The sequence below is a fragment of the Taudactylus pleione genome, unplaced genomic scaffold (assembly GCF_031769625.1).
Source record: "Taudactylus pleione unplaced genomic scaffold, aTauple2 ptg000366l, whole genome shotgun sequence".
NCBI lineage: Eukaryota > Metazoa > Chordata > Amphibia > Anura > Myobatrachidae > Taudactylus > Taudactylus pleione.
Genome location: NW_028284767.1, coordinates 4,202,067 through 4,346,245, shown reverse-complemented (window position 1 = coordinate 4,346,245; position 144,179 = coordinate 4,202,067). Strand labels below are relative to the sequence as shown.

Genomic DNA, 144,179 nt, shown 5'->3' with positions numbered 1-144,179 from the left:
CCAAATGTGAAAGGAACAAGTGATACGTCTCTGTCTCATCCAATTGCCATTAAGACTGCTCGCTCAGCTTGTGGTCTGGTATAGTCTACCACAATGACGATGGTCTCTTCGTACTTCCCTGGGCTCATCGATGGTGTAGCGATTTATCAATTGAGGCCACAAAAACAATCATCTTTTAATTGCAAAACTGCTTGTAAGGTGTTTAGCAAATAGACCTTTTTTAGTAGCTAAAAAACGAACGCAGGTGAACTACTCAGCTGCTAATTTCTGGGTCATACAATCAATTAGCTAACAAGTTTTTTTTTTGTGGCTTTTAAAATATTTGTAGGTTGTTTTTTTTTAGGGAAACAATATTGTACGCATTTTTTTTTCTTATTTTTTTGGTGGACAAGAAACCAATCGTCCTTTTGTTTTTGGCTAAGTGTTAATTAAAACTCATAAATTGTTTTTAACCCTTTTTTTTCAAAAAATTAAATGTTTCTATTTCCATTGTATTGTTTCTAAGTTTGTTTGAGGGATTATCTTTTATCCCGTTTTGGAAAAAATCAACAATAGAATTTTGCAGATTTTTATCATAATTTTATTAAAAGATTGTGTCCATTTTTTTTTTGTTTTATTTTATTTTTGCCATAAACATATTTTTAATAAGGTAAAAAAATTTAAAAATGATTTAGGCCACACACACACAAAATAAGTGGCATTTGAACTTTAAAAAAAATAAAAAAAACAATTCACAAGAAAGGAGAGGTAGGTTGTTGTCATGAAGGAATATGGGGCAAACACAGAGATGGATTGTGGGGTAATTAGCCAGTGCTGTCATCGCCTTTTAGGCTGTTTGGCCGGGGGTTGGAGGGAGCCGGAACGGGGCCGGGAGCTCCATCGGCTGGCCTGGCCAGAGGCAGATCTTGTGGCCTCTGGACTAGGCATAGGGCTAGGCACATTTGGAGGGATGGGTGTTGTTGTGCCAGAGGTGGAGGGTCCTGATGTTCCGGCAGGAAGGGAGGCCGGCTCCAACATGTGCTGGTGAACGAGCTGCTCCAGGGCATTTGCAATTCTCACGTTTGCCCCAGTATTTTCTGCCAGGGCATTTGCAATTCTCACGTAGGCCGCAGTATTTTCCTCCAGGTCGTCCGCCACCCATCGCAGATTGGCGTCCATACTCAGCAGAATTACGGTGTGCTGATTCGTTTTAACATTGAGATCAGTGAGGAGGGCCACTGCCTGTGAGGGGGAATGCCCTGGACTGTCTGCCACAGGGTCCCCAGCTGGATCTACTGCTTCCTCCCCTGCAGAGCCAGAAGAAATTCTGCGGCCAAAGCTCACCTCTGGAGCAGACTCATCCGCCTGTGTCTCTGTGAGAAAAAAGAGAAAAGATTAAAATTCAAATCGAGATATTTTACAAAACACATTCTGAGTTGTTAACATTACAACATTTACCTGGGGCAACATGAGGAGCCGCAAAGTCTGGCATGTCGGTATCCATGTTCGACATGCCAAACGCCTCCTCACCCTGCACACACCCCTGTGCCAGCTCCTCCAAATCCGTGAGCTCAAGTGACACAGGGGTAGGACCCCACCTGTTCCCCCTGCATGCCTAGCCCTATCAGCCAGTTTTTGTTTAAGCCGATATTTGAAGTCGCTCCATCTGTTGGTTAAAAAATTGGCATTATTACTGCAGTATTTGGACCTGTAACCATTTTTTAGTCAAATGTAGTTTTTATGTACTGGCGTTTGACCTCCCGGGTTGAACTTCAAACTCACCCACCCCATTGACAGCACTGGCTATGTCGTCCCACAGTTTCCATCTCTGGGTTGCACCCATATTCCTTGGTGCCTGTGCCAGGTTGTCATTGCACATTTGCACCAAAACCTCCATCTCCTTCCTTGTGAATTGTGGCTGCCTTTTTTTTGGCCCTAGTTTGCCTACTAGGCCCAGCAGCCTCTTCCATGGCATCCTCCACACCTTTTTTTTAAATGGTTGAAACATTTTTAAAGTTAAATGTTTCAAAATGTAATGTTAAACATAAGCATTTTCACATAATTTTAAAAATAATTACATGGCGCCTCTTGGCTAGTACTTTGCTGCTCTGTACTCATTGTCTTTTCTCAATGTAGCAGACCGATTTTGGCCTTCAGTGACGTTTTTATACATGCGTCAGCATTATTCGGCCGCATCATTCCTTGTGCGCTCCTATTGTCCATCCTTAATTTGAGGGGGAAAATAATGACTATTTATGGCTTGGTGTGACTCCATTCGACGTGGCATTTTTGGATTGTTGGAGGTTTCTCGGTGTAGTGGTTGGTTCTTTGTTTGTTGGTTCGTGAAGGAGTAGTTGGTTTTTTTTTGGACGGAGCGTTTTTTTATTACTTTCTTTGCTTACGTTAGCATTTTTGCATTTCATTTTTTTAATTTTTTTTTTTATTTTTGAGTAAGTATTTCAATAATTCCCATAAATATTTAATCAATAGTTTTTTTGTTTTTTTTAACAGTTATTTTGGCTGTGACCAAGTGACCTTTTCGAACTTTGGGATATTTGTCTGTTTTTGGTAAGTGTTTTTGTTTTTATTAATTAACAAATTAGATGTGTTGGTCTTAACATATGTTTCGCTAAGTAATGTGTGCTTGTTCTGTGTAAAATCATGTCTTAACTCTAAATGTAGCATACTATTTTGCAAACTAATGTGTGCTTGTTCTGTGTAAAATCATGTCTTAACTCTAAATGTAGCGTACTATTTTGCAAACTAATGTGTGCTCCCTTCTCTAAATTTTCGACAACTATATTTGGCTTAATTCCTAGTTTATTAAATTAATCATCTAAATATTTTCTAATTTTGAAATGTAGTTGGATTTGCACATGACACGACCCAGGCCTGTAAGAATCTTTGGTTTTCTTTGAAAAGATAAGTATATTTTTCTTCACATATTTGTCTAAAACAATAACTACCTGGCTTAACATTTCAGGTTGATGATGGTCGTATTATATTGGCCATGGTTCCAGAACCCGACCAACCTCAACTTCATTCCAGGCATAGGCCTCATAGGCATGCAAGGCCCCAGATATATAGAACACGTGTCACCCTTTTTGGAATGCCAGATGATGAGGTGTTAAGGCGCTACCGTCTTCCTCCACAAATCATCAGACACTCTCTCATTAATAGATAATTGACAGTCCTACAGCAATACCACCACTTAATGTCGGTGTTACATTTTTGTGCCTCAGGATCCTTTCAACCCACCATGGGAATAGTGGCAGGATTATCCCAATCCTCCTTTTCAAGGATCCTGAGGGCAGTGATGGATGCACTTTTTAAACACCTCCATAATTTTATTCAAATGCCATTGGATATGGGTTCCCTTAATGTGGTGAAGGCTAATTTTTACTAAATTGCTGGCTTCCCACACATCATAGGGGTTGTGGATGGCACTCACATACCACTTCAGCCTCCAGCAAGGCTGGAGGCTATATTTAGGAACTGAAAGCACTTTCACTCAATGAATGTAATGGTGGTATGTGATGCCTCCCTCCAGATCCTGTCCCTGAATGCCAAATTCCCAGGCAGTGCACATGATTCCTTCGTCATCCGGCAATCAGGGATTTGGCACAAATTAAACAACCTACAACCTGGTGATGCATGGCTTCTGGGTAAGTTGACACCTTCTGTTGAAACCAATGCAAAGCTTGGTACACAATGGTTGTTTTTTATATTTTCACAGGAGACAGTGGTTACCCTTGCACGCCCTGGCTGCTCACTCCGTGGCCCTGTGTGGGATATTTCACAACATCGCCATAAGGAGTGGTGTCCCAATGCAGCCAGAGGATGCCTTGCCTGAGGACGGCCCCCCCGAGGTTGGTCGGAGGTCAGTATGTGGGGGGGGCCATACGTGATGAAGTTGTTGCCAGATCTTTTAGGTAATTATTTTCACAAATTAATTTAATTGACACAATGTAGACATGTAATATTTTAATGTACACTTTAAAAAAAAAATTTGTTTTATTCCCTCAAATGACCATAAAAATCCATGCATACAACCTGATCAACACAAATGACTTTATGTGGACACATTGGATATAACTTCGGAAACAATGATTTCTTCTCCTCATTAGTGGATTCATGTTGGCATGCTACTTCTTCAAACAGTTCCTGAATTATTATTTTTTGGGTGGATTTTGGTGTTGTTTGGACCTGTGTGTGTTTTCAATGTGTGAATTTATTGTGTCAATTCACTTGGTGTTTATTATTTGTGTGCATTAAATTTATTTTTTACATTAACCAACCATTTACTTCGTAAATTACAACCAAGTGTAACCTGTTCCAAAAAATGAAAACTTGCTTAATGCCTAATACTGTAATTTCTAAATTTGGAACCTTTTGTACCCTGCTTTGTTGCTAAAACCAAACACCAAAGGTATTATGGTGAATCAGTATGTTTTCAATTCTAGGCCTAAGCAGGTAACTTTAATTTTTACATTACCCCCCAAAATAAAAAAATGAATTTTGAGGTTAATTCTACAAACCTATTGGTATTGTTATGTGTTTAATGTGCAAGCTTACATACTTACTTGAGCTTTCTCCAAACAAATTTACATTACTTAAAAACTCAGGGACAAATAGTAGACTTATGTAAGGTTCAACAATCAAAGATTTACAGACAAGGAATGAGACTTAAATAAATATAAATAAACTTTATTTTGGGGGTTTTTTGGGGGGGCAAGAAAAAAACTTAGTGGCGCAGGATCGCCAAAAGGTGGTCCACTGCCACCAGCATGACAATAACATGTCCCCTGAGATCCTGCAATACGCCAGCAATTGCCTCATTACGCCTCTGGTACTCTGTGGGTTAAAAAAATGTGCGGATTACTAAAATGACACCTTCATTGAGATTTTAAAAACCAACAAAAAATTCAGACTGTCCCAAAAAATAACATCAGTTACCAAAACATGTCCAAAACAAAAGGAATGCAAAATGAAAAGATTTAAAACAAATAAGGGCCCAAAACGAAGAAATACAAACGAAAAAAAAATAAAAAAACTAAGGAAAACTACGACATTTGTTGGTACCGTAAACAAGAAAGATACATGTGTGAGTGTTTGGACATGTGTCATATGTATAAGGGGAAAACATCCTTGACATTGTTTCCCAAAGATATATATAAAAAACATTTTAACTACTTTACTATTTGGAATTGCACAGGCAAAAGGACAACATCAAGCAAAATATAAAAATTTGTAAAAAAAAACATAGTTTAAAATGTAAACATACCGGGCACACTGCTGACTGGGCCTGGAGCCACGAATTTCTCCTCATCAGACCTGGGCCAGTGGCTCATGGAAGGAAGAGGGGTCATGTGGGATGAAGTGGAGAGTGAGGAAAAGAGAGGGGGAAGTTTGTGGGGAGGGGGAAGTTGGAGGGATGGTATTGTGACTAGAGGGAGGGGACTGACTGTCGGCAAGGTCTGGGGTGGAGGGGGAATTTGGGGAAGAGTGGGCAGAGGATGTTTGGGCGGGAGTGGGGGATAGGGGACGAGCCGCACGTCGGTGACGTCTGAGTCTCCGCTCTGCCCCTAAATGATGGTGAAAATCATTTTTAATTACAAATGTCCTTTTTTTTTTTTTTTTTTTTTCAAAAAATAAAAAAACAAACAACAGGGCTATACTGTAAACATGCACACGCAGGTATGAGCCAAAATAAACCAACAGGGCTATACTGTAAACATGCACATGCAGGTATGAGCCAAAATAAACCAACAGGGCTATACTGTAAACATGCACACGCAGGTATGAGCCAAAAAAAAACAAACATACACAGAAAGACTTACTTTGGGCAATCCGGAGATGCAAAAGGGCCAGCAGGCGTGGTGATCTGCGCCGCAGATCCGACTACCTGCGTTCCAATTGGCCTATATTTCGGCGATAGCCGAGGGAACGCAGGCGGCGGCGCACCTCCGCGTAGGCCCTCCGCTTCATGAGGTTGGTGATGGGGGGCGGATGGTCCGTTATTCTCTGGTCCATCACCTCAGTGAGGACCAGTAGCTCACGCCTACAAAAAGCGGTGGCTCTCATGATGGCAATGATTTTTTTTACACAAAACAGTTGTAATAAAGGTCCTAGAAAAAATTTGATTGGCTAATGTACTTTGTAAATTAACAGGAACAATTCTATTGGTTATTGTATGAGTCATGTGACCTACACCCTCACAAATAAAATGTGAGTTATCATAGGCTTGATGCAGTGACAGGCGTAAGCTAATTTAAATATAAAAAATAAAGTATTAAAATCTGCCTATAAAAAAAAACGCTAAACAATAGTAGCATTCAAACAAACTTTTAATTTAGAAAAACCATCCCCTTGGTCAAACCGTACGTATTCTGCAGAACAAATGACACACACTAACAAATATAAAGTTTATTGACATTGAAAAAAAAAACAGGATTGCAAACATGTGAATAACAATTAAGGTAATTAATATAGTGATTGCTAGTAATCGATTCAAGTATGTTTGCAGAATGGCAATCGAAAACTGACAGCGCCACTTCCGGAATTGACTTGTGCGAGCGCTCCCTGCAACCAAAGAGGAGACGGACGCTCGCTATTTTGAATGTTCGCTAGCTAGAGGAGGATTTGGGAGAATATGGGGCGGAAGGTTAGCTACGAGCGAACATGCGAGCGAGCGCTTGAATTTAAATTTTTCCGCTCGTATGGCGGACGAGCGAACGGCCACTTGGTTCCGGGTTTGAATCAGGCCCACAGTGTGCCCCCTTTTATTGGTTCTTCATATGTAGTATATGGGACTTAGTATTCGTTCCATTTCATGCTTGCATATTCTATGTATCACTAATGATACGTAGAATATGGGATAGATAGAAGTGCCCCACCTGACAGCCCCGTGCAGTGCCTTGCAGAGCCGTAACTAGTCTTTTTGGTGCCCTGTGCCAGATAGAGCATTAGCGCCCCCCTCATTTTTCAAAGGGACATAATGCACCCAAAAAAGGGCCATGGCTTCATGGGGAAGGGCCATGGAAGAGATAGGGGAGGCCAGGAGATGCTGGGGATGAAGTAAGAGGAAGCTACAAGCAAGAATGATAATAAACAGAAATCTGACAGGCCCAAACAGCGCCCCCTAACCTGTGGTGCCCTGTGCGATGGCACCAGCCGCACTACCCTAGCTACGGCCCTGGTGCCTTGTGTGCTCTAGGCAGCACGGGACGTCATGACGCAGATTACATCATCGCGTCGACACGCAGTGGGAGCACGCGGAGGACCTTACACTTGTGGCCAGCTAATGGAGGTTGCGCCTATCACTGTGGACATGCCGGTATATAGGTATGTATGTTGTATTTGCATTTGTGTTCTTGATAAATATCACACAGACTGAAACATCAAACAAGATAGACACAGTTGTCAGAGTGATTCTTGATCTACAAGACCCGTGAGTGCTGCCTTTTTTCCTTGTTTACACATATATATGCATATATATATATTTATGTAAAAACATTTACATTGTAATCATGTCCAATGATGTTTTTGCAAATACTTATTTTTGTTTTGTATAAATTATTTCTTAGAAAAACAGCGAACAATTGGACGAGGACGCCGGAGAGCGCAAGTCCCATTATCCCTCTCCCTCCCCTACCCAACCTCTTTTCCTAGCCACTGTCTCTCCACTGCCCAACCTCCTTCCCCTAGCCACTCCCTCTCACCTGCCCAACCTCCTTCCCCTAGCCACTCCCTCTCCCCTGCCCAACCTCCTACCCCTAGCCACTCCCTCTAACCTGCCCAACCTCCGTCCACTAGCCACTCCCTCTCCCCTGCCCAACCTCCTTCACCTAGCCACTCCCTCTCCCCTGCCCAACCTCCTACCCCTAGCCACTCCTTCTAACCTGCCCAACCTCCGTCCACTAGCCACTCCCTCTCACCTGCCCAACCTCCTACCCCTTAATTTGGCGGCTCTATGTTTGCCGCCTCCTCCACCCCAAGACAGAGCGGCATTTGGGAGGAAGACACAGAACAAGGTACATTAAAAAGCAGACACACTTTCAAACACATGCAAATATTTTGATTTCCAGCACTTACATTGTAACATATATTTTGGAAATAAAGGACCGGATTCAGAGATGGATAGATTTGTACAGCCGTACACAAGTCATCACACATTAATCTGAGGTTGCAGGCTGGAATCACCATTAGAACAATCACAATCATGTATTGCAATTGTTTATCTTTTGGCCATGCTGCGGCCATGCCTGGACACGAAAGAGGTCAAGAATCTGCCTCCATTGACGCAGATCTCTTCCCTCCAGGAAAATGGAGGCATCACACCTCCATTTTTAAGAATGGGGCCCAACCAAGCCCCTACACCATGGTTTGATAATCATGCTGCGGGTTAGGCTGTCTGCAACGGAGACTGCAGGACCCGCTCTGCACATGCACTTAACGTATGTTAATACATTTTGCATAATAAGGTATCCTTGAATGAACATACATTTCTGAATCTGGACCTTAGTCTATAGTCAAACCATAATTTTATTCTAAGGGGTATATTTACTAAAGTGAGAGGTTTTAGAATTGAAGATGTTGCCATAGCAACCAATCAGATTCTACTTAACATTTGACTAGCACCTTCTAGAAGATAATAGCTAGAATCTGATTGCTATGGGCAATATCTCCACTTCTAAAAACTCTCACTTTAGTAAATTTACCCCTAAGGGGCATATCCAATTAGCGGCTAATTGTCACGCTGGACGTGATTCAATTAGCGGGGATTCCACGCGCGGGTGTCCCTGAGACCCCGTGCGCGAGTCCCCGCTGTTTGACTTTACCTCGCACCTTCTGTAGGTGCGAGGTAAAATCAGCGTGAGGCCGCCCTATTCGGCCTCACGCGAGAGGGTATTACACACTGATTCCGCAGTTCTCGCGGAATCAGTGTGTTCTCGTGCGGGAATCCCGGTCTAATGACGCGGGGAAATAGCTATTTGATTGAGTAGCTAAACCCTGCGTCGCTGGACTTTTGCCTGTCAATTAGCCGCAGGTGAAATCCCGCAGCTAATTGTATATGCCCCTAAGGGCCGTATTCAATTTAAGGCGTTAAGTTCGGATCCGCGGTAATTTACCGCCGATGACGTCATTATCGACCTGTTTTGGTTTTACCCCGTATTCAATTTCAAAGACGTTCCGCCTATGCGGAAAGTCAATGCAATGTAATAGGCAGTAAGGTATTGCCTATGAATGGCAGGCGGTAAAAAGTGAAGAATTGGGGTTTTGGGGTGCAACGTGTCAGGAACCCCTGTGCAGCCTTCAGACAGTCCCCCTAAGGTAATCTGTGTCAAACAAAATTTAAAAAAAACTCAAGGACACCCCAAAAATTTGCTTTGAAAAAGGGGGCAAAAAAAAATGTGGGGTACAAACTTAAAAACTAGTGAACTTGACTCTGGTGGGGTCCCCAAGTATGCCCCAAGTGTTTTTTTGATTGCAGGTGTTTGCAGCAGGTGGATTTTTCATGATTTTTTTAAGTCACTTTAGCAAGTTTAAAATATGCTGAACCCCATTTTCAAGTACCCCAAATTTGATGGGCATGGTTGTTTTGCCCTAAAAAAACTTCTAAATGCTCTTCTGCATCACCTTATTCAAACCGCATTTATGCACCTGCTGTGGCTATTAGAAACCCCGACTTCCTTCAGGAGTTAAAAATGGGGGTACCCTTTGTCCTCCCCTATGTCTACACATCTTTAGGGGGTCCTTAGAATATTTCCAGAAAATTCTCGTTTTGTTTAACCTGTAAAAAAACGGGGTAAATATTTACCAAAAAAATGACATAAGGTCCCCCCCAAAAGCCAAACCAGCCCCAGGCTTGCCAGCCAGTGGTGGTTTCTTAAAATATGGGGAACAAAATGTGTAGGGTTCCACCGTATTTAGAAACCAACCCAAGGCTGCAGGGACTAGTGCTGGTTTTAAATATAGGTGGAAAAAAAAAACGTGGGGATCCCCCTATATTTAAGACCAACACCAGACACAACCGACTGGGGTCTAATGCCACAGCCCGGAGACCCAATCACTGGGGCTCAGGGTCCAAACCATTAGCACCCCAAATCGGTCAGCGCAAGCCAGTGATCTCGGGGGAGTCGGGAACCCCCCAAAGAAGGGTCTCCCCCCTCCCGAGCACCATAGGCTTACGCTGAAGCCCGGGGCTCTTCCCCATACCCCTGGTTTGGTGGGTATGGAAGTAATGGGGGGGCCAAATAATGTAAAACTTTTGTGTTTTACAGTGGAACTACAAGTGCCAGCATGCCTGCCATTTTGCACTTGTGGAACAAGTGCCAGCAGACATGCGGCACCTGTAACTTTACTGTAAAATAAATAGTTAAAAAAAGACAAAACACACACACCGTGACAGTATAACTTTATTACACACCTACCAATTCACACATACTTACCTATACCAGATGTGTCTGTCCACTTGTCCAGTAGAATATCCTTAATGAATGGCTCTGCAGACAAAAATTCATACTCACCTATATCCTGGCGCTGGTCTCCGCAGTAATCTAGGAACTTGGCAAAACAAAAAAACGAGTTTACACGATCCACGCAACAGCTATCAGTATATGTGTTGCCACACATACTGATAGCTCCCGAATGCCAGCTGAGGGGACTGAACGGGGCTTTGCAGTCCCATCAGCCAATCAGCGGCCGCAATTACTGTAGAACGCCCGCTGATAGGCTCCGGCTACTGACAGTTCCCACGTGATGTGACTCGCCCACGTGGGAACTGTCAGTAGCCGGAGCCAATCAGCGGCCGCTCTACAGTCAGCTGATTGGCTCACGGGACGTGTCAGCTCCGTGCATGTTTCCATCAGACCCCAGTCGGTTGGGTCTGGTGCTGGTCTTAAATATAGGGGGATCCCCACTTTTTTTTTTAACCCTATATTTAAAACCAGAACTGGTCCCTGCAGCCTTGGGTTGGTTTCTAAAATACGGTGAAACCCTACACATTTTGTTCCCCATATTTTAAGAAACCACCACTGGCTGGCAAACCTGGGCTGGTTTGGCTTTTGGGGGGGGCCCTATGTCATTTTTAAAAAAATGTTTTACTTCTTTTTTTTTTACAGGTACAACACAATGGGAATTTTCGGCAAATATTCCAGGGAACCCCCTAAACATGTGTAGACATGGGGGATCAGTATGGGTACCCCCATTTTTAACTCCTGAAGGAAGTTGGGGTTTCAAATAGCCTTGGCAGGTGCATTTTTGCAGAATTAAAAAAAAATGCGTTTTGGGACTTAAAAATATGCTAGTACCCATTTTCATGTACCCCAAATTTGATGGGACCATTTTTAAAAACAAAAAAATAAGCTAAGTGCTCTTCTACATCACTTCTTCAATGTCGGGGAAAAAAAACACCGTCCACAGCTATTTAAAAACCTGACTTTCTTTTGCAGCCAAAAAACGGGGGTACCCATAGTGATCCCCCATGTCTGGACATCTTTAGGGGGGTCCTAGGATTATTTCCGAAAAATTCCCGTTTTTTTTACACCGATCGAAGTATCGCCGGGTCCCGTTTTCACCTACTTTCAAATTGAATACGGGGATACGTGGGCATGCGCGCGATACTTTAACACCTACAAAACAGGCGAAGTCAGCGTTAAGTCCGGGCCGCGTTAAATTATCGCGGGTCGGCCCAAATTGAATACGGGCCTAAGTGTCTCATTTATCACAAAGGGCCTGATTCAGAGCCGCTCGCTGCTGGTGAGCACTCGTTTTGAATCAGGGCGTGTTTTTTTCTTTCTCCAGCCCACTCGCAAAGTTGTGGGTGACCACCCACAGCTTGTGCGAGTGGCCTGGAGTCCGTCACGATTATCGCGACCATCGGGCTTGCGACGAGACCCTGTGGTCCCGCAAGCCCGTGTGGAGATTTCCAAATGCTGGATTTCACCATAAACCAGGAATTATCAACTCCAGTCCTTAAGTATCACCAATCACCTGATACTTAAGGACTGGAGTTGATAATTCCTGGTTTATGGTGAAATTCAGCATTTGGAAATCTCCTCCCCTGTATTATATATCGGTGATTGCTGACCTACTCTATCTACATGTGAACCATTGGGGCCATTATGGGATGTTGAAGGAGTCACCAAGACACATAGCACTATATGCAGTGATTCAAGTGTCGTTCTGGTACGCATTTTATACATTAATTACGCTATTTATTTTCAAAGAAAATACTACACTATAATATATGTGTTTCTTCTGGCTCTGTTTGAGCCTATCCTATTTAAGGTTTCTGGACACCTTGAGTTCCAGGTGCATTTCACCACATGGAGTCCCAGTAAAAGAACCACAGATAAGCGAAAAAGTTTTATTTTCTGGTGCGCACATTTATATTTGAGCACGTGCTAATTTTTTATAAATTACTACACTATCAGGCGCATGTCCTTTCCAAACCTCACTTCCAGTTCCTAAGGGAATGCCTGCATTTGTGCAAGCCTACAAAACAGGACAAGCTGTCCCTCACCATCGACAGCTGCCCCGTCTTTTAGCGAGACTCGTAGCGACGGAGCTGCCGTCGCTGGACAGGTCTCACACATGCGCACGCCGGAGGTGGGGGACCATCGACCCTCTTGTGAGCGCTGTGCACTTGCGAGCGGATCTGAATCAGGCCCAAAGTTTCATACCTTAACAAGAATTTTTTACATTTGTGGTGTTTGAAAATAGTACTCCAGATAATCTACTAGCTGTCATCTGTTTACTTATGCTACATTTATTTAACTCACCAAGTTTCATGCATGCAGGTCATACAGTACTTGCCAACTCTCCTTCATTGTCAAGGAAACTCCCTGAAATAGCAGTAATCTCCCTGTTCTCCTGAAGAGTCTAGCAATATTCCTGAATGGAATTTACCCTCATTATGAAGCTGTATATATATATATATAAAAAAAAAAAAACAGAGCTATATATACATTCAAATTGGATAATCAGTGCCATTTCCCTGCATTGGTTATAATTATAAGGCACAATGATCCCTATGGCTACATGCATTTTCTGAGAAGTATCAGTGTGTTTTCATCCACAAATAGATCTTACTAACTGCTTTGGGGCTCATTTACATTTGGATTATAGTCAATTTTATGACACACCTCTCAGATGTAGCAGTACACGCCCATCTTACTGCCGCGCTGATCAGTGTTGCTTTCACAATCTCCCTGATAAGTTTTTTCAAAAGTAGGAAAGTATGATGCAGGTTCAAGGGGCAATGTCGCTGTCTTCACGTGGGAGCGCACATCATCCGCGACATACAGTAGCCATTACACACTGGTTGATGCCAACGAGTTTGTATTTTATGCTATTGTTTGCATTGGTACATAAAGTGTGGTAAATATATTGATTTATTTATTTTCTTATATCATTTCAGATGCAGAACGTCAGAAGTGTGAGAGGGATGAGACTATTCGGGCGGAAATTGTAAAATTACACGAATCACTGTTGAGGTCTATTTAAAAAAAAAAATTAAGTATAAAAAATAAAAATGTGGGTTTATTTGCATATACCATGTGTTGTGTAATTATTATAAGTTAGCTTAGTATAGTTTATATATATATATATATATATATATATATATATATATATATATATATATGTATATATATAGTTTATAAGTGAGTATCCATTGACTATGGGCCTGATTCAGCAAGGATGGCAATTGCAAAGCAGGCTGCTTTGCAATTTGCGATCCTTGCTGTTATGCAAATGCAGCAGGAGGTGTATGTTGGTGGTCGAAGGTCGCAATGTTGGATGATGCCGGGCCTCCGGGAAGCTGAGTAAGCCTCAACTTACTCAAGCTGGCCGGCTTGCAAGTCCAGAAAACTACGTTGATCAACGCAGATCCTGGGCTGTTCGCTCCCAGAAAACAAGGCGGACACGCCCCATTTCCAGGAACACCCACCGACCGATGCATTCAAGGGTCTACATGCGTCTAAGCAGGACCCACTTGCAGAATGGGTCCTGCGCACACGCAGATTCCCGATAATCGGGAATCTGCGAACAGCAGTGCTTTTGCGTGTACTGCTGAATCAGACCCTATACACATAGGGAAAATCGAGCAGAGGCATCTAAGGGAATGCTTGAGTTCTGCTCTGTCGCAGAATGGGTCCTGCACATGCGCAGTTTCAAGATTATTGTGAATCTGCATTCAGCATTGCACACAAGTGCAATGCTGAATCGACACAATATTCAGAGGGGGGGGATTGTAATTATTTAACATTAGAAAATGGAGTGTCAGTTGTAAAAAATTTTACTTTTTTCTGTCAGGGTTCAGGGGAGATAACCACTGCAGCTCGCCTCAAAAACCTTTGATGGAGTGGTTGCTGTTGTGTTGGAAAGGAAATAATCTAACCCTCCATCCCCCCGCGGCTAACGCTAATTGTGCCCCGGACTTACCTTGTTTGGGCTGGCGTCCTTCAGCGTTCCGACGTCGGGATTAAGATAGGCGTCGGTACTTTGACGCCTATCTTAAGTCCCTTGTTGGGAGTTGGATGTCGGTATTGAGACATAACTACATCCGATATATATATATATATATATATATATATATATATATACATATATATATATATATATACATATGTTGTGCACACACACATATATAATTATATATATAACACATATCTGTTGTTGAAAACACAACAGATTAATAGAGAAATAAAATAACCTTTGTGATCTTTCATGTAGGTCAGTAGCCTATAAACTAGCAAATTACCCAGATCAAAGGTACAATTAGTATTGTGTGTGCATAACAAACAATCATTACTAACATAACATCGAATGCTGTGAAAAGACTGGTTCAGATCTTTACCAATACAGGACCTGTGGTCGATTGCGTTCGTTCCTGGTTGCTATTGCGATCGCAACTGAATATGGCATTGCAAGCACTGCATATGGTGGGTGTGTTTAATTCTCCATCGCAATGATGCTAGCGATCGCAATTTGTGTGTACACAATCGCAATCCGTAATGAATCAAGCTCTATGTTCACTGTGCATAGAAAATATGCTGCACTCTACTGTTTTCTAGCATCTTAAATGATCCCCTCTCTCATAACTCTAGTAAATCAGCTAACTTCCATGGGCTCCAATCACATGAAATTGAACACACATACTTGGGCACATAGCAATTCATATGTGTTGGAGAGCATCAGCCATTTTCTTGTAGCACATATTCTACTTATTCTTCTCCCAAGGTTTTCTCATAGGTGGGTGGAGAGGGATGACATCATCACCGTGTTGCGTGCACCCAGTCCAGCTTCGGGGAGATTGCTAAACTCTGCAGGGAGTCAACCACTATTTCAGGAAGTCTCTCTGACATTCAGGGGGAGTTGGTATAGTAAGTATGATCTAGGTGCGTACAAACATTCTGTTTTTGGGAACTAAGAAAAATTGATATACCTTCCAGCCATAACTAGATCAGCAGCCCACCCATACTCAATTGAGGCCACTAAACTTCACAAAAACGTATAGAAAATAGAGAAAAAGGGGAGAATATGCTGTAGATTAAATGGTGCTGAAGAATGTTCAGCACAGTCTAGGAAGCTGTAATGAATGTCCAATCCTAAAGTCCAAAGATGCTTCTTTCTACTTTTTGCACAATATTCATACGATCATGTGAATAAAAATAAATAATCTTGCAGTACATAATGGTATGGGAATACGTCGAAATACTGATGCCAGGATCCCGACGCCCAGTATAATGCCGATGAGATATCCCGAAGAGGATAAGGATACAGACATCACAACCTCCACCAACCGGAATGTAAGAAGACTGTTACATATGATACTTAGCACAGGGATGGGGGGGCTAGGTTCAGGCACCCCTGGGGGGGAGATTAGAGTTAGGCACCCCCAGGGGGAGGTTAGGGTTAGGGACCCCCCACATGGAGGGTTAGGTTTAGGGTGCAGGAAGGGTGGATTAGGGTTAGGCACCAATGGGGGGAGCTTAGGGTTAGGCACTCCCTGGTGAGGTTAGGGTTGGGGACCACCAAGGGAGGGTTTTGCCTTTCAAAAGATCAAATGTGATTCTACTTTATTGCTGTAAACTGATTGCAGACTCAATTAGCCAATCAGAAGTGGCCACCAATTATCATCATCTTCAGTCTGCCTTGTGCACCAGAGGTTGAGCACCCACAATTGATCTGTCGCCTGACAGACGTATATGCGTTTCTCTTGTGGTCAGCATGGGATGCATTTTGAGTGAACACCTTTAATGTACTAAGCCCATGAGAAGCTCCATTGTTTGTAAGGATCATCATCATCAATGTATACTTAGACCAGGCTATACAGGCATATTTATGTTTCAGTCTAACTCGACGTAGCCCGCAGTTGCGTCAACATGCCCTCATTGAACTTTGCCTATGTGAGAAAGCCCAGCAGACCAGCAATGCCTCTTGAGTCCTCTTCAGTCATAAGTCTAAAGGCATTCAAAATAAATACAGCTCTGCACATACTTGCCTACTGTACACACGGTTCTGGTGCATGCGCAGTGCAAAATGTATAAGATCCGCTCATCTCACAGACAGATGTTCAACGCAGCATCAACCCCTAATTTATTTAAAGCTTTTTTGCATCTGGAAGGTACAAAAATCATCCCATTCAATGTACAATTCAATGTCTGGATACTACCTCAGCCAATAACACCCCACCAATGGCCATAACTGCTACGTTTTTATGGTATTTATTAATAAACTACTACTACTACTACTTTATATAGTAACATATTCATCAGAACATCAAATAAAAACATGTAATGAACATGGAATTATATAGCAAATACACCCACAATTAATCTAGCAGACTGCACAGGTGACTAGACTAGACAGGGCCTGTAAAAATGGCTTACTGTACTTACTGTGAACAAAATGGGCTCAGGGTGTGAACTGCAGTGCGAAATTCATTAAAACTGTTTTGGTATGGACGGTCAAGCACCTATCCTCCACAGGCATTACAGTAGGTGTCTCTATGCGTTTAGAAGTTTAATGAACATGTATTCATCAACTGCCAGAGCAAGAGCCGATGCCAACCTTTTTTTATATTAGTTTCAGCTCGCGTGGAAGAAAATATGACACAAGTACCCAGCTGTTCCAAAATATCAAATTTCCTGCAATTTCATGAAATGCTTTTGGTTGTCCTAAACATCTGCTTAATGGTAATAAAATTATATTGGACAAAACAACTATTATATTTAAATGCTTAAAAAGTGCAAATAACTTTTATAATGATTATTATAAATAATCCCAAAAATAAACAAGTGTTTTAATAGAAATACCACAGACATTGAGGTAAATTTACTAAAACTTGTGTTTGATGATAGTCTAAATTCACCGTACATCACCAGTGGTATACAGTAGTTGTACTAACCGCCAGTCACGCCTAAGGGTTAGTTTGGGTAGGAACAGGCGTGGGAGGCTGAAGGGAAGATCAGAGATGTGTGAAGGAACTTGAATGGCTTGAGCCAGGACTTCCTCATGTATTGCTGTGAGGAGGTAGAGATATGGCAGTGGATGATGTGCCCAAAGGCGAGGACAGAAATAAAATGTCTTTATTGAACAGCAGGTTCGAAAGAGAACTGGAGATGATAATACTGAATGAATGAGCAGAGTTCGATTGGAACTGTTGATGCTGGATTGAGAGCTCTATCGTATCGGTTTGAGACCGATGTTGATGATTTGAACAACTTGATGGATTTGAATCCGATGTTGAAGAATTGATTAACTGAATCGGTTTGAGACCGATGTTGAAGAATTGAAGAACTTAATTGATATGAGTCCGATATTAATGAACTGATTAACCACTTGCTTGGCACGGTCGTATCAGATACGACCGCACCAGGCTGGGCTTTCCCTGACATGGTCGTATCTGATACGACCAGACAGAAAATGGCCACTAGGCGGCTGTGGGAAGCTAATCTTCCAGCAGCCGCCTACATCAGAGGGACCTTCTGGTCCCTCTGCAAGAATGGCTGCCTCTCCAGCGTGTCCGATCACTGCTGGCCACAGTGATCGGGCACCGTAGGCAGCCCCCCTCCCATAGAAGCAGCAGTGCTGCCTTTTGTGACCCGATCACTATGGCCAGCAGTGATCGGGCAGCCATACACCCCCTTCAGCAACTGTATCCGGGCCGCCAGCGGGAGACGCTCCCGCTGCGGCTCCGGCACCACAGTGATCACTAGGTGATCACTGTGAAGGAGCAGCAGCAGCGGCTCTGGTAGCCGCCGCCGCTGCTCTGTATCCGGGCCGCCAGCGGGAGACGCTCCCACTGCGGCTCCGGCACCACAGTGATCACTAGGTCAATGTTGGCTAACCTTGACACTCCAGCTGTTGTGGAACTATATATCCCAGCATGCCCTGCCACAGTTTTAGCATGCCCTAATAGCAAAACTGTAGCAGTGCATGCTGGGTTATGTAGTTCCATAACAGCTGGAGTGTCAAGGTTAGCCAACACTGCACTAGGTGATCACTGTGTAGGAGCAGCAGCAGCGGCTCTGGTAGCCGCCGCCGCTGCTCTGTATCCGGGCCGCCAGCGGGAGACGCTCCCGATGCGGCTGCGGCACCACAATGATCACCTTGATCACTGTGGAGGAGCAGCAGCAGCGGCTCTGGTAGCCGCGGCTGCTGCAATGTTCGCCCGGGCTCAGCTCCGCCTCCCCGTCCCCATGTGCCCGATCACTGCTGGCCACAGTGATCGGTCAATAAATCATTTTGAACAAATATAAAAAATATATATACGTATATATATATATATATGTATATATATATATATATATGTAAATATATATATATATATATGTATATATATATATATGTAAATATATATATATGTATATATATATGTATATATATATATGTAAATATATATATATATATATGTATATATATATATGTAAATATATATATATATGTAAATATATATATGTAAATATATGTATATATATGTATATATATATATGTAAATATATGTATATATATGTATATATATATATATAGATGTATGTATATATATGTATGTATGTATATATATATATATATATATATATGTGTTTATATATATATAATAATTCCTGCTCCCTTTGAAGAAGTCTGAGAGAGACGAAACGCGTTGGGACCTCGTCCATCCACCAGCATATGGACTAAGAAACAGGCAGCTATTGAAGCGCCTGCACCAGCACTTTATTGGACTTTTTTATTCAGCTAAGTTTTATGATTTTTTACTTAGCTTTACCTAATATATACCTCGATTTATGTAATTGTGTTTTTATCTATTGTACCTTCCCCCTCCATTTTATAGACCCCATGTTGTTATTATCCTTTTTGTCCCCCATATTCTATTAAAAAATGTTTTATATATATAAATCAATTTTATTAAGAGCATTTTTTATTCACTCTTTAATACACTATTATTAATTTTTTCACATTTTTTACTATATATTTATATTGCACGGGTCACTTTTTTGGAATACTGGAATATACATAATTGGAATATATCTACTAACTCCTCCTAAAAAATCTGGTACGCACATAAAACATTTGTTGTATGTCCAACATCTTCCTACTAAATATACTACACTATCAGGCGCCTTTTCCTCTTTCCCATTTCTTTAGATTTCATTTAGCTGTTGGCCTAAATCAGCACCCTGAGGAAAAAGCTGCCATCTCTTATTATTTGGAGAAGTGTATTTTTATTCTTTAAATAAGGACAATTTTTTAATAAGGACACTTTTTTTCACTTGGACACTAATTGACTTTATATCATCAGAAAGCGCCAGTTCCTAGACTATTGTTTTTTAAATATATATATACGTATGTATGTATATATATATTTATATATATATATATGTATGGTATATATATATGTATATATATACGTATGTAAATATATATATATATATATATACACGTATGTATATATATATATATATATACATATGTGTGTGTATATATATATATATATATATATATATATACTGTGTGTGTGTATATATTTTATATATATATAATATATATATGTAATGTTCGATCGATATATATATATATATATATATATATCGATCGATGATTATCGCAGAGCCTCTGATTAGGGATGGCAACTGGCCATCGATGGTTTGCAAACCATCGATGGTCTGACTGAAGACAAGTGGTTTGCCATTGCTTGTGGCCATCAATGTTGCACCATCGATGGCAACCCTCAATCGATGTTTAGGAAACATCGGCAGTTGTGGTGTACACAGATCTCCTCGACCAATCGCAAAACAATTGATGGCTTCTAACGATGGTTGAACCATCGATGGTACAGCCGTCAATGGCCATCACTACAGTATAATATAAAAATTGCTATTTTTATGGTATACTGTGTTTTTAAAAAAATATTTTCTTCAAATAAAATAGTGATGGATAAGTTTAAAATTATGTTCGTGACCTAATTCAATCATAAAAGAAACCGACAATTTTGGAGCGGTTTTTGGAAAAAGAATTCGTCAGTTAAGTGGTTAAATTGATCAGCTGGGACCGATGTTGATTTATTAAAGAACTTAATTAATATGAATCCAATGTTGGAAGCATCAAATGAGACCGATGGTTGGAGGTATCAATTGGAACCCATGGTGGCTGTAAGAACAAGTCTCAGTAGTAAAACCCAGACTGGTGTGCAAGATGATATAGGAGACTTGTTTACCAGATATAGGAACTGGATGTAACGGACTGGGACCATTCAGATGCAGAGTACCTAGGAGCTCAGCACTGAGCTGTAACTTCAGCAAGAAGCGACATTGTACAGGCAACAGAAGTCAGTCTGGAAATGGAATTTATAGGGGAGGATCCACCAGGGATTGGATGCTGCAATTAGCTGGAATGGGAGCAGCACTCTGAGTGGAGGAAGAGCTTCAGGTGACAGAGTCCAACTTGGCTACATCCATACTGTGGTTTAGGAGGGAACCCTGGCATGCAGCCTGTGTGCCATCATGCTGGTAAAAAACGCTGTGAACAAGAGGCATCTCCATGCTTAGTAACAGGACACTGAGTTAACGGGGCAGGAGCAGCACAGACAGACCTCAGCACCAGCCGGGAGTGATGTGCAGCATGAGCAGTCCTCTGTGCTTTCCAGGACATGCATCAGAGAGGTAAGAAAGTGGTTTTAATAGTCTGGAGCAGGACACCGCCACATTTACAGTTCTATGTATTAAGCCTTGGAGAGAGATAAGGTGGATGGAGACGAAGTACCAACCAAACAGCTCCTAACTGTAACTTTACAGGCTGTGTTATCATTTCACAGGTGCCAAAACAGGGGGGGGAGCAACTTGCCCCCCTAGACATTTGAGAGGTGCCAATATATGTACTGGGTCGTAGGGAGCAGGGTTACCATAGGGCTGGGCACTAGGGTGGGTTGAAAAAAAAAAGTTTCCACATCGATTGCGAGGGTTGAAATAAAATTGTGGGACCACTTGAGAAGATGACTGCCGTTTAGTTTTTCAAGAATTGGATAATATCTTAGTCGGCCAAGCAGCGCCTAAAGATATCGTATTTACTACCTATGGGCATGCCCTCAGAACACCACAGCAAAGTGCTCTGGCAGTGCTGATAGAGGTATGCTGTGCTGTTATTGCCCAGCCTGTCTCCAGCAGCAGTCACTGAGTGACTCGGTGGGATCGAAGGCTTGCCATTTGCCTGCTGCTTCCATGCTCATCATGCTGTGGCTGTGCTAGTAGAAGCTGCTGCAGTGCAGGGGAGAGAGGCAGGCTGTGCTCTGATTGGTTATCACTGTATCAGTGAGCCAATCAGAGCTAGCAATGTGTCTGGTTGCTGAGCAGTAGCCTAGAGAGGGGAGGTATCACTGAGGCTGACTGATTCCCAGAGACAGCCTTCAACGAGTACAAGGTGCCCCTGATGCAAATGCACAGCCAGGAAGGAGCCAGGGCCAGTGCAGCTCTGAGGAATTAAAGAAAGAGTCAACCATCGAAACACCATCGAATAATTCCCATTATTAGGATGGATTCAGATAAGACTCCAGCTGATTCCTCTAGAAAGAAAACAACTCCCCCTCCTCCCCCACCTCCTAACTGTCCTATTTTCAGGACTCCTCAGGAGTTTGATGATACTGTTCTTCCTACTTACGAAAAAGTAGTTCTTCAATTCCGATGTCATTCGACATGACATTCTGTTATATACACGTCGTAACCTGTCAACTGCAGAGGTCGCTAGGGCTGTTGCTAACAGAATTATAGCTGTATGGACTACAGCATCATTACCTACTGTCACCCTGCAAACCATAGATGAGCGCGTTCAGACGTACTACAAGAAACATCAAGCGTTGCTCAACACTCCTAAAAATAAGAGAGAGACTACTTTCCATAGTGGTGAGTCCTGGGTTGTTGCATGTATTTGTTCGCAACAAGCTGAGAGCTGCAGACAGAGGGCAACAGATACCCTACTACTGCATTTTAGATGATACACTATGTTGAGCGCACTTACTATATGACACTATATGGTGAACAGGGCGTGTATTACGAGTCAAAACTATTGTATTCTGCTACTTAACAACAAACAGTATGAAAAAAAGCGCTGCCAGAGAGCTTTGCAGTGGTATTCTGTGGGAATACCTATAGGGTGTAAATACAAAATCTATTATGCAATTTTTAAAAACCAAACAACAATCATCTTCTCGAGTGGACCCACACATTTTTTTCGACCCTCGCAATCGATACAGAAAATTTTTCCTTTTTGACCTACTTTTCAACCCACCCTACTGGGCACGGAGATATTCCCATTTCCAGCTGCTCCAGCTCCTTCCTCCCCACAGCACTTCTCTGCCCACTTCATACCCCTCCACCTAGCTCCAACCCCTACAGTGACTAGTAACATGCCGGCTGGCCCCTCCTCCGGGACCAGCCTTGTGCCCTTCTCCCCTCCCATTTTATATACTCCTCCCCTCTTGCCCCTCAGCTTCCCCTTCATACTTTCTCTCTCCTCCTTGGGCCCAAATGCCCACGGAGCCAATAATAATAGTAATCCGTGTGGTTTTGGATCATGAATTGATCAATGCATTTAAGCTTGCAGCCCACATCAATAGACCCCACTTTACTGCAAGTCCCTACTCTATTGCTCAGAATTATAACATGGAACTAGCCATCACATTAGTGTTAAACTCGGGGTATGCTATCAAGATTTAAAGCTCACAGCAACTTTGCTTTTAAACGTGAGACAGTCACCTAGCACACCTGTTGCAAAGCACCTAGGAAAACAGCTGACACAAGCTAGATTAAACAGGTTAAAAGGGGTGCATGAGAAAATGTGATCACAAAATGATTAATTAAAAAATGAATCAAATAAACAAAAATCACTAATCCACAGCACTCACCATTCCTAGATTTGGGGTGCAACATGGTATGTGACCACATCGTTTAAATAGAAATCACAGGGGCTCTGCACTCACCATAATAACTAATAATAATAGTAAACAAACAGTGGGCATATGCAAACGCAGGGGGGGTTTTGGTTCATGAATTATCAATGCATTTAAGCTTGCAGCCCCTGTCAAGGGACTCCAAGTGGAACCAAAACCCCACTGTACTATTATTGTTAGTTATTATGGTGACTGCAGAGCCCCCGTGATTTCTATTTAAACAAATATTGCCCTTTTAAAATGTTAAAATAATATTGCTTGCTTAATATAATAGTACATTGATTTGCACTGCCCAATATGTTGATTAGATAATTTTGCCCCCCCCCCCAAAAAAAGATTAATTGTCTATGCTCCCTTGACCAAGGAATAATGAGTGCTCTCAACTATATAATATTTCTGACTGCGGAAGATGGGGCAATGCAAATTGCATTATCATGGCCACACCCCTTGCAGTGCAATACTGCAAATTGTGACATTGTGCAGAGGAGGTTGGAGAATAATGTCTTGATGCACTGAGATTTGCATCAGCATGCCCCCATCTCTGACAATACTGTCAGAAGGTGGGAGGGTGAATAGCACTAGAAAGTATGCAAGTATGCTCAATGATCACCATTGGTAACGTATTTGAATTAGGGTCTGTAATGCATAGATAACTGTAATTAAGAGGTAAGTTCAACCAGTTTGATAGAAAGAATTTCCATTCTGTGAGTGCCTAAAAGTCACATACTGTACACCGCTAACTATCTGCAAACGTTTCCACTCCAATAATTGTAAAACAGCCAAGTTTCAACCATCTCAGCACAGGTTGATTTGTTTTCAGAGCATCAGAGCAGGAAAAACAAATCTCCAAAAAGGAGAGGAGCACGAGACGTCAGAATAGGGGAAGGACCAGCCGGAGAAGGACACACAGCACTTCAAAGACGTCTTTCTTACTGAAAGCTGCTGGTGACACAGGTGTGAAAATTCCCTGCCACCCACACATCTAGGCTCCTATGTGTCGAGTCCGTTTGGAAGCAAAATGTATCTTGGAGGACAAATTTCACATTTTCCATAAGTTTCCAAACTACTAGAATAGAAAGAATTAATGGATATTTTCTTTTAATTAGCATCACAAATTCAATATTGCGGCGTGCAACATCTTGGAGTATAATAATCTGCAAATAGTATTATAAGTAATACGTGATAGAGGCAGCAGGGGAATCAATCTCTCAGGTTGCTGGATACTTAGATGTGAGGTCTTTTACTCTTAGGAAATATTTTCACATAAGAAATTTCAACACATTGACTATAACTTTTCCATGGGGGAAAAAAATGAACATTTATATAAAAAATTGTGTGCATATGATTTTCTGGGCATGATAAAATGACTTTTTCAGCAATGACTAACTCAAACATTTTGTGGTTTGTTTATGAGTATATGTACATCACACACAAACCATAAAACATCTAGAAAGTAATTGAATATTTCAAAATGCCAGAGGAAAAAAAAGTGTTACTTTATTATTACAAACTTCCTTGCTAAACACTGTAAAATTTGGTTGATGAGCTGTCTGAGCATTGACAGAACAACGTGCGTTACTGACAGTAAGTGTGTACGTGCAATTGTACCTTGCAGTCCAATCTTGTTACATCCAGTCAGTGCAGACAAGGAGGTTTTACAGCAGTGGGAGTTCCGTCTTGACCAGTACAGTCAGCATGAATGTCCATGCTGGTCTTACGTGACTAATATGCAAATATCACTAAATGAGTGACCCTCTATGGCTTGTCCAAAATTTCCACACTGTTTGCTTTGTAAACTATCAGTCGAGTCACTTTGATGATATAAGTATAATACATTCTAAAGCAATGAGATCTAGGCAGGTGTATTCCTTTATATCTCATTTCTACTATGTCTCCACGTTGCCCCATGGCACAATGTTTATCCAGCAATTACACCATTTGTTGGCTGTGACTAAATTGTGTGGAAAAGTCTATGGTTAAGTAAAACTGAAATCTCCTCTTAGCACATAAGGAAGTGACAATCACTCTATTGAAATAGGTCTGTGCCAAGTGAATAAACATCTAAGGCACATTGTACATTACTAATACCTGCATGTGCGCTATTTTCCTTACACGTTTCTAACCCACATCATCCATCTTTTGTTCTTGCCAGTTACACAGATTGTATTTTTTTATTACGTGATACAAATAAATCCTTGGTTCGCTCACTTTATCCATGCACAATGTAATTTGTTCCTAGTTGCCTTTTTTCTTGTTATACTCCCTCATTTTCTCACTGTGATATCATTCACCTCACACTTTTCCCTGCATTTTGTTTATCTGGTTCCTTCTATTTGTATTCTTGCGTTCCCTACCTTCTTCTGAGAGAGGAATTTCTGATCCTGTGTTTACTTTGGCATTTTGGTGTTACTATGGAAAGATACTTTATGACCCAGTGAAAGACACTAGCACCATTCACATAGAAGCCAGGCTTTTCTTTGCTGATTTTTATGGTAAGGTATAAGGTTCTGTTTAGAAAATGTTCTAGGAATGTTATCAGACTGGAATAGTATGTAATTCTTATAACTGCCATCAGGAGTCAGTATGAGTGTCACAGTTAAATTAGCTAACAGCAAACGGAATGATGCGACTTTCCTTTTTTATTGCAAATTAGAAATGTAAGGAAAGCAGAGAGGTTTAATACAGAGATATAAAACATTTGCAGAGCTAATAATATGGACTATATTTATTGCACAGATAATCTTTACATCTGTACAACATATAATATAAATATAGTGTGGTTGTTAAATAAATGATTTTGCAATGTTAAAGTGGCTCTATTATATATGTTATGTTAGCATTTTAAAGAGATTCAATCGCCAAGGACATTTTTTAAAAATGATCTACGCATTAGGTGGAACTTAATGCAAAGATTATAAAACAATACATATATATAAATGGTATGTCATACTGGCACTTCACTTCCACACCTGACCGGCGCTGGGACTGTCACTGTCCCAGCTCCGGTAAACAGGCTGTTTAAATTTGGCTCCGGCAACCAACTGGGGCAGCTGGCAGCATATTAAATTTAGCTCTAGACGCGAGCCAATCGCAGCTCGCGGACCGGCAGCCAATCAAGGGCGGCCACATGGCCTCTAATTGGCTCGCGGCCAGCATTGAATTCATAATGCCGCCGAGGAGTGAGGAGAAGACAGCCTGGGAGCGCTGCAGTCACCGGAGCAGAGCGCAAATGGTAATGTGCTGTGCAGTGAGGTATGATGTGCTATAGTATGCTGTGTGGGGTGGGGTGTGTTGTGCTTTGAGGTGTGATGTGTGCTCTGAGGTGTGTATACTGGTTGAGGAGGAAGTGGGGGTATGGAAATATTAGTGGGACTAAGGATTTGGACCTGCCTAAGTGAAACCCTGATATTTCCATACCCACACTTTAAAATTTCCACTTTAACCTCTATATATATATATATATATATATATATATAAAATAAATAATGTTAAAAGTGCGCCTACTAGTGTAAAAATCTATTTAAAAAGTGCCTAAATAAAGTACATAAAGGGACAAGAGGATCCAGAGACTTATCTTATAAGGGAATGATCTTCAGTCAACTGACCATCATTTGAATGTATATGAAAAAGCAGAGCATAAAACCTCACATAGTGTATACCGTATATAAAGAATGTCCAGTGGAGAAAATAATATACATATGCAAATAATTTAGGAACACTTAGGTTCTAGACATATAAAACCTCCACAATAATTTTAAAATTATATATTTAATAAACAAATTCGGACAACAGGCATACGGTAAGTAGCACACGTACAGGAATAATAATAAAAACAGGCTTATCTGACCATATAGGTAGACCCAACGCATTTCATCTCATAACAGAGACTTCATCAAGGGGATGCATGTATGGGGCAAACTATTCATATTTATAGCCAGTTACTAGATTGAAATGGAAGCCACATGGGTGTGATTGCATGACATCACTTCCTGTGGACTTCCACATGAATCATCATATAACTAGCCCTATGGAAGCATAAGAACTGGTAACATATATATAAAAATCATAGCACTAATAAGCATTTAAAAAGAGAGCATTACACTAGATATAAGACATTTAATTGTGGGGTTGGAACGCAAATGGAATGCATCGAGTCATATCCGCCGCCAGGTATGGTGGGTAAATCATCATCTGGAGGTTATTTCTCTCACAGAGGACTCTGGGTGCATCACGTGATCCGCATTGTCTGGCCGGATTGCTGGATAGCAGGTTAAGACAAAAGTCATTTGAAGAGTCCTCATCATGTATGTGCGTCGGCCATTTTCTTGTAGTCTTTTTCATATATCTTTAACACAGGCACAGTGACCATTTTATGAAAGTCCTTAGATCAAACCGAATCCATAGTTGTTTCCCTATTCCCTTTAATAGACGAATAGGAAATTAATATATAGTACATGCTGAGAATATGGTTCATTATGGAAAACACTCATCATAAACCAAAGTGCAACGTGCAGTGCATAGCAAGCAAGATTATAGTATACAGGTATCTTCATAATTAAAATATAAAAAATTAGAAGAAGAAACTAAAAGGCTATAAAAAGCTATAAAAAAGGAGCAATTTCAAAGCTTTCATTAAAACCCTGGGGTGACAAAGTCTGTAGCTCGAAAATCCAAAACATCTTCCTCTTTGACAGTCTATTCAAGATGCCCCCCCCCTTTCATCAGATTTCACTAATTCTATAGCTTTGAAGGTGATTTCATCTTGATTAGCCTCATGTATATCCAAAAAGTGTTTGGAAACTGCATGTGTCTTGATCTTATTTTTAATGTTACGAACATGTTCTTGTACTCGTAGTTTAAGGGTTATTTTGGTTTTCCCCACATATTTTAAACCGCAGGAGCATTCCAATAAATAAATCACCATTGAGGAATTGCAGTTGATTAAATCCTTTATTATATATTCCTTAGTATTATCATGATTCAGGGATTTTCTTCTATTGGGGTGAACAAATCTGCAGACATTGCAACTACCGCATTTATAACAACCTTTGTATTTAAGATAAGTTTTCGGGGATGGCATTGTGTTCTTCAAAAGGCTTGGTGCAATAATTTATTTTAGATTCCTAGTTCTTCTATATACAAACTAGGGTTGTGGAGGAAGAATTTCTTTCAATACTGGATCCATGGTGAGTATGTTCCAATGTTTCTTTAGAACTCTTTGAATTCGATCATTTTGTCAAGTAAACGTAGTAATGAAGGGAGCAGTGATTTGTGGGTTTACTTTTTGTTTCTGTACTAACATCTCAACTCTCATTGTTTCATTCGTTTTTGCTAATGCTTTATGTATGATTTCTCTAGGGTAGTTTCTCTTCTTAAATCTTTCTGCATAGGTCTTTAGTTGTTCTTCACAATCTTGATGTGAACTGCAATTGCGTTTTATACGATGAAACTGCGAGTATTGAATGTTAGTTTTCCATTTTTTATCATGACAACATCATGAGAACTAAGGGCCTGATTCAGAGCCGCTCGCTCTGACAGAGCGCTCGCTCTGAATCATTGCCGGGCTCTTTTTTTTTGGATCAGCCTCTTGGCCGCTCGCATAGCTGTGGGTGACCACCCACAGCTATTGCAAGCGGCCATGATGATGGTCGCGATGGTCAAGGGAGTTGTGGTAGGGTCTCATGGCCGCAAACCCCAGAGAGATTTCGGTTCTAACAGAGCCAGAATCTCTCCACTGACAACATTCGTGATGTCAGTGGGGCCACCCCCAAATGGCAGGTGTTCTCATGGGAATGCCTCCGTTTGGGCAGCCACCCTCCCCGGCCTGCCCACCAAAGGGGGCGAGCTGTCACTCAACATCGACAGCTCGCCCCCTTTGGTGCGAGACCCGGAGCAATGGATTGCCCATCACTAGCCGGGTCTTGCGCATGTGCACGATGGAGCCGGCTCCGTCGTGCACATGCGCTGTGGACCACCATCGACCCAGTTGCGAGCGCTCAATGCTTGCTATCGGGTCTGAATCAAGCCCTAAGTCCAGAAACTCATCTTTCTCTTTATTTAATTGATATGTAAATTTTAGATTAAAATCATTTGTAGAGATCCACTTAACGAAGTCTAAAAATTGAGCTTCACTCCCATCCCATACAATTAAAATGTCGTCTATATACCTTTTATAGACTTTGACGTTCATAGAAAATTAGTTCCCAGAATGGATATGTTCCTCCTCCCAACTCCCCATAAAAAGGTTCACAAATCTTGGTGCAAATATTGTGCCCATAGTGATACCACATATTTGTAAACAAAAACCATCCTGAAATTTAAAATAATTGTGACTTAAAATGAACCTAATAAAATCACATATTGCTTGCTTGTGAATCGCTGTCAGGTGTTGGTCTCTATTCATGAATTATTTACATGCTTCAATACCATTTTCATGCTGAATACAAGTGTATAAACTTTGTACATCTATTGTAATCCAAAGGTACGTCTCTTTCCATACAAAATCAGAAAGGGATAAAGTAAAAAAGGAAGGACAAGCGCCCATTAGTGTGGTTTCTCATGATACAATCGGATAAAATAGAGAACAATTGGCTATTGTCCGTACCCTATGTACGCTTGTTATATAAGCATGTAATGCAGAATCCCAATGTCCAAACACAGTTCAGAGTCATGAAGTGGCCTTGGGGAACCCTCAGACTGCAGAACACCACACGTGTACCCTTGGACAGCAACCTTATGAGTGAATAGTGTCCACAATGTGATGTAATTAGCATCCAGTTTTATTCATATAAATGTGAAACACAATTATTACATATGGTTTAAAATGAGTAAACCTATATTGGTGAAACGCGTAGGTTATTGATGCCCCTCTGCTACAACTACCACTACTTACCTGCTGTGTGCCTACGTGTCCCCCCTGCAAGACCAGCCATCACCCCTTTCAGATAAGCAACCGTTTTCTTTTTTCATTTTAACTCATATGCAATATTTGTGTTCCACATTTATATGAATAAAACTGGATGCTAATTACTGGATGCTATATCACATTGTGGACACCAATCACTCATAAGGTTGCTGTCCAAGGGTACACATGGGGCGTTCTGGAGTCTGAGGGTTCCCCGAGGCCGCTTCATCACTCTGAACTGTGTTTGGACATTGGGATTCTGCATGCTTATATAACAAGCGTACATAGGGTACGGGCAATAGTCAATTGTTCTATAGTTTATCCGATTGTATCACGAGATACCACACTATTGGGTGCTTGTCCTTTCTTTTTTACTTTAAAATCTACACACAAAAACACATATAAATAGTGCAAAAAACACTTTAATGGTTGCCAAGGGGAGATATATATGCCACGGGTTTTTAGCTTTTAGCAGCCTGGATTGACAGTGTTGAAGCTGGATAATTGGCTGAGACAGGATCAGTTTAAAATTAGATCTGCACAACGCCATTTTGCGAATGGCAATGAGATGCCATTTTGCGACTGGCCGCCCAGCACCATTTTAGTGAAACCCGCCACTATAAGTACATACGGCGATGCTAATATTTAGCGTTGTGCAATTCCCACGCAATAGAAAGAAGTTAAAAGTCCTCACCACATAAATACAGACAGTCGCTAAAACATATAAACTAATTATCCCTGCAAGACACGCACCATAGTGTACTCCACAAAATACATAGTTGCACAACGCTGACTAACGTCTTTTCCCAATTCCCCAATACTTACACACTGCACACTTACATGAAAGGTTCCCTAGTATTAGTGTAAGTGTAAGTGTAATATTCAAGGTTTATTCAATAATTATTAATGTTGTATAATAAAGGTTATTTGATATCTAAGGTTTAGTACATGGTAAGCAGACCATGTCTGGTGTTGTACTGATCCACTGTGTCTCCACAGATTTCCGGTATCATCGGTTAGAAGATCGGAACATGCGTCTGCAAACTATGGACTATAGAGAGTTAAAACATTAAAATGTACTCTGTAATGATTACAGCTTAGATTAGCATGCAGCGGGAAGAAGGACACAAAGGGCAGTTGGAGGCTGTTTGTGTCCATTTGAAATTGTCCAATAAACTATCATGTAACAGAAACACCTTTAAGAAGAACCAATGGAATCATGCCAAACTTGCCTATTGTATTGCCAATTCCTGAAAGAGTATATATGCGCGCTCTCTGACCCCAGTCTGGAGTCTTCTTTCAGTGCTGTTGATGGAGGTTTCTAATGCTGATGCCAGTATCTGGGCCCGGAGCGCGTGCGTATATAACAACTGTACCCTGGGTCTGTATGATTTATTTGCGCTAATTGTCTTTAGATCACAGCATGTAACTATCTGTTTTTTATACTGAATAATAACTTTTTATGCTTTGGAACCACATTCAAAGTCTGAAGGCATTTATTTACTGTGCGACTCAATACGCTAAATTGCGACAATTTTAGAAGGTATAGGCAGGATTTTAGAAGATATAGGTAGGATTGCATAGAGGTTTAAATCAGGTATCAATAACAGCCAACCCAAAAAGATGTTGTCTAGGGATGGGAGCGGTGTCACCATATGCAGAGTTTTCATAAAGCCCCAACTGAATAAAATTGAAGAAATACAAAAAACACCTATAAGAAGCAGGTTTGAACGTTCTTTAGAATCACAGAGTATTATAGATTTATACCCAATTTTGGCACCATTGCTGTCCCTTTGACTAACCTTACCAAGGGTAAATAGATCGATATGGTTAAGTGGAATCCTGAGGCAGAAAAGGTTTTTTCAGGTGTTGAAGGTAGCCTTGTGCACCCAACCAGTTTTGATGACACCTGACTTTAAAAATGACGTTATCATACAGACTGAAGCATGAGATGTAGGAATATGTGCTGTTTTGTCTTATTGTGAAGATGGTGAAGAGCATCCTCTTATTTATTTAGGTAGGAAATTGAATATACATAAGAGAAATTATGCCACTGTTGAAAAAGCATTGGCAATTAAGTGGGTGTTTGAAACTCTAAGGTACAGTACTACCTTTTGGGGCAAACATTTAGATTGATTATGGATCATGCTCCATTAATGATGAGGACTGAGAATAAAGAGATTGATGGGAGAATAACTAGATGGTTCTTGGCATTGCAAAATTGATAATTTTCAGTAGAGCATAGGCCGGGAAGCCAACTGACCAATGCAGATGTCCCGTATTTTTTGCTTAGGGGTTACAGGTGTTTGAGACAAAAACACTGGGCAAATATACTATATATGCCCCATGTTTTTAGCTTCTGTCTGGTAGATAGAACTTGATTAGCAGCATTGATTGGCAGATTACCCGTGAGAGCCTAATAAAGGGTGTGTCAGTCTCTGTAGTCAGTCTTTTGATTCCTGGGGAACAGGTCAGAGGCCTGTTGAGAGATACTGTAATTACTGAATGTAAGTGCTGTGCTAAAGACTTATGTTTTGTGAGAGGAATATTAGGTTCCTTAGCTGAGAGAGGGAATCCTTCTATTTAGCTAGAGCCCGACAGGCCAGGGTTTACTTTATGTTTTGCTTAATTTTATTCTGCAATTAAAATTAGCTGCGGTTACCTGTACTGGTGTGTACTTTTACTTGGCTTCTGCATGGCAAGTGCATCCTTTCACTCCAGGAGATGGCACCCTTACCACAATATATACATCAGTTATTTAAATTAATTTGTACACACTTATTTGCTTGCAGACCTCCTCAATGGCCGACCAAGCAAATGAGTTGACAAATTAAGCTAACATTTTAAAAAGTTATAAGGCCATTATTACTATAGGTGTTAGGAGAACAGTCTAATTGTTAGTTTTTATCTTGAAACCACAATCGATTAAAAAAAATACTTTATTAACACCAGTGTGCTTATATGTGATCCAGAAATCTGTCTGCCAGGGATTCTGGCCCTGATTCAGAGCCGGACCACCCACAGCTATAGCGAGCGGCCATGATGATGGTCGCGATGGTCGAGACCATCGCGACCATCAGGCTTGCGACGAGACCCTTGTGGTAGGGTCTCATTGCCGCAAGCCCAGGAGTGCTTTCGGCTCTATCAGAGCCGAAAGCACTCCCACTGACATCACTTGTGATGTCAGTGGGGCCGGGCCCCAGATGGTAGGCGTTCCAATGGGAACGGCTCCGTCTGGCCATCCACGCCCCCGGCACGCCCACCAAAGGGGGCGTGCTGTCACTCACCATTGACAGCACGCCCCCTTTGTAGCGAGACCCATAGCGACGGCTTGCCCGTCGCTATCCGGGTCTCGCGCATGCGCACGACGGAGCCGCCTCCATCGTGCGCATGCGCACTGGGCTAACATCAACCCGCTTCTGAATTAGGCCCTCTGTCTGTAGTTGTCTTCCCTGTTTCAATAACCCAGGTACTACAACTATGGATAAATCTCCCCATCTATGGCCACAACACCCCACAATCATGCAGTTTAACACAGTCGCAGAATGTTTGCATATGATTGCCAAGAGCAAATGTAGGATTTCTACATGGGAGGTGGGGCTGAATGCTTTATTTGGTAACAAATATCTAAAGTAGACACTTTTTTTGTACTTCAGTTGTTTCAAATACATATGGTTGTGTTCCAAAGTGTTACTTATTCACACACTTATCTATTAAGAATAATAGTATATTTAAAAGGGTAAAATATTTCTTTCACACTATAAAATAAAATTTTACCTCCAGTGTAAAAAACTGCATCTACCACAGAGTGTATATTTTTAGGTACATACAGGTACGTCCCGTAATACAGTAAGTATACAGTAAAGCTGCATACACATGGTACGATCTGCACAACCAACGATATCGCTGAACGATTTCCCTTGAACTTTTCTGTGGTGCAGGACAAACGATATTGGGTGTACACACTGAAAGATATCTATGATTAATATCGTTCAGTGAAGTCATCCTGCCACATCTCTGAATATGTAAATCGTGATGAAATCGTCCAAGTTGGCCTGCATGTACGGACGACCATAGATATCATTATCTTCCATGTGGGAACGCGCATCGTTGGTCATTCACTGGTCATTCACTGCATAAAAATGAGCGATTTATCGTTATCATTCATAGATATAGTACCATGTGTACACACCTTTAGATTTTTTTACAATAGAGATTAGTGTTCTTGCCACATCAACCACGTGTTCAATGCTGCTGATTATACTGCATCTAAAATGGTTTTATGTTTTCATGGTTACCTACAGTGTTTCAGCCCATAGAACAAATACTGCAAAGCCAATAATACACATACTGTACCCATTCTGCATCATAAAAGCAATCTAGCTTTGTGCAGGACTGAAGGACACACAAACAGTACTGAAACACATATAGAAAACAAAAATCAAATTCTGCCCTACACACAAATGAAAGTGCTGCTTAGTAAAAATGTGATCCCCACCACATATATAAAAACATACAAAACCAAAATATACCAAGCACAACTCTATTTAGGGTATTGATGATTCTACATACATCTATATGTCTGAAATAATTGTAGATAAACCTGTAAAGAAGTTCAAAAGAGTTCAGAAAGTTAAAAAAAAGTGCAGGGTAAGACACGTGACGCTGGAAGTAGACATAAGTCGAAACGTCACTTCCGGCACGCAACCACATGGATGCCGAGGATGGCTTACAATGTTATACGGGGGAAATGCGGATGAGTAGAACAGGGACCAGTCAGATACTTGGATTACATGTCTAGTCCGACCCCCTTTAGGGCGGGACCAAAAGGTTATTGTTTGTATATTAGATAATTGATGTTTTTATGTTTCTATGTGATTTTTATATACTGTATTTGCCTGCAATTTGAGCAGTCACCACATGGGCTGGTTTCCAAGATGTAATGGATGGTTTTTATGTTGTATATCCACCTAATTACCTAAGGGGGCAGGTTTAATATCATGGCTACTTAAACTCAGGATGATCACACACAGTTACACTTTGAGAAAGGATATCCGCCAAAACGCGTTAGGGTGACTGGGTATTCGGACAGAGACTGTGAGGTATCATTATATAAACTTTTCTTAATCCGGAATATAGGATCACTGATTATTGTGTTTCATCCTGCCTTGGTCTGAAGGCCCATTCTGGTACGTGGGCATTTGTTTGGGACGTTGTATGTGAAATAAATCCTTTTATAATTACACTATAGATTTTTTCTGTTTATAACCATTTTTTGAGGTACATATGATCAGGATTATACAACCAAGGATATACACCAAATTTGAGAGGAAATTGACGGGAGATGAAGTACCGGATCTTAGATGTAAGTAGGAATATTACAATTCCATTATACTTACCTACATCTATTGAGTGGTATATTTTTTTCTTTCTTTTTGAGGAATGAGTGGAAGAGGATCAACATAAAAAAGACTTTTTGAACCTTTTTTTACTTTCTGAACTCTTCTGAACTTCTTTACAGATTTATTTACAATTATTTCAGACATATAGATGTATGTAGAATCAGCAATACCATAAAGAGAGTTGCGCTTGGTATATTTTGGTTTTGTAAGTACTGAAACACAGATTCCCTGGCAGCACAGACAGAAACACAAGCAGGACTGAGGATCATTCACTTTGACTGCTAGAAGACAGGCATACAGGTCAGACAGACACACTGACCTGAACAGACAGACCCATAAGTATGACTGAGGGACAGTCACACTGACAGTGCAAGAAGTCAGGCTCATAAGTCAGAGACACACTGACAAGACAGACAGAAACACTGACAGAGCTAAGCCTCTTTTCCTGTGAATCAGACAGCTACATACTTCCCTGAGAGCAGTTCCCTCCTCACTGAGCTGGTTTCCACCTGATTCTCAGCCCATGATTGGTCTGTTCTGCTGCTTCCTGAACTAGTCTCACCTCTCCCATCTGCTGACAAATTCCTACAGTGTCCAAAGCTATTGAATGATACAATAATTTCCAGCACCCATGCATAAGGGAGGTCCTGGGCACCAGAAAGCCACCCCTAAGTGCACCCATAAACATGATACAACTAACAAAATGCATGACACCCATATTATGATATGAGGGGATGTAGTCGGCATCCTGGCGTGCAGGAGGCCAACGATATGAATACCGGTGCCAAAATCCTGACAGTTCGGGATCCCAGCACCAGTATCCTGACCACTGGCACCTGAAGGTAAGTATCGGGGTGTTAGGAGGAGGATAGGGTTAGGTAGCAGGGTTAGGGTTAGGAATTAGGGGGAGGGTTAGGTTTAGGCACTGGGTAGGGAGTGTTAGGATTAGGGTGCGGGGAGAGGGAGGTTAGGTTTATGCACTAGGGGGGGAGGTTAGGTTTAGACATTGTGGAAGGGGTGTTAGGTTTATGGTACGGGAAGGGGGAGCTTAGGTTTAGGCACTAGGGGAAAGATTAGGGTTAGGCACCGAGGAGGGTGGGTTAGGGTAGGGGTTAGAAAAGGGTGTCGAGAATCTGTCTGTTGGGATGCCGCTGTCGGTATTCTGACCAGCGGCATCCCGAAAGCTGGGATATCATACCCAACCCGATATGAGATGTAGTTGTGAAATCCCCATAGATGCCAAGCTTGAGGCAGCAAGAAAAACTATTTTAAACTATATCCAGTGAGTGCTTAGGAACAGCATGGTGTATTTCTGGTGACTATAGGCCAGGGTAAGCTATTCTTCCACTTCTTATACAGTACAAGTGAAACTGAAGATCCTTCCAATGTGAACATTCCCTTTAAAGACCATGATTTTATGTGAGAATGATAAGTCCTCCACTTTAGCAGAAGTCTTTTTGTTACAATTAAAAACTTAAATTAGTTTTACTACTATTATTTACAAATTATCTTCTTCAAGCATTATATCCATCTCCAGTGCTTATTGAATAGAGCTATAATTAGACCCTGGCAATGCATATGAGATCACCGTTATTATTTTTGCTATAAACAATGACGGCTATGTATTTAATCTGCACTTGGGAACCTTTGTCATCAATAGTGGTGTTTATTTCCCATAAAACTGTGTCACATATTTTTATCCCCGCTTTATCGCTGCTGCTTTGGTATGTGGGTTACGATGACATTAAAGCTGATCTGGGTCTAAGACTCTTATCCTTTGTATTTTGGATACAAGAAAAAGAGGTGAAAAATTCAAGATAGAAAAAAAACAAGCAATGAATAAAACAAAAACTGAAAGCAGCATACGGAGGTGACCCTGAGTTGCTCATTTCAGAGACAAAACAAAAATTGATAAATGGTACATGCGAAACACCCATACAGCCATTCCTCTCCAAGGCCATTAGGTTCACATTTCTTTTATATCTTTTAAATGGAACTGATTCAGAGTTGTAAGCTATTGCCAGTGCAGCTGCTGTGCGAAAATATGCAAGTGCCGCGACCACTGTGATGTGTATTCAGATGCCCACCAGCGTCTTTGCAAATCCAAGCATCTTCATACAAAGACGCAGCATCGGTCGCAGAACATTTAGCGGTCCTGAGTAAGACTATGGTAGTGCATAATGGCGACGGGAACTGAGACGCTGTTGTCATATTTCTTGCGTACGGGATCGCAGATGCAGGATGTGGCATCCCCCTCCCACAAAAACAGCATTTTTAGCTGACACTCCTCATTACCACCCTCAGATGCTCCCTCACTGTCAATCACACTGTGAAGAAATACTTACTGCAAGTGACTACGGTAATGCCCCGTGACACATGCACAATGCGACTGCGAATACATCGGCATAGCGTACATCTGTGACTCAGGCACCATTTCTTCAGATGTTTGCTGAACAGTCCTTAGACCATTAACATGTGCTGTGGTGCAGAATACAGTAATGACCCAATGGTGACTAGTACATAGTTAAAGCACATGCAATCACTTCTGGTAATTACATTTGTTATGGTATAATCCCAACCGCCACACACTTTTTATAATTGAATATTATCAAAAAGAATTCAGAATGGATCACTAATGTCAGTCATGTTCTTCTGAAAGACAATCTTAGGACACCAGGGTTGATCTCTAAGTGACCAGCCCGTCATCCCTGGAGTCAACTCAACTGATAGTTGCTTACTTCAGTCTGCAAGATTTTCATTTTGTCTAGATGTACACATACGGTGTATTATTACTATTATTATTATTGTACATACAGTGTACATCTATTAGAGCTATTGTGAGGTGGGCTAGAAGGAGCAATAGAGCCCGCCATTACAAATAATAGAGTAATAGCAACATACTAATAACAACTGTATAACAAACAGCATCATACCCCAAAATAAAAAGTAAAGGATCGAGAGACAGCTGGAAATTCTAGGTTAAAAACTATGCAGATTGTAAAATTGTTCCTTATTTGCCTCTGCCACCCATCTGCTCAGAACTGCTGGCTTTCTATCAATCCAGAGGGGTGAGTACAGGATGCCGGTGCTCAGCTTCCCGGCAGTCAAAATCCTGAACCCTCCCTCCCTAGTGCCTAACCCTAACCCTCCCCCCAATCCCACTACTTACCTTCGGGATGCCGGTGCCGGGATTCTGACAAGTGTCAGGATTCCGGTGCTTGTATTCTAAGCGCTGGCATCCCTTGTGCCAGGATACTGACCGTTTCCTAATCCAGCCTGCATACTGCTGTTGTAAGCATATCACCTCTCATCAGTGTACGATATGGGTTTATATTTTCCAAATGCTTAAAAATACCCAAACCTAGCACTGATTAGGGTTACAGTGAGGTTGGGAAAGACATAGAATACTATAAATAATGCTGTGAGAGCCCTTGTGAAACAGAAGTTATCTACATTATCCCACACTACTTATGAGCACATAAAAACAGGATTGTGGTACTCACCATTAAATCTGTTTCTCTGATTCCACAGGGACACTGGAGTCAAGACTGTGGAGTATAGACGGGTGCAGAGTGGAGCCGCCACTTTAAGAAATTTAGAAGTGTGACGGGCTCCTCCCCCTCTATGCCCCTCACCTCTTCAGTTATAGAAAAGAGCCGAGAAGAGATGGAGCGGAAAAACTGCTAGAGAAGGAGGAAAAATGTGAACAAGCAGAATAAAAAGTAATAACAGTAACAAACTGCAAGAACACAGCAGTCACATCACAACCAAAACAACATAAGAGCAGTGCAGGGAGGGCGTTCAGTGTCTCCTGTGGAATCAGAGAAGCAGATTTAATGGTGAGTATCAAAATCCTGTTTTCTCCTTCATCCACAGGAGACACGACTGTGAGGATGTCCCAAAGCCACCCAGATGGGAGGGAGATGGCTTTGACACCTGCAAAACTGAATGGCCAAACTGAGCATTAGAAGCCGCAAAAGTGTCAAACTGGTAGAACTGAACAAATGTATGAGTCCCCGACCAAGTGGCCGCTCGGCAGAGCTGAGAAACAGAAACAGCCGCCCAAGATGACCCAACAGAGCACGTAGAATGTGCTGAAATGGAAGCAGGAGGGGACTAAGATGCTGCTAAATAAGCCTGATGAATAGCCAGACATCCAACGTGCCAGAACCTGTTTAGAAGCAGGCCACCCTCGTTTAGCAGCTTCATACAGAACAAACAATGAATCAGACTTGCGCAATGAAGCAGTCTGGTCGACATAAATACGCAAGGCACGCACCACATCTAACAAACGAGAGGACGGAAGGTACTCCTGCAACACCAGGACAACAATAGGCTGGTTCCGATGAAAAGAAGAAACCACCTTAGGTAAGAAGGCAGGGCGAGTATGAAGGACTGCCCGATCCACATGCAAAATTAGATAAGGAGAGCCGCATGACAGCACTCCAAGCTCTGAGACTCTCCTGACTGAAGCCAAGGCCAGCAACAAAACCATCTTCCAAGAAAGATATTTTAAATCAACAGTCTCCAAAGGTTTGAATACGGAAGACTGAAGGAAAGAAAGAACTAAGTTAAGATCCCAAGGTTCCGTCGGAGGAACAAAGGGTGGTTGAATACAAAGGAGTTCCTGCAAAAAGGTCTGAAACTCTGGAAACAACACCAATTTGCATTGGAAGAAAACAGAGAGAGACGAAACTTGAACCTTCAATGATCCTAAGCCAAAGCCTGCATCCAGGCCTGACTGAAGGAAGCCCAAGAGACGACCCAAACTAAAAAGAGGTGTGAAACCCCCGATTTTCACACCAGGCCTTCCAAATTCGGTAATAGTGGGCCAAGGTCACAGGTTTTTGAGCCCGGATCATAGTAGAGATAACCGCTCATGGAATACCCATCTGTTTCAAGATCGCAGTTTCAGCAGCCACGCCATCAAACACAGTCTGTGTAAGGTGGGGGAAGGAAAAGGACCCTGTTGAAGGAGGTCTGAACAAGGAGTCAGCAGCCAAGGATCCGCCTCTAGAAGCATTTTTAGGTCTGAGAACCAGGCCCTGCGAGGCCAGTTCGGAGCCACCAGAATGACCCTGACCTTCTCCTGCTTGATGCGTTTGAGCACTCGAGGTAGAAGGGGAAAATGTGGAAACAGATAAACAAACTGGAACAGCCACAGAGCTGTCAATGCGTCCACTGTCAATTCTTCCAGATCCCGGGTGCGGAAGCAATAAGGAGGGAGTTGATGGTTTTGTTTGGATGCCATGAGATCGATCTGAGGTTTGCCCCAGCTCTGAAGTAGGTCCTGGAAAACCTGAGAATGAATATCCCACTTGCTTGGATGAAGATCCTGGCGCCTTAGATAGTCTGCTTCCCAGTTATCGACACCTGGAATGAAGACAGCTGACAGCGCCGCGGCATGATTTTCTGCCCAATGGAGGATTCAGGATACTTCCCTCATCGCTCCTGGGCTTCGAGTTCCTCCTTGTCGATTTATTTAAGCCACCGCAGTTGCATTGTCTGACTGGTTTCGAATGACCAGCCCCCGCAGGAGAGGAAAGGAGTCTCGAAGGGCATTGAAAACTGCCCTGAGTTCCAGAACATTTATTGGAAGAAGGGCCTCCTGACCCAACCACCGGCCCTGGTAATGATAATCCAGAACCACTGCTTCCCAGCCTCTGAGACTGGTATCCATCATCAAAATAACCCAGTCCCACAGACCAAAACGCTTCCCGGCCAGGATATGGTTGGACTGTAGCCACCAAAGAAGGGAAGTTGGCGTCTCTGGAGACAGCCACACCAAGCGGTGCATGTGGACATGAGAGCCTGACCATTGGGAAAAGAGATCCAGTTGGAAGGTCCGAGAGTGAAAATTACCAAACTCTAAGGCCTCGAAAGCCGCTACCATCTTTCCAAGAAGTCTGATACAAAGATGCACGGAGACTCTCTGAGGTTGAAGGGCAAGGCTGACTGATTCCTTGATTGCTGCAGCTTTGTCTTCTGGAAGAAGCACCTTCTGAAGAGTGGTGTCCAGAATCATCCCCAGGAATAAGACGGTGTGAAGGGACTAACTGCAACTAAATTTATAATCCAGCCATTCTGATCACAGGGCCTTGAGCAGAAGATCGTCCAGATATGGGATTATCGTGACCCCCTGAAGATGAAGAAGAGCCACCATGGTGGCCATGACCTTCGTGAATACCCTGGGGGCAGAGGATAATCTGAATGGAAGAGCCTGAAACTTATAGTGGGAATCTTGAATGGCAAATCTGAGAAACGCCTGATGTGGTTCCCAGATGGGAATGTGTAAGTAAGTGTCTTTGATATTAAAAGACACTAGTAATTTGCCTGGTTCCAGGTTCGCTATCACCGAGAGCAGAGATTCCATCTTGAATCTGAAGAACGTTAAGTGAGGATTCATTTACTTCAGATTCAGAATAGGTTGAATCGAGCCATCTAGCTTTGGGACCACAAAAAGATTTGAATAGAAGCCATGATTCCTTTGGTGTCATGGAACTGGAACCATTACCTCCGACTCTAGGAGCCTTGTGATAGCCTGCTGTAACACCCTTCTCTTTGTTTCTGAAGTTGGAAGTCCGGTCGTGAAGAAACAATGAGGAGGATGGATTGAGAAATCTATAAGGTACCCTTGTGAAACTAGATTTCGGACCCAGGCAACAGAATAAGTTTGAAGCCACATTTCTTTGAACATGGGAGCCCCCAGGTGGGCTGGTAACCCGTCATGCCACTGGCTTGTCGGCAGGTTTAATGTCCTGATGGTGAGGAGGGGCAGCTGCACCTCCTCTACCTCTTGTTCCTTGTGAGGCCGCAGAGGAGCCTCTTGCATGGCCTCAGAACTTAGTGGGAACCCAAAAGGAGCGAAAGGAAGTCCCAGAAGTCGACGAGGAAGAGAACGGCAGAAAAGTGGATTTGCTTCCTGTGGCCTGAGAGATCCACTTATCCAACTCGGGTTCGAAAAGAATATCCCTGGTGAAAGGTAAAGCCTCTACCGCCCTTTTAGATTCGTCATCAGCTTGCCAGGAGCGAAGCCAGAGAGCTCTGTGAGCCACTATTGCTGAAGCTGAAATCCAGGATCCAAGTACATCTCTGGAAGCCTCACCAAGATAGATGACTGATTTTCTAATATGCTCCGCTAAAGTAAGTTCTGATCTTGACGTTCCTGAATGCAAAACACTTGCTAACTCTTCAGCCCATTGTTCAATAGCCTTATTGACCCAGGATCCTACCAAGGCCGAAGCGAAGGAGAACCCCCGCTACGATATATATGGATTTTAAAGTTATTTCCAACTTGCGGTCAGCAGGTTCTTTCAATGAAACTGGGAGGGTAGTTTTCTTGGAGAGACGGGATACCGATGAGTCCACTGGAGGAGGAGATTGCCATCAAGTCCTATTGTCTGTAGGAAAAGATTAGGATGAGAGAAAACATTTAGAAATCTGGAACTTTTTTTTCCAGATGGTTCCACACCACTGCCATCTGATCATCAAGTTCCTGTGAAATAGGAAATGTGAAAGCTGATCTTTATTGTTTAGAAAAAAGGGATGACAGAGTTGGAGACTCCTCATCCAAAACCTTAACTACCTGGCGTACCGCTAAAATGAGAGCTTCTAGGACTCTCCAATTCCTGAGGGTCCTCTTCTGGAAGTATCTCTTCCTCTGAATCCCGAAAAAGATCCTCGTCTACCAGAGACACTCTGTCATTTTCCAAATCATCCGACTGCAGAATCGCTGGTACTGCTCTCTTTCTGGTCGGAGGATGTGGTTGCATCATCTGGAACTGTGAACCAGAACCCACCACCTGAACCAAACTTTCCATAGAGCAAGCTAAGTCCTGAGCCAAGGCTGGCTAAGATAATTCTCTAGAAGCTTCCCTTTCTTTGCGGGACTCTGAAAGTTTGGCAGAGAGATTCAAAATGATCCCAGCAAGTGCGGACCAAGGGGGAGAGGGGTCCTGGACTTAGTAAGGCCCCCCAGGAGCCAGGGCCGGTGCAAGGTTTCTTGGCACCCTAGGCATTTCTTCAACCTTGCACTCACGCCACCCTCGGATAGCTACACAAGCCCTTATGCAGTGCCCCCAGTAGTGCCCATTACACAGTGCCCCAGTAGTGCCCCTTATATAATGCCGCCAGTAGTGGTGCCCCTATACAGTGCCCCTTATATAGTGCCCCAGGTAGTGGTCCCCCTATGCAGTGCCCCCAGTACTAACCCCCTGGTGCAGTGCCCCCAGTGGTGGTCCCACCAGTGCAGTGCCCACTCCAACCCCTAATTATCACTTATTTTTAGTAATCAGATCGTATTTCCTATCATTGTAATGGGAAATGCGATCTGCCTGGTAGTTACTAAAAATTATTTGTGAAAAAAATACTGGGGGAAGCCCTGTGATAATAACGCCACCTGGAGGTGGCATTATCCAGGGTCTCCCCCGGTTATCGGACTCCTGCTCCGCTCTAACAGGCAGAGTAGAGCCTGGAGCCGGCCTCAGTGATCAGCTTTGTGGCCTGAACCCCGATGATCACTGCTAAAAAACAAAAATATATAGTGAATAAAAATCAGGGCTCCGGTGATGTCTTCCCTTCGGTCAGCTGGTCTCCCATCATGCACTGGGACCCAGTCATCAGGTGACTGGGTCCCAGTGCAGGATGGGATGTCAGCTGACCGGAGCCATGGAGGACATCACAGAGCCCCGATCACTGCACGTAAGTGCAATTAAGTGAGGGGGGGTCGCGGAGGGAGTCGTGGGGGGTCGCAATCATGGGGGGCTTAGCAATGGGGACAGGGCTTAACGGCAGCCGGTCAGCGCATGCGCGGGCACTTGTCACGGTATTTTTTGCAAAGATACCGTGATTAATGTGTGGATGGGATTCACAGGGACAGAGCTTTATCGCAATGCGAATTCAGTCGGTAATATCACACTACAATCTGCATTCAAAATGCGGATTGCAGTAAATAGAGGGCCTGATTCAGAGCCGCTCGTAAGCGGCCGCTCGTTCGCTCGGAGCGATGTTCGCACAACTGCGCATGCGAATGGGTCGTAATGCGCATGCGCCAACCAGTCATTGCGGTCGGAAATCGAGCGCTCGCAAAATAGCGAGTGCCTGCTAATTTGAGCGACAGGATGAGGCGTTTGTGGGTGGTAACAGGGGAAGGTGCTTGAAAACGGGAAACGGTGATCCGAACGCAGGCGTGCCAAACGGTCAAAACGGGCGTTTTAAGGGTGTGCATAATTAACAAAGCAGCGTCATCGACCACGTCACTTGGTTGTCCTTTAGCCTGAACTGCTCGCATGATTGCGGTAGGAAAATCCTACCACAAGCACTGCGAGCAGTTCAGATGCCTTTCGATGTACTCGATTAATCTAATAAATATAAATAAGATGACGTAGGATGCGAGCGGCCAGGGGGCGTTTTTACAAAATAGCGAGTGCATGTTTCGTCCGCAAAGAGCGTGCGCTCTATTTAAATAGCCGGCCCCTTTTTCTGAACGAACGAGCGCAAATAGTGTCCAGCTCTGAATCAGGTCCAGAGCCCATAGTGACCGAAAAAAACAGCATTATTCCACTCACACTCAAACACAGTGCAGGAGAGAGGGAAGTTATAAGGAGGCAAATCAATATAAAGTGAGGAGAGTCACACAATCCCCCAAGGCTCCCCAACAAAAAACAGTCCCCTTATATAATTCACTGTCCCCTGTGAGATCTTCTGTCTCCTGTAGGACAGGATAATAGCCTGTAACAGCGTTGGGGGGGCTGATTCTGTGGGAGCTGCTGTGCTGTCAGAAGGCTGAAGCGCTGTGTCTGATGGCCAGTGAAACTGTAGAAACTGCGCCCAGTAGTACAGAGTGCGGGAAGTCAGCGTGCTCTTCTCCGGCTGGGGAAGAAGCTCTGCTCCCGCCGCAAAGGCTGCCTCCTGTGAGCTGTCCGAGTACGGAGCCAGCTCCTATCACCCACGTCTTGTGGAAACCCAGTCCTTCCCCTGCTAGCGGGGAAGGCTGGGACTACTTACCCACCATGCCACCGGTGCGTGGTGGACCAGGGGGGACCCGGACCCAGCCGCACGCAGCTAAGGCGGGTCCCCTGTCTAATATAGCAGCAACCTGTATGAGCAATGAAAGGTCAGGGACCCGAGTGCGCGCTTCAAGAATCGACGGCAGGTCCATCCGGTGGCTCCCCCATTGCAGGCAGACAGGGGTGAACTGTCTGCCTTTTGTAGTAAAGTAAATAAAAATAAAAAAATTCTAAGGAGTGTGCCCAGGGACCGGCTCCCTTCAAGGCACTTTTCTAAAAACTGAAGAGGTGAGGGGCATAGAGGGGGAGGAGCCAGTCACACTTCAAAATTTCTTAAAGTGCCGGCTCCACTCTGCACCCATCTATACCCCACAGTCTTGACTCCAGTGTCCCCTGTGGATGAAGGAGAAATTAGTGTTTTGGTTTTGGATCTGGATTTATCTGTGTGTTTTGGTTTTGGATCTGGATTTTTTATTTTTTTTTAAATTATAAAAATAGCTAAAATCATGTAATATTTGCAATCCAAAACTCAAACTTCAGATTTAAAATCTAAATTCTGAACCGCGAAAAGATCAGAACTGCAAATCTGAGTTATCCGAATCTCCTCAGGAGATTAGAACCGCGACTCAGATCTGTCTGAATTAGAGGTGTGCACCGGCCACTTTTCGTGTTTTGGTTTTGGATCTGGATCTTTCTTCGTGTTTTGGATCTGGATTGGTTTTGCCAAAACCACCCTTACGTGTTTTGGGTTCTGGGTTTTGTGTTTTGGATCTGTATTTTTTGGGAAAAAAGCATAAAAAGAGCTAAAATCACAGAAATGTTTTTTTTTTTTTGTTCCTACACTATTATTAACCTCAATAACATTAAACACGTGGCCCATCTAGGAGTGGCACTGCAGTGGCAGATAGGATGGCAGAATGAAAAACTAGGCCCCAAAGAGTATATACTGCAAAGAAAAAAAAGCGTTGCAAGATGAAATTGTCCTTGGGCCCTCCCACCCACCCTTATGTTGAATAAACAGGACATGCACACTTTAAGAAACCAATCATTTCAGCGCCAGGGTCTGCCACATGACTGTGGCTGAAATGATTGGTTCGTTTGGGCCCCCACCAAACAAGCTGGCAATTAATCTGTCCCTGCACAAACAGGCTCTACAGAGGCAAGATGTCGTCCTCAACCTCCTCATCCACCGATTCGTCATCCTCAGAGAGTATTAGTTCATCCCCGCTGGAATCCACAACCACAGGTCCCTGTGGTGGTGGATCATCTTCTCCCCATCATCTTCTCCCCATTTTGTGGAAGCAACCTCCTACACCTTTCGCTGACAAGGTTCCCGGCTCCACTAAACACTCTTTCGGAGTACACACTGGAGGGGGGGCAACTTAGGTTAAATAGAGCCAGTTTGTACAGGGGCCTCCAAATTGCCTCTTTTTCCTGCCAGTACAGGTACGGTCTGTCTGACAAGCCTACTTGGATGCTGTCACCGATGTAATCCTCCACCATTCTGTCACTAGTGACAGTATCATATGCAGTGACAGTAGACGTCAGAAATTGTTGGCAGTTCCTTCAGTCCGGACCAGATGTCCAAACCGGCCCTTGACTTATGACACAGACACACGCTTGGCGCTGCTACTTTGTTGATGCACGAGCGGCTACAGCGCACACAAACAGAAAAAAAAGAATTGTTTTTTTTGCACTTGGGGGGAGCGCCCCTGAGAGACAGAGCACCACCTGGACAACACTACAGCACCTCTTTAGGACTACAGCCTTTATGGGACACTGCACGCAAGTCACAAACACAGAAAGATATATATTTTTTATTTTTTTCCAGCACTTTGGGGTTACACCACCCTTCAACAGACGAGCCAGCTGGCCCTTGTCTTATGACACAGGCGCACACTTGGCACTGCTACTTTGTTGATGCACGTGTGGCTAATGTGCACACAAGTCACAAACACAGAAAAAAAATTTTTTGGAGCACTTTTGGTTTACACCACCCTTCAACAGATGAGCCAGCCGGCCCTTTACTTATGACACAGGCGACGCTCTTGGCGTTGCTACTTTGTTGATGCACATGTGGCTACAGCACACACAAACAGAAAAAAAAATTGTTTTTTTTTGCACTTGGGGGGAGCACCCCTGATGGACAGAGCACCCCCTGGACAACACTACAGCACTCCTTTAGGACTACAGCCTTTATGGGACACTGCATAACACAGCCCAGCCAGCCCCTGTGGACTTTGGAGTGGACACAGCCCCTATGGACAACAGCAGCACAACACAGCCTAGCCAGCCCCTATGACCAGCCAGTCCCTATGACAGCAACACAACACAGCCAGCCAGCCCCTATGGACTTTGGAGTGGACACAGCCCCTATGGACAACAGCAGCACAACTCCCACCCTCCCTCTTCACTGTCCACAGCCGGGGTGAAAAATGGCGCCGACGCAGGGACCTTTTATAGAATCCAAAACTTGCGAGATCCGACAATGGGATGATGACGTTTTGCCTCGATTTCAGGTCCGAGTCAGGCAGGAAAACCAGAGCCTGACTCGTTCCCGGCTCGCATCGAGGGAGCTCGGGGGGGTTCGGATTTCAGAAATCCCAACCTGCTCATCCCTAGTCTGAATTAATGAAATTCGGGTGGATTCAGAAATTAAGGCTTTTCAATAAAAGTAATGAAACAAATTAGACATTACTACAGATGCAAATTATGTTTACATATAGTCAATCCTAGCAACTGGGGTGTTGAATAAACAAACCATAGGTAATCTATGTCAACTTGTTAAGTAAATAAAGTGCAAAAATGTGCAATATACAGTATATACGTGCTATATTAATCAAATATATAGTGAAATAAAGTTCATAAAATCATTAGTTTTAGCATTCAGAAATAGCTTTAAAACAATTTATTCACATGTATAAAAATTATTACGTATTAAGATTAATTATAACAGGAGCTAGATAATCTACAATTGTGCAAACAGTGCTAAAAAGTGCTATGTGCTGTGCAAAATATATAAATAATCCTTTTGTTGTTTCATACTGCTTTCAGATAATTAATGTACTTAATAAAGACTCTTGACAAGGCTCTTTGGGAGCCGACACGTCGACAAAAGTCCAGAAATGATGATGTCGTCCATGAAAGATGACGTTTTGCCTCTCTGGGCACCAATTTTTGGAGAGATAAATCCGAGCCCGCGTGCAAATCCAAACTAATCCGAGCCTGCACATCCCTAATATATACACATATATATATATATATATATATATATATATATATATACATATATATATATAAATATATATATTTATATATAGAGCTTTGGATGCCCGGCACTCACCCGCAAAAATACAGCAGTCCAGGTGCAACTCCTGCAGCAATATTCAGAAATAGAGCTGATATGTATACACCCAGCATTGGATGGCACTCTGGAGTAAATCCAGTAAAGCAGGCCAATCTAATGTGGTTTTCAATGTTTCATTGAAAACCACATTAGATTGGTCTGCTTTATTGGATTTATACAGGAGTGCCATCTACATATATATATATATATATATATATATATATATATATATATATATTACAACATGAGAACTGTGGCGCTGTCTTCTTAGTTCATTCAATCACTCGGAAAAATAGTGAAACGGTTCAGGGAGTCTATTCCCTCCTTCAGTATTTTCGTCACACTATGCTCCTTTCTCGAAGTAGGTGGCTGCTATATCCTTGAGTTTACCGATTGGTAAATCGGGTGAATTTAGAAAAAAAGGGAGGGACAAGGACCAGCACCTGATAGTGTAGTATTTAGTGCAATCGTAAAATGTTCATATACTGATTATATATGCATATATACTTGTATATTAAGCATATCACAACACTCTTTAGATCACAGTCATAGCACTCCACATCTGACACAGTCTTTCGTTTTAGGGTTTTCTTCCCCGCCGCACATCGGAGTTCACTGACCGGATTATTGTGACTTTATTAGAGCAAGATAATTTGTCTCCATAGTGTGGTTCGTTTAGTAAATAGTACATTTTAATTTACAAAATACACACACTACACATAACATAGATAAAAAAGATTGCTTATCTTATAGGTCTCAAGGTCAATTCCCCTTTGGATATGAGTCCAAGTAAGATCAATAAAGGTTCATTCAAAGTTCGTGTAAGGTAGGTATCCCAGGTGAATAGGGTTGTAAAACCATCCCAACACGTTTCGCCTCTCCGGGCTTCCTCAGGGGTCATATACAGTATGGTTCAGGGAGGTCTTATTTCACCTTCAAAACTGGCCTACTTTGGCGCCTTCTGACGTCGCTTCCGGTTCGCGGCCACCTGGAACCGGAAGTGTGTAACCATTGCGATGTCCGCAACCGGAAGTGCATGCATCACGATACCCGCGACTGGAAGTGGACGTCACTTCTGGTTCACGGCAATCACTAGTTTAGTGTCCATAGCCTAGCTAAGGCTAATGGTCTCTATATAGGTAGGGTCCGGCTGCTGTAGCTTTTAATTGAATTTATATATTCAGGTGGACCACAGACTTGATCCTTTAAGTGTCTTTATGGCCATGTGTATTATTTACTCCAATTTCTTGGAGTCCATATAACTAATTGCCATTTTGTTGTAGGTTTTTGTAAAATATAATATATTATGGGCTCCATTTTCCTGGAGTCTTTCTCAAAGGAATAATGGATACTTTGTCAGAGGCCATCTTTTGTAAATCAATACAGCCATATATCGGAACAACTTGAAGACCAAAAAATAAGGTTTAACATAAAAGACTAAAATACCTGCACATAAAGCATCCTACTAGCCTTACGAAATACATAACAAATAGCAATAAAATATTAAAATATATATATGTATGTTCAAAATACTACAAGACATTTTACTACTATTAAAAAGATTCCAGCATTCAGGTCTAACGTATATCAACCAAAGTCAAATAATTATAATAAAGCCATCCACATAAATTAATGATAAGATAAAATATATAAAAAAGGATGATAAATTATACTTTATATTTTGAGGTGGACCGCAAAAAAAAAAAAAATAATTTCTTCCCAGAATATGCAGTAAACCATTATGGAGTTTTCACTTCAACAGCATATATTAAAGAAATGGGGCTATTTTGTATCCCTCATTGTGACCATTAGGTACCAGTGTATTTAGGCCCTGATTCAGAGCCGGACGCTCTGACAGAGCGCTCGCTCTGAATCAGGGCCGTCCACAGCTATAGCAAGCAGCCAGGAAGATAGTCGTGATGGTCAAGACCATCGCGACCATCGGGCTTGCGACGAGACCCTTGTGGTAGGGTCTCATTGCCGCAAGCCCTGGAGTGCTTTTGGCTCTATCAGAGCCGAAAGCACTCCCACTGAGATAACTTGTGATGTCATTGGGGCCGGCCCCAGACGGTAGGCGTTCCCATGGGAACGCCTCCATCTGGCCAGCCACGCACCCAGCAAGCCCACCAAAGGGGGCGTGCTGTCACTCACCATCGACAGCATGCCCCCTTTGTAGCAAGACCCATAGCGACGGCTTGCCCATGGTTATCCGGGTCTTGCGCATGGGCACAACGGAGCAGGGTCCATTGTTCGCATGCGCACTGGGCCAACATTGACCCGCTTGTGAGTGCTCAGCCCTTAGTTCATAGATCCAGGACATCTCCCTCTGTGCCAGCAATTTCAACAGATTACCTCCTCTCAGGCCCAGAGTAACATGTTCAATGGTTTTAAATGAGAAGCTATCTATGGATGATTTATGAACATCAGAAAAGTGTCTGAAGAGGGGATGACTTTCTACTTTGTTCTTAATATTGCGCAGGTGTTCTTGAATCCTCAATTTCAATAACCTCTTTGTTTTCCCTATATATTTTAATTTACAACCACATTATGTCATGACGTAGTCGTACAGTTAGTAAACTGTTTCAGTTTAGGGTTCACATATTTACATACGTTGCAGTGTCTGCATTTGTAGGAGCCTACACACTTTGGCATAATATGTTTACTGGGCTCACGCTTCTGTTTTAGTCTACTGGGGGCCAGAATTTCCTTCAAATTCCTCGCTTTTCTAAATACAACAGTGGGTTTAGTAGGTAATATCTCTCCTAAAATTGGATCCATCTTTAAAATATTCCAATGTTTCGAAATTGTTTTCTTGATATTTACTTCCTCACTATTGAATTGTGTGATGAACGGAATAAATTCTTCCTTCTTTTTTTCTTGTCTTTTCTTTAGTTCACTTTTAGCTAGTGCTTGTTTTAGGATGGTTTCGGAATAACATCTCTCTCTGAAGCGGTCCATATATATTTGTACTTGCTCTTGGTAGGTATCATCTTTGGAACAGTTCCGCTTGATTCGATAGAACTGAGAGTAAGATATTATTTTTCCATGATTTAGCATGCCCGCTTTTAAAATGAAGGTAACTGCTTTTCTTCCTTCTCTTGAGAGGACCAAGTCAAGGAACTCCACATGGCTACTACTAATAGTAAACGTGAATTTAAGATTAAAATCATTCATATGTATAAAATCAATAAATTGTTTAAAATCTCCTTCTTCACCATCCCATACTATAATAATATTGTCAATGTACCTTTTATAGAATTTAATTTTATCAAGGTATGTTTGTATATACATGTTGCTCTTCCCACATGCCCATTAGGAAGTTCGCATAACTTGGTGCGAAAACCATACCCATGGCTGTCCCACAGGTTTGTACATAAAACTGATCTAAAAATTTGAAATAATTATGAGTTAGAATAAAGCATAATAAAATACAAATAAAATCTTTGTGGGGGTCATTTAAGGTAGAATTATTTTCCAGCGTCTTTTTGCATGCTTCAATACCTTTTTCATGTACTATCGATGTATATAATGATTGTACATCCACAGTAGCCTAAGTGTATTCAGGGTTCCATTTAAAATCTTCCATGTATTGTAGTACGCTGGTAGTGTCCTTTAGGTACGAAGTCAAATTTTTCACATGTGGGTTCAAAAAAATGTCCGCATATTCAGATAAATGGGCGGTAAGTGACTCAATACCAGCTATAATTGGCCTGCATGGGGGACTCTTCAGGCTTTTGTGGATTTTGGGCAGGTGGTAAAAAACTGGTATTATTGGTGTAGTATTAAGGAGATATTGGTATTCATCTTTAGTTAAAATATTAGTACATAAGCCATGTATTAAAATGCTATGGAGTTCCATTAAAAAGTCTTAGGATCTTTCGGTTGTGGTTTATAGGAAGCCATATCACTTAGGAGTCTTTTTGCATCATTCTCATAATCTTCTCTATTCTGGATTACTAAACCTCCTCCCTTGTCTGCTGGTTTAAATACCAAGTTCTCATTATTCTTCAGAATTTTAAGGGAGTGTTTTTCTTCATTCGTCAAATTTGGTTTGATGATATCCATATTTACTTCATCCAAGAGGTCTTTTTTCACTAAATCATAAAAGATACTCATGTGGTTCCCCTTAGATTCTAAGGAGTAAAATTTTGAGGGAAGTCTTAGGTTTGACTTTGAGGAGTTGTAGTTCATGATAACTGCTCTTTCTTTTTTCACAAAATGTCTTTTCAGTGTTAATCTTCTGACAATTTTGTTGAGGTCTATAAACATTTGAAATGTATTTGTTTTTTCTGCTGGTGCAAATGTTAATTTCTTGCTTAACAGAGACATTTCTGGTGGGGTCAGTATATGTGTGGACAGGTTGAATATACCTTTCTTGGTAGGATCTAACTCTACCAAAGGTACCTTTTTTTGTTTAGATTTCTTTCTTCCACCTCCTCTTTTCCCCCTTCTCTGGAAAATCTTCTTTTTAGTGGGGAAGCTTGTTTTATATTTTCCTTTACTATGTTTCTCCAGTTCGTAATTGGTTGCGATCGAACCGGAGTTTCGGATAAAAAATCATCTGTAAGGTCTTCTGTATTTAGTCTTTCAAGTGCAGTAAACCTATTCCGTACATACAGAGGTTCTTTTCTTGTTGTTTTCTGAAATTTATAATTGCTATTTGTTCTGGGACCTTGTACAGTCCAAGCAGGTTGTTTTGGTTGACGATATCGTGAGCCTTGTTCTTGTCTGTGTTGTTGGAATTTTGACCAATTTTTTATTCGATTATTTTCATAATCTTGTTTATCCCTGTTAAATTTCCTCTTTTTATATTTGATTACATCTTCCTCTATCCTTTCCATCTTCTTATTTAAAACCTCCTCGTTCAACTTAAATCCTTCATCTCCTTGGAACTTTTCAATCAAAGGTTCCTTAGTCTTGAGTTCTTCTTCAATGGACATTAATTTATTCTTTTTCTCTTTCACTATGAGCTTCATTAGGTTCAGTGAACAGTCATGCAATAATTAATCCCATTCATTCATAAATTGGGTATTCTCTGAGCCAAATGTTGGGTTCTTTAATAGCCTTAGACCTCTGGGTAGCCTGTTCATTTTTATATAGTGTTCCAGGCCTTTTATATCCCACCACATTTTGGTTTCTTTCGTGAGAGTTTTCTCCAAAACAGAATCCAAATCGTCACTGTTGTCGGAGGTAGTGGGTTCAGGGTTCTCATTGAACACCTGCTGACATACATCAGATCTATGTGTACCTAGACCACATAATCTAAACATGTTGGTGTATTGTTTTTCTCCAGTGATCTAGTAAAGAGTCGCAGCCCAGTTCTAAATTAACCAAGAAAAAAGTATATATGAAAAGTAATATATGTCATATATCTATATATCTCAAAACATACTGTATATATCTAGCTAGGTATATATATATATAATATATATATATATATCACATCTATATAATATACAATACACATATATCACATATATATAATATACAATACACATACACACACATATATAATATATATATATATATATATATATATATACATATATACCTGTTTCTGGAGACTCCTCTGTTTTGGCCGCTTGCTGCTGGCCCTGTGCTGCGGCTACTGTCAGTCGTGTGTCACTGTGTCTGTGCAATAGGCTGGAGGTGGGCCGTGGAGGGGCTGGAGATGTAGTCATCAGTGGTGATTAACGGCCCCGAGCTCCACAAAGGTCTATGGGAGGAGCAGCTCCCTCGTCGGTCTTTTTTTAATATTTCACTTCACTTAGCTTCTGCGCATGCTAATCCCCAATCGCGGCAGTGGGACGGGGAGTGGATGCCCGGGAGATTCGCTATAGAGAGGGCAGGTCAGCTGCTGGCCACCAAAGGGAACGGCACAGCGGGAACTGGCCCAGTGGCCCAATCCGCCCATGACCAGGAAGGACTCTCCAGAGTCGCTATTAGTAGCGGTGCGCCCGGCAGAGAAGGAGCTACTATTATACATTGAAGCAGGCGGCCACAGCAGATAAGAAGGGGGTGATCGTGGGTAGAGGCGGGCGGTTCTGCCCACAGAGCATGTGCACCGGCCGCACCACCCTAGTTACGGCCCTGTTTGTCACTGGACATACCAGCAGCTGGAGATTTACCTGAACCAGAAGCTACTAGCATGGATTTCAACCACAGAATTTGTTTTCTACAAGATCAAATATTGGCAAGCCACCTAAGAGGTTTGATGAAGAATTCACAAATATAACATTCAGTGAACTTCCTCAAAACCCAGAAGCCAAAGTCAAGGTCTGACTGGTGTGAGTGGAAGTCCAAGATAGGCAAAAGGACTTTGCAAGGCATAAAGGTCACAAGTGAGAAAGACATCAAGAATTGAGACAGTGACAACAGTCCCAAGTTGTGAATTAGACTGTTGCTGTGGTCCATGCTGACAGTGAGGGGAATCTTACATATATATGAGCTAAGAAGACCAGACCAAAGTCACGTGATATGTTGATGTCTCCTTATCTGCTTAACTCTGTTTCCTTGTTACTACAAGAAATCTTTAATTGAAAGTTTGTGTAACATGGGGAAGCTAGCAGCGAGGGGGTTGTTGAAAATTAAGTGCGCTTCTGCGCAGACTATGCTAGTTCCTATGCAGAAGATTCATTCCCTTTACAAGATGGCCTGCCAAAACTAGTACTACGTATGCACAGCGTCTGGTCACTGTGTATGAGTGATACAGTTGTACATGGCTGTGTACCACTTAACTCCAGTAAGACTTGTAATTAATTACCTGCTCCAAAAACTTTTCTACAGTGATCCTGCACTGCTACTCGCCTCCTGCATACACTCGCTGGCTGGTAAGCTGTATAACACTCCGTTCCATCCTACCAATGTGTATCTGAGTGAGTACTGCTGTGCCCATCACTTCTCCAATAAACCACTCCACTAGTTAAGTAACTGTGCTGTTCATAGTTGTAAGGCAGCCGTTGGCATGTACAGTTACTCCACTCCATCCTTAAGCCTGTACCCATAGGAAAACGCAGGGGGGTTTCCGTCTGCCCCCTCCCCAGCCCACACCATGGCCACAATACAAATAGTAATGTAATAAAATTTTACAAGTGCTGCATGTTATTCTCAGTATCACAAATGAAATAATTAGCACTACCTGTGGATCTTTTAACATGTATCAGCCAGTAATAAATAACCTGTGCATCAACTAGGAGATCTGGAAAACATTCACTGTTAGGGATGTGCTGCTATAGAGCCCAATATGTACATATATGTCCAGGGCAGTTCTAGGTTATTCTGCTGCTCCCAGACTCCCAGACTTGCTCCAATACTCTGGAATGATGCCCACATCTAAAATAGAAGCATTGAGCTCAGGCAGGATGGCCCTACTGCCATATATAATGGCTTACTGTGATCGCTGGTCCTGTATATGCTGGAATTATGCTACACAATACACTTTGTATGGCGCATATTAAAGCTGGTTAAGTGCTAATTCTACCCTCTTCATGGACTGGCCACACTCACTCTAAAATCAAGAATTTTGAAACCCCCCTCTAGAAATCCTGCGTTTGCCACTGTGTACCCACACCATTTTTCAACAGAAACAACATTTCTTTAACGTACAGTAAATGCAGTTACAAGCTTAGCTACGTGTTGTCTGTCGAGATAGACTTAGAGTGCAGTTGTGTGCAGGTGACACGTCCGATTTGCAATGATATTGCCTGATTTTTAAAATTTAAATATGGGACTACTTTAGCATATTAGTAGTGAAATGAAATACAAATTCAGATCAGGTATAATTGAACTTTATACGTAAAAATTGAACTGACAAAAATATCTAAATTGTTAAGTCAAAAAAGTGAATCACATCAGATTGTTGGAACCAACACGTGTGTAATGTGTTTAGAGTCATCAATTTTTTCTTGTATCGCTGTTTATCATGATCTAAACATCAATGATCCAGCTGTGCAGTGCTTCTGAAGTCAGACATAATGTATATATACCCATTATATTCACTACACGGACATTTACTTTTACCCTATTCCGTCTTCTGAAAGATATCCAGGAGTTGGTGTGGGCTTATCCCAAACAGAGGAGATCATTTTAAAGATCTGTATATAGACGGAGTATCTTTAACATTAAACAGCGGAACGAGGGATTTCCTGTTTGCTATTTAAAGTGCTATGTGTTTATAAGCCCCCGCAAACAAGTCTTCCAGATCTACAAGAACATATACTGCAAATGAATGTGTGTATATTGCTTTATTAATATATGTGTATGTATATGTATACATACAGAAGAAAAAACATAATTAAATAGGTCACTTCTTCCAAAATAAAGAAAGTAAATCTGATGTATCTATGCAACAAAATGATTAACATAACAGTCTTAATATTCTTTCTGACAAGTGTAGGGAATCCTATTTTATTTTAAAAACAACATGCAAAGTTAAATATTTCTATGCACAGATGTGCACTATCCCTGCATAAATTAGCTTGCTATCTAATTTTGGCTACGGCATTGAGAGTAAAAACGACTTGTCCAAGGTCATAAGGGACTGATGAGGGAATTTGCATCAGTGTCTTAAAGTTAATGGCACACCAGAGATTATGCAACTAAGCAGCGCCATGCGTTCCATCAGTTTTGTACCAAATATACGTCTTAGTTGAATGCAACAAAAGTGCAATGTAGAGTGCCCTGGACATTCACGCTGGCATGAGATGCAACTGTTATGTCTAACTCATACCTTAACTTGGAAAAGAGGCAAAAGACCAAAGACCAACACGAGTGAGCCGCGCCATGCACTGTTGTGCTAAATCTGCGACCTAACTTCATTGGGACAAAAGTACTGTACACTATAAGTGACTTTGGATGCAGCTACGATGCGACAGATGCTAAATAAAGATATAGGTATGAAAGTAGAAGATTCGTTACCTGTGGTCGACCAACATGGGTCTCACGCCATATCACGTACAAAGGCTAGGTGTATGAGAACACATCTGTAATTTAGAACCCTGTTTCAATACATTACTGTAGTTAGAGCAATACTGTAACTTTTTGCCAGCCACCGCTTGCACAGCCATTGAGGATGGTATACTCAAATATTTCCATTTCATATTAATGTTGGAACTGGCAAACTGATATATGCAGCCTGTGATGTTAGAACAGTACAACTTCAGTTCCTGGGGTTTATAGATAGGGAATTTTGTCCTGGCATTGTCCAAAGCTCCATACACAATGGGCTCTATTTATTAACATTATTTTTACTAAAATAAAGTGAAAAAGGGTGTTTTCACACCCTTTTCACATTATTTTAGTTTCACCTGTATTTATTACAGGGCAATTGGAGTAGAATTAGTAAAATTCTACTCCAACCCCCAGTATCACTTATTTTTAGTAAAGCAGATCGCATTTCCCATAATTGTAATGGGAAATGTGATCTGTGTGCAAGTTACTAAAAATAAATTGTAAAAAAATACCGGGGGAAGCCCTGTGATAATAACGCCACCTGGAGGTGGCGTTATCCAGGGTCTCCCCTGGTTACCGGGCTCCCACTCTGCTCTAACGGGGAGAGCAGAGGCGGGAGCCGGCACCAGTAATCAGCTATGTGGTCTAAAGAGACCACAAGCTGATTGCTGTAAAAAAAAGAAAAAAAAAATTAAACATTTTTTTTTTCACTTACCTGAATCCAGGGACCGGAGATCGGGCCTCCGGTGATGGCTCCTCTCCGGTCAGCTGGTCTCCCACAGTGCACTGGGGCCCGGTCATCAGGTGATCGGGCCCCAGTGCAGTATGGGAGATCACCTGATCGGGAAGCCCGGAGAAGACCACCGGAGGCCAGGAGGATGCAGGTAAGTGTAATGAAGGGAGGGGGGGTCGCGGGGGGGGGGGGTAGTAGCGGTGGTCGGTCGGCGCATGCGCGTGCTCTTAGTCGCGGTATTTTTTCCAAAAATACCGCGACTAGAGTGCGGATGGGATCCGCAGGGACAGAGCTTTATCGCAAGCTCTGTCCCTGCAAGGGATTTATAGTAAATCCCTGTGATATTACCTGAATTCGCAATGCGAATTCACTCGGTAATATCACACTACAATCCGCATTCAATATGCGGATTGTAGTAAATAGAGCCCTAAAGGAGAGAGCAACCAATAAGTATCTGTATCCATCTCTGGGTTGGAAGATATGCACTATATTGTTTCATTTTTTTCACACTATAAGACAACAGTGTTAAGATTGTCCAACACCTTTCTTTGTCATTTAATGGTGAGTGTTGATATTCTACCATACACCACACTACAGTATACACTATGATCTCGTTTTCTTTTCTTTCCATTTTATAACCACATTACTGTGAGGGAAATATATTATCTACACACACCAATAAGACCAAGAAAGTGCCAGGACAAAGCTCTCTATCTATAAACTTGTTGGAATATTACAATAGCTTACAGTCTAAAGCTGGCCACACACTAGAACAACTTACATCCAACCAGCCAACTTGTTGATTGGTTGGAATGAAAATCTGGTAAGGAATGGGAGTAAATGATTATCAGCAATTTACTCCTAAATGCCAGAAAACAGATGAAAATGGTCGGTCAGACAAGTTTGTTAAATGTTTGATCTAAACTATTTGTTCAAACAACAGTTTTGGTCCATTTTTCAGCGTCTGGGAGCAAGTTGCTGATTGTATTCCTTACCAGATTTTCATTCCAACCAATCTACTAGTTGGCTGGTTGGACAGATAATCTTTAGATGTGTGGCCAGCTTAAGGCTAAAATTTACTAAAGTGAGAGTTTTTAGAAGTGGAGATGTTGCCCATAGCAACCAGTCAGATTCTAGCTATTATCTTCTAGAAGGTGCAAGTTAAATCTTAAGTAGAATCTTATTATAAAGTTCGTGTCCATGTAGCGATTAAACAGGCTGATTTAATGATAACGACATCGTTATCGTTCAATCGTTTGTTAATCGCTCGCAAATCGGCCATGTACAGTGCATCCGGAAAGTATTCACAGCGCTTCACTTTTTCCACATTATGTTGTTTTACAGCCTTATTCCAAAATTGAATAAATTAATTTTTATCCTCAAAATTCTACACACAATACCCCATAATGACAACGTGTAAAAAGTTTTTTTGAGATTTTTGCAAATTTAAATAAAAAAAAACCTAAGAAATCACATGTTATCTTGGCTGTGTGCTTAGGGTTGTTGACCTGCTGAAAGATGAACTGTCGCCCCAGTCTGATGTCTAGAGCGCTCTGGAGCAGGTTTTCATCCAGGATGCCTCTGTAGATTGCTGCATTCATCTTTCCCTCTATCCTGACTAGTCTCCCAGTTCCTGCCACTGAAAAACATCCCCACAACATGATGCTGCCACGACCATGCTTCACTGAAGGGCGTGGCGATGAACGGTGCCTTGTTTCCTCCAAACATAACGCCTGGCAATGACGCCGAAGAGTTCAATCTTTGTCTCATCAGAACAAAGAATTTTGTTTTTCATGGTCTGAGAGTCCTTTACTGTAGGTGCATTTTGGAAAACGCCAGGTGGGCTGCCATGTGCTTTTTACTAAGGAGTGGCTTCCGTCTGGCCACTCTACCATACAGGTCTGATTGGTGGATTGCTGAAAAGATGGTTGTCCTTCTGGAAGGTTCTCCTCTCTCCACAGACAAATGCTGTAGCTCTGACAGAGTGATCATCGGGTTCTTGGTCACCTCCCTGACTAGGGCCCTTCTCCCATGATCGCTCAGTTTAGAGTCCTGGTGGTTGCAAACTTCTTCCATTTATGGATAATTGAGGCCACTGTGCTCATTATGACCTTCAAAGCAGCATATATTTTTCTGTATCCTTCCCCAGATTTGTGTCTTGAGACAATCCTGTCTCGGAGGTCTACAGACAATTCCTTGGACTTCATGCTTGGTTTGTGCTCTGACATGCACTGTCAAGTGTGGGACTTTATAAAGACTAGAGATGTGCACCGACCCCCGTGTTTTGGTTTTGGATCTGGATCTCCCCTGGTTTTGGATCTGGATTGGTTGTGCAAAACCTCACCTCCGTGTTTTGTTTTTTGGTTTTGGTTTTGGATCTGAATTTTTTCTTAAAAAATCATAAAAACACCACCTCACAGATCATAATATTGTTTTTTTCATCTAGTTAAGGAACAAAAGGTTGCATCCAGCTAGCTGACCCAAAACTGATTGATAAATAGAGTTGAGGACTGTGCAAAGATGATGGTTGGGGTACCCCTTGAGGATTGAAGAATTGATACTTGATAGTTGGCGCAGCCACTTTCTGAAGTAAGAAGATGTGATACTTGATAATTGGTGCAACCTCTGGCTGAAGAATTGATAGTTGGCGCAGCCACTGGCTGAAGTAGGAAGAGTTGACACTTGATAATTGGTGCAGCCACTGGCTGAAGAATTGATAGTTGGTGCAGACACTGGGTGAAGTAAGAAGAGTTGATACTTGATAATTGGTGCAGCCATTGGCTGAAGAATTGATAGTTGTGGCAGACACTGTCTGAAGTAAGAAGAGTTGATACTTGATAATTGTTGCAGCCACTGGCTGCAGTAAGAAAAGTTGATACTTGATAATTGGTGCAGCCACTGGCTGAAGTAAGAAGAGTTGATACTTGATAATTGATGCAGCCACTGGCTGAAGAATTTATAGTTGGCGCAGGCACTGGCTGACGTAAGAAGAGTTGCTACTTGATAATTGGTGCAGCCACTGGCTGAAGAATTGATAGTTGATAGTTAGTTGTTGATGCAGCCTCCGGGCTGATTAGTAGTGGAATACAGAGCTATGATTAGGAAGGAACAAGTCCAGCAACAGCCTTGAGGGCTGGAACTGTTGGCAAGTTGCGGCTGTTACAGCCTTGAGGGCTGGTGAGGAGTGAAGGCAGGTGGCCTTTAGGCCGTGAAGCAGGATGCAACCTTTGGGCCATGTAGCAGCCTTGAGGGCTGAGAACCCTTGGCTGAATGTCACTGTTGTGCGACTTGTGCCGCCGAGTTGACACAACAAGCAGTAGCTGGTTCAGACTTTTCTTTAAAAAAAAAATTGCATGCAGGAGATGCTGTCTGTGGCCAATACAATTTCTGGACATTCATAGACCATAACATTAAAAATGTCAGGCAGCAATGCCCCAAACAGCACATAATGGAAAGTAAAAATGTGTGCAAGATGAAATTGTCCTTGGGCCCTCCAACCCACCCGTATGATGTATATATGAAACAGGACGTTCACAGTTTAAAAAACCAATGACTTCAGTGACAGGGACTGCCACTTGTGGCTGAAATGATTGGTTTGTTTGGACCCTCCACAAAACAAGCTGCAAATGCGCAGTGGACATTGGTGGGAATAATCCCATACACAAACTGGCTTTACAATACATTAGATTAGATGTCATCATCGTCATCATCATCCCCATCAGTGTGTGCATTCTCCTCTTCTTTATGCAATATGAATTCGTCCCCGCTGGAATCCACCATTACAGACGCTTCTGTATTGTTTGGACGTAAGTGCTGTTAAAGGTCTTCCACGTGGAATTTGTAATTCATTTTGATGAACATTATCTTTTCCTCATTTTGGTGAAGTAATCTCCTACGACGATCACTGACAAAGTTCCCAGCTGCGCTGAAAACTCTTTCAGAATACACACTGGAGGTGGGCAACTTCAGTACAGCAAAGCCAGTTTGTGTAAGGGACTCCAAATTACCTCTTTATCCTGGCAGTAGTGAAACAGACTGTCTGACATGCCTATTTGGATGCTATCCCTAAAATAGTCACCCACCATTCTCTGAATGGTGACCGTATCAAACAAAGTCACGGAAGACATGTCACTCATTGTAGCCAGTTCTTTCAGCCCCAACCAGATGTCATGAGGTTTTGCTGACTGATCTGCATAACCACCAGCAGTGGGTCTCTTAGGAAAATTTAATTTTTTTCCTGACAGCTGTAGAAAATGAAGGAGGAGATGCTGCCGTGTCACATTCCTCTTGAGCTGACAATTTTTCACCACCAGCTCTTTGCATCTTTTCAGATTTCTGTCCATCAGAAAGAAAGACACAAGGTATGACTTATACCTAGGATCAAGTATGGGCGCCAAAATATAGTGATCTGATTTCAAGAGATTGACGACCCTTGGATCCTGTCTAAGCGAATGAAGGGCTTGATCTACAAGTCCCACATACTTAGCGGAATCACTCCGTATCAGCTCCTTCTTAACTTTTCCAACTGCTTTTGCAAAAGTCTGATTAGGGGAATGACCTGACTCAAGCTGGCAGTGTCTGAACTAACTTCACATGTGGAAAGTTCAAAGGGTTTGAGAACCTTGCACAACACGGAAATTATTCTCCACTGTGCTTGACTAAGGTGCATTTCCACTCCTCTCCCTATATCATAGGCCGCAATGTAGCCTTGGATGGCCTTTTTCTGCTCCTCTATCTGCTGAAGCATAGAGAGGTTTGAATTCCACCTAGTTACTACCTCTTGCGTCAGCTGATGGCAGAGCAAATTCAACAGTTCTTGCTGGTGCTGTAATCTTCAACACGCAGTTGCTGAATGTTGAAAATGTCCAGAAATCTTTCGGGCTACCGAGAGCATCTCCTGTACGCTCCTGTCATTTTTAAAAAATAATTTGTACCACCAAATTAATTGTGTGAGCAAAACATGGGATGTGTTCGGATTCGCCCACATGTAATGCTCGCACAATATTGCTGGCATTGTCAGAAATCACAAATCCCTAGGAGAGTCCAAGCAGGGTAAGCCATTTTGCAATGTTTTCCCTGAGTCTTTCTAAGAGGTTCTCAGCGGTATGCCTCTTAGTGAAACCGGTGATACACAGAGTAGCCTGCCTCTGAATGAGCTGGCATTTGTTAGATGCTGCTGCTGCTGTTTGCACTGTTGGAGGCAATACACCTACACAGTGGGCTGTCACAGTCTTGTAATCTTTTGTTTGCCCTGTCCCACTTGTCCACATATCTGTGGTTACATGGACAGTGGGCACAACGTCATTTCGGAGGACATTAAAAAGGTTTTTTAATGTCCTTGTACATATTGGGAATTGCTATTCTACAGAAGTGAAATCTAGAAGAGACACGGTAGCGGGGACACAAGACCTCCATTAACTGTCTAAAACCCACTGCATTAAAGGCGGATACTGGATGCACATATAATACTAGCATAGCTGTTAAGGTGCCAGTAATCCACTGTGCAACTGAGTGTTTGCTGTCATACTTGTTTGACAATGCAATGGATTGTGTGATAGTCAATTGTTTGGTTGAACTTGAACTACTAAAAATAGTCTTCTTCCTGGTCCCCTGCTGGGAAGAAGAACCACTTATAGCAACAGCAGCAGCAGGCGTAAAACTCAAGGATCCTTCTGAGGAACAACAAATAGAAGAGGAGTCAGTCCTTATGATATTGCAGGACTACTTATGATCACGAATGAGGATGTTGATGATTATGCAGGTGTTGGTGGTGGAGATTGCAGGTGCTTGGATCCAGATAGAAGGGAGCAGCTAGGTGACACTGGACTGATTGTTGTTTGTTTTTTTGTCCCCAAAGTTTCAATACCCTTTCCAATTTGATGAATGCACTGCAAGTGATGTAACAGGGAGGAGGTTCCAAGATGGTCCTTACCTCTACTCACTGTTACATGGCAACGGTTACAAATGGTTTGGCAAAAGTTGTCCGGATTTGAGTGGAAATGATTCCACACATGAGATGTGGATTTTTTTATCCTTTCCCCTGGCATGCCAACAATGGGATTTTTTACACCATGGGCAACAACTGTTGCCTGATTTACAGTTTTTACACAAACATACTCGCCTTCAACATCCTCATCATCATCAACATCCTCATTTATCCTTGTTGTTATTTGCCAGCTTCATAAATATCCTTCTCATCCTCCTCATGCAGTTCCACAGAAGCATCCTCGATTTCTACGTCAACATGTTGACTTGTGCTGCTCATCTCCACATTTGCAGAGGGCACACAAATGGTGGAAAGAGGATCCTCTTCAAGTACAGTATTAGAAAGGTCAGGCTCACACATGGCAACCGCAGACACACTTGGACCCTCCTCGGGGATTTGTGATTTTTCAGAGCACACAGTTGGTTCCGATGTCTTACTCATCTTAAGAATTTTTTTTTTTTTTGCACCTCTCCTACAAGCAGAGGGGTTTAAATCATCACTAGAACTACCAGTCATAAATAATAAAGGCCAAGGCCTTAAACTTTCCTTGCCACTTCGTTTAGTGAAAGACATATTGCCAATTTTTTGTTTCTCTAAAGCTTTAGATTTTTTTTCCTTTAACAGGGTAAAAGTTGATTTTTTTTAGCCTGACTTTTTGGCCTGACTTAAGCTCTGGTAAATCGGCCTTCATAGATGACATTGACGGCCTTGCATCTTCATCATGACTGCTGCCGGCAGCTTCAAGACTGGTATGTGGATCCTGCTCCTCCATATTCACTGCGGTCTTACAGCAGTGTCACCAAGCAATTATAGCGTGGCTAATGCATACAACCAACCACACACACAAAAAAATTGTTTTTATTTTCTCATTGGTGGTGGGGCTAACATGCACACACAAAATATTGTTTTTATTTTTTCACTGGTGGAGTGGCTAACACGCACACACAAAAAAAATGTTTTTATTTTCACACTGGTGGTGTGGCTAACACGCACACACAAAAAATTGTTTTTATTTTCACACTGGTGGGGTGGCTAATACGCAATTATGCACACACAAAAAAATTGTTTTTATTTTCTCACTGGTGGTGTGGCTAACACGCACACACACAAAAAAAAAAATATTTTCACAATGGTGGTGTGGCAGGCTAACACGCACACATTAAAAAAATGTTTTTATTTTCACACTGGTGGTGTACACACAAAAAATAGTTTTTATTTTTTCACTGGTGGTGTGGCAGGCTCACACGCACACACTAAAAATTGTATTTATTTTCACACTGGTGGTGTGGCTAAAACGCAATTACGCAGACACAAAAAATAGTTTTTATTTTTTTTACACTGGGGGTGAAGAAGAGCACCCCTGATAGACAGAGGACCCCCTGGACAACACAGCAGAACAGCCAGCCAGCCCATATGGACAGGACAATTGTCAGCCAGCCCCTATGGACAACAGCCAGCCCCTATGGATAACAGCCAGCTAGCCCCTATGGACAGGACAACCTCAAAACAGCCAGCCCCAATGGACAACTGCCAGCCATCCCCATGGACAACAGCCAGCCAGCCCCTATGGACTACAGCCAGCCAGCCAGCCCCTATGGACAGGGCAACAGCCAGCAATAGCCAGCCCCTATGGATAACAGTCAGCCAGCCCCTATGGACAGGTCAACTTCAATTATGCAGCACAGCTCCCAGCGCAACCTAGTAGTAGTCACAGCAAGTCACAATGCACAACAGAAGCCACATAGCAGTGCAGCATAGCTCCCAGCTCTCTACCTTTTCACTCTCCACAGTCGGAATGAAAAATGGCGGTGATCACGGGAGCTTTTATAGAATCCAAAACCTGTGAGAATCCGACAGCGGGATGATGACGTTTTGCCTCGTTTTCAGATCCGAGTCAGGCGGGAAAACCCTAGCCGACTTGGATCTGACTCGGATCCCCTAAGTTCGAGTGGGTTCGGATCTCTCAGATCCAGACCCGCTCATCTCTAATATAGACAGGAGTATGCCTTTCAAAATCATGTCCAAACAACTGAATTTACAACAGGTAGACTCCAATTAAGCTGTAGGAACATCTCAAGGATGATCAGTGGAAGCAGGATGCACCTGAGCTCAATTTTGAACTTCATAGCAAAGACTGTGAATACTTATGTACATGTGATTTCTTAGGTTTTTTTTAAATTAAATTTGCAAAAATCTCAAAAAAACTTTTTAAACGTTGTCATTATGGGGTATTGTGTGTAGAATTTTGAGTACAAAAATGAATTTATTCCATTTTGGAATAAGGCTGTAACATGGCAAAATGTGGAAAAAGTGAAGCGTTGTGAATACTTTCTGGATGCACTGTAAATGTCGAAAATTACCAGCGATGTGCGCGCCCACTGGTCGTTTTTTAACATCTATCATCACTCGAACATGCTAGTCAACCTGATGACGCCGTGGATGATTGATGAGCATACTCTGAACGACTGAAAGTTCAGTGTAGGCACATCACAGACTGTGAAACAACTGCATGATTACAATGTCGTAATTGTGCACTTGTTTCTATGTCTATTAGTGGATAGTTATGAACCTTAAGTGTTAGGAGCTGCAGCACCCACCGCAGTGGCTCACGCTGCCCGCTTTGTCCCATCCATTGCTAGGCAGCCAGGATGCTGGGAGCCACCACACTGCCTCATCCTCACAGACTGCTGACCTCGACTGTTGCCTAGCAGCTAGGACACTTTCTCTTGTGCCACTTCTGCCTCTCTCTGCCAGACAGCTGCAGAGTGTCTGCATGATTTGGAGGCTTGTCCCTTGGATCTTCCTGATTGGCCCTTGCTTGGGTAAAAGCAGTGAGGGCTTTGTCTCCCTGACAGTTATAGCGTCCTTGCCATGCATCGAAGCTGACCTGCTTCCAGCCTGTATTGTGTTTGCCAGCAATATCCAGCTTATCTTCATGTACAGGGGGTGTGGCCTAATTGTGGAAGGCGTGGCCACACCACCTTAGAGTAAAGGGGGAGAGGGGTGCTGTGAGCCCCTCAACCCGGTGCATAGCCAGTTGGGGGCGCAATCAGTGTGATTGCTCTCTCCACAGGCATTGGAGACTGCTGTGGCTTTGCTCAGCAGCCGCGAGCAGTCTCCCAGTGCAGCCCAGCACACAGCGGCGTGTGCTGAGCTGCTTTGGTGTAAGAGGGAGGGGGGGGCGGCGCCGGTCCCTGGTAATTAGTACCCACTCCCGCCCCTCTCGGCGCCCCTGCGTGTTCCTCCACTTTTCCTCTGGAACTTCAGCCTATGTTGGTCGGACAAAGTGTTCAGCTATCTCAGGGGTCTATTTACTAAGCAGCGTTAGGAGACAGAATGAAAAGTGATAAGAAAGTGATAAGGTGCCAGCCAATCAGCTCCCAGCTGTCATCTCACAGGCTGTGTTTGAAAAATGACAGTTGGGAGCTGATTGGCTGGCACCTTATCACTTTCTTATCACTTTCACTCTGTCTCCTAACACTGCTTAGCAAATAGACCCTTCAGTATCTGCCAGCATTACTGCAATTTTCACTGCTGCTATCAGTATTCCTGCATTGCACCGATTTACCCTTACTCAATCTATTCACTGATCATGGTATCTGCTCCTACTGCATAATTACCAGTAGTTGCCACCTTACTCAGGTACCCTGCAGCCTGATACCTACTCCAGACTAAATGTGGGTACACACTAGGACAACGGATCGCCCATCCTATCTGATGATTGGTAAATGCATACATACTTTCCAATCGTCGGGCTAATGTGTCGTGTGTGACGTCACAAGTGGATGGGCATTTACATGTGCCCGGTTACCGGGGGAATGTGCAGGTCACTGGAGAAATGGAGCGGCAGCCATTTTCCCGGCAATTTACATACAGCGCATGCTCAACACGCTGGGAAAACGGTTGCCGTGGGACTCCAGAAAGGAAAGTAATGTATAAATGGGTACAGTTTGTGCGGTGTGGCCCCCCTGGACCCAGTATAGTTCCCAGGCTTTGGCTGCTAAGGGTCCCCAGGGAACTACTGTTATACAGGTTGAGTCTCCCATATCCAAAATGCTTGGGACCAGGGTTATTTTGGCAGGCCCGGCTCCTGACACGTTCTGTCAGTGCAGCCGCACAGGGGCGCCGGGTCCGGCTGAAGAAAATCCACGCCCTCCACCCACCTGCTGCAGGTATAATTTTATGGTCAGGGGGATGACGCAGGGAAGGAGCAGGCGGAGGAGAAGCACGGGATGCTGCTGGGTGCAGAGACACCTAGCGCCAGCCCTGTATTTTGGATATCGGAATATTCCAGATTTTGGAATATCTTGGGAATGGGACCTAAATCTAAACACAGAATGCTTTTATGTTTTATATAAATCTTATACACACAGCCTGAAGGTAATTTTATACTATATTTTTAATAACAAAAAATACACACAGCATGAAGGTTATTTTATACAATATTTTAAAAAATGTTGTGCCTTAAACAAAGTTTGTGTACATTGAACCATCAGAAAGCAAAGGTTTCACTATCTCAGTCATGCTAAAAATATTCCGTATTTAGGAATATTTGCATATGGGAGACTCAACCTGTATTAGAAGAACTGACATGTTTAGCAATCTGAGCTTACTTTTCTGCTTCCAAAACTAACCTGGAAGGAGTAAAAAAAACTATAGTTTTATTCCTTCACAAGGACTTGACGAGATCTGAAATAATTCAGGGATCAGTTCCATGCTCATAAAGGAAATTGGACAAAACAACTATTTTATTGTTACTTAAGGACAGAAAAAAAGTTTTTTTGGTGCCATAATTAAGCTGATATTTTTTAATTTATAATAAGTATAAGAGAAAAAATATAATAATATTATGGATTTTTTTCCCAACATTTTTGCCTTTATACTTTCACAAAATGAAATCAACCCATGAAATATGCCACACATTTTATTCAGTGACTTCTCACATTTCTTTAGGGATGCCAAATACAGTATATGCTTTTGAATGATTCCTCCCAAAACTAGAAATACCCAAACCTGAAGAAGGCTCGGAGACATATCCACGACACATTAGAGGTGTGCTCATCTCAGGGGGGCTTGTCTGGGGGGTGCTGTGCTGGTAGAATTAATATGTAAAGATGGATATCTTGGTTATAAAAACTCTGATGTCAAAATGCACTGTAATAGACTCCATATTTGTGGCCAAAATCAATGAATGTAATAGCTGTTGATTTGTAGGGTGACAGTCCAAGCTGCAAAGCAGGGATGGAGACTGGGTGGAGTTACAAGATGCTGCAGGGACTTATGGGATAATTTCCCTCTGTCCCTGAAGTTTTCGGGGAATTTAATGTATTGTCTTCATATAACCCCATTCTGAGATGGCGTTATATAAAGTAATGATTTTTCGAGTAATTTAATGCTTTTTGCCTTGCTGAATAGCAAACAGCATTAAAGCACTGTAGAGATCAATGGCCGATCCTTACAGTGCGGTACTCTGCCAGATGGGAATTAGTGGAGAAGTAGGACAGCTTGCATTTCATATGCATGAAGTTAAGTAAACACCTGAGCCTGTGGGTGTCGGCCTCTGGACAAGCAGGGGCTAGTTGTTTAGTGAGGTAGTGTTGTTGGATGGGGTTAGGTTTGGTTACCCTATATGATTGGCAGGGTGTGGGTTTTTCAGTGCTATTTCAGAGTTGCTGCTTGGAAGCCATTTCATAGAAATTTCTGTGGTTGGCTGTTTCCCGCCCTCCCTCCCTTATTCATTGAGTTGTTTGGTGTCGGCATTCTTGTGGCGGGAAAGAACGGTAGCAGACGCCATCTGTCTTTGGAGCTTAAGGTGCTCTCCCTTCTAATACATGGCTTAGGCTAATTCTACCCTACTGGGTTCAGTGGCTACCACCTATCCAGGTGGGTCTCACGTCGGGTCTTTGGGGTGGGAGGTGGATACCTTGGGTGTGGTAATGGCTGGCTGCTCACCTCCCATTTAGAAGATCTGATGCAGTTGGTGTTCTTACATTGTGGGGCCGTTCTTTCTGCGCCACCATACTTTGTCTGTTGTTCTTTCTTCTTCTATTAGTTAGTTACATTATATATAAAATAGTTTAATTAGTTTAAAAATAAATAAAGCTGGCCTTCCTTTCCCCCATATATAAGTCTCTGTGTTGTTATTTCATTATGATTATGGTTGATGGTTTACCCTGCACTGTTAGGAGGGAACACTCATCAGGCTATGGGGAGTATCGATAATTGCGTTGTCTTCTCCATTATCCCATTGCTGAATAGTAAATTTACATAAAAAATGCGGAAATTATGATTTATGTAAAAAAATCATTGCTGAATAAACCCCTATGAACTTGATTCAGCACTATGGCTAATCCAAACGACACAGTAGTTTAGGAAAAAGAATGGAAAAAAATGTAATCAATATAATTTGGGGGAGATGCACTTAGCCTTGGAGAATGATAAAGTACCAACAAATCAGCTTTTGTCAGTTTACAGTCTGTGTTTAAAAAATGACAGTTAGCAGTTGATTGGTTGGTACTTTATCACTCTCCACTTTACCTCTCTCCATGGCTTAGTGCATTTCTTACTCCAAAGTAATAGTATGCTGGACTTTCATGTGACGAACACTTTTGCATAGTGCACCTCTTAAAATCTTTCCAATTTCCTGCCAACCCTTGAGCCTGTTTGTGGTTGGAGAGGTGAGGCGGGGGAGGGATGGGCAGTCTAACGTTGGCTGATTACACTACAGTCTGAAAACAGAGCAGATCCGCGTTAGAGCCTGTCAGAGCTGTACCAGTTGCAGGTGCTGACAGCTGCTAAAAACAGAGCCGGTCCTAGACATAGGCAAACTAGGCAAATGCCTAGGGGCATGCATTCAAAGCCTAGGGCCGGCTCAGGTCGACAAAGGGCAGCGGCAGGACCAGGACCGGCAGACGGCGCTGACGGCTCTGCACTGGCTGCCTTATTGCGATCAGTGCTCTCAGCTCAGCTCTTATTGGGCACCAGCTAATACTGCCGGCAGCAGACGGAGGAAAAGAGACAGTGGGGGCAGCAGGCAGTAACAAAAATGGCCGCTGGAGGAGGGCTGCTCCTCCTCCCATGGGCCTTTGCGGAGGCCAGCAGGCTGAGCCTGTCTGCAAGGAGACGCACAGTGCTGAACTGAGCATAGAGTGAGAAGCGCAAGCATGGTGGATTCAATATCTGCAATGTCTGCCTCCGTTCCTCCACTTGTGGAAGTAGATGTCATCATTATAGGCATGTATAGCCCCTATTTGATGTTAGATGGATCTCTCTGTATGCTCCCCTCTGCATAACCCACAATTCAATCTACATGCCCACAACTTGTCCACCGATCACTTACCCTATGTGCGAATGTCATGTTGCCACCCAGTTATGCCCATTTAGCCACAAGTGAGATGCAAAACTGAGACACAGTTGCTAAAAGTCGCAAGATCTATTGACAAAATCTTGCGCGCAACTATGAATCAGCTCCTTAGTTCAGACTGGTTATAGGGAGCTTGATTACCTCCTACCAGTATACTGTATGTGCTTACAACTGTATCTGCACTACATTAAAGGTTGCTTTACCAACTACCACCTAAATTCTGCTCAACCTGCTGGTTCTCCTTGCCCCAGGGGAAAGTGACTGCACAGAGCAGTTGTATAATTTATTTATTTTTATTTTATTTATTACCAGTTATTTATAAAGCGCACACATATTCCGCAGCGCTTGTCACTTATTGTTTTTGTACTTGTATTTATCCTATGGACAGATAAACATTAGTTTGGAAATTCCCAAGCTGTAATATTACTGTACTTTCAGTTAAAAAAAAGGTGTTGTGTAAAATAAATACTACACATAACCCTGCTTCCTAATAAGCCTTATGTAACATACAGTAAATGCTGTGAGCATCCTGCTTTATTTCAGGGATGTGTCGCACGTGAGAGTGAAAGTTCCTCATGCTCCTGTTACATTTACGATCCTGGCTCTCTTCTGGCTCTTAGTCATAATGTTCTGAAACTAGAGACTGCTGACATCACACCTATGATGTGGAGCATCGATGGTGGTGAGGATCAGTAGGTTTGTGATGACTGTAATTGTACTAGGATTTCCTGGTGCTGACATTGCAAAAGAATACAAGTGTCATACATTGATGAATAAGTATTTCTTAGTACATTTTGCCATGTTTCCCTCTTAAAGAAAATTGTATCTTTAATTACACAAAAATGACTGTGCATATTTGGCATACAAGTAATATTACACCAGTTTTGTTAGTATGTAGCAACTTTGTATATCTAAGGGTACTTACTTTATCTTATTTACTAACATTTAATTATACTTCTGTACATCTATAGATAACAGTATAAGCCTGGGATTCTTTACTTAACCTATTAATACTGTTTATCTTATATTTATTATATTTTATATCATTCAAATTTTACAGCCATTAGGATGTTGTACATGTATAGCCATAGCACTCAAAAGTGGCAGAAGTAATTGATTAGATGAACTGGATATTGGGCTCCTGGGATGTGCCCTGACCTGCTGCAAAGAAACTTTCCATATAAGGATAAAGGAAGCAGTATGAAATCCTAGTTATGGAGAACCAAAAGTCTGTGAGACATCCAATCAAATACAATACAACTATGTAATGAGCTATATTCACTGCCATCTTAACAGTATAAAATGACCAGTAATGTATAGAAGAACATATTAAAGAGGAGACATTAAGCTGACATATGCACAAAGCAAACATATCTAAAAACAACAAATAATGAGAATCCAATATTAGCAAATTCAAGCACATGGCACTGTATATCTTAGAAGTACTGTAGGTGTTTTTTTCTTTGCTTGCCAGGTGTTCACTATTACTGTACAAGCCAAAAATGGCAGGCTAGTTTTTGTTGCAATACCAGCATTGTTAATATTATACTCTCATCCCGGGGCAGTTTAATAGGAATCCGGACCCATGCCCGGAGGATAGAATCCCGGCAGAAGAGGAAATCCTGATCGTCAAAGGTAAGTATATATACTACCCTATTTCTACCCCCTATCCCTCCCTTAGGGGTGCCTAACCCTAACCTTCCCCCCCAGTGCCTAACCCTGATCCCCACTCTAAGTGCCTAAACCTAACCCCCCCTTCCCCGCTGCCTAAACCTAAGTCCCCCCCCCGGGGGTGCCTAACGCTAACCCCCCTTCCCCTAGCCTAAACCTAACCTCCCAGGGGGGTGTCTAACCCTAATTCCCCCCTGGGAACCCTAAACCTAACCATCCCCCCCTGCGGCTATCCGCGCTCGGCGCCCGGCGTCCCTTCGATCAGGATGCCGGGCGTCAGGCTCCCGGCGTATGTCTAATGACAGGCGTCGGCATATCTGTCTTTAGACCCTTGCCGGGATATGACAGTCGGGAAGCCGGCTGTCGGGATTAGGTCCGCCGGCTTCCCAACTGCATACCGTTTAAGAGAGGTGGGGCCGTTGTGCAGTCTCTGGGCTGACCCCCTCCTTTCTCGTAGTGCAGCAGACTGTGGCACTGTTCCACAGTCTACTGCCCATGCACTGATCTTAGGAAGCATGGCACCCAGTAACTTCTCTACCATGCATTTTCTTTACCATATTCCTGGTGATTTCTGCAGTGCCAACGCAGGACTCCGGAGAGGTGTATATAATATATGGGTGCAAGTTGTGTGATGTGGACCCATCTGGACCCAAGGCCCATGTGCACTGCACGCATTATAGATACACCACTGCTCTCATCCCCCACCACCCAAAACCACAAAGGGCAGAGACTAGTAAACTCAGGACCAGGTATGGAACTATTATTTTCACACTACTGGCCATCACAATAACTACTATGCCCCTATTTCAGTATCCTGCCACCCACTTGGCACCAAGTGATCAGGAGGCTGTTCTGCAGAAGTAGACTGGAGTCAGTACATTGTAGGAAATCACAGAAGGCGCTAAAGGAGGCATGCTAAGCCTTGGCAGTGGGCTGGGCCATATCAATGCCCCCTCATCTCCTGACACCAGGGCATTACAGCTCTCACTGCTCTAGGTTGTACGGTCAGCAATACAACACGAAAATAAACACACCGGAGAAATAAAAATCAAGAAAAGTAAAAAAAAAAGTAGTTATCCTTCTATTAATTTAACAGGGAGGGGTACAGAAAAAGAATAAAACTGTGTACAAATTTTGACATAATATATGGACATGGAAGAAAAATATCTAGAACACCAGTGTGTGGCCAGGGCATCCTAGTGAGCGATGGAACAGACAGTGCACACATGCCCACATATTCTGGCATGCTTTAAGCCAGTTTCCAATAGACCACTACTTAAGGAATGCTGCAAGTGCCATGTTTCTACATTCGGTCTGAAGCGGTAAATGTAACACTTGAAAGAAGTATGCAACAAATATACAGATATGTGATTTATTATTTGGAATTCTTGGCACTTGGCTTTTTTTCTGCAAAGTGTTTCCTCCATGCTTAAATAAATCTAAAATGTATTCACCCCTTTCCCCTATTCACCTTCCCATTGCCTTGTTTATCAGCGCACCTCACATTGATTTGCTGCTTCAACCAGTGGTGCAAGTAGGTTTTGTTTTCCGCCAGTACTGCATCGCCACGCGCCACATAGGGCAGTTTGTAAACCAGCATACAACCACAGTGGGATAGGTCCCTTCCTTTATCTCAGTTTTCTAATAAATCCTCTCTTCGTTTGCCGTCGCTAATCCATCGCCACACGTCCGCAGTGCGACTTTGGGGCATGCACAATGGCAAAAAATTGCTCCACTGCATCCAACTCCGACATTGCGTGTCTCTCTGAATCAGGCCCTATATTTGCCCATATGCAAAGTAATCGGACGGACTTCCCCATCCATATATTGTTTTCATAGCAGTCATTATTACCAGTGTACCATACCTGCCAAATTTTTATATGTCCAGGAGAAGCCCGGAGAGGAGACGCAGCTGGTGTTACGGTAAACTGATGCGAATCACGGGATCGCGAAAAGGGGTTGGAGCTAAATGACGCAATTTTGCATCATTTAGCCACGGCCCCTATATACGGAGCCGCTATTCCCAGCAATTGTCTCCCTATCCTGCCCACTTCACTAGGAACAACCAGACACTCTTCTGGGGGTGCGTGGATCTACCCGAAAATTCGGGAGCCTCCTGCAATTTCCGAGAGAGTAGGTAAGTATGCAGTGCGCGCTTTCACCAGCCCCACCCCCGCTGTAAAAGATACACTTGGCAAACAAACTTATGTTAAACTCTGCATTGGGACTATAAAATGCTAAAGGTGTCCCAATGATATGACTTCCACCACCTCCAAGTATGTGCAAACAACAAGTGTTTTTGTAAAGTACAAAGAATTCTGTGGCCCCCGTCAAATCACAGACTCCTTAGTATTGTGCTTCACCCAATGGACATCAACAATGTACCTTGTCCCATACAATAGAATTCTATTTTTGCATGTAGGTGTAAAATGGTGCACTGAGTCTGCATCCATCCATCCATCCATCCGTCCATCTCATAATATCGGACCACAAACAATCCCAGGCATGTTGTACAAAATTGTGCACAATTTACAGAAGTGTCTTGCTACATCTTTGCTGATTGCGCTACAAACATGCGCACACATCGCGCCATGCGATTACCATAAGCAGCATACGCTATGGTACTCTGTGGCACGCACTGCAATCGCCCCATGCAATCCTATGGAGGCACGGGTGCGAACACAGTGCGCGTATCCGCTTGCGGGCATTCGAAGCAAAGATGTAGCAGCTGCAGGACACATCTGTAGGTACATACAGTATATAGTTTGTGTTGTGTGACCACACTTCAGAAAATTACTTCCTCTGTGTTTTCCACAGAGAGACAAGTGGAGTATTGTTGATAATTACTTAAATGACATTCAAAACAAAGGAGCCTACACAACAAAGGCATAAAAATGTTGTCTTTGCAGACATGTGGCACACACTAGAGGGCGCTCTCTTCAAGTACAAGCCTCACATTATCATTTAAATCACAAAAAAACTATCATTTAATTTAACATGTTGTTTGCCTGAAAGTAACGTATTATATGATGTCCTGGACATCTTTTCATTTCCCTTTAAAAAGATTTCTGCAATCAGAACAGTAAATAAACAAATATGAAATAATTTGAATATTGCCAGAATTATTGTTCTCAAGCTGTAATAAATAAAAACCTGTTTTACTAAACTTAGTTTCTACAATGCATTATTTAAAATATACTGTATTTTGCTGAACATGTTTTTAGTCTCTTATAAGTATATAATTACTATTATGCTGAAATTGATAGATATTGATGTGGTATAAACAGTAAAGAGTATATCTAAAAAGGAGGGCACATCTTATTCAGTATCTGGGTGAGGGCTCGTATATTGGCGTGACCCTTCCTGAGCCATCAGGTGACCAGTTATGCACTGTTTAGTTGGTTTGGCAACACTACAATGCTTCTGTTGATATGCCCTATTTATGTAGAATAAGCACCAGCGGAGTGTAAAAAGGATGTTACGGTAATCCAGACAGCTGTAGCGCTAATGGTAATAACTGTTGTACTACTTGCCTGGAGGGACACCGTGCAGTACATTCCCAGACAGGGCTGGATTAAGGCTATGGAGGGTCCGGAGCACTTCAGACAGGGGGGCCCTATTACAGAGGTACCATGGGCAGATGAATTATCCCTCTCTCACTATATATAAAATATGTATTTTGTTACAATATAATGTGTGTGTGGTCCATGTTCTGCCTTTTCTGCTCCGTGATGGTAGTACTATACCCCTCACCCCACATAGTGAGCCTGATTCCAAGGTAGACGCAGCTATGGTTCTATGCAATTTCGTTATGTGTTCCTGGGTTGGGACTTTAATATCGATGGGCGTGTTGGTGTCAGTGCTGCGTCAAAAGACGCAGTTTCACTAGCACCGGCAGCACACATTCTGAACAACCATACGATTGTTCTATTGTGTGATGGTGAAGTCGATGTTCGATTGATGGTGCGTCTTTATGCGCACATCAGCGGATTTGTGTTGCGGCCGGTGCATGTCTCAATAAGATGCCTACCAACCGTATCATTAGCATAAAGACGCAGTAGTGGCTGCGACTTTGTTGCAACTGCTACTGCAGATTTATCCACCTTTGAATCAGGCCCAGTGTTACTACTCTCCCACCTCACCACCCAGATGGCATTACTATACCCCCCATCATATAAATACACCCCCCATCCCATTAACACTACCCCCACAGATAACATTAATGCATATACTCCTATAATATAAGTAATATACTCCCGATAATATTAATACACCCCCATCTCATTAACACTACCTCTACAAATAACATTAATGCATCCCGCCCCCAGACTACATTAATATGCCCCCTGCACCTTCTCATACACTGTACTTACCGCAGCAAGAAGATGGTTTCCCGGTCTCAGCACTCAGCAGACTGTCACTGCAGAGCATCGGAAGAGGCGAGAGAAGACTCGGTGGTGGGTGGAGTCTAGGGGAGGAGAAGGCTAAACTAAGGGTAGAGTGGGAAAGGGGTGGGACTTAACAGAGGCAAAGGGGTGGAGACAGTCTTGCCTGGGATGGTCCAGAGGAGAAAGAGGCTTCCTCATCCTCACCGCAGTGCATAGAGTACTGTTCAGCACACAGCAACAATAGTGCTGGGCCAGCCACAAAGTTTCCTATTGGTCCAGGGGGGTCCCTTGCAGGAGAGGGTCCCGGGGTTACTTGCCCCCCCCCTCTTAATCCGGCTCTGCTCTCACATACACATGTACAAGATGGCACCAGGTCATGCGGTCACTCAAAGCAGCTCAAGTGAACTTTATTGACAGCAACCCCAAGCCCATACGAAAACTGTTACATATGCTCCCATATGCTTCAAAATCCCATCCCCCAGGGTTACTGGGAGTAGGGTGTGGATTTAAAGTAATACCACCCCAATCTCCTAAAAAATAAAAGGACTGGCATAACACTTAAGACAGTCCATCCAAAGAGAGATATTGGCCATTATGTGTGCACATAAAGAGACACAATGGCCACCTTTTCCTCAAAGAATGCTACAACAGGGCTATGTGAGATCTTCAAAGAAGCATAAATATAGTCACATGGCCAAATCCCTTTCAAACTTCTGCTCCGGATTCAACAAGTTTGTCCCAAATATAGGGGCAACGAAAAGCTCTAGGATACAGAAATGATCACAGTGACAGGTGTAGCTTGCTGCCCCCAAAATGCCATGGAAGTGTTACTTTACACAGACACACTGCTTTACTATATTAATAACATAAAGAAAGCCATATTGAGTGCAAACTATAGAAAACTTAGTATAACACTGAGCCACACCTGATGCCAATAACAAGATACTGAACAACATCTGGTGGAAATGAAAGAAAATGTAACCAAATCTAGTGTCAGGAATAGCATGTTGAACCATATCTGGTGCCAGCTACAGAAAAGTGAACCAGAATCGTGTGACACAAATAATATAACTAGTCCTATCTGTTGCCAAATATGGTGTCATCATAAGCCATAGTTGGTGCCAACCTGAAAAAAATTTAGTAATGTACTATAATAATATGCTGCCAGGTCTGGTGCGGCAATCAGATGCTTGTTTTACTACTGTCACTGACAGTAATTAAACAAGATGATACCGGTGACAATTTGTCCATCCAGAATTTCCCAGTAGCTTCAAAATATTTCCACTATATCATACATCATAGACCATCTTGAGTGGAGTGTAAATAGGTCACATATCCCACTGAATCTGCAGTTACATAGATGCCTCTGATAACTGGGCAGGCCCGTTTGCTGATTGGCCAATCCCTGGGCCCATGTGTACGCTGATTGGTCCATTAATTTCCTAACAACTACAAATTATTTCCCCTGTCTGTACCGTACATCATCTTGAGCGGAGTGTGGACCAGTAATATGCATATGTCCTACTCATCCACGTTCCACTCAAAGGGCCTGATTCAGTAATAATTGCAACTGTGATTACGCACACAATCGGTCGATAGTAGCGACGGCGCATGCATTGCTGTGTGCATGCCTGAACGCTCCACGATCGCAGTGACTATGCAGACCCATCGCAGAGTGATTGACAGGAAGCATCATTTGGGGGTGGTGACAGTGGAATGGTTGGCGAGACGCAGACGTGCCAGTGCATTTGAACGCTGTTACAGGGACGTACATAAATTAGCCACTGCGATGGTATATGCAGCTTGGGCTTGCACTGCATGTGATGAGGTTAGCAATTCTTGAGTAAGGTCAGAGCTTGTGCAAGTGTGTGTGAGGCTGCGATTGTACTCGATGTTACCAATGGTTTCGCAGTTTTGATAAGTATTATGGATGTGTGTAAGGTAAAGTGGGCGTCGTTATGTTAGGCTGTGTATGGCATTGCAATTGCATTCATTAGCATATCTTCGCAGTGAGACTGCGTATGTAATCGCTATCGCGAGCCTTACTGAATCAGGCACAAAATGCTACAGTATATGGTAGAGTGAAAATATTTTGTAGTTACTGGGAAATTTCAACAATTGTCTGAGTGCCGACCCCAACAAGTGACACCCCTAGGCATGTGCCTCATGTACCTAAATGGGAAATTCACAACAGATTGAACCACATCTGGTGCCAACCATAACATGCTGGGCTACACTTGATGCCTGCAGTAATATTCTGTGCCATATCAGCTGACTGTCAAGTAAATTGAGCCACGAATGATAGCAACAATAAATTGTTGGGTAAAATCTAGGCGCTAATTTTAGTTTGTGGAGACATGAACGCTGACCAGAGATTACTGTAGTTCTGCATCCTGATGGCCTCTGGGTGAACCATTTAGGAAATTCAAGGTGTTTTGTGGTGGACATTGAGTACCCTTCATGAATCAGACCAACATTGTTTGAAAGAACAAATTTGTGTAAATAATAAAACAAATGGCTTTATTTCTGTATTGATGTTCCCCATCCTGCAGTGCAGCAAATTGATGTAAATGCAGCATTTTTTTATTCTGTCAAGGTGGAAAACAGTTTTGCCATAAAGACAACCTATTTCTACTTAATTATTGTTTATCTAGAACAAGCCAGAGATCAATGGGAAAGGGAAAGTATAGTAGGCTCAGAATTTAGTAAAGGTAGTAAAGGTATAAGCCATTTCTCAGTATACAGTATACAGTACCTCTAGTTTTAGTCAAAATTTTGAGGGATATCTATCAATCAGCGATTGTTACAGGGTCTGATTCAGAGATGAATGCAATGCCATCTCGGCAGGGATCCTGTACGCAGTGGCTGTGTGGAAATATGCAGATGTTGCAGCCACCGGGATTTGTATCAAGACCCCAACTTGCAGCATCTCAAATCCGCCTCTTGTGTACAAAGACCTAACCATCAGAAGCACATTGGTCGATCCTCAAACTTCTGAGTAACCCTATGGCTACGCAGAATGGGCAACGGAACTAAGATGCTGGAGCCTTAGCAACTGCATACAGGATCACAAGCGAAGGCTGTGACACGCCCGCAGCACGATTGCGTCACGCCTGTGTTTGAGTCAGCACCCCCAGTTACTGCCCATAAACAGTCCCTAACTGTCAATCACTTTGCAAATAAATCCTCTCTGGAACTGACATCGCAAGACCATCGTGGCACATGTGCAGTGCAACTATCGACCATTTGTGAAAATATCGGCTTTGTGTCCATCTCTCAATCAGGCCCACAGTAAGTTAATATCACTATAAATCACTTACTGACCAAAATCACAGTTTTTCCAATCCATATGAATAGGCAATGCATTTCCAGTGGATACTGATAGCCCACTGAAATTATTTGAAATGAAATAGAAATGAATGGGGAGGTGCAAAAACTCTGACTTACTTGCCGAAATTATCAAGTTTTTTACATTTATTTAGAAACTTAAACCTTAAAATAAATACCTTCCAAACTTAAAATAAATGTATCAATTAGATTAATGCATCAATATTATTTGGCTTACTATTGCAAGTTTATTAACTATAAAATGTGAAGATTCCCGTGGACTGCTCAGTGTAAAATATCTCCAAAGATTCGAAGATGTCCTATGTCTAAAAATTGAAACTTTATAGTTAATCACAAAATTAAAATGAAAGTATCACCGTTACAGCCCCCATCATTATCAAATTTTAAACCTTGTACTGACACTTTCAAATCTGATGGTGGGGATGATGTACAGGGAAAGCACAGGTTTGTCAACCTGCCCATGGTTTGGTTCCTTGTTTACAGCCATGCAGATTTCATTAAGACAATGAAAGCAACTTTGTGATTGGGTGGCTATGGTGTGGGCCCTGTCCTGAGTGTGGCCCACGTGACCAGCAGCGCTATACAGACTGCTGGTAGCAGCACCTTCACCCACCACTCACACCAATGTCACTGTGTGCCCTGCGCACAGACTGCTATGTAGTCTATCCTATTCACCCACCTCTCACACCAATGTCACTGTGTGCCCTGTGCACAGACTGCTATGTAGCCTATCCTACTCACTCAACCACTCACACCAATGTCACTGTGTGCCCTGTGCACAGACTGCTATGTAGCTTATCCTATTCACCCACCACTCACACCAATGTCACTGTGTGCCCTGTGCTCAGACTGCTATGTAGTCTATCCTATTCACCCACCACTCACACCAATGTCACTGTGTGCCCTAGGCACAGACTGCTATGTAGTCTATCCTATTCACCCACCACTCACACCAATGTCCTACGAAATACCGCTGGACCCCTTGCCGGCGGTTCAAATCCCGACAGTGCCTATCCAACAGAAGAAGAAATCCCGATCGTCCCTAGGTAAGTATTGAGTAACCTAATCTACCCCCTAACCCTAACTCTCCTTTAGGGTGCCTAACCCTAACCTTCCTCCCCAGTGCCTAACCCTAATCCCCCCTCTAAGTGCCTAACCCTAACCTCCCGGGGGTACCTAACCCTAAGTCCCCCCCGGGAGCCCTAAACCTAACGCGGCTGTCCGCTGCGGTGCCCGGCATCCGCTCGATGGGGATGCCGGGCGCCAGTCTCCCGACGTCGGTCAAATGACAGGAGTCTAGATTTAGATGCCTGTCATTCGTCCCTAGTCAGGATAACAGTATCTGGAAGCCGGCGGACGGCATTCCGTCCGCCGGCTTCCTGAACGTATACCGCACAGACTGCTATGTAGTCTATCCTATTCACCCATCACTCACACCAATGTCACTGTGTGCCCTGTTCACAGACTGCTATGTAGTCTATCCTATTTACCCATCACTCACACCAATGTCACTGTGTGCCCTGTGCACAGATGCTATGTAATCTATCCTATTCACCCACCACTCACACCAATGTCACTGTGTGCCCTGTGCACAGACTGCTATGTAGTCTACCCTATTCACCCACCACTCACACCAATGTCACTGTGTGCCCTGTGCACAGATGCTATGTAGTCTATCCTATTCACCCACCACTCACACCAATGTCACTGTGTGCCCTGTGCACAGACTGCTATGTAGCCTATCCTATTCACCCACCACTTACACCAATGTCACTGTGTGTCATGTGCACAGATGCTATGTAGTCTATCCTATTCACCCACCACTCACATCAATGTCACTGTGTGCCCTGTGCACAGACTGCTATGTAGCCTATCCTATTCACCCACCACTCACATCAATGTCACTGTGTGTCCTGTGCACAGACTGCTATGTAGCCTATCCTATTCACCCACCACTCACACCAATTTCACTGTGAGCCCTGTGCACAGACTGCTATGTAGCCTATCCTATTCACCCACCACTCACACCAATGTCACTGTGTGCCCTGTGCACAGACTGCTATGTAGCCTATCCTATTCACCCACCACTCACACCAATGTCACTGTGAGCCCTGTGCACAGACTGCTATGTAGTCTCTCCTATTCACCCAGCACTCACACCAATGTCACTGTGTGCCCTGTGCACAGACTGCTATGTAGCCTCTCCTATTCACCCAGCACTCACACCAATGTCACTGTGTGCCCTGTGCACAGACTGTTATGTAGTCTATCCTATTTACCCACCACTCACACCAATGTCACTGTGTGCCCTGTGCACAGACTGCTATGTAGTCTATCCTATTCAAATGAATGTGGGCCAAAAGCACCTCTACCCCCACCCGTTACTGGCCACACACATGGTATCACTCTTATTTCTAGCATTGATAATACCAACACATTTTATTTTTGTTATTGCTCTGCTTTAACCTGACGATTGGAGATGAAACAAAGTGCAGGTTATTTCTAGGGGTTTCCACTACACAACGATGCCGTTTTCATGAAAATCGATCAGTAGTTTTTGTGTCAACTTGGAAAAAACAGAGACAATGCTCTTATTATATTGAGCGGGTTCGGTTTTACTCGGTTTTACTCGGTTCTTATCACCACTTTACCGCAATTTCGTCTCGATTTCATTCGCTATCCAAAACACTTGTTCGGCGATAGCCAATAAAAAGATCCGAGTAAAACCGAGTAAAACCGAACCCGCTCACCTATTAGTATAGATAAGGCTTCTATAGACCATTTCTTCCACAGCAAACACTTCAATACAGAGTAATGCAAGTGAGAGAGCCTATAGATAGCTATTTATTACGTCACCCCACAAGCAAATAGGACTTGAACATTTATATATAATTTTGTTGAAAACACAATACTATATATACTATACTGTATGTATCCAGGTTTTATTTCAGTAGCTGGTTTAATGGGTATTTCAGCCGTTAACTGTTATAACAGGAAAAGGAGAACAAAGTGAATAGGAGAATATTATGAGACCACAAGTAGGTGCTAAAGGTGACTTCAACTGGTTCATAAGAACATGAGTAAATGCATTCAGTGATCAGTGGTCTGTATGAATAATGTCATTTTGCAATATTGTCCTGGTTATGGAAATCCCTGAAACCTCACAGATTGGGATGTTCAGCATCAAACGAATCAGCCACCAGCGAATCAGCCACCATCCTGGTTGTGGTCATTTGGACGCATTCAGCTTAAGTGGGTTTGAAATATGTTACATGGGTTTCAGGAATGTTGACACAGTATAATATACTTGTACAGAGAAAGATACATGAGCAAGCTGGCATATGTATTGGTTCCAGGACCTGCACAGTGCAACAAAAAATGCAGCATGCGCTCAGCACATGTACTTGTATCGCACTCTGCTTGAACCCCATAATCTACAGAGAGACTCAAGTAAACTGGGACCTCAAATTAGCCTTTAGGATAAAGTCCAGTTAGGCAGAGGTTCGATTAGACATTTGTGAGCCCCATAATAGGAGTTTACAAAAGCCTCCAGGCAAACAAAAGTTTTTACAAAAAAACACATGGGGCTTTGGCATGGGGAGGCGGGGACCAATAGCAGTTTCTGTTACTATGGTAATTACACTTTGACCTTGGACGTTTAAAAAATATATATTATATAAAAACATGTGAAAACTTGCAAATAATGTTATCTAATGTATTTTATTAAGACTGCAGTTTATGTAAAATGAATTTGTTATCACGCATGTTGCAGGATTTATCGAATTAAATTTACAATATATTCTGCCATTTCTGTCCCAACTTCTGAAGTGCTCGATCACACTTGTATTAAATGCACTTTCAGCAGCACATCCAATAAATGCACACACACACACACACAGTCATGTATTTTGGGGCACTGAGTGAGTCTCTATGGACACTAAATCAGTACAGATATGACCCCTCTATTCTGGAGACCAGACTTCTCAGTAAGCCCATTTTTATGACACCCTTTTCAGTCAGTGCTTTCCCCACAGAGTTTTAAAACATGGCATGGACTCTTAAATTCAGGACCGTAGCTAGGGATGTACGACCTGGGTCCTTACACAGGGTGCAGGGCCCTGAGGGCGGCACTATTGCTGACCCATGGGACCTGCATGTGGCATGCAGGGTACCTGGAACAACACCCTGCAGAAAATAGCGTTAATGCCGAGCCACCTGGAGCTTTCAAGGGACGCTCCAGACAAGCTCACTAAAGCCAGTATAGCTGCCTGGAATAACTAGGATGCGCAGGGCAGGTCTCTACTTCCCAGAGCTGGAGGTGCCATAGCTTTAGGGTTGGGGCCAGCGCAGGGCACACTGCTACCCTGTTTCGGCTCTGCTTAAATGGTATTACCCAGAAGTCTATTTCTGCTAGTTCATGTAACTAGAAAGCTAGTAGTTGTTTGCTTTGAAAATGCTTTGAAAAGTAACTAATTATTGTGGAATAACATCCATAAAAATCAAAATAGTACTAGCTTTACCAATTCTCAGAAAGATAGAGTCAATATGCGATTTTGTTCAATATGTATCATCCCCATGGGCAGCTCTTATAATGCTCTGTTTAATTAAAATAACTTGCAAAAATAATAGTTCACTTCTTGTATCTAATATAAAATAAAGTAAATAAGAGTTAGGAGAAAATCAATCAGGCAGGGGCATACGGGTACCTGCCTGTGTGGTATCGCATATGTGCAGATTCCCAATAACACTGCTGAGTCAGGCCCTTAATTACATATCAGCATCTTCTTAACATACGATATGATTGATTTCTGTAAAACCAGAAAAAAGGAGGCAATAATCTCAGAGAACGCTAGCGCACACTTGCCCATATCTATACCATCTTATCACAACTTGTAACCACACAACACCTCCCCCTATGTATTTTGTATGTCTTCATTTCACCAGTTAGACTGAGAGCTCTTGTTTGGCGAGTCCAACCACACCATGGTCACCATAAAGTTAATCCTTTATTGATGCATATAGTGTTTGAAGGTGATACATAAACAAACACATTCGTACTCACTAAAAATCATAACAAAAAAATACATTAAATATAAAGGTTATTTTTAGAAATGAGGGATTGTGCTGATATCTTACAATTAATTATGAGTAACAAATCACTTAGATTTTCAAACACCCACGCACACCTAAATGAAAGGATTTTAAAGGTCTAAAAGACAAAACAAATTGATATACTGTATCCAATAGGGGTCCTGACTCAGATTTTGCTTTCTTTTTTCTCTGTGAAGTATCTCGCAACAGGAAATCCGCTGTAATACCTGGATTCTTGCGAGCAAATTGCAGGCAATATCTATACTTAAATAAGCATTAATAACTGATAAAGGCTCTGAAACATACATGACTAATATATAAACATACTAAACTGTAGTCTACCTAAAATCTCTGTTTCCAAATACGTACTAGGAAATCTATTTCCAGGAATCTATGGTGGTTAGCTTTTGTCTGGCTTGTCAAATTTTTACGATCTTAACGTATATTCATTTACACCATAGTTTTCATGTCTCTAGAATCACAGTTTTTGTCAATTACATTAAAGAACCATATATAAAACCACTGAATTATTAGCAAACATACATGCAAAAGCTTTGGAAACTTGTTTGAAATACAGATAATTTAGATAAATCTGGAGGGAGGATGTTACATGTCTTCTTGTAAGAACACCGGATATCAGGTCCATAAGACAGGTGAAGAACGCAGAAGAGTCACTTGAAGCCTAAAACGAAGAAATGTAGAAGTAATCATTTTCACTTATATATACTGTAAGGTTATATACATTCCATATACCTTTACACATTAAGAATATGCATTAAGATTACAAGCCCTTTGGTCCTTGGTCTTCCTTCTTAGGGCTCATTTATCAACAAGTTTTATCATAGGCAACAAGTATTAAAACTCGTTGCATATGATAAACGGTGTTCCAGCCAATCAGCTCCCAACTGTTATTTTTCAAACAGATGACAGTTAGGAGCTGATTGGCTGGAGAACCATTATCATATAACAAGTTTTAACACTTGTTGTGTATGATAAAACTTGTTGATAAATGGGCCCCTAAATGTGCTATTGCACTTCAATTAGCTCTCCTTTTATTTATGAGATTTAAATACAAATAATTAGATTACTGGACAATTTATTAAATATTAAGCAGGAAACAAACAAGTAAGCATTATCTGTGTTGTGTGATCTACTCTAAAGCTTCTTGGTAAACTTGTTAAGGCATTGTACACGTGGGACTATGTGAATTAACCTTTGCTACAGAAAAATAATATTTTTGCAAAAGTTAACAATGTGAAATATCTAATGATATGAAATAAAAAATACAATATTAGATGCCTATTGTAGAAAAAAAAAAAAAAAACAATGACATACATTGTATATGTTTCTTAAATTAACTTAAGCGTAGTAAACAGTACAGTGAGTTAAAACACCGAAATGTATTAACAGGATATCTAGGGGCCTATGTATCGAAGCTTGATGAGAGATAAAATTGTAAGAGAAAAAGTATTAACCAATCAGCTCCTAACTGTCATTTTTCAAACACAGCCTATAAAATGTAAATTAGAAGCTGATTGGTTGGTGATTTATATCTCACAAACTTTTGTAACTTTTATTAAACATTTTAGCTTTTGTCTGTGATATCTTCTTTCAAGTTAGTATATCCAATTTTATTTTCTTGTCTTTTGCTAAAAATGATTATATTCACCCTTAACTAATAGAATACTCTTTATGGGATAACACAATTTCATGAGACAATAACTTAATTAGTGGTACAGGGACGGTGCAGTGTATCTTCAGTGACCTTATCAACCTTTCCCCCTGCTTCATCCTGCTGCCTGCACCCCCCCTCCTTTCAGACTTACATCTTAAAGAGAGCAAGTAAATTGCAGTAGAATGTGTCATAGTGTTTAATGCAATGCCGCCCATGCAAATTTTACTTTAGAAGGAGGGCTTTTTGGTATGAGGTATTTTTTTTTTCTCAATGGAAAAGAAGTGAGTCAAGATGTGTCATCTTTGAAAAAAAAACACACACACATAGTGCGACTTGCTTTCCTCCATCAGTGGTGTATATAAACCCCCAATTTGTAGTGGTGTGAGTTCACATGCTCACACACACATACCCACTCAAGTCACTCACACTCACTCTCTCTATCAGACATTGTCACTACTAGTGAATGCAGGAATTGTTATCTGCTGTGGCTTCGATTTCTACCTCAGAGCTGGGGAGCAGGTGAATTAAAGTGGAACGCAGACAAGCAACTGAAGTGACAGTAAAAAGGATAAAGGCGGGAAATTTTCCTGTGACAGTCAAGAAAAACAAATACAAACAAAAACAACAACAGAAATAAAAAAACACCCAAAAAAGCCAGAAAATACAGAAGACACCTCACAAAAAAAAAAACAACTTTAACCAAGGAAAAAAATATGAAAAGTAAGTCTAAAAACTTTTTATTTTATATTCCTGTTAACTTTATTATGTGCAAATTTGCACTTAATCATTTTCTATTCTGTTGTCTGATGGAGTGCTGTGATTGGAAAGGATTTATTGGAATGCCTGCGATCTCTAATATGCCTTAGGGAGGATATTTTGGGACATTTTTCTGTCAGATGTTGAAAGGAGTCTGAAATACTGTAACTTGGGACATCATTATCAACTGTATTGCTGTATGGTACCCAGAGAATAAGAAACCTAGTTAACTTATAATGCTTTCTGGACTTACAGCGCCGTCTGGTGGCTAGAGATGAAACTCCACATTGAGCTACTTTTTAAGGGAGCACATGCAAAACTAAAGTAATTTTGCATGCTATTATGACAAGCACATCTGAAAAAACCCAACTTATAATTTATATGTATTACATGAAAATATATACTTTTAAAGCTTTTTCACACAGCCATTTACATACTGGAACTATGTGTTGCGAATAAACAGGTTTAATGAAATATAGTTAATTAAATCAACAGTATTTGGCTGTAGATTTTTTAAAATACCAAAAACACGATAGTAAAAAAAACCCAAAACAAAATGCATTAACAAAAGAATGTCCATAATCCACTGCTCATCACATAACAGCTACTAACAAAAACAAACCATTGCTCTCTATTAGATCATACTTCACTTATTACTATGTAATAAGATTTGAAACAGCTGTTCATTGCTTTCCATGCTGCTAACATTCCTAGGCACCATTTATAAACCGTTCCAACAATGTGAAACAGTTCAATTGCTTCTGTAAGCCTGTTCATTAGAGCTACCCTTCCCATGCAAAACTGAAACTGGGTTTGGCATGGCATGCTTAATGCAATGGGAAGCTGTAGTCTGTTCATATGAAACCTGCAGGACCGTGTTAAAGGGGCAGCAACCTTGCTGGTAGGTGTGTGCAATACATAGTGAGTGAGTGAAGAAGGGCTTTATTAACAACAACCACATGACACAAAACCAGGCGGCGTTAAAACGTTATGTAAAAAAAAAAAAAAAACACATTTGGATTCAATAAGAAACACAACTGAAAAAGTATTAATATAAAACACATTTGTTTGTATATCAGAATAACTAAACTTGTCATGCACATCTGGAGACTATAGTAAATAACCTTCTCAGGCAGCAAAATGGGTTAATGTTTGACAATAACAACATACTAGCTAATCAGTATAACTATATATTCATATATATATATATATATATATATATATATATATATATATATACAAGTAAGCATTAAGCAAATGAAGTATCGGAGGCACACAAGCATTATTTGGATATTCTCCAGAGTGAAAGAATTACCCTCCCTTAGGAATTCACAACACTGAAACTCTTTTTTTATTGTAGTAGTAAAGAGTGCGGATGAGAGTTTTCTAATATAAAACACAGTCCTGAGCTATGTACATACATTCCTATGGCCACTGGCAGAGCTTAGGAGTTAAATGTTTCTCCCTTCTGTCTGGTTACAGATGTTGCTTTAAGCTACAGATCTAACTTTTATTTTTTAGAACTTACATTGTACTTTCCCATCGTAAATCCATTAATGTTGTAATGTATTCTGTTTCATAATGATTTTGTATGTCCTCCAGAAGTTTTGTTGCTACAGCCTTGTGGGTTTTCATTCTGTAAATGTTAGCTATCAGATTTTGGCTTGTTTATAAAGGAAACAGAAAAGACAGCAGCTTCCAGCTGCAAACTATGAAGTCAATGCAATGCAAATAGTACTGTCTAACTTTCTCCGAACAACAAACAGAAGCCAATAATGCTGCTAATTAATCTCAATATCTAATGTAGGACAAGGCAATGTGTGGCCATCCAACTCTCTCTCTCTCTCAGCAAGTCATCAGCTGTTGGGCGTAGCAAGCTGGGAGTTGTTGTACTTTCTCAGGCTGCTGATTAATACTTTGGCAGAATATACGGCAGTTACTACATGTGACTGCAGCTGATCAGTGAGACATAGTGATTGCTGTGAGCCAAGGACTGCAAATATACAATATGACATCATAATACCAGTATTGGATTGCTAGAATTAGAGCTGACAAGTACAATCTAAGTTTGAGCTATTTGGCCTGTCATGTACACGGTGCAGCCATGTTTACATCATAGGAGGTAATGAGCACAAAAAGTATAGAAACATGCAAATACTGTATAACTACTGTCCTATGTGTAATACCCCGTAACTGTGGAGTATTACGAAACTTCTGATAATTTGACAATTCTCCTCTCAGCTACACCTAATGGTAATGTTGCTAAAAGTTACTTTTCGATGATGTATGCGGTCTCACATTTTTCTCCCAATGTAACAAGTCAATTGGTACTTTAAAACATTTATTTTATTAACAATTACCTTGATAACAAGATAAGGTTTGAACAAATGTGCGTATACTTTTCTAAACATATGAATTAGATGAATACATTCAATCACAGTTTGGCACATAAACTACACAAAATAACTGAAGTTTTATTATTCTGGAACAATCTCGTCTCTGGGCTGTGGAGCCAAAAATGGTTAGATCAGAGCATACAATACGATTCAAACACATCAGATCAGATCCTGCTCTCTGAAACATATAATCTACCTAAACAATGTACAGTATACTGGTTCAAATCAAAACATTACCCACGTTGCTGGCCAGTTAATTCTTTAGAGGCGGTGCACTTTCTGCAATTATATCCTGATTTTAAGTCAATTATTCTTGTACTATAGTTATTTTCCGTTGCCCGGGATAATATTTTAAATTGTAGTTTCAGACACATCAGCTTCCTCTTCTATTAAACTTTGCTACCTCTGTATAACAAGTTCTGCAACTTTTTGTCCATTTAGTAATAAAACTGGATACTTTAGGTAAGATAGTGACATTAGCAACCAAATGGCTCTTGAACAGTTACTCCAAAGTGCAATTAGTATATAATGTATCTGTGGTGGATCTCTTTCCTCCCTGCATCTGTGGGGTTACCGCTGCTTAGTAAATATATCCTTTTCTAAGGCATGTGAAGAACCCCACTTCTCTCCTGAACACAATGTGCTGGTTAGCTCCATGTAAGATAAGATGACTGGTCTCTGTAACTGGCAGCAGCTATATTGTACAGTAATTATCTCTATGTAGATAGCGTTTTTCCTGTGCTGTCTGATAGGGTAATTACTTTTCCTCAGAGTACTATAATGGGTATGTATGTCTCGTGGGAGATACTACTCCTGCTTACCCATCTCCTGCAGTGTTGCTCACTGGGAACCACCCTCGGTCTCTGGGTATGTTTGGGTACACTGGGTAGTGTGCAGGGCGTTGTCTCATTGTAGCCGCCTCAATCTGCCTCCACCTCTCAGCATCCGCAACAAAAGACCGGCAGTCTGGTCACTGCTCCAAAGATTTCAGATCACCGTACCAGTTATTAGCGTTACTCTGCGTCCCGGTCACGATCAGCGGTTAGTGGACAGCGGTAAGTAAAGCTGCGCAGCCCCTCTCCATCTGACAGCCTGCTCAGGACCCCCTGTAACTGCCCTAACTGTCCAGCTCAGCCACCTGCTGCTGGCTCCAGCCGGTTCTGTCTTGTGACCTGCTGCTGTCTCCAGCCGGTTCTGTCATGTGATCTGCTGCTGGCTCCAGCTGGTTCTGTCATGTGACCTGCTGCTGGCTCCCCTCTGCTTTATTCACTCCTCTCTTTCCCTATTGACTCTGGGTTACCCTTGTGGGGTCCAGAGCCCCAACATAGTAAATAAAGAACAATATAAACAATGATATATTATAACAGCCATAGTACCATACTTACAGTATATACAATTCTAATATATGTTTTAACAAGGGCACACTACTATAAGTGGTACTCCTAGTATCTGGGGTACCACATATGCACTTAATGATTAGCAAGCAGAGTTTGTGTGCTCCAATTTAGGAAATAATGCCTTATTATGCTATTCAATTTTCATATATCTGCTAAAACTATTCTACTCTTTATAGGTTATTACTGAACATATATTTGAATGTACACAAGATGGCTGCCTTTATTTCTCATGGGAGACAAGACTATTCTGAGACATCATTATTTTGATGCCTTGCATTCTAAATCTGTTTAGGTAGCCCATGTTGAGATGGCGATACTCAGGTTAAATGTGATCCCTTGAGATTCGGGTGTCCTGAAATTTGCCCAGTTTGGTCGCACAAGTTGGGGATCACCTGTAAATGTGGTGGGCAGATAATTGTGCTTTTTGCGACTCCCCCAATGAGATCCCAGAGGAGAAGTGCAGGGGGGTGATGACATGAATATGTGTCACCATGGCTCCGCCCCAAGATGCACAATTCATAACACAGTGGGTGTGCGGCTGTAGTGATGCAATCTCAACAAAGAGAAATGAGATCAAGTAGAATGGTCTATTCTCCCGAGAATCAAGGAAGACTCCCCAAAATTCTGGAGACTCCCTGATATTCCAAGAGAGTAGGCAAATTGGTTGAAAACAAATTGGTTGAGTACAGTGACTTACCAGACTGATTGATTACACAAATGTGCAGCTTTTAAATTCAAACTTCTTTACGGCTGCTTATTCATGCCATTTGCTAGTGTTAGTAAATGTATGTAAATAGGTATGGAACCAATATGGAACTGCTACCCACTTGCACCTGAAAATCTGCTTTATCATCTGATGTTCACTGTAAATGTCCTCTATTGCCTCTTACCCCACTATAAGAGCAATGTTATTTGGCCTATGTCAAACATGATCAGTGTCACTAGTGTTTCCCTAAAGCCAGGGGGAAACTAGTTCGTTCAGATAATATGCTGCAGCCATTGCCATGGTTTTTTACACCATAATCACTGCAACAGTAGAATTGTTTCCATAGTGGCTGGTGGAAGAAATGGCTAACATCACTGCACAATGCTAGATTACTATATTGAATTATACGGTATGTGTCTTAAACAACACCACATTGTATGTCCCATTATTGAGATTGTTACAAGAAGGCACTATACTATTTTTTTATACAGCATATATGGGTCTCCCCATGCAAAAATATGTATAGACATAACAGAAATGTTTACTAATAAAAGCATATATAAATACTACATGTTGAATTAAAGTAAAATAAATAAAAAAAATACAATATCATGTGGGAAGCGCACCCACTATTGCCGTCTCTGTTTAATGACCAATAATAAAAAAGTAGTTTGCTCTATAGTGCAAAAAAAAATAAAAATAGTGAAAAACAATCTCTGCTTTAAATATTAAAAATGAACTTAACAAAGTAAATATATCCAAAGTATTTTGTATTTACAGTATACTACCTCTAATTTTTAGAATATGTATGTACTTTAATTACAATATGTATGGTATTTACAGTATCTATTATATGGCTGTCTCCATGCTGCCCCCTGAGTTCCATGCTTCCTGCCTTCTGCCAGCCTTATTTACTCACGCCCGGTCTCTCTGGCTTGTGTTGTCTCTGGTGACAGTTCTTATCATCCCATCCACCCTATTTACATCAACTCTCCACATACCTTTTAACTGTAGATCTGGGGCTTGTAATGACGTCCATCAGAGAAAGACAGGAAGCTTTCTGTCCCAATTCAGCAGGAGAGGTGGAGTGCAGCCCACCCCTCTAGCAGCCCTGGCACAGCTCTTCTGTCTGCACACACACACACATCCAGCACTTTCCCTTCACTCGGATAAAGTATGATCTGCCAGTACCCTTAATGCTACAGCAAGAATAATCCAGACAGTATACACCATTCAGCTTTTCTAACACAATATAACCAAATAAAGAAACTTGTTACACTAATATTGCTGTTAAAGACACATTGATTTAAGTTTGGACAATACTTGGGCCCCCATTTACTAAAGAGTTTAATCACCAAAACGAGTGATAAATGTCACTATAACTTATCTGCCAGGACACCTGAGTCCAAAGTTTTAAAATGTTGTCCCTGGAAAATGTTATTGCTTAGAAATATTCCTGTTTTGGAATATTGACAATTGCTAAATGCAATTCTTACCTTATATTCTGAATTTTTGGGGGGCTTTAGTAGTTGAAAACGAGTATTTAAAATTAAAAATATTATACTAATATTATACTAATACTATGGGCCATACCCATTAGCCCTGAACACTTTTCGGGCTCTAATTGATCCCCGTGATCGGCGAAAAACGGGGATTTTATGCCGATTATCCCCGATTTTCGGCGATATTTTTTTTCTCCCTATCCTACTAATTCAGGCTAAATAATAGGATAGTTCGCCCATTAACACATAAGAGCCGCAATAAGCTCTCTGACCTATGTGTTCTCACCCTTTTTTGGGCAAAAAAAGGGCACTTTTCGTGGATTATTTTTCGGGACACATCAGGTCCCGAAAAAAAAACCCTGATAAGTGCCATTGTCAGGCCGACTTTGGGACTAATTGGATAGCCCCGAGCGAGCCCCAGGTGAGCTAATTAGCCGCGGTAATTTACGGCGGCTAATTGGATATGGCTCTATATCGAGTACATTTTACTATATGGGTCATGCAGTGCTCCAAGGTCCAGTGAGACAGTATTGCATTTACAATAAATATAAAAGTTAGGATGCTGATTTGTTTATCAAAAAATGTTGGCACTTTTTTACCTGTATGTGTACGGTGAGCAACCTGTAGTTCACAACATCTGGGCTCACAGGTTTAATATAGATTATCCTAGTCATACATACTATATGCTTTATGCAGACAAAATAAATATTTTAGATGCTCTAATAAATCATCTTTAAATGAAAGCCTGCACCACTCCTCACTCATTACCTAATGCCCCCCTCCCCCCCCCCCACACACACACCTAATTCTTCTAATTCATCACACCTGCCCCCTCCACACATACTCATGATACATTGTACCCTCTCAAGGGCAGGGCCCTCTTTCCTTGTGTTTTCCTCTTTCTTCATGTTTTCCTGCCTACACTATCCTGTCCACCTGTGCACCCATGTCAGGCACCTTCTGCCTTGGCTCATAGTCTCCAGCTACAGTCCTGGCCCTTTTTGTTGTGCCCATGATTTTGGGAACAGAATTGCTTCACCCTTAAATGCTACTAGTTTTATCATCATCCTTCCTCTGAACACTCACTTCTATACTGTGCAATTAGTTTCTATGGGCTCTATTTACTACAATCCGCATATTGAATGCGGATTGTAGTGTGATATTACCGAGTGAATTCGCATTGCGAATTCAGGCAATATCACAGGGATTTACTATAAATCCCTTGCAGGGACAGAGCTTGCGATAAAGCTCTGTCCCTGCGGATCCCATCCACACTCTAGTCGCGGTATCATGCGCCGACCCACCGTCGCTGCTACCCCCCACCGTTGCTAAGTCCTACCCCCCATGATTGCGGACCCCCGTGACCCCCCCTTCCCCCCTGCGACCCTCCCTCCCTTCATTACACTTACCTGCATCCTCCTGGCCTCCAGTGATCTTCTCCGGGCTTCCCGATCAGGTGATCTCCCATACTGCACTGGGACCCGATCACCTGATGACCGGGCAGCAGGGCACTACGGGAGACCAGCTGACCAGAGAGGAGCCATCACCGGAGGCCCGATCACCGGTCCCTGGATTCAGGTAAGTAAAAAAAAAATGTTTCAATTTTTTTTTTCTTTTTTTTACAGCAATCAGCTTGTGGTCTGTTTAGACCACATAGCTGATTACTGGTACCGGCTCCCACCTCTGCTCTCCCCGTTAGAGCAGAGTGGGAGCCCGGTAACCAGGGGAGACCCTGGATAACGCCACCTCCAGGTGGCGTTATTATCACAGGGTTTCCCCCAGTATTTTTTTACAATTTATTTTTAGTAACTCTGGTCGGATCACATTTCCCATTACAATTATGGGAAATGCGATCTGCTTTACTAAAAATAAATGATACTTAGGGGTTGGAGTAGAATTTTACGTGGTTGGAGTAGAATTTTACTAATTCTACTCCAATTGTCCTATAGTAACTACAGGTGATACTAAAATAATGTGAAAAGGGTGTGAAAACACCCTTTTTCACTTTATTTTAGTAAAAATAATGTTAATAAATAGAGCCCTATTTGTTCATTGTGCAATTTGTAGTTTCTCTGCTCTCCCCCATTGCACAACACTTGTACCCTTTGTGGTGGCTTATATTTAATGAGAGCAGTAATAATAATGATAACCTTGCAGCATGCATTTAATCTAATAGCTATTTACCCATGGAACATATGTATTTCATATGTATATGATTTTATATGACTGACATGTTAATTCTAAATCTGTAAATATTTTATTTTATATACTGTATTTTTTTTGCAGTTGAATGTGGTGCATTTCATTCTGAATTGATATCCACACTGTTCAAATTGGCTTAGAAACTGAATAAAAGTTTTGTTAGATAAAGCTAATATTCTGATAAGTAAATTCCTAGATTGCCCATTTTGTTCTAGCATTCTTTTTCAGTGGAGTTTTAGAACACATTTTGGGTTAATGCCGATACAGAGAATCGCTTCTCTTTCCACTGTGAAGAGCAAGCTGTACTGTAGAGTGCAAACAGAAAAATGTACAGAGGTGTGGTCCATCCTTGTACGCTCTGATTGGCTTTAAGCCCTCTCACATCTTTCATCGTAATTTATGATCCCAGTTTACTATGTCTTAAAAACTATTGTTTGGAGGTTTGTAAAAAAAATAAAAATCATATTTTCACAAAATAGTGGAAATCGAAAAAAACTGCCAAATGCAAACTGAAATAGATCATTACTAAATTATAGTTACACAGTTAAAAAGACCATTAAACACCCGTGAACCATAAAGGGAAAAAATAAATTAATTGTTTAGCAGGTTTTCCATTGCAACTTTGTTAAAAAAACTAAAATTGAAAGTTAGATAGTCATTTAATTAGCTGCTTGGGAAAATGAGCCTTCCTACTGCATTTTATAACTTTATAAATCTTCTGGGACCTTTTAGGGTAAGATAAAGGCTTTTCAATACACTACTAGCACACCGATATTTATTAAAACAAAACATAATGTTTATTTCCTGTACTTCTAGGTAACAAATACAATCACAGACTATTAATAAAAGTACCATGTTCTACAGTACGTATACACAGTCTGAGTATGTACTGTAGCTGATTTGTGAGAATACTGTCCTATATCAATTACACTGCATAGGTATGTGCAATAAACCAGATGCACCCCAAGCTCGGGCACCCCAGACCAGAATCTGGAACCCCTATTGGAATTCCTACCCACAGGTTGTGAACATTTATTTTACACTGTGATTATAGGAGTCTTTAGCTGTAGTACAGTTGTGCCAGTGCTGCTATTCAAAATAACTTGCTTGTCTCCTAACTCTGTATCCAGTGGACCCAAAGAGGATTACACTAACCTGAAAGGCCCTCCTGTCAGCCACATATAATATTTATCCATGAGTAGGCATTTAAATCAAGAACGTGTTTTACCCTTTAATTTCCTTTTTATTGCTGAATCCTGTGTAATGCTACAGTACATGACAGCAAACAAATGACACACTGCAAGGCCGGGCATTGGTGATCCACCCACTCTACCACAGTGATTTCACCTACACCGTGAACTTCTATATAAAAGCTTTCATTATACTCAGTGATTATCACAGCACTCAGTGTAATAAAGGATTCTCTTAAACAGCAATTGGCCTATTGCAGCCTCCCTAGCAGCAGACTAACTGTCTCTACTAGTGGAAGAACATGATGTGTTCCAATAAGATTTCGGTTTGGTTTGAGAAAGAATGGTCCATTCAATAGCATCCCTCTCTAAATACCCATTTCCTTGCTCCTAACAGTCCTCTTTCCATAAAATATTTGACTTCATCCAGCTTCGTGTACTTGGAAAGCCTAAACATCATCAGTGTTTCCGAATTTCACTTTAGTCTTTCTCTGTCCCTTTTTCTCTCGCTCTCTCTCTTTTACATCACTTTACCTTTTTTATATGGCTTGGAGGAATTGCTATGGCGACCTGAGAGAAATTGGATGTTCTCACATGGCAAAAATTTTTTGGGACGTCTCTGGTCTGAATGCAAAACCCATTCACCCATCAACCTCGCCCTGCCTAATGATGTCCTCATGGGTCTATTCTAATAGGTACATTGACTGACTGCCTAAAAGGCATGCCTCTGCGAGCTCGGCTGACAGAAGAGGATTGAGCTTTGCATTATTCTTTTTGTCCATTACACAGAAACACTCTATAACTAAACTATGCTGGGTCATTAAAGGCTGCTCGTTTCCCACTGGAGGAACAGATGACATGATTATTAAGTGCATATGTCAGGTTTATAAAAGCCCCCAAAAAGTAGCTGCCATAGTATATTAACTTTTTTCAATGCAGCAGAATAATGTGCACTGTGGATCATAGAAAACACAGACTCTGTTGTTCCACAAAATCCCAGATATATTTTTGTTGCCTAAATTAAATATATGGAGCAACCTGCTGAGCGTTTGGAGCTCTAGGGCCACAATGCACCACCTGCATGCTATACAGTAGAATAATAGACAGGGACATGCAGTCAGGGTAGGCAGAGCCTCCCCTGTCATACTCCTGAGATTTGATATAAAAATTATTAGACTTCAAAGAAGATATTTATTATTTATAAACATCTTCTTTGTTTATTGTATTCATTTTTATAGTTAACACTCACCAGCTTTGTGGAGCTCCCTGGAACTGCAGGGAGACGAGTGATGAGGCAGCAACAGCTCAGCTTCTATATAGTCAGACACTACTTGCAGAGTTGGGGGCGGGGCCACACCACGGGCAGTAAGCTGCACAGAAAGAGAGCTAATAGATGCATACCCCTAAGTCAGGGGGGCGTGCGGAGCACTGATGGACACTTTGGATGTGTCATGTGACCAGGAAGTTTACTGCTGTGTTTAGAGATCGGAGCTCAGTCAGCAGAAGCAAGCGAAGACACAGTTATGCAGGTCGACTCAATGGACACTGAAGCTTAGTATAGTGAGAGGAGAGTTACAGTGAGTAGAGGGTGAGACAGGCTCCCAGCACTCAGACATCTCCATGTGTGCCTCCCCAGCCTCACAGCATGTCACTGATAATAAATTGTATTTTCTGAAAAAGGTTGGACACCCCATGAAATTAAATAATTAAATTATTTGCAATCAGACCAGGACACATACAGAAACTCAGCAATAATTTGGTAAAACCCTACTGAGACAAAAGTCCATAAATTAACAACCTGGTAACCCTGGGAAGGACTTCAGTGGGGCCCTTAGGCCCTTATCGGGGCTGCACATTATGTTCAGAAACATAGGACTACTAGTGTTGATATTATCTTCAGCCATTTATGACCTGCTGTAATGTGCACTTTCTCTGTATACAGCCTATCATTGGAAGAATGCAATTGGTAAGTGGGGGAAGGGGGTGGTGCATTTCTGCTTAATGCTGGGGGTGTCACTGCTTCATAGTGGGCTTTGAAAACAGGAAAAAAACAGTTGGCGCTAATAGGGAGGGTGTGCATCCACTAGCTGCTCTCTCGGGAATTATCCAACATTCCTTAAACTAATAAAACAAAAATGGATAGAGCGCTCCGTGGTAATTCGTTCTAATATAAATGTGATGGTAATATCTAAATAGATCTAACTAACAGTCTAAATGATGTACTGGTGGGCAATATCTTTTGGCTGGATGTTCAGGACAAAAATCCTATTGTTGTGGAAATAGTCCGGTATCCAAATGCAAAGTCCCAAATGATAAGATAATGTATATTTGTCCCAAATGGGGATATTGTAGTCTAATCGTAATGCCTCACTGGTGTGCAATAACTTGAGGCTGGTTGTTGCCGGCAGATGATATATATAAGATGGCTCCAGAGCACAAGCACCATTTTGCCCTTGAAAAAGTCTCATAATGAGATGAAACGCGTTGGTACATTCACCTATACCCATTTGTGATTTTTAATTATCAATCCCTGTTTGAAGGGTATTTCTTCCTTTGTTATACTGTTGAATAAACAGTTATTATATTATTAATTACTCAGTCATCCTTACTACATAGTCTCCCCACATACACTCACATGCAGTGATTATGGACAAAGTTTGATACAGGACCAGCAGACTACAAGGTCAGGTAAGTCACCATTTTCGTACCTTATAATACTGCAATCTGTGATACCTGTCACTCTGATACTGCGTTCCTCTTCTGAGGTGGTGAGGCAAGTGGAGGAGAAGGAGACTGCATCCACAAATACCAAGACTTCGTTTAGAGCAACAATCTGCCTACAGTTTTTGCTGACCTTACTGATACACGTAATAATTCAAACGTGCGAATATTCTGCCGACAGATGTTGCCAACCTGATTTATATATATCATCTGCCGGCAACAACCAGCCTCAAGTTATTGCACACCAGTGAGGCATTACGATTAGACTACAATATCCCCATTTGGGACAAATATACATTATCTTATCATTTGGGACTTTGCATTTGGATACCGGACTATTTCCACAACAATAGGATTTTTGTCCTGAACATCCAGCCCAAAGATATTGCCCACCAGTACATCATTTAGACTGTTAGTTAGATCTATTTAGATATTACCATCACATTATATTAGAACGAATTACCACGGAGCGCTCTAACAATTTTTGTTTCATAGTGGGCTTTGCCACACATCCCGGGGGGAGGTTTATGCAGGACTGCCTTGTGTTGGTTTTATTAAGTTGTTCCACTTAAAAATAGCTAATGTTGTTTGTTGGATTTTGCATTTAACAAAGTTTCAAAGTTTCATGATAAGATTTGATGTAATGTTACCTTTAAAATAAATCTATGTGGGTGGCTTTCTGCCTTCTACCTTAACACAATACACAATCTGATAGTGATCTACCTTGTCTATGTAAAAGAAACCAGTATTTTATAATAATATGTACTTATGCCATATGGGACTATTTGCCCTTATACTTTACTCTAAGTTTGCACTTCTTCAGCATTTATAATATCTATACATTATTACTTTGGTGTTATTTGATGTAAAGTAGGCACTCTCGTTATTCAAAATTAAAATTAGATGAGAGCTGTTTAAACTTAAGGATATACCAGTCCTTAGTTTTTTGTGAATGGTTGAAGAATTAGTCACCAGTTACTAGGCAGATAGTTGGTGGAGTTTTTTGTTATTGGTTGGTCAGTGGCCTATAATAGGGTTTAGGGGTGATTCAGTTTACCAGGGTATATAGGATAGGGTTTCAAGCTGGTAGCCATCTTTGCCACTTGGATGTCCCTCCCTCGTTTTTCATTTATCTATGTTTGTTTGTTTTTTCTAACTTCACAGTTCTCTGATGGGACGAAGCTAGGTGGGAAGGCACTCCAAACCAGCAGCCACATGTGGTGCAAGGGGTTTTTGTGGGGAACTTTCCTTTTGAATGGGTATGGTCTAACTCTGTGAGAGGACATTGGGTGCCTGTCTCTGTGGACCCACTCATACTGTGCCATAGGAAAGGATAGTGGGTACTTCACAACGCAGCTTATGCCTGAGCAAAGGTGAGGGGTGGGCATTTTAGTTGACCTCCAATTTGATTAAAATTATATTTGGCTGGAGCTGAGTTTTTTGGAGTACCCTTCTTTACCACCCATATAGGAAATTTGAATTTGGCCGTCTATAATTAAAAACTGCGACCTTTTATCCAATGCAGTTTGCCTCCATGTGTTTTTCTTTTATAAGTTATTTAGGGATTATTATTAGTTACACACAATAAAGTTATGGACGCCTTATGCTTACAATTTCTTGTGGCCCTTATGGTTTTTCTGTGGCCCTCAGCATTTTATAAAGAACATAATGTCATGGAAAAAAGCTATAACAGTTAACAGATATTCAGAAGGCCTCTAACAAAGTGTTTAGTGACTAGAACAAATAAAATAAATAAAATAATAAATAAAAATAAATAAAATATACTTTATGAGTTATTGTCCATTGAAAAAAAGGATTAGAATTGGAAGATTGCCATACATAACAGAAGGATTCCTGTAGAGTAACACAATACTTCGCTCTATGCTGTAAGCCTCACAAGTAGAACTGTCTGTCATCCCATTAGTGAGATCACACACAGGCTTAGATTATGCATCTGTATTCTGGACTTCTGTACCTCCCTGCCTCGCCAAGGCTCAGCCTTTGCTGTCACAATCACATACAGCACACTAGGCCTTTGTCAGGTGGCATATATTTCACATTATACATATACTAAATGCTCTTATTGCAGCCCAGAAAAACAAGTTTGCATGGATGATCATTCGTGTTAATATTAATGACATTAGCCTACTCACAGTAAAAAGCGCGAGTAAAGCGAGTGCATGCCAATGGTCCTGACTGAGCTCTACTGACAGAAATGCAAAGGCATTCTGTGATAGACAGGTTTAGTAGCACTTAATAGTTACGATGCCAACATTTTTATGAGGCTCCAGGGACACAGTTAGTGAGTGGCAGGATGTAATGTGGAGGTAATTGGACTTTAATCCTATTAAGTACTGCATGTCAGAATGACAGCGGGCATTCTGAAAAATGGATTTAATGCCAGCAGTTTACCCACTTCTGACTTCACCAGATGAGAACTTTATCTCACTGCCAGTGAGACTGAAATGTTGGTTCAAAGTGAAATTTGGAACATTGGATAAAACTCCAGCTCTAAATGTACTCAAATAAACGCACATAGTTTCGAAAATAGCTTTTAATTGACAGAAAAAGAATGGTCAAATAATTATTAGTTTATTTTTTTTTCGGCATGCGGAAGTATATATTATAATAACGTGTTGCTATCACACATGCAGTCAGTGTAGACACGTTTTAAGGACCACTAAACCTAAAATACAAATTGATTTTAATAAAAGACTATATAGTAATATTTCAAATTAAAAAAAACTATGAAATGCGCAAAATAACATACTGTATCTGTGAATATCTGTTAATTATTATGATAACCTATAGAAGAACATATCTGGAATCCACTTAGAGCCTAAAATGGAAAATGCCAATAAACTTTACTTTATCCTCAGTTTTTAATATGTGGGTTTGACAAGGAGCCTTTTAATATTGAATAAACTTGAAATGTAGTATTAGATGGTGTTCAATCAATGAATAGTTACCCAGTGAGTCAGTTATTGGCTGTTACGCATGGTCTGGTGACAAACGCATTTTACAAAATTGGTTGACACTGTATGAACCAAAAAATGAAGCCGCACAAAATCCATTACTTCCTATATTAGAATGACTTCACCTATGTGTGCACCATTGGACGTGTTTGAAAACAACATAGCAATTCATAACTTGTTAGCGGCAGCACTATAACAATGGTTATATTTTGCTTATATTCACATTTTCGTCATGGACCAAACAATTGCAAAACAATTTATCAAACAAATGTACTATAATGTGTATAGAAAGTGACTTACATTTACAACTGTCAGAAAGGATGTACAGTATTAAGAGCAGCATATTGGGAAGCACGTGCAACAGGAAGGAAACTGTATATCTACAGTACTCTGTGTACAATGTATGAATAGTTGGCTCCCCTCCAGAGTTTAAGTATGATTTAAATAGCCTAGAGGGGATTCAGCTATGTTTATAGCAGGTTTAGATTAGTCCCTTGGAGTTACTAGGGCAATTTAGGCAAACTCCTAGCGAAAGTAAATTTCATGCTGTGCTGATCTTAAGAAGATAGATTGATTTTGTAAAAAAAGGGAAATGATGCAAAGAATAATGCTACTCTGGGAAATTAGGAAAAATACTTGCTAATTGTGGCTATGAAAAGCTGAAAGTGATGCTGGTTATTAACACTCCCTAACCGCACAGAGCTATGGGATTTTATAATCAAACAATATTTAGCACATGTTGCCGATAGGAAGGCCTGTTCGGAGAAAACTGGTTTCCTCAACTAGTGGAGTGTGAGGTTAAGACTTAACATAGTAATAATACATATAAGCATGTACTGTAGCATCATTTTGAACTCCTTTCCCCTGCCATCTCCTCTTGGTTGGGTTTGGTACAAGTCATTATCATCAGTGCACCTGTCCTTTATCAGTTGCTCTAGGTGCAAAGGATACTCCTGGCAGGGGCGTATTTATAATGGGTGCAGGGTGTGTGGTGCACATGGGCCCCTGGGTCCAGGGGGGCCCGCCCCACATACCTTGCACCCATATTATACTTACCTCTCCGGAGTGCCACATTGGTGCCGGCGTCAGCACTTTAAAAATATCTGGAAAATGGCCGCTGCCGTGGCCATTTTCTTGGTGACCTGCACATGCGCTATAGGCTCTGGGCACACTCTAGTGCCCAGAGTCTATCACTGAGGTGCTGCGCTCAGTGCTCTGCCGGCCGCCGGACTGAGAGGAGGGGGCCCATGACGGAGACTGCACACAGGCCCCCTTCTCTCTTAAAACGCCCCTGATTTCTGGGAACAGGCATATTTATGCTTACCCCACAGTTACTCCGACACTCCATCACTGAACTTTGCCTACATCAGAATGTCCCAATACAACCCAGTTATGTCTGTTCAGTTGTAAGTGTAGATGCAACTGACATATGTATGACTCCCCCACTCAGTACCCGGGCATGCACAATGCAAACATATGCAATAAACACTTTATCAACAGGTCTACATTCAACTCAGTATCACACCTTAAAACGTAGCATTCAAATATCAGTCACACCAGGTCACGTCATAGATTTCATCATCTCACAACCTATCAGTGTATGCAGTAAACCGTACATTTATTAGATCTATTGCCAGTTAGACCAAGAAAGAATAAAGGAGAGATTTATTAAAGCTTGGAGAGAGATAAAGTACTAACCAATCAGCTTCTAACTTTCAATTTACTGGCTGTGTGTGAAAAATGACAGTTAGAAGCTGATTGGATGGTACTTTATCTCTCTCCAAGCTGTGATAAATCTCCCACTTTGTCTGTTTTGTTGCTTTGGGAATTTGCATTTTGTTAGTAAATAACTTCCATATGGGGGAGATGCATCCAGTTTTCTAAAGAGTGGAGAAATGGACAAGTGGAGAAGTTAGCCATAGCGATCAATCAGCTTCTAGCTATCATTGTATATAACACCCTAATAGATGCTAGCTAGAACACTTGGTTATGGGTAAATTCTCCACTTGCCCACTTCTCCATTCTTTAGAAGGCTTGATACATTTCCCCCTTTGAAAGTCGTCCAAATCTAGACAAACCTAAATGTTGTCTATAGCAACACTTAATGAGTCTGGAAATGGTGGTGAAGGAACACCAAGAAATGAACTGTGTATGAGTTTTTTGTATATACAAAGCTTCCTGACTGGCCTTACAAGCTGAAATGCAAAACTGCTGTTTGTAACAAGGACATTAATAATTACATAGGTATATTGTTATCCTTAGACAATGTCAGAGCAACACAAAAAGGTTCTGTACACAGCTACTTACTGTACCTTTACTTTGAAATAAATTGACAAGCAATGACAATTCTATTTTTCTGGAACTGTTGTCCATTATAAATGGCTTACTAAAACCAATTAAGTCCAGACTTACTTAATATTGGTTTGTTCAAGCTACAGTATGTATTACATTATAGAGCAGAATATTTGGCACAATGTATTAGTTACTTGCGAGAATGATCAGCAAGAGGGGAGTGGTTTCAAAGAGTGAATAAGACAAGTGGACGCAATGGACGGAATAGCATCACATGAGTTTAATGATTGTTTCATAACTCATCCAAACAAACAAATTTTGCATTTGTTTCCTGTCACTGATCTGGCAGCTGAGCTGGAGTGCTCTGCCAAAGTTGCCAGGAATATACGTCACCACGAGAGGGGGGGCAGCTAAAAACAAATGCTTACAAAATATTATCCATTCATAATCTCTCCCATTAGTTCAGATACAGTTGAATACATGTTGAACTCAACTGTGGAGAAACATTAATTTGAGGAGTTACAGTATAGAACACAATTCTTTTTTTTTATAGGATACAGCGATGAAACTGAGAATGAGCAGCAGTTAGTCATTTTAGTAGTTCCAGGCACAGCGCCTTAATCTCTGAGTTACAGTATGCGAGATGTTTGGCAATATATCTTTGTTTTTGTTATGCACTGTAGGCTTGTAACTTAATGTTTAGTTTTATATTAGTATACAGCCTCCAAATATTGGAAATGGGTATATAAATCATGATAAAACACAAATAATTCTAAAATATATATACCTTGGATTTCCGTGACCTCATATATATTTATATAATTGTTATAAAACACAACTTAGCTGCAAGCACTACAGCATAGTAAATACAATACAATATATAATATAATATAAATATATAAAATAAATAAAGGTTCTGTGCCTTCTTCTGTCCATGTAAGTATGAATGGTTTTTCCTTTCGGCTGCAATTGCTTGGTAGCTGAGAGAAAATGTGCCTTTTCTAGTATGCAATTAAAGTTTATCATGTTCCATACTTGTAATTGTAACATTTTCTTCATCCCTGGTGTTCCCTAGAATTTTGAAGGAAAGTTGCATTCTGGGTGGATGACAGCCAATATTCTGTTATCCAGCTGTTCTAGACCACTTAAATAAACAGCATGGCCCACACACCTCCCTCTCTTTTAATTAGGTGGCATGTTTATAACAGTGGTTATGGCACAGGTCCCTTATTAGTTAGACCAGACCAAGGAAGACTTAAATCTGACATGGTTCTTTTATCATGTTGCTTACCCACAATGTACCCAGTGGCTTTCCATTGGCTTGTACCAGAATATTTCAAAATTAACTTGCCCTAGCCCTTACAAGAAATAAAAATACATTAGGTAATGTTATTTTTCTGTAGTGCAAATGAAACCATGGCTGGATCTGTACGTACATAGTTCTAGGCTATTTACACAGCTTTTGACTGGTATTTTCCTGAAGATTACTGTATATAATACACATAAATGGGTATTTTCCATTGATCTCTCTGTAAATAATATTTGTATAATCTTCACATGCTTTCTTTCCTTAGAATGTGTTGATTATACCTGTTTCTCATATCCCCAGCTGCCACTCTTACAGCAGAAGTGTAGCTACTCCTTAAACCCCTGTAACAAAGAGTCTGTTCCATTCTTACATTAATTGGCGATGATGTCACACTGTCTAGAACTACACGAGTATTACTATCATACTATTTGGGAGATTAGATAATACAGACTGACCTGTTTTTTATTGGCCACATGGTACCTGCGGTCATAGCTTTAGCTCCTCAATTCAAGCTAGATACTTTAGGTTGCAGAATCACATTATAATGTATTGTGCATCGTAGACAGATGTAGACCCCCTTTGAGGTGATCAGACTAAATTGGGAAAATTTATAAATATGGCTAAATATCGGTGAAATAATGACAGTTTTTATTCTGTTTGCAGGCAGCTTGTACCAGATAGCCCTAGCTATTATGAGCGTATGCGAAGGAGTATGGGCCATTCCTCTCCTAAGGCCGAAGCCCTCAGACCCTAAAGCAGAATTTGACAGCATTCTTCACATGGCCAAGCATCTACTAAGTGACACCAAGCATCTCTACACAAACTTTGTAAGTATTACAACAGTCGGAGATCTGTATACTGTAAAACAACACTGAGATTCAGAGGTCAAGGGAAGACATTACTCTACAAACCAATGTTATATCAATATGCAATATTTTATAACCATTCCTGTAAATTTATTTAGAGACTATGAGATTGCTACGCTCTGATTTTTTTCATATTTGATCTCCAACCAGGGAACATTTCCAAATATGTTACTATACAGGTTTAAAGGTGGGTACACATTAGACGATATTTGGCCCGATGCGAGCGATCGGGCCGACATATCAAAATTGGCTGCCCACTATGTCGCCCGCTGCGCGCTCCCGCAGGAGCATCAGTCGCATCGTCAGGATGACCCTACATGCAGCTCAATCTGTAAATACAATTGACTACCCCATTTAGTGGGATGCAGCCGGTGCCGACATGTCGGGCAATCGGGCACCGGATCGTCTAATGTGTACCGGATGCCTGATATGTCAGCACGTCGCCCGTGCAGTTGTATGTTGCATCGCTGGGTACCAGTGGCATATTTATAATGGGTGCAGTGTGTGCGGGGCACACGGACCCCCAGGTCCAGGGGGGCCCCGCACCGCACACACTGCACCTATATTTTTTTAATCTTACCTGTCCGAGGTTCCATGTCGGGTGTCACTGCTGCTCAGAATACTTGAAAAATGGCCACCACGGCCATTTTCCAGTGTTCTGCAGATGCGCAGTAGACTCCGGGTACTAGAGTGTGCCCGGAGACTACTGAACATGCACAGAACACCGGAAAATGGCCGCCGTGGCCATTTTTCCAGCGTTCTGTGCATGCGCAGTAGACTCCGGGCACACTCTAGTGCCCAGAGTCTACTAATGCTCCGGTGGCTGGCCAACCGCGTCAGTCGGCTGCCAGCCACCAGAGAGAAAGGAGGGGGCCTCGTACGAGGAGTGCACATGGGCCCCCTCCTCTCTTAAAACGCCCCTGCTGGGTACACACATCGTTTAATGTGTACCAAGCTTAAGAGTTGCATCTTACAAATCTAGACACACAATGGCCAAATGCTACAATGGGGGCCAATCTACAGTAATTTTACAAAGACAAGGATATTCTATTTATTTAGAGCTCTGCATAAATAGTTCAGTTGTAAAATAAAAACAAACTATACAGTGATGCTTAGAGCAAAGGATTTAATAGAGACTTTCTATTCACGGCTGAAGCAGTGAGACAGATGGCTATTCCTGAAGAGCCAGATGTGGGTTTCAGCGCATAAGTCACACTCTGTGGTGTGTGCAGTTCAATCTCTCTCCATACAGTGAGCTCTATAATTCCACTAAAGGCCATCACTTACACACACATATCTTAAAGTGGAACTAAACCCATGAAATAAAACCATTTATCTTACAACTCCATGTATGAAGTCCCAATTCATTTCATTCCTACTTATAGCATTTGTATCATGTGAGCTGCCACAGTGACCTGATTGAGTGCACTGTATTGTGCATGTAACAGGAGTAATTGTTAGATACCTTTGTATGTGTAAAGATGCCCATACACAGTGCGATATAGCAGCCAATCCAACGAATTGGAACGATATTGCTGCTATATCGTACCGTGTATGGGCATGATATCAGACAGAGCGAGATAATGTGGGGTCGTACATTGCATCTCCAGATCTTACTGCAGGTGCATTTGATCTGGGGTTGTGATGTGCAATCCCATGCAGTGCTATGTAGCTGGGGGAGGGGGGTGCACGCATATCGGGCGGTCGGCCACCCGATCGCACCTTGTGTGGGGACCTCCCGATATGTCGCCCGTCGGATTCCCTGACACGTCGTAAGGTGCATGTTGCACCGTGTATGGGCACCTTAGCTGCAAACAGGGGTGCAGAGAGGGGGTTTGGAGCTGGTACAAAGTACCTGGGTGTGTCCAGTATCCTGGGCGCAGCATATAACAGGGTCTTGGTACTCCCAATGGTGTCCGCCCATGCCCCCAAACACTTGTTCATGCCCTCTAGCATCAGGACCCATTAGATATCCCGGCAGTCCTGGCTGCATTTAAAATTAATTTACACAATTTTTGTTCACATATTACATTTATTTATATATTACTCTTGATATGATCATTATTTTGCATGAATGTATGTTTATTATTAACTACTGAAAACAACAGCTGTTTAAAGTCCAGTTTAGAACGCAAATACTGGAGCAACCCAGTTCATATTGTGTTTGAGTCTCATGTTGTATTTTTATTTTGCAGAAATCCAAGTACCCTTATGAAGGCGATCATAAATTGGAGAGTCTGCCTGTACTGTCTATAAATGCAGTGGAATTGTCTACTATTCAGGTAACATAAACATTTCCTTTGTGGTTTCATATTTTAAGCTGTACTTTCAAATGTCTAGACCTCTCATTCCATCATTGACTATGGCTATCATTGTTTTATTAACCACTTATCTGATGATTTTATAGCAAAATCAGCCAGAAATTGCCGGGTCTGCAGGAAAGTCCAGGCAGTCAGAAGAAATCCGTTCTGCACATATGTAGAACAAATTTCCTCTTCAAAAACACAGCTGGACAGTGCGGTCGCAAAATGTCAGCTGAAGTAGAGCTGGCTGCATTCGCATCCCACCTGACCAAGGGCCTGATTCAGACCCACTCGCAAGCGGCTGTCCACTCGCAAGTGGGTCGATTTTATGGACTGAGCATGCGCACGACGGAGGGAGCTGTGGTGACCCACAGCTATACGAGCGTCCAGGAGGACGCTCCATTTTCATGGAGGGCGGCCCTCATTCAGAGCGTGCGCTCTGCTCAGAGCGTACGGCTCTGAATGAGGGCCCATGTCAGTTAAGTGGTTAATGAAGACTATTATTGTTAAACTAAAGTTGCATAGACAGTATCAAAATGGTACTTCAGCTCTAGAGTATTCCTCTGAATAAGAATCTGTTTGTACATCTGAACATACAAAGTATAGAGTGAAGGAAGATTTATTAAATCTTCTAAAGAGGGCAAGTGGATGGACTAGATACAGTAATCTATATGGTTTCTATGGGCAACTTCTCCCCTTGTTTTCATTAGAACGTTTGATACAACTCGCCCTTATTTTCCTTTATGAAATGAAGCTGTCATCATAACTGTTATTTTTATTAATTGCATATTCTTATCTACTTAATTATGTGATCAGGGTCTCCAAGGGTTGGTAAAAAGTACTAGGGTCTGTCTGGAGCCCGGGTCTGCCCCCGGTCGTCACCTCTCTAACCCAATATTAAGTGATTATGGGCAGTGGACAGCTCACACATTCACAATGGATGTCGTCATGCCCCCACACACACTTGTCCACTCCTCTTATACCCCTTTCACACTGCCATCAAATAACCCGGGTTACTGCGCAGTGTGAAATGGCCCAGTTGAAATAACCCGGGTCGAGGGACTCGGCATTTCAACCTGGGTAATGAGCGGTTCGGTGTGAACGGATAACCTGGGTTGAGGCGACCTGGGTCCCGTTCACTGCATAGGGAGAGACGGCGCTTGGAGATGATCTCATCTCCACGCAATGGCTCAGCAGCGATAGCAGTGACGTCATCGACCTGGCATTATTGCCGGGCCGGGCCGCCAGTCTGAAAGGGGTCTCAGGTGGGTCGCACCCAGGACAGACGCATGTACAAATCCCGGGTGCAACCTGCCAATAGCGATGTGAAAGGGGTATTAGTAACTCATCCCGATGTATCTCTTGGCACACCTGTATGTCATACCATACGCAGCATTTGGTACATCGCACATCTTTTCAGCCCAAGTGATTGCTTAATAACTATTCTCACATGTCCCTGTTTGAAAAGTGTGTAATTTTAGTAACCAAGAATTCTTGGTTATTGCAGATAACATCAAATAATTTTTTATAGGCTACATAAGTATCCATGACTTGATATCATCCATTATAGTAAGAAAAAAAACGTACAATGTGGATTCAAATACAGTCTAACGTAGAAGTCACAGTGTAATTAATCATGTAGTGCAAAGTTCTATTTTTGCAAATATTATGCATTTGAGATGATATCATGCTCGGAAGAGAATGACACTTACAGATTAATCTGTGTCACCAAAGTTGAACAATAATTTGCAATAGGGGCCAGCTTGTTCCATATGAGTTCTGTAGATGATGTCACAAGGATATGTGATATAATCCCTGTGTTATATTACGTGCATGTCAGATTCAAAGAGCTTGATGTCATCGACAGCTGGGACCTTTTGGAAACAACTTGCAAACACGGGGCTTCCTGCGCAATTCCTAACTCCAGGAAATCAATGCTTATAGCAAACCTCCCACAATTCATAAGCAATGCTCATCCGAGCAAGCAGAGGAGTAGAAATGATTTCCTGTCTCCGCTTACTGTCATCCCTGGCTGTATGAGGCAAATGTGCATCTAAAATCACAACAGAGAAATAGTCAAAACAATATATCCCCAAATGAAAAGAAGAGTGAAACCTAAAAAAACACAGCTGAACACTTCACCCACATCACCGCAGACACTGAGCTGTGCTGACACCATGTGGCCACTGTAAGCATTTTGTAAAGCAAGCAGACATTTCAGTCTCTCCCATAATGCTGTCATAGTAAATAAAACAAAGCATTGATTTAACACTACAGGTTCATGTAAGAATAAAAACAATCTGCTGCTTATTAACCATTATGATTTGCTCAGCATATAATTGTAATCATATTTGCCAACATTCTGACTGCCCCCTCCAGGTCAGCACAACTAGAGGCATGGCGCAGCATAGGCGGGCGGTGCGAGGAGGCGTCATATCATAATCGCCCCCTGCTATACAGTGCTGAGATTATCGGTATTGTAATGCGGTAAGGGGGGGTGGGGGCTACAATAACATGGTTCAGTGCAAATCGCCTCATCTGCAGTTTGGACCACTAACTTCACTTGGGAAGTGGGCAGTGTTGGGTGAATGCGGGCAGCTCTGGTAGATTCGAGAACTCCACCGGGGGTGCCGGGATCGCCACCCAAGCTTTTGTTGATTTTGTACCATTACAGAAAACAATTTGATTACATTTTACACCACACTTGCCTACCTTGATATTTTCCTCTCCGGGAGAAGCAGGTGTGAAGTGATGGGGGCAAGACTATTTGTGCCATTAGGCCCCACCTCTCGTGGCAAAATGCCACGATTTATGCATATTTAGATAGGGGTCAGGGCATAATGAGGCGATCATCATAGAGTGAAATCATTAGGTCCCACCCCCTCCCCACGGATCTGCCGATTCCAGGTCAATTTCTCCCCATTCTGCTCACTTTTCTAGGAAGTGGGCAGGATGCAGCAGGTGTACCTACATTTTTAAAGGTGCGGGGGGCTACCCCAAAAATCCGGAGCCTCTCACAGGTTCCGGGAGAGCAGGTAATTATGTTTTACACTCTTGCATAAATTGCATGTAAACGAGATTTATACAGTAGCTCCCAACACCAATCTGTGACGTCACTGAAGCGTACATACTGTCTATAAAATGAGAAAGCACAATAGCTGAGATTGTTCATAAACATGAACAAAATGTAACTAACAAAATGCTCCTACTATGCTTTATAAATGTATTGGGTATCAAATAAAACAAATGCTATGGTTATATACCACAAACTATGTTGGTATAGACTAATACTGTAAATTTCATCCAAATTTTCGTCCGAAAGGTACTGTAAATCAATTAGCAGAGTCTTTAACAAAGATGTTTCAACACGGCTCCTTAATGCCTGGACTGCTACTAGTTTGTTCGTGCCATTTTTTCCCATATTAGTCTCGGCAATGGAGAAACGAAAACCTTTTTTAAAATAGGGCCCTGTGCCTTAAGATTTTCCATGTGGTTGAGTCAGTCTCTCCTTGGGCCTCGAAACAAGGTAACCCTTCATCTGCCAGCAGTTTTCTCATTTCCAAATGAATGTAACACTGTGTCGGCTTAATTTCCATAAGCGCACTGGAAGCAATGGGATTTTTTCCCAACTTACTTTAGCAAGCTCTAATGTAATAAAAGTGTTCCACACTCTGGCTTCTTGGGAATTGGCCTCTCATCAAAGAATGTTTCAAAGCTGATATTTGCACCATTTATAAAACTTCTGACTTAACACGTAAATGTGCATTTAGGGTGCAGCTTTTAACCTTTCTGATTTGGTGCAAATCACTGAGCTCATGTTATATGATTAGCAAAATATTTAGGATACATCAATGCACAGATGGGGGATGCAAAACATTTCAATTTAATGACATTGGCATTCGCTAGGCAAAGACCCATAAATTGAAGGAAAGGATGACATAAAGGAGGCAACTTACCACAGTATTTAAGAAGGAAAAGGAGGATATGATGTGATTTGCAGAGTGGTTTGTGGATGTGATAACGGATCAGTAAACCATTAACACAATCTGTCTGCCAGTGTGTATCCAGTACCATGACGTCGTTGAATTGGATCACGTTGTCTCTTATAAACAGAATTAGAGGATACATTCATTTGCAGGAATTTTCCTGTTGGTTAAAAAGGTCTGCTAGGGTGAAAGTGCCAGTAAATATATTTGGCAGAAATGTTTTGTGTCAGTAAGTGGTTTTTCTCATTAAGGAAAAAAGTAAGGTTGGTGCAGCATTTTCCTATTTTGTGGTTGCAAGATTAATGTGAGCTTTGTGTTGGATGCATGTCCTGCTTTAGAGATCTGTAGGTAACTGTGTGACATGTAAGCCTGTAGTTAAAGCCCTGACCTGAGTGATGTCCTCTTTCAGGTTCCTACCGGCCTTACCAAGCTCAGCTCCGAACTCTTCATTTATCAGAAGCATTTTGATTGGCTGAAGAAAGCTGCACATGTTGTCCGTCCTTTGGATCACGAGTTTACTGGCATTCATAATCGAATCGACAAGCTGGTGAAAAAAGTGGACTTTTTGGTAAGATGATGGCTGGAATTGCAAATGATTTACAATAATGAAGTGATAAGGTTAATGAGAGCAAATAAATTGCAGTTTGCTCTGAGGAAAGTAATAATAATATTTGGTAAGGTGCATTTAATTGGTCTGAGCATCTTTTTATATCAATCTTCATCGCGTCCTTGTCTTTTATGCATCCAGCTTAAAGCGTTGGGATGAAGGAAAAGTTTGGAGAAATAGCAGTTAGTGTATAATGTGAAACAGGCAGCTCTATAAATCAGGCGTATGAGTAAGAAACACGTGTAACAGTATTCTGGTAGCACTAAGGTTGTACAGGGGTGTATTTAGCCACAAGCCATCCCAGGGCTGCATTAGAATGACAGATGCTGTCTTATCTCTGCACTACAATTCAAAAATGGCAGACAGAATATGGTGTACATCATAGTCAGAAGACCCCATGAGACCCTAAGCAACATGCTAGTTTGGACCCACTTACCCCCTTCATTTGCCAAAAAAAAACAAAAAACATGAAAATGTTTTTTGGTAATTTGGGCCCCTCAGTGCGCAGTGGGCCCTAGGCAGGAGTCTACCGTAGGCTGCCTAATGCAGGAACCTTCTGTGGTGTAAGAGCTCTCTCTTCTGAGAGGTCTCACACTGCTAATGCCGGCTGTCATTGACAGCCATGAGACTGAGAGAGGGTTGCATGAACTATTTCAATTCCCAGTACTCCAACTACAGCACAAAAAATTAATGCCATGTGCTGGTTCTTCTTCAAAGGAGGAAATCCTGATCCATCATAGCAGAAGACAATCCTAGCGCAGGTCAGGAGACCTGAATCAAGTCTCTCCTGCCTGCTTATACCATTAGGCCCATGTAAAATGGATCTAATAGAAGCAATTCTGTTATATCAAGTTTATAGTGAATTATTTAGCACTGGCTAAAGGGGAGACCCATCAACCCCCAAGTTTACAAAGCTAAGAATGATGATGATACGTTAGTGCTGTATACTTTTATTAAGTTTTATATTATGTATTTATTTTACATGATCTTCCAATTTCTTAGCATTTTTATTCATTGCTATAGATTAGGATATTTATATGATACTTTGGCTGGCAGAAGAAGTGCAGTCATAACTCTCTTACAATTATTCACTAAGCTTTATTTGTCTCTTTCAGATGACAAAGCTGAACATCGCCCGTGTCAGTGACACACCTCTGCCACAGCTTCCTAACTCAACCACCCAATGGGGAGTAGTGCAAACCGGCCATGCTATTTTCCACCACTTTCACCTCTTCTTGGACTACGCCACACGTGTTCTGGTATTGATGAGAAACAAGTTGTGAAAATGACTCTCCCCACTGGAACGTCTGCTCCAGGAATGGTAGTAGCACTACAGTAAGACCAGTCTTGCCTGCCCAGAGAACAAAGAGACATTGCTTTGATTGTGACAGATCCACAGATCTTCCAGGACACAATCACTTATCTCCTCTTACTGCACCCGAATTATGCGGGAAATGTACGGTGACTTTACATACTTGTATATGCATGGTACACTGACGTGTCATTCCTATTTATACTGCCAGCTATTTATTTATTTATTTATTTTACTGGGTACTATTTAATTTTTTTTTTAAGTAAGCGTATGTCTGGCCTAAAGAAGTGTTTTTTGTTTGTTTTTTTTAGAAAAAGTTATTTTCCTTCTTCTATTTAATTACTTGTGTTATACATTTTGAAAAATATGGTTACTGAACTTTTTTATATATATATATATTCTTAACGGGAAAGGCAGGCCTTAATTTACAAAGGTGTGTGGGCTGAAGCCAACTATACTGTCGTGTGGATTGTTGAAAACAAAATCAACGTTGTCTTCCTATTTTTTATCACTATTTATCAAAAAATGACATTGTAATTGTACATATCCTGTTCGGCAAAGAACATTCCATATTTTACACTGTAATGCAATGCTAACTATTAGTTACAGAGAACAGTTTGGAAGGAAAGAATAAGCAACAATATTATACTGGAGTCTCACTTAAACCACTTGCATTGACTCGGATGGAACAAGTTTATTAACTTACCTGATAAGAGTATTAAGGAAAACAGTGAGAAAAACACAAGTCAATTACACTTGTGTGATTAATTACACTCATTCCCCATATAAAATAATTTCAGGTAAAACTAAAAGTTTTACTTATAGTTCTTATTAAACTGCGTTATTGCATAGCTGCTAAGCTTTATTATACAGTATACAGAGACTTGTTTACAAAAGTTTCTTCCAACATAGTGATTTCACTCGACTTATTGTTGGCCAAACATGCACCACAACTGACACATGTGAGGCCCCACAACAGTCAGTAAGCCTAGAAGTGATATGTTTAAAATCAGTTTGATTTTTTTTGCCCATGCCAGAAAACCTGGTCTGTGAGTGGAAATCTGCAAAAATCAGTGAAATCTTAAATTCGACCATAAATTCAGTCTGAACACCAGCATCGATCTAATGTGGCCACCTGTGTGTGTCCACAAATTTGAACGTAAAGGCTCCCATTCATCTGCGATGTACAGTATTGGGGCAATTCCCCGATCCCCAGACGCATCAGTGACATTTTGGATTTCCATGATTTTCCCAAAATATGATCGGGATCAGCAAATCGGGGAATTTTAGCATAAAGAATTTCACAGATTTCCAGACAGATCAGTAATCATCAATGGCCGCCAATCGGCATTTGCGACGACCGATCAGCGGTTCCGGTCCCATCAGGGAATCAGGGAAACGGCCTGCAGATGTATTGGGGTCCTAATAGTGACGTTTGGTGTTTTAACCAATAAGTAGGATGAGCCCATATCAACAGAATATTTATATTACCGTCTATGATTGTCAATGTCACATACTAAGAATGGTATGTGCAGCATTAGGCAACCAAACTATAAAAAATATGAACTAATAGGGTGGTGGATATATAGTCTGCAGTCACAAATTTACATGAATTAGGAATTGTTAAAATTTAGTGTATTCTTAAAGATTTCGCTTTGCTCTAATGTTTCTTTAAATTTATGTTTTACAAAGTGCCTCTCAGGTAGCTGAAAAAAAGATCTGGCACCAAAGCCGTACAGTACAATACAACATTTCAGACTCCATTACATAAATTATTTTAATATTTATGTTTGCCTGATTCACCTAACATTCGGTTCACAGTGTTTCTATGATTTTCCTCTTATTTTCTTTCTCCTTCTCACTTGTGGACTGTTCTGAGAGGGTGTGACACACTGAGCAGCCCAGCACTCAATCCTTCCACTTAGAGATGTGCAGAAATATTATGCCTTGTTATAACAAGCTGGCTTTTCTCAGCCAAGCTATGTGACAGATCTACAATGCCAATGATACTTTATGAAGCTTCAGGGACACCTTGTGGCTGCTTCTGTAACTTCCCATTCATCTACAGCACGGTTCACAAGTGCCTTGATTCTTTGCAATGTAAGTCTTGATAGTACTCGACTCTTGATTTGTTGACAGCTTTTACCACTTGGACATTTAGGGACTGATGCATAGTTGGCAACAACATGGGTGCACGTAAAAGTTGGAATATACAGATGCGCATATGCAGGGCTGTATACATTGTGAGATACATACATCTCTACATTAGCAGCATCTGCACCTACTGTAGATGACAAGTCATCAGCAGCAGCATGTATTTGCAAGTGCACTGTAGCGGGTGAAAAAGACACGCCTCCTAACAGGCTGATACACCAATAATCGCTGGTCCACATGAGTTGCATTTGCATGAACACACCCTTACTGATACTTGCTTACTCTCCTGGAAGTTGCGAGAGGCTCCCAATTTTTTGGGTAGTCCCCCACACCTATGGAAGTGTAGGGGGATCTCAGACATTCCATCCACTTCCTAGTGAAGTGGGCAGGATGGGGAGATTATATTTGAGGGTTCATATGGAAAGGCGGGGCTAAAATGACATGAATCATGTAATTTAGATACACCCCTCCTTGCAGACCTACAAATCGCAGCATTTTGCTGCGATGCGGGCATGGCCTAATGACGTGGAGAGCCCGGCCCCGCCACTAAAGCTGTCAGCTGCATCTCCTCTATGGGCTTCTTCTGGAGCGGAGTTAATTAAAGTAGGCAGGTATGTCCTTACTACATGAGAACGCCCATTCATCCTCTCTGGTCATGAGGTTTTAAGTGTGCTGGCCTGCAATCACGCATCTGCGTGTATTTAGTATCTGGGGAGCATAGTGAGAATATATGCAAAAAGGGCCATGCCAAGTGGTATAGCGCTCACTCTGCATCAGGTCTCTACTTTGTATATGACCTTCCAGACTTACGCTTACTAATTAAGAAGTGATTGAGGTCCTGAAGTGTCCAATATATTTGTGTAGCTGACAAACATTGCTAACGTTCCAGTACTTCCCCTATGTTTGGTGTTGGAAAGACCGTAATGTATTTGGTCAGAGTAAGTGGTAATCTGTCTGATGAGACCATCATTTCTGTAATTCATTCCACTTGCGTCTGAAAAATATCAGATTTTGTTTTTATACAATTTTCAGTTTTAATGTCAGGTAACTATATGGGTATTCATAATACTGATAAATCAATGCAAATACAGTACATCTCAGTGATTTTAATCTTTATATATTATGGTGTTTGAATGCAGAATGCAGGTAGACTGTTCAAAAACCTTTGCACACAAGTGTTTTGTAATATTTTCAATGTTTCTTTTGTATTATGTTATTTATAATGGTAGTTATTTATTAACCAATTTGCTCACTCTAGTACAGGGGCGTAACAATAATGGGTGCAGGGTGTTTGGTGCACACGGGGCCCTGGGTCCAGGGGGGCCCACACTGCATACCCTGTACCCATTCACAATACTTACCTCTCCATTGGTGCCGCAGTTATCACCGCATACATGGTGCGGGCACCATGTCCGGGAATTGTGAGCTGCATATATTGCCGGGGACTTGGCGCAGGCGCCATGTTTTTGGACATCTGCGCACTACAGAAATCACTGGGAAAATGGCTCCCATGGAGGTTGGTGCATGTAGAGTCTACTCTGCACATGTATCAGTGAGAGAGGGGGGACCCGTACGGAATATACACACAGGCCCTAACCTCTCTTGAACAGCCCCTGCTCTAGAAGGACTATTTATATTCCTATTTCTTTAAGTTATTAGTCATAGACACTTCAAACAATGTGCATATTTTTCAGTATGTTTAAAGTAAAACTTTCATTGAGTGGGTATTATTATAATACAACAAAAAAGTTGCTTAGTCCTAACGTTTCCACTTGCTTATGTTTGTGACCAATGTTAGGTCCAACCTACCAGAGCCATAACTATACTTTTTGGTGCCCCGGGTAGAAAGAACATTGGTGCACACGCCCCCTTCCCCCTGCTATTTTTCCAAAATTTACATAAGGTACATGCCCCAAAAAGGGGAGTGGCCTAATGGATAGGAGCCATGACAAATCTTATATGTCCCGTACAATGATAAAAGGGTATTGTTCCTTTTGTACCACTGTTATCCAGGTGTCACTGCCAAATACAGTGTGCATCCAATGGCTGCTGTAATGATGCACAATGATTATGCAGTGTAAAAGAATTGACAGGCTCAAACAGCGCCCCCTGCCCTGTAGTGCCCTGTAGTGCACATGCTGCACCACCCTAGTTACGGCCCTGCAACCTACTATACCATATCTGTCACAATAGCAGTTTTAAGTTTCAACCATATTCTCTATATGAGATTATTAATGTTTACAAAACATAATTGTCATATTTATTTTATCATGTGTATTAATATGGTTCACCTAAAATTTTTCTTATTGCAATCATTCCTGCCTTTTGTTCCATTGGCTGAGAAGGAGCAGCATTTTTTATGGTCTTGATTTGCCTGTTTCAGCAAAAGAAAACTAATATGCAAAATTTGTTTCATTATAAGAAATTGGACTCATTTGTTAATTAGAAAAGAAGCGGGTGAAATTGAAAAATAAAACACTTAACACTTGCAAAGTTCCTGAGTGCTTGTTTTATGTTTCTGTTTAGCACAATAAAATGACTTAGATTCTATTATTAGATTAAATTTATGGAATTATCAGCATTGATTTTACTGGCAGTTAAAGAGGATTTATGAGTGGTTGGTTAGCGGCCAACGGCTCTCTTGTGATTGAGTAGCCGAGTGTAAATGTGTGAAAAACTGAGAGTATAAGATTCACAGAATGTCTAATTTAAACAAATATTTGTAAAAAATTGCAATAGCAAAGTGGAGGACTGCTTTCATTTGATCTTTTTTTGTATTGTTTTTGTAAATTATTTAATTTATTACATTTTGTAATGTAGTTTATTTATTGTTTGTAAAACGACAATTTTTATATCTGATTTAATAAAATAATTGTTAAAAATCACAAAATATTGTATTCTACATCATTTATCCATCTTCTGCAGGGGTATTCAGCATTACAACATTCAAATCATATTTGCCTACGCTCCCGGGATGGCTGGGAGGCTCCAAAAAATCGGTGCTGCTCCCGGCTGCCCGGAAAGGGATACAAGAATCCCAAAGCGCCCCCCCATCCACCCATGTCCCCGAGTAAAGTGGCCATTTGTGTAAATGGGCCTATTTCCTTGCCTAGCGTATTCACACAAACTCAATCTACACTGCACAGCTCCTGCATCAAACATTTTACATTTTATCTCTTAAAATACAGCCTGGCTCCTCATAACTGACATATTATATTAATGAAGAGCACTGTTTTCCTTATATGTCACTTTTGTGCATGGGCATCGATTGGGTGATAGCCTGGGACTACAAGTGTGATGAAAGGATTGTGCCTAACTTGGAGCATGCCGCCGCTTCTACAGAGGGCACCCAACGGGACATGTACAGGGGACATGTACACAACCTGCTAGTACCAGGCCTCTGGTCTCTTGGTGGCTTGCTTTTGTGTATTCAAATCTTTTGTTATTATTAGAAATGAATCTTAAAATGTGCTCTCTAATAAAATGCTTTTGTTAAAAGAATAAAATAAGCCCTGAATGGGTTGTAGTCAATAGGTTAACAATGACAACATCAACCTTCATAATGTCGACACACCAATGTCGATAGATATTTCTAAAATGTCAGCAGGCAATGAGTCGATATCCTCAGAATGTTGGCAGGTGAAATGTCGACATTGTCAGAATGTTGACATTATGGTTAGCCTGCAGGCGGGAGGGTTAGGGCTAGGCTATGGGGGAATGTTAGGGTTAATTACTAGAGGGAGGTTTAGGGTTAGGAATTAGGAGAGAAATATTTACCCAAATGCTGGAGTATCGGAATCCTGACGAGGAAGTTACAGTCACATGAACGGCGGGACGAGGAAGACGCCGTTGGAGCCGTCAGGAGCAGAAAGTCATCGCATTTCATCACTGTCTACTATCAAGACACGCCTTGTAAAAGCATTGCCCTTTTAAATATCAAGCATAAACATGATCAGAAGCGCCAGATTTACAACCCGATGCTTCATAAATAAACCCCTAAGGGGCTAATTTATTAAATAATATTTGTGGGATGTCTCCCAAAAACACCCATTTTCAGACGGATACCCACAAATATTAAGGATCCCCGAATGTATGAAGGAGGAACACCAGCTGATATGGGAGATATCTGCTGCGGGAATGGGTATGATATCCCGGCACCTCAATAGCTGCCGGTTCTAATTCCGACGTTGGAAGCCCGAATTCCAGTGAAGATCCCTAAGTACCCTAACCCTCCCCCTCCCCCCCTAACCCTCCCTTAGTGGTGCCTAACCTCCCTGGGGGGTGCCTTACCCTAACCTCCCCCCGGTGGTGCCTAAACCTAACCCCCTGCCTGCACCCTAAACCAAAGTCTCCAGGGGGGTGCCTAACTCTAACCTCCCCCTGATGGTGCCCAACCCTAACCCCCCCTCCCCACACCCTAACCCTACCGGGGGTGCCTAACCCTAATCTCCCTCCGGGGGTGCCTAATCCTAACCCCCCGGGCTAACTAAGATGCTTACCGGCATCCAGACGATCGGTATTCCGGTGTTCGGGATGCTGATGGCGGTATCTTGATCCCATTCGTGATAGAGGTGTCTGCATTTTGCCGGCAGTCAGGATTCCGGCGTCGGTATATCAGCGGCTGGAATCCCTTCCATCGGTATTTTGACTGCATCCCCTGCTGCTGCCCCTCCATTTTCGACAGCATCTGCAATGCCCATAGGGGCCTGTTAAGTTGACAGATTTACCAATGTCCAGAATCTTGGTCCTTGCAGCATTCAACAACCTAAGATGGCGAAAGCCGCTACGGGTGAATACCGTAGGATTCCTCCCTGGCAATCGCCACCGGACATGCGTGGTCAGCGTGCCGGGGTGCCAATATAGTAGTAATGTGATGAATTCACTACTAACACTTTGCAGGGAATGTGACCTGCTAATTGATATATATGCCCCTAAGTAATAACATATTAATAATCATGGGGGGAAATATGGCATGAACAAAAGGTTTAGAAAAAAAATGAACGAAATACCTGTAACTTAATTGCAACGGCCTAAACATACTGTAATCTGATTTATGACAAATGATTAGCTAAAACAATTATTACAGACATAAGTGATATAGATGAGCATAGTTGCATGCTAGATGGTAAAACAGGTTGGGTACAGTGGTATCCCGACCCAACTAGGTAAGAACCCTAAACCCTACCCCTTGCTCTTCCCCTAACACATACCCTCCCTCTCCGCAGCCTATCCCTAACCCCCCCCAAGCAGCCTACCCTAACCCTCTCCTCCACGCCGCTTAACCCTAATCTCTAAACCTAATCCTCCCCCTAACCCTAATCTTTACCATTGGGATGCCAGCGGTCAGTATGCTGGCGTCGGGATGCCATCTGCTGTCTTAATTCCAGCGCCGGTATTCTAAGCGCCATCATCCCGACTGCATAGTAACTACATCCCAGAAAAACAGTTACCAGGCAGATGAACCAGCTCCATGGGACTCTCAAGAGCTACATCCAGAAAGGGATTGAAACCCGGAAGATGAAGGTAATTACATATCCTATCTAAGGAGTTCAAGACACGGACAATTGTCTGCATTGGATCAGAGCCAGGTTTTACATCTCCGTGGCACTGACCATACTATTGACTCATAGTGACATTAGTCACATTGCACCCAGGGCCTGATTCAGACCCGCTAGCGAGTGCTGAGCGCTCGCAAGCGGGTCGATGTTGGCCCAGTGCGCATGAACACGACGGAGGTGGCTCCGTCATGCGCATGCGCGAGACCCGGATAGCGATGGGCAAACCGTCGCTCCGGGTCTCGCACCAAAGGGGGCGTGCTGTTGATGTTGAGTGACAGCACGCCCCCTTTGGTGGGCGTGCCGGGGGCGTGCCTGCCCAGACGGAGGCATTCCCATGGAAACGCCTACCGTCTGGGGCCAGCCCCACTGACATCACAAGTAATGTCAGTGGGAGTGCCTTCGGCTCTGATAGAGCCGAAAGCACTCCAGGGCTTGCGGCAACGAGACCCTACCACGAGGGTCTCGTTGCAAGCCCGATGGTCTCGATGGTCTTGACCATCGCGACCATCTTCCTGGCCAGGAGGCCGCTCTAAAAATGAAGGACGGCCCTGATTCAGAGCAAGCGCTCTGTCAGAGCGTCCGGCTCTGAATCAGGGCCTCAGTCTGATCAGGACTATGGGACTGATTCAGTGCCGCTCGTAAGCGGCACTACACTCATTCACCGAACGAGCAAGAAAATGTAAATTCCAGTGCTCGCTCGAAAGTTCGCTCGTAGCTATTCTTCCGCCCCAAAGTCTCCCAACCCCTCCTCTAGCTAACGAGCGAGCAAAATTGCGACCGTCCATCTCCCAATTTGGTTGTAGGGAACGCTCGCACAAGTACAAACCGGAAGTGGGCATGTCAGATTTCGATTACCTGCTCGTTCATTCTGCATACCTACTTTAATCGTTTCATGCCAATCAATATATTAATTAGCTTAATTGTTCTTCACCTGTTTGCAATCCGTTTTTTTTTTCATTTTCAATAAACTTTAATCTTCTCTGTGTGTCATTTTTCCCGCAGAATACGTACGGTTTCAACAATGTGTAACTTTCTAAAAAATACATGTTTGAACCAATGATCCTATTGTTTTCCTGTGTTTGTGCTAGGCAGATTTTACTTTTTTCATTTCTTTATTTAAATTACCTTACGAATGTCACAGCATCAAGCCTATCATAACTCACATTATATTTTTTAGCCTGGAGGACACATGACTCATACACTAACCAATAGAATGGTTCCTGTTAATTTACCAACTACATTAGCCAATCAAATTTTTTCTCTGGCCTTTATTAAAACAGTTTTTTTAAAAACCAACCATTGCCATCATGAGAGCCTCCGCGTTTACCAGACGGGAGCTTTTGGTCCTAACGGAGGTGATGGACCGGCGGATCACCAGCCAGCCTCCCCCCATGAGCAACCGCCAGAAGCGATCCGCCTATGCGGAGGTTCGCCGCCGCCTGCGCTCCTTCGGCTCACGCCGACAGATCGGGCAGCTCGAGCGCAGGTGGTCGGATCTGCGCCACCGCACGCCACGCTTGCTGGCCTGTTTTAGACAGCGGATAGCTGAAAGTAAGTATTTGTTTGTTTTCCTTTATTTTTTGCGGCCCTATCTGCGTGTGCATGCTTTCATTCTCGCCCTGTTTTTTTTTTTGGAAAGGCCTGCGTGTGCATGTTTTCATTCTCGCCCTGTTGTTATTTTCTTGAAAGGCCTGCGTGTGCATGTTTTCAGTCTAGCCATGTTTTAAATTTTTAAAATGTTCTAACATTTGTGTAGTTGTTAATTTTTGGCACAACCTCCCCACCCCAAAAAAAATTAAAAAAAATTTCCGCTACTCATTTAGGGGCTGAACACAGAATCTGCCATTGCCGCAGGCACAGACGCCGGGCTCGGGCACTCAGTCCAACGCCCAGCACAGCGGACACTCCTCAATTTGCTCCCAATTCCCCCTCCACCCCTGACCAGCCACTTCCTGAGGCACCTCCCTCTGGAATTTGGAGCCCCCCACAAATTCCCGACTCCACTCCCCCCCTTCTCTTTTCTTCACCCTCCCCTCCCCCCCCCGGCGCTTTTCATCGCCATCAACCTGCTCACAGATCTCCCCTCCATGGAGCCTACGTCACTGTCCCACCTCCGAGGAAGAGGATGACCGGTAGGTTTCCCTGTTCTAAATTTTACCATTTGTCGTGTTGACGTTTTTATTTTGATAGACAATGTATTACATATCACACATGTCCAAACACTCATACTTGTGTAGTTATTGTTTACCCTAACAAGGTTACTTCTTATTGTTTGTGGTTGCCTTTTTGTGTGTTCATTTGTAATTTAGTATTTCTGCCATCTTTGCATCCATTACTTTGTTTTTTTCAGCACAACTGGATCTTTGGGCCTGATTCAGACCCACTCGCAAGCAGCTGTCCGCTCGCAAGTGGGTCGATGTTGTGCTCTGCGCATGCGCACGACGGCGGGAGCTCCGTCGTGCGCATGCGCCAGACGCGACGAGCTAAGGACTTTCCTTCGCTCGTTGTGTCTGATCAAAGGGGGCGTGCTGTCGATGTTGATTGACAGCACGCCCCCTTTGGTGGGCGTGCTGGGGGCCTGCCTCCCTGACGGGGGCGTTCCCACGGGAACGCCTCCCGTCAGAAGCCGGCCCACTGACATCACTAGTGATGTCAGTGGGAGTGATTTTGGCTCCATTTTTATGGAGGGCGGCCCTCATTCAGAGCGTGCGCTCTGCTCAGAGCGTACGGCTCTGAATGAGAGCCTTTGTTTACACTTTTTATTTGGGCGGAATTGGTTTTTTACACTTCTAATGTAAGGTTTTTGCTTTTTTCTCTTTGTTTTTTCTAACAGAGGACCAGAGGCGGATGCATTGTATCCAGGAAGGATTGGCCGCCTTACGTGGCCACATGATTGCCATGTTAGTGGTCCTTGACCACATGGCAGCGGCCCTTCGGCGCTAATTTTTTGTTTTCCATGTTTTTTTTGGCAAAATTATTGTTTGTAAAATAAAATTTCGTTGTATTTTAACGAGTCTCATTCATTGTCTGAAACAATTACATTGTTTAGGCTTCCATAAGTCCACTATTTGATTATGTTCTTTAAAGTAAGGTAAATTAGATTGTACAAAGCGCTAGGAAGTATGTAAGCTGCCACATTAAACACCTCAACATACCAATAGGTTATTACCAAATCAAACATTTTCTTGTTTTTCTTTGGGTGGGTAATGTTTTTTGTACATAAAAACAGCTTAGGCCTAGTTTTTTAAACCTACTGATTCAACATAATACCTTTGAGGTTTTGGATAAGCCAAAAAGCAGGTTCAAACACGGAAACATTTCAGACATTACAGGATTAGGCATTACGAAAGTTGGCCTTTTTTGTGCCAGGTTACACGTGACAAGAATTTTGTGAAAAACAGTCTTTTTAATGGCAAACAAAAAAATAATAAACACCAAATACATACAGAAAGTGAATTGTGTCAAGCAATTCACACAGTGAAAAGACAATCCCCAAAAACCCCAACACCAAAATCCAACAAAAAATTCAACAATCAAGAACTGATGAAATAAGTAGCAGGACAACATAACCCACAAATGAGGTGATGAAATAATTGTTTCCAAAGTAAGATCCAATGTGGCCACATGTATACAATTTAGTGGAGCAGGTAGTAGGCATCGTTTTGTCGAGGTGTGTAAAGGAAGACAAGAAAAGTTAAAATTAAAAAAATTATTTAAAAAAGGAACATTACAATGGTACATGTCGACATTGTGTCAATTAAGTTAATGTTTGTCAATAATTACCTGAAAAAATGGGCCACCACATCATCGCGTATGGCCCCCCCACATACTGACCTCTGACCAACCTCAGGGGGGCCATCCTCAGGCAAGGCATCCTCGGGCTGCATTGGGACACCACTCCTTATGGCGATGTTGTGAAAGATCCCACACAGGACCACAATTTTCGAAACCATAGCCGGCAAATACATGAGTTCGCCACCAGAGCGGTGGAGGCATCTGAATCGGCCAAAGGACATCCCGGCCACTATTCCCATGGTTTGAAAGGATCCTGAGGCACAGAAATGTAACACCGCCATTAATTGCGTAAGTGGTGGTATTGCTGTAGGACTGTCAATTTGCCGCTCAAGATCACTCTCTATTAATGAGAGAGTGTCTATGATGATTTGTGGAGGAAGACGGTATCATCTTAAAACCTCATCATCGGGCATTCCAAAAAGGGTGACACTTGTTCTAAATATCTTGGGCCTTGCACGCCTACGATGCCTATGCCTGGGACGAGGTTGAGGTTGGTCGGGTTCCGGAAGCATGGCCAAAACAATACGACCAACATCAACCGGAAATGGGAAGCCAGGTAGTTAATGTTTGTTGAAAATGTAAAGCCAAAAATATACTTATCTTAGGTGAAAAATCCAAAGATGCTTACATGCCGGGGTATTGTCATGAGTGCACCAGGTTAGATTTTTTGTCGCCCATATTTGATTCTTTTCAAAATCCAAAAATGCGTTAAAAGATAGGGGGGAGCACACATTATTTAGAAAATGCACCCTACATTGAGAGGACAAACAAGAATGGGCAAATTTATACCCAAACAAACATTAGTGCGCTAAATAGTTTGCATTTTTACATGGAGAATAAGGAAACATTAGTGCGCTAAATAGTTCGCATTTTTACATGGAGAATAAGGAAACATTAGTGCGCTAAATAGTTTGCATTTTTACATGGAGAATAAGGAAACATTAGTGCGCTAAATAGTTCGCATTTTTACATGGAGAATAAGGAAACATTAGTGCGCTAAATAGTTCGCATTTTTACATGGAGAATAAGGAAACATTAGTGCGCTAAATAGTTTGCATTTTTACATGGAGAATAAGGAAACATTAGTGCGCTAAATAGTTCACATTTTTACATGGAGAATAAGGAAACATTAGTGCGCTAAATAGTTCACATTTTTACATGGAGAATAAGGAAACATTAGTGTGCTAAATAGTTCGCATTTTTACATGGAAAAACCAAGGAAATATATTTGCCAAAAACTTACGCTATATTTAGTGTTAATACATGATAGACAAAAATATAAATAAGACATTAATGTTCAAAATATATGCAAAGACCAACACATCAAATTCATAAAATAATGAAAAAATACAAACTTACCAAAAGTCGAACAATAAGTCACAGTCCAAAAACTTCTATGGGGCCAAGCCAATATAACTGAAAAAAAAAAATGTAAATATAAAATATAAAAATGAAGAAATTCGGTTTGTAGATCCCTTATTTGTAAAAGGACTTGAAAAAAATACTTATTCCAAAAAGACCAACAAACAAAATATCCGCAAGAAAAAAAAACGAACGGAAAATAGCCAAAAAAACTATCACCAACTCCTCCTCCAAAAATCCGCCTCACAACCACTAATCCCGCCAACAATCCACTACTACACACGATACCTCCAACAATCAACAACTGCCACCTCAACTCGAGTCGCCCATAGCCATAAATAGTCTTTATTTTCCCGCTCAAATTAAGGACGGATCATAGGAGCGCACAATCAATGATGCGTACCAAAAATAAGGACGCATGTATAAATACGTCACGGAAAATCCAAAACGGTCTGGTGTAGTTCAAGTTGTTTTGATCAAAATGGCTACAGACCAGCAAAACGAGGGCCAATAGGGGCCCGGTAAGTACTTGTCTCTTTCTGAGTAAAGGATTAATTAGAACCCGAATTTAGAGAAAGTTGGACATCTAAATGTAAAAAATGTTTTTTAAAAAAGGTGTGGAGGATGCCATGGAAGAGGCTGCTGGGCCGAGTATGCCAACCAAAGAAACCAAAAAAAAAGGCAGCCACAATTCACAAGAAAGAAGATGGAGGTTTTGGTACAAATGTGTGTTGACACCCTGCCACAGGCAGATCGGAATATGGGTTCAAGCCAGAAGTGGAAAATGTGGGAGGAGATAGCCAGTGCTGTCAATAGGGTGGGTGAGTTTGAACGTCTAGCCCGGGATGTCAAACGCCGGTACGTAAAAACTACATTTTTAATATAAGTGGTTACAGGCCCAAATACTGCAGGAATAATGCATTTTTTTTCACCCACAGATGGACCGATTATAAATATCGGCTGAAACAAAAACTGGCAGAGAGGGCTAGGCATGCAAGGGGGACAGGTGGGGGTCCCACCCCTGTGTCTTTGGAGCTGAATGACTTGGAAGAGCTGGCACAGGGGTGTGTGCAGTATGAGGAGGTGTTTGGCGTGTCCAACATGGATACAGACATGCCAGACTTTGCGGCTCCTCATGTTGTCCCAGGTAAAGGTTGTTATGTTACCAACTCAGAAATGTGTTTGTGACAATATGTAGATTGTAATGTTCCTCTTTTCTCATTTTTCTCACAGAGACACAGGCGGATGAGTCTGCTCCAGAGGGGAGCCTTGGCCGCAGAATTTCTGCTGGCTCTGCAGGGGAGGAAGCAGTAGATCTGGCTGGGGACCCTGCAGAAGCCAGTCCAGGGCAATCCCCCTCGCAGGCAGTGGCCCTCCTCACGGATCTCCATTTTAAATCGGATCACCACACGGAGATTCTGCTGAGGATGGACGCCAGTCTGCTATGGGTGGCGGAGGCCATGGAGCAAAATGCTGCGGCCAACGTGACCATTGGTCAGGCCCTGGCGGAAAATACCAGGGCCAACATCCGAATTGCCAATGCCCTGGAGCAGCTCGTTCGCCAGCACATGGTGGAGCCGGCCTCCCTTCCTGCCGGAACATCAGGATCCTCCACCTCTGGCACAACAACAGCCATCCCTCCAAATGTGCCTAGCCCTCTGCCTAGTCCAGAGGCCACAACATCTGCCTCTGGAGAGGCCAGCCAAAGGACATCCCGGACCCGGTCAGGCTACCACCCTACCCCAGCCAAACGGGGCAAAAAGCGATGACAGCACTGGCTAATTTTCCCATAATCCTTCTGTGCTTGCCCCATATTCCTTAAGGGCCAAAACTTCCCTCTCCTTTCTTGTGAATTGTTTTTAATGTGCGTTATTTTATTTTGGCCAAATGCCACTCTTGTTTTTTATTTAATTATGTCATTTTTTTTTACGTTAGCCAGACCTGCAAACTGGCAAATGCCCTTGAAAATCAAAAAATGTGTGTAAAAAATAAAAACAATTCAAAATCTTCTCCATTGTATTGTGACATTATTCTAAAAATGCTTTTGAGGTAATCCCGGCCCCAAACCCCCCCCCCCCCCCAAAAAAAAAAGATTCCAAAGGGTTAAAAACCATTTAGGAATTTAAAGGAACACTTTTCCATTAAAAAATGGATGTAAAATTTCCTGGAACATTAAAAATGTAGCAAAAACACAAACATGATGACAATATTGTTGCAAAAACAGAAAAACAAAATAAAAAAACAAAAATAAAATTATTAAAAAAAAATGGTACGCTAATTGATTGTCTAATCCTGAAATTAGCAGCTGAGTATTTCACCTGCGTACGGTTTTGTGCTAAAAAAAAACAACTAGTTGCTAAACACATTACAAGCAAGTTTTCTATTCAAAGTTGATTGCTTTTCTTGCTAAAATAGAAACATCGATGAAACATCGAAGAGGCACGGGGAGGGGGACGAGACCATCGACATTGTGGTAGAGTATACCAGACCACAAGCTGTGCGAGCAGTTTGAACGGAAAGTGGATCAGACAGTGACGTATGACTCGTTCCGATCACATTTGCCGTTCGCATGAGATAATTTAGGGACGCCCACAAAATGCCTCGACAAGCCTGCGTTTTCACATCTCCACCCCCATCACCGCCCAAAAACGGCCTGTTCTGTCAATCACATTTGACATGTCACTTCCTGTTCGCTATTTGACGAACGACTTAAAAAAAGATCGCAATCAGCCGTACGCACATGCGCTGTGTAACACCGGCGCATGCGTGGTTGCACAACATCGGAACGCTACGAGCGTACTGCTGCTAACGAGCGGCTCTGAATGAGGGCCTATATACACTAATTGCAGAGCAAGTGAAACGCTTTCCAGCGTATTGCTCTGCATAGTACACACATTGGTGTCATACACTGTTTATATGTTTTGTCTTATGTTAGTTCAGGTTGTATACCGGCATTAGTTTTTAAAAAAAAAACACATTGGCTGCTAATGTATATGGCTTTACCATTAAGTTTTTTTATAATACTATTTCAATAATAACATATGAATTTATATAGTGTCATATTACCTAGTGTATTTATTTCTATTTTTATTAATTGATTATACCTACTTGATATCTAATTTATTGCTACATAAAGTTTTTACATTACCACTTCAATAAATAATATATGTTTTTATAGAGTCAAATTACTCTGTGTATTCATTTATATTTATAAATTATATCTATTAATTGACTATACCGTACGCGACATCTAGTTCATTGCTACATAATTTTAACATATTATTTTATCTGATTAGCTCCTTAATAATCTGATTATCAAAGGTGTTATATGCGCTGGGTATTCCCCCCATTCCATCATGTAGGGAAGGGATTTAGGACCTCATTCAGAGTCAGTCGTTGTGGCCGCACGGTCGTAAGGGAAAAGGGACCGGATATGCAAATGATGCACTCGCAAGTTGCGTTGTTAAGATCGGATCGTTAGCTGGCCGACCAAGGGGAGGATGCGGCCGTAAGACAAAAAATACGACCCCTTCTCGTACGCATTACACGTCATCTCCGGCCATATAAGGATTAATCGAGACCATCGGTAACCATCGGAACTGATCGTAGAGCTTAAGGTTGACCATACCCTCTCTTAAGCACTACGATCAAGTCAGTCTAAAAACCACCCATGTCACGTGTGCCATGACACTACTTTGTTAATTATGCACTCCCATAAAACGCCGTTCGCATAATTAGGCACGCCTGCGTTCGGATCTCCACTCCCCCGTTTTCAAGCACCTTCCCCTGTTACCACCCACAAACGCCTCATTCTGTCACTCAAACTACCGACCTGGCTGTGTTCAAGGAGAGAGAAATTTCTGATCATAGCAGCTAGTTTGCGCACGCGCATTGCGAACTTTACGCATGCGCAGTTTAGCGAACACCGGTGGCGTACGACTCTGAATGAGGTCCTTAGTCCGCTGATCTATAAACTGCATCCTGCTCAAAGCCCTTATAGTGGGTTAACTAGGGCTCAAATAACAATTTCACTCACAATTGCCTAAGAAAGGCAATTGCCAGTATCAAACAAAATAAAGTGGTCCAAAAATGCCCTAAAGATTGTCCCAAACATACAATTTTGTGTTCACTTACTAGACTTTTTATGCAGGAGTAAATAGCTGACTATTAGGTGACTGACCGCAAAGCATTTCAAGTACCGGGAAAAATGTAAGTTATCTGTATGGTCCCAGTCCGTCCAATCCAGTTCCAGTCTGGTAAATGCAAGTCTCCAGCACAGTGTTTCAGTCCGGTTTAACTAAAGACTAAAGGACTTGCTACTAGCATTACCATCAGTCCCAGACAATATCTATTACCATCGGTTCCAGCCGATACCTATTACCATCGGTTCCAGCTGATACCTGTTACCATCGATTCTAGCCGAAACCTGTTACCATCAGTTTCAGTTAATACCTGTTACCATCGGTTCCAGCTGATATCTCCAAACATCGGTTCCAAACTGATTCCTCCCAACATTGGTCCCAATCTGATACCTCCAAACATCAGTCCCAATCCGATTCTTCCAAACATCGGTCCCATTCTGAATCCTCCATACATTGGTCCCAAACCGACATCTCCAAACATCGGTTCTATCTGATTCTACTAATAAATTCAGCATCATCGTTCTCAAACCAATCTTACTCATCATTTCAGCATCATCAGTCTCAAACCGATCCTACCTATCAATTCAGCATCATAGATCCCAAACCGATCCTATTCATCAATTCAGCATCATCAGTCTCAAACCGATCCTACTCATCAATTCAGCATCATTGTTTTCAAAACGATCCTACTGTACTCATTAATTCGGTGTCATTGGCCCTAATCAGATTCTACTCATATATTCAGTATCATCAATTCCAATTCTATTCTATTCGACTCTTTCAGTTCCACCTCATTGGTCCCAGTCCAATATCATCATCTTCAATTCTCATTCCAACCTGTTGTATAATAAAGACATTCCATTCCTGTCCTCGCCATCCACTGCAGTTTCCTTACCTCCTCACATCAACACATGAGGAAGTCCTGACTCAAGCCTCCCAGATTCATCCACGCCTCCCTAGTCTCCTCTACAGCCTCCCACGCAGGGGCATATCTATAATGGGTGCAGGGTGTGGTGCACCCTGTACCCATTTATTAAATACTTACCTCTCCGGAGTCTTGCGTCGACGGTACCATTGCTCTACAAAGCGCCTGGAAAATGGTAGCTGCGGCAATTTTCCCGGCATTTTGCGCAGGTGCATTGAGTAGATCACAGGGAAATTGGCTGCCGCAACATTGCGAATGTGCAGTAGACTCCGACAGAGCACTACAGTTTACTCTAGTGCCCAGAGTCTGCTACGCTCAATGCGCTGCCGGCAGCCGGACAGAGAGGAGGGGGCCCAGGACGGAGACTGCACACGGGCCCCCTCCTCCGTTAATACGCCCCTGCTCCTACGCCTGTTCCGACCAACTTCAAACTCTCAGGTGTGACATTCACAAATCACACAATGACTGAAAGCTCATAAGATAAGTCTATGAATGTTTGTTGATCAAATACCTTGCTTTGAGTGTTCTGAAAGTATGTGTATGACTGCTATAAATAGATATGTGTATGGTGTCCCAAGCCCATAAAAGTATGACTGAGAAGTGTGTTAAAAATATAACATCAGTTTTATTTAGTGAAAACAAATCAGGCAAAAAAAATATATCTCATAAAATATCACTGTAAAAGTGGGTTAGAAATAGGTGGAGTAATAAAGTAGCACTAAAATAAATCAGACACTGCTGCACTGGAGGTCGTATAAAAACGGCACTTTGAGAAAAAAAAACAGATAAAAATATAAGAAGTAAAAGATGGTAAGATGCTTATCTTTCAGGAGAGGTGCAGTCTGGGAAGGCCCAACACGTTTCGTCAGATAGACTTTATCAAGGGTCTGCTACAAGCAGCGGGCATTCACTAAAAATATAAACAACTATCCATGGTGCCCATCTAGTAGAACAACATATATCCACAAGATACAGCAGATGGCACTCTGGAATCAGCAAACAAAAATCAATATAATCCAAGCATTTAATACAGTGTAAACATTTCAAGGCTCTCAGCCTTTTCGTCAGGACATAAAATATACCCCTCCTTATAGTACAGACACAACGTGCAACCTCCTTCTCCGTCAGCGGTAACCCGGGGCATGGACATCTAGCATCTAGCAGATGGCGTTGCTGTTGCCTAGGCAATCTGCTGGCTAGCGTTCCATAGTCGGAACACCCAAGATTGTAGACTAAATAAAAATGAACAAAAACAATAATAATAATAATAATAAATAAGCTTTAAGAATAAATCATTAAATAAAATAAAAAAATAAAGAAAAAAGTCATAATAATGACAAAAAATAATAATAAACCATATTTGAAACAAAGTAGACACATAATAGCATGCCTCTACATAATGATACTAAAAAACCACGGTGAGTGACACCCTCATGAAGATACACTGTAGTGGTGTCACATGTATTATGAATACACAGGAACTAATATATATATATATATATATATATATATATGTATACATAGAGTCCGGTAGTTTGGCATCTGACTAGCTGAGGCCAAAGGTAATGAGGGTGCCCTCCTGAGAGTCGGATACAAAGCTGGTATCTCCTACGGAACTGTCTGGGTACCAATCAGGCCATGCGGAATGATGGTATTGAGTCTAAAAATCCATTGTGCCTCCTTCCGAGGCAGTACACGGCCTCTGTCACCACCCCTTGGGCTCTCTGCGACATGATCGATCAAAAAATACCTAAGTGTAGCTAGTCTGTGATTAGCTTTCCAGTAATGACATGCCACCAGCTGATCAATAATTTTGCCCTCTAAGGACATGTGAATGGCCAAACGGTGTAATGCCATATGCTACTTGAATTTTCTAGTGGTTTGTCCCACATAATGTAAACCACATGGGCAGGTGATACCATATACAACATAGGAGGTATTGCATGTAAGCACACTTCTGATGTCAAATTTCTTGCCACTGCGATCATGTTTGAAACATTTGCAGGCAATCATATATCTGCAGGTGATACAGTTGTTACATTTATCGCAACCTGGTGGTTTTCTGTATATATTGGGTAAATTTGAAACCCCAAAGCCTGTTATGTCAGTACGTACTAACCTGTCTCGCAGATTGCTGCAACGTTTGTATGCAGCAACAGGGCGTTTATTTTTAAAGGCTGGCAATTCACGATCTGACGTCACAATAGGCCACAATGCTCGCGTGGCTCTAGGAATAATGGGATTACCCACTCTGTAATGACTGGTCCACGGAATTATGTCAGAATGATCCCTGGTGGTAGACACCAGTAATGCCTCATGGGGCATCTTTAGCACCTGCTCCTTTCGGGACAGTAGGATATTTTTGTTATAACCTCTGCACAGAAATGTATCAATTAGCTTGTCAAGCTCTGTGATTAATGATGTGACATCACTTGTGATCCTTGCAATCCGCATCATCTGCGACATCAGAAGTCCCTTTTTGAGAGCAATAGGATGGTGGCTGGATGCCATCAGAAAGGTGTTTCTATCTGTGGACTTATAAAAAACATTAGTAGATATAGTATTATTTTTAATTGATATGTCCACATTCCAAAAAGTGAACTTCTGTGTGACCAAATTGATACATCACTTTGATGGGACTAGAAGATTGGTTAATGTCCTCCATGAAAGAGATAAAACTATCAGTACCCCCCATCCAGAATAGGGGTTAATCATCAATGTACTGTACCGTTTGTACATAAATATATGGGACGGTATGTATGGGTTACTAAAAAATATTTTTCTCTCTTCTTCAAGCATAAAGACATTCACGTACAATGGGGCCACATTGGACCCCATCGCACAGCCTCTCAATTGTAAATATAATCCATCATCAAACAAAAAGTAGCTCCTGTAGAGTGTTAACTCTAAGAGGTAAATTTACTAAGAATCATGTTTGGGCATTATTAAACTCGAATAGGTTCCCACAAACATGCGTGGGTTTCCCAGACCAAACTCCCAAATTTACCAAGAAGTGAGTTTTGCAAAATCATATTTTTCGATGGTGAATGCAAACATGTTTTGTCATGTGAGTTTTAGGCAAAACACGCGAGAGAATGGATGTGTTTATAAAACACGAGTGAAAATGGATGTGTTTAGACACAGACTGGAGAGTGGATGTGTTTTGAAAACACACAGGAGAATGGTTGTGTTTAGAAAACACACAGGAGAATGCATGCATCATCCTAGAAACATGATCTAATTGAAGCAGTCACATCATGTACACACTGCCTAAGCATATAAAAACACCACAAACAGCCCAACCTTTGAGGGTTTTGTTGGTTGGAGGTTGCAGAGGGAAAGTGAGGAGTGTATTTAGTGGTGTAGGAGTTTTTTTGGCTACTGGAATAGAATGCTGGTTGGTATGTGGAAATAGTTTTGTGCTTATTTATTGTCTAGTCATATATCTGTTTGTCTAATTTTTCTGTCTTTCTTGATTGTTTTTTTCTTTTGTCCTATCAGTGTGTTTTGTGTGTGTGGCATGTGTGTGGGTAGTAGGAGAGGTGGTTTGTTTTAGCATTTGTATAGGGATGGGGGAAAGGAATATGTCCAGGGCAGAGGAGAGGCAGGGAGAGAGTGAGGTGGAGGAGGTTGCATCTCAAGAGGCCCTATAGAGCAGTACAGGCAACAGTGATGAGGCGCCCAGGCAGAGGGCAAGACCAAGTTGGGGCACAATGTGATATTTTCTGTGGAGTAGAACATGGTCCTTGTGCAGGAGGTCATGAAATCCCTCCACGTGCTGTTTAGATGAATGGCTGTCAGCAGATTGAACGGCCGCAAGAATGCCATATCACCCAGGACATTAGGCATGCCCCGCAATGTAAAAAAATATCTACCATGACTGCATGCCACTGTGACTCCTGGCTAGGGAAGCAGATGCAGGTATCCATTAATAGCTGAAATGCCGCCATTACCAGAGCTACTGTAGGTACCATGAGAATGTTGACTGGGATATCACAAGAAATCTACCGGTCAAAGACTGAAAACTACCAGTAGCCAGAAAGTGAAACACAGCCAGAAGCTTTTGCAGATCTGAGACAGAGTGGTTATGTGCTGTGTCAGGGTCTAGATCCAGTTTGACTTGGTCATACAGATGGAATATGTTTATTACAGTTCATCCGGAATATCTATTTGACTTTGCCAGCGCGCAATGCGTTCAGGTTCAAACACATCCAAAAAATGTGGCCTGAGCAGCCCTTGTGATATCTGCATTACATCATTTTCCGCTAAGTTTCTTGCTCCTGGGTCCTTCCAGCTTGGTGGTAGAGCCTCTGAAATCCCAGCCACATGCAATGAATACCAATGTAGTATATATTGCCATTTTTGCTTCACACAAATCATTGCAGCTGATTTAGCACCTTTAAAAACATCATCATTGTTTTTCCACTAATTGCAACTTGAAACACCTGTGAACACAAGCAATCACATCCAAACTCACACAAAAACTCACCTTAGGAGGTCGTCTATTTGAAAAGTCTATTTTGTTGAGAAGTTGGTCATTTCTCATGTGAGTTTCAAAACTCGATTCTTGGTAAATTTGCGAGTTGTATGATTTCCTATGGAAAGTACTTTCAAGTTTAGCCCATGGTATCTTTGGTCGTGTTTTGTATACTCATGCAAGTTTTGATGTCTGTTCCCTGCGAGTTTACATGTGTTTGCCCTTCGTAAATTTGCGAGCCGGAAAAACAGGCTAAACTCACGTGAGATTGCAAACTCGCCCAAACACGATTCTTAGTAAATTTACCCCTAAGAGTGTCAGAAAGAGATCATGGTCCAAAAATTGCGTAGATAAATTATCTGCTAAAAAAAATTTCATAGCAAGCAAACCTCCGTCATGGGGGATTGTAAACTACAAACGTCAATGCAACACATAAGAGTATTCTCCGGGATGTTCCCCAGTTCCAATACATTTAACAAACTCATAGTGTCTTTAAGGTAAGTATCTTTCTTACCTATTAGTGGCTGTAAAATGCAGTCAAGCAATTGGAAGACTGGCTGATAGATTGATTCTCGAGCGGATATTATTGGTCTGCCGGTGTTTTTTTGTTGTTTTTATGCTCCTTAGGTATAGTATATTATACTGGAATTTTTGGAAACTCAGTGATTAAAGCTATAATTTTATCCATCAGTTTACCCTTTTACTGAGCCTCCTGTGGGTTAGTGAATAATTGTATTGAACTGTAGGATCCTTGGTAAGTTTTTTATATAAGCATCTTCACGATAATCTTCAATATTACGATGACCCCGCCTTTGTCGACGGGCCTGATGACAATGTCTTGATAGCCACTAAGGTTTTTAAGACCCATTGTTTCAGCCAGGGTTAAATTTTGTTTGATTTGATGTGGTATGCACATTGTCTAAAAGATGGGTAAACGTTTTGATAGACGCGTTTGTAGACACAGGGTCAAATCTTGACTTAGAGCATTTAACTAGGAATTTATCCAAGGGAAATGTGATATTAGTGTTGGGTTGCTTATGATATTATTCCTTCAGTCGTAATTTCCTAGAAAACTTCTGGAGATCTAATTTCCATTCAAATTCATCATATTTTGATGTAGGCACCAACGATACTCCTTTGTTCAACAATCGCATTTCTGTTGTGGTCAAAGTCCAATTAGACAAATTAAAGATTAATTCCTCCTTCTCCCCATTGGTCTTCTGCCTCTTGTTCTGCCCACACCTGCGGGTCCCCGAGCTTCTGGTAGGTTTATTTTGTGAATGTCCTGATGAAAAGGCTGAGAGCCGTGAAAAGTTGACATCGCATTAATTGCTTGAATTATATTGATTTTTGTTTGTTGATTTCTGAGTGCCATCTATGGCAATGTGGATATATATATATATGTATATCATACTTGCCTACCCTGCCGATTTGGCCGGGAGCCTCCCAAAAATTGTCTGCCACTCCTGGCCCCCGGAAAGGCAGGCAAGCCTCCCGGCAGCCCGTTGACCCCTCCAGACCCTCGGACTCCCTGCAGTTATAATGGCCATTGACGCGATTCATGCTGAATTACATCAACATGACCCCGCCCCCTGCTTCACAATGGCTGTAATCTTGACATTATGTAGCAGGGGCTGGACCAAAATGAAGTGACCACACTCCCGCTCCGCCCACAAATGCCAGGTAGTATGTCCAGCCGTGCCCCTCTATGTCGACCTGGCTGCACCAATATGCTTGGTGTCCCTCAAATATCCTAGTTACACCACTAAATGGAGGGGTTGAGTACGGGATGCAAGCGTTCGGGATCCTGATGGTCAGAATCCTGATGCCGGCATCCTGTCAGGGTTAGTATACTGACACTTATCAGTCAGTATTCTAGCCCTCCCCCTTTCCCTACCCCTAACCCTCCCTCCCTGGTGTCTAAACCTATCCTTCCCCCTAATGCCTAAACCTAACCTCCCCCTCCCCACACCCTAAACCTAACCCTCCCCCCTCAGTGCCTAACCCTCCCCCCTCAGATCTCCATAAGTTTTCTAGAAAATTACAACTGAAGGAATAATATCATGACCCCTAACCCTCCCCCTAATGCAAGTACTTATCGCCGGGATGCTGGCACCAGGATTCTGACAGGTGTTGGGATACCGGTGCCGGCATTCTAAGTGCCGGCATCCCAACTGTCGGGGATTGGCACTTGTCAGAGCACGCCTCCCGGCCGAATTTGGGGGCGTGGCCTAATTATCATAGGCCACACACCCTATGTGACGTTATTTGGAGGTGTGCCCACATGGCACGCCTCCAAATAACGTCAGGCTGGGGGTAAAGCCCAGCAATCCGTCACTGGCTGGGCTTCCCCCAGCCCTCTTCCGTCAGTGAATGGATGTCGCACTATGTATAGGGGCACTGACAGCACGCTGCGCTATACTATGCTGATGGCTATGTATAGGGGCACTGACATAAAGCTGCGCTGTACAATGATGATGGTGGCTATGTATAGGGGCACTGAGCATGCTGATGTATGCTGCGCTATACTCTGCTGATTAAGTGGCTATGTAAGGAGGCACTGAGCACGCTGATGTATGCTGCGCTATACTCTACTGATTAAGTGGCTATGTATAGGGGCACTGAGCACGGTGATGTATGCTGCACTATGCTATATTGATTAAGTGGCTATGTAAGGAGGCACTGACCGCACGTTGATGTACGCTGCGCTATGCTATGTTGATTAAAGTGGTTGTGTCCAAAGACTCCAGGCTTACAAGTGGCTGTGTGTACAAAAAAAATGTTTAAATAAAAAGTAAAAAAATTTAAGAAAAAACCTTCAAAAAAGTTTAAAGATTAAAAAATATATATATGTTTTTATCTTTTGGTGCTGTACCCCACGTGTATACATTACAAGCACCACGACTCCTTGGGCCATACCCCACTGTGTATACAAGCACTGTGACTGCTTGGGCATAAGACCACTGTGTATACAAGCACTGTGACTGCTTGGGCATAAGACCACTGTGTATACAAGCACCGTAACCATCTTGCACTACCTTTCATTTCTGCCACTGCTGTGTGGCAATGTGTCATAGATGTGCTTTAAAAAACTGTGGTGTCTGTGCCGCTGCTCTGTCGCTTAGTATCCAGCCAGCTCACTGCAGCCTTTGGCCAATAATGGTGAAAATAATATTGTGAGCTGTGAGGTGGTCTAAAATGACTGGAAATGACTGGAAAATAATGTTATTAAGGTTAATAATACTCTAGGAACAAAAGAAAGCCCAATTTATGTGATTTTAGCTTTTTTTGTCATTTTTTGTAAAAAATCCAAATCCAAAGCCAGTCACCGCAGTTTGGCAAATCCAAATCCAAAGCCGGACGACGAATTAGAACCAAATCCAAATCCGGCAAAAATGGTCCGGCGCACATCCCTAATGCTAACTGATGAATGTATCAGCACCCCCTTTATCCTGGTTCTCCCTTTTTTTGTTATGATATTGGACTGTTATGATATTGGACTGTTACAATTTATTGCTATACAACAAAGGGAAGATTAGTAACCCTGTTGGAAGAGATGTCTAAGTATTCCTAACATTGATAAGCCTCTCATCAGATCTAATTAGTTTCACTTGTTCATTTATTTATATATTTATTTATAAAGTGGATTGTAATATGCATATAAATGTGTTTTTTTAATTTATATCTATGTACATGAGATACAATCTGATTTAAACTAGCTAAGTATTCCATTTCTAGGACTATTGCAATTGCTCAAGAGAGTTCCAGCAGAATACTAAGATGAGTAATTGTTGGTTAAATCAGATTAATTAATTGATCAATTAATCCTGCTCTGGTGCTATTTAAACTGGGCAATGAACATAGGAGAGCATTCCAGCTTGAAAAAGGCTACAGGTGTAGCCAAAATGCGTTGCTGCTCACCTATCTTGAAGACCGGAGATCCATCTGCACTATACTGCTGCTAACTAATACCCCTTTTTCACCAGAGCTAAAATCCGGGTTTTTGAAGGGTTAACCCGGGCAGCTCCCTGGTGTAAAAGGGGAGACAGTTACCCAGGTAACTAGCAGGGTTTAACACAGGCGTAGCCCGTGAAACCCTGCTGTGAGAACAGCGCACTCCGGGTCACGGTGACCTGGAGTGCGCTGCTAGCCAGCCGATTGGTCTGGCTTCAGTGGTGCTTGGAGATGACGTCATCTCCAAGCGACCACTTTCACTCCGCAAAAGCCGGCTGTGGTGTGAGCGGCGCTGACTCGGGAATATCCCAAGTCGGCGCCGGCAAAATTCCGGGTCTGATCCGGATAGGAACTTTGGGCCTCATTCAGACCCACTCGCAAGCGGCTGTCCGCTCGCAAGTGGGTCGATGGTGTGCACTGCGCATGCGCACGACGGAGGGAGCTCCGTCGTGCGCATGCGCCAGACGCGACGAGCGAAGGACTTTCCTTCGCTCGTTGTGTCTGATCAAAGGGGGCGTGCTGTCGATGTTGATTGACAGCACGCCCCCTTTGGTGGGCGTGCCGGGGGCGTGCCTCCCAGACGGGGGCGTTCCCAAGGGAACGCCTACCGTCAGAAGCCGGCCCACAGACATCACTAGTGATGTCAGTGGGAGTGATTTTGGCTCTGATAGAGCCAAAATCACTCCAGGGCTTGTGGTCGAAAACCCTGACCACAGGCTTCTGGTCGCACTGGCGATGGTCGCGATGGTCAAGACCATCGTGACCATCATCCTGCACGCTCGTATGTGCTGTGGGTGGTGACCCATAGCTATACGAGTGTCCAGGAGGACGCTCCATTTTTATGGAGGACGGCCCTCATTCAGAGCGAGCGCTCTGCTCAGAGCGTCAGGCTCTGAATGAGGGCCCTTGTTCCAACTCCGGGTTAGACCCGGAATTTAGGTGGAAAAGGGGTATAAGTATCCAGTAACCGGCAATCACCACCGATTTATGTTTGATCCCTG

General features: G+C 42.0%; 1 protein-coding gene across 1 annotated transcript; it reads left to right on the top strand.

Moving 5' to 3' along the window:
• The first annotated feature begins 57,951 nt into the window (after positions 1-57,951).
• Positions 57,952-116,782, top strand: IL11 (interleukin 11). The gene is made up of 5 exons (XM_088444507.1): positions 57,952-58,039; positions 108,401-108,564; positions 110,799-110,885; positions 115,302-115,460; positions 116,615-116,782. Exons 1-5 carry the CDS (start codon positions 57,952-57,954, stop codon positions 116,780-116,782), a joined length of 666 nt encoding a protein of 221 aa, XP_088300633.1.
• The last annotated feature ends 27,397 nt before the right edge of the window (positions 116,783-144,179 follow it).

Bases quoted from the DNA above. Each gene is read 5' to 3' on its own strand.
- IL11 (XM_088444507.1), top strand. From the start codon at position 57,952: ATGCGACAGATGCTAAATAAAGATATAGGTATGAAAGTAGAAGATTCG. The intron at 108,565-110,798 runs GTAAGTATTACA...TTTATTTTGCAG, and splicing joins AGCATCTCTACACAAACTTT to AAATCCAAGTACCCTTATGA. The intron at 115,461-116,614 runs GTAAGATGATGG...TGTCTCTTTCAG, and splicing joins TGAAAAAAGTGGACTTTTTG to ATGACAAAGCTGAACATCGC.